The sequence below is a fragment of the Lipophrys pholis genome (assembly GCF_963383615.2).
Source record: "Lipophrys pholis genome assembly, chromosome: 7".
In the NCBI taxonomy this organism is placed as follows: domain Eukaryota; kingdom Metazoa; phylum Chordata; class Actinopteri; order Blenniiformes; family Blenniidae; genus Lipophrys; species Lipophrys pholis.
In genome coordinates, this window is record NC_137638.1 from 2,565,618 (window position 1) to 2,676,314 (window position 110,697).

Sequence of the window (110,697 nt, forward strand, 5' to 3'; positions counted from 1 at the left end):
TACAAAAAAAAATATATATAAAAAACAATAAAAAGAAAAAACGTTCATGTTAGTTAGGTCAACCTGATCCTCTTGTAGTGATCTGCAACCTGCAGCGGTGCAGCCGGAGTGAAGCAGCTGGTCTGGACTGACTGCTGATTGGATCATATTGTACTGAGGAAAGTTCCATGGGAACTTTTCAAATGTTGTGAAGATTCTGAATAAAAGAGTGGAGGCGTTTGTTTTTGTTTGAAAATACTTTTATTTGGACTCTGGTGCAGCTTGAGTGGCTGATCACTGTGGGGCGGGACAGGGAACAGCTTGAGAGGCTGTTCACTGAGGGGGGGAACAGGGATCAGCGTCGGGCACTGGCTGGCACCTCTCCACCACGGCGTTGATCTCCCCCACGCTGACGCCGTCGTACGTCCCCGTCAGGTACGTCCAGTGCGTGTCTCCGTTGTGATTGGTCCGGCTCAGCCTGCCGGTGAACGGGATGTCGGCCTTCATCTTCCTGCCCTCCATCCTCACCGAGCAGGAGTGATTGGGCGGGACCACCAGCTCCACGGAGACCATGTGACTGAGAGACTCCACCATCTTGGTCCCCTCCGAGAAGGTCACCGTCTGCTCCTCGGTGAAGTCCACCGTCCCTGCGTTGACGATGGGCACTTTGGCCTTCATGGTGGACACGGAGCTGTTGCGGGTCTCCCTGCCGATGTCCCAGAACTTCTCCGTGGTGCTGGTCTTCTCCAGCGTCACCGTCTTGGTCACGTCTCTGCACTCCAGGTTGGTGACCTTGGCGAGCTTCAGGGCTTCGGGAGGATACAGGAACAGCTCCATCTGGTCGATGGCGTACTCCACGTGGGAAATGTGCTGGGTGTAGCTGTCCCTGTTGATGGCCAGAACCTGGTAGTTCTTGTACCAGTACTCGTCACCCTCCCACGGGAGGAAAAAGGCCTCATGCTGGCTCACCACTTTACCTAAACCGTACTTGTTCTTGCCGACGTAGATGTCCGAGTCGGGACAGGTTTTGACGGAATACTGAGGGACGGATCCATAAGAGTCTTCGACCCACTGCAGGAACTCGAAGTGGTCCACGTTGACCAGCATGTCGAACTTGGAGGACGCGTACTCGTTGTCGGCGTAGGGGTACTGGCAGAAGCTGCCCTTGCTGGGGGTGTAGAAGCCGGCCTCACAGTTGACCTTGCACACGTAGTCCGTGCGTTCGGTGTAGCCGTTGAAGATGGCGACGGCGCCGTTCGGGAGGGCGCCGCTCCACTCCACCCACTTGAGGTTGACGTGTTCCGCGTACATGGGGAAGGAGTGGGAGGTCGTCTCAGGAACCACCCCAACCTCCGGAGCGTTGGTGTTCTCTCGGGAGGGGAAGACATTCTCCAGCATGGGGTTCAGCAGTCGCTCTACGAAACGAGGAGGAAGAAAAAAAATCAAATAAAACAATTAAGATTCGTCTTAGTTCATGAGCCACGTTGAGCCGAACGACGCCAGAAGCATCATAACATGAGAACTTTAAAGTTTTCCTTTCACTTATCACACAAAATATCAATCCAGCAACAGCTTGACACGGTCTCACACTGCAGACACACACGCTCCATGAAGAACCATGTCAGGGATTCAGGAGGTCAGCAGGGGGCGCTGCTGAGCCGCAGAGCGGGAGAAGGAAACCTGGTGTTCACCCTGGTTCACTTCTGGACTGACGCTCACAGACAAGGTCTGCTTGGGAACCTTCAAGGTTCTCCGGCGTTTTAAATGTTCCTGCACACTTTTCCACTTTCCTCCAGACATTTTCAAAGTGTAAACCTGAACTTCGTGGTCGTTATTGGTCGACGGGCGGAGGGTTTCCCTGTAACTTGAAGTATCAGTATGAGAATCCAGTGGAGACGAAGTGAAGAAGAACTCACTGCTGCTTTCCTCCGCTTCATGTTGCAGAAGATCGACCTGCAGCGATGTCCTGCTGAGCTGCAGCACCAAGAACACGACGGTGACACACCCCCTCATCTGCACACAGGTCACACGGGTCAGCACACACACACACACACACACACACACACACACACACACACACACACACACACACACACACACACACACACACACACACACACACACACACACACACACACACACACACACACAATTGTAAAATGAGTCACAAATAAAAAATGTGATAATTTATTTAATCTCTTCATTAACAAGTGGAAAAAGAACAGATTAGGTGAAGTTTGGTGATCTTGAGCTTGTGATCAGTTCAAGTTAGAAAAATCAGAAGTAAAGGAACCGGGTTCTGGACCGGGTACAGAAGAAGATCTGGACCCTGAAACCCTGTGAAGCCGCTGAACGTGGTTTTCACAATGTTTGGACTCCACTTCCTCTGTACTTTATATTTATGTTTTTGCAGAAATATAAAAGAACATTAACAGACGTTGTGTTGCTAAAGTTCTTCTCGATCCATTTAACGTTGCTGTTGATCCGTTCAGTACAGATGTGAGAGAAGATGTTTATTTGTCTAAAACTCTGCATGAATTCACCTGTTCCTCCACTTCCTTTGACCCTCAGAAGAAAGAAAATCCAGGCAGAATAAGTAGAATAAACAATCCACATGTATGATCATGAGCTGGACTCACTTGTGATCTTAATCTGAAGAACAGGTGAAGAAACTCACGCCCCGGAAATAAAGAATTACTGATTGTACATCATTTTGCTTGCAGTCATCAGAGATTATAATCCCGAATTAAGGAAGCGCAGCGTCCAGCTCTGCTGAATTCAGACGCAAAGAAGAGTGTTTGATTTACCTGGACAGCTTCCTCCTGCAGTGACGGAGTGTCTGCAGGACGGGAGCCGCTTTAAAACCTCCCCAGATTATTGCCCCCAATAAACAGAGACCGAGCGGCACAGAGGGGAATCAGCAACGTTCTCGCTAAAGCAAATTAAAAGACAAAATATTAGTGAACGTAAACACGAGAGGAGACTTTCTGAGTGATAAGAAGGATTAAACATTTATGTTTTAGTTTCCGACCCTCGTAGAACAGATCATTTAATCTCAAACAACTTTCCTGGTAAAATAAATGAAGAAATAAAAGTGTTGAATCGTCTATAAAGTGAAGTCTGTGGTCAGTACATGACAAGTACTTAGATCTTAGATAGTACTTAGATTCACCCTGAATCCTGATGTCCTGATTTCATATTGACTTCTTGTGCTTATCACCTCCTTTCAGATTGAATTTCAATCCCTCAGCAACAAAGTGTATTCTGGGTTTAGTGCGAGTTAACTTTAAATTATTTACATATCGTCATGGACGTCAGTTATGTTCAGTCAGTGCTGATTTAATACAATCCAATGTTAATTTTACACAACTAATAAAACATCACACAACATTGGCCTTTTCAGTCTGACAGTTTAAATTCAGTTTTTTAAATTATTTCTGCTCATTTTGTTTAGTTTTTTTCTCTCCTGTATTACTTCTCTTATGCTCAATTTGTCTATATATTTTTTTCTATGTTGTATTATTTCTGTTACGTTTTGTTTATTTCATGTTTTTTCTCTTGTGTCACTGGTGTCCTGGGTAACGTTATGGGTTTTTAAGTGAAAGGCAAGAATAAGCCTTGGCTTCAGCCCAGACTCATTTCGGTTACAGATATATATATATATATATATATATATATATATATATATATATATATATATATATATATATATATATATATATACATATATATATATATATATATATAAACACAAAACATGTATGTGTGAACTTTTAAGCACTAAAATTCAACTTTTGCACCAAAACTGTAACTGAAATAAACCAGTCATTTACTCAGTTCTTCCTTCTGAGAAATTAATATGAACAAAATTAATGAATTATTTTTTAACAAATAATGACATGAACAAGTATTGAACATCACCGCGCTGACGTTCAGTAAAGACATGAGGCGTTCTTCCTCCCGCTGTGTTCGGCCTTGGATTACATGATCGTCCTTGAACAGAAAACATGTTTGTTCTTCTCCTGAATGATATAAACCAGCGTTATTGATAACAGGGCGATAGCGGGATTTATTGATTGCTGTCTGAGTCCGCCTGAGTCTTAAAAAAAGTGCTTTGCATCTGGAGAGATGCGTGATGTCCAAAGTGCTGCGTTGCTCTGGTTCGACCCGGGACAAGATAGCGACTGTCCAGATAAGCATTGATTAGCTCCCCTGGAACAGTGGCTCACTGAATAGGACGACTTGTTGCGTAACATGAGGATCAAAGAACGCTGTTCTCCACACAGAGAGTGTGTCATCGAGGTGGCTGATGTCAGCGCCGCCCGGGTGTCGATTCAGGTCTGAATGAGACTCTGTGAAGCAACGAAACGGCCTGAACAGCTTCAGTGTTCGGCTGACTGAACATGATCCTGCGTTCCCTTCGTGTGTCAGGCCGTGTGCGGCTCCGATTCTCCCGCCGCGGACAGACGACGTTTTCAGGGTTAGCTATCTTCAGAATGTGTTTATTGTGTATAAGAAGACATTGGTACAAAACTGACAACTATAATGGTATAATATAGGGATGCACCGATACCGATGCCTATGCCAATACCGATACCGATGCCGATTCCGATACCAGTATTGGTGGCGGCACACAGTGAGCTTGGCCCCTCAGTCTACAGCGGGGTTCTGCAACCTTTTCGACCAAAATAGACATTTTTGTGATTTTTGCACCAAATCAAATTCAGCTGGAGTCACAAACCACGTTAAAATGTAAAATGAAGCTGACACGGCTTCTAAAGTTTCATATATTTAGCAGTTTTGAAACACAGACAAAAGCTGTATCCTTCGTGGTATTTCATAATTTTCAATTATGATGTTAAAAATGTCATTCCATTTTCAGCTGTTTTTGTACCTGATTTGCAGGAATATTCTTTCCAGGTATTTTTAAAACAATTCTAAGAGAACAGAACAGAACGGAATAATTTATTAACTCCAGAGGGAAATTCCTTTAAGTGCTGCTCATAGAATAAATAGATTGATGCTTTAATATCAAATAAGAAAGGATAGGTAAAGAAAGGATTTGCATGGAGGAGTTATAGTCTGGAAAGAAGGAAAAAACACGAGTTTATATTCACTTTTTTTGAGTGATTTATTACCATAGTTAACTTTGTGTTACAGGACCTATGATAGATAGATAGATAGATAGATAGATAGATAGATAGATAGATAGATAGATAGATAGATAGATAGATAGATAGATAGATAGATAGATAGATAGATAGATAGATAGATAGATAGATAGATAGATAGATAGATAGATAGATAGATAGATAGATAGATAGTGGAACTCATTCTTAACATTCTTCAACTCGCTCCAATCTTTACCTCCGGATTGATACAACCCCTGTGTTTTAATTTTTTTTATTTATTAATAATATCTTTTACATTTGTATTTGGTGTGCGTGGGTGTCCTATCATTATTATTATTATTATTATTATTATTATTATTATTATTATTATTATTATTATTATTATTATATATTTTCTTTTATTATTATTATTAATGTTCATTTTAATACTTTACTAATTATTTGTATTTTTTTCTTATTACTTCTGCTTTTAATTTATTCTCATTGTTTATTTTGCCCAATAGAATCTTTCCCTGACAATTTCTTTCTTTTCTCTTCAAAATGCTTTATTTTTAAATTTAAAAAAAAAAAAAATATTTTAAAAGTTGCAGTTTTAATTAACTTGTGGATGTGAAGTGATGATGCAGTATTGCTCTGATTTATCACCTTATAAAAATATTTTTTGAAAAAAAAAAATTAGTTCTCATCCTAAATGTTTTAGTAAATCCATTCATCCTGCCTCATTCAAGCCTTTTTTCTAGAACAGGTTGTTTGTCTTGTTGTGCTGAAGTAAATAAGTCAAAAAGAGAAACGAATGAGAAGGAAAAACTTTAAACTTTATTTTCACCCATTACATCGTTCAGACTCCAGTTGTCATGTTGAATTCAGGACAGAATAAACAGAAGCTGTAGTTTGATTTATTGTACGTGAGGACAGATGTTGACGTTCACAGATGTGTACAGGACGTTGTTTGTTGCTTTCTGTCAGTGTCTCATGGACACGGCTCTGCGTCCACCACCGGTTCGCATCGCTCCACCACGGCCCGGACTTCCCCGATCTGCACGCCGTCGTACTTCCCGGAGATGGACGTCCACTGGGTGTCTCCGTTGCGGTAGGTCCGGCTGAGGCGCGCCGTGTAGGGGATGTCGGCCTTGAGCTTCCGCCCCTCCATGCGGACTCTGCAGGAGTGGTTTGGCGGGACGGTGAGCTCCACAGACACGGAGTGGCTGATGGACTCCACCACCGTGGTTCCTCTGGAGAACTGCAGCGTCTTCTCGCCGCCCAGCTCGATGCCCGCCGAGCCGATGAAGGGGATGGACGCCGTGATGCTGCCGGTGATGCCGAACATGGTGGCGCGGCCGATGTTCCAGGTGGTTTCCACCTCGGACGTCTTGGAGATGGTGACGGTCTTCACCACCGCCTGGCACTCGTTGTTGGTGACCCCGGAGATGCGCATGGTCTCCGGAGGGTACTGGAAGATCTCCACCTCGTCCAGGCCGTACTTCACGTCACTAATGTGTTGGGTGTAGGCGTCTCTGTTGACGGTCAGGACCTGGTAGCTCTTGTACCAATACTCATCGCCCTCCCAGGGCAGGAAGAAGGCTTCGAACTGCGGCACGACCTTCCCCAGGCCGTACTTGTTCTTCCCTACGTAGATTCCCACGCCGGCACAGGTCCGGACCGAGTGCTGCGGCACCGAACCGTGGGAGCCTTCCTTCCACTCCAGGAATTCAAAGTTGTCCTTGTTGGCCAAGATCTCGAACTCGGGGGCGTAATACTCGCGGTCTCCGTACGGATAGCGGCAGTACGGGCCCAGGCTCGGGTTGTAGAAGCCAGCCTCACACTTGTACTTGCAGACGTAGTCGGTGCGCTCGGTGTAGCCGTTGTAAATGGCCACGGCTCCGTTGGGCAGGGCGCCGGGCCAGGTCAGCCATTCCAGGTTCACGTTATCTCCAAAGATAAACGGCGAAGGCAGATCGTCCTGCTGCTCCAGCTCCACGGGACTGAGGGGACCCGGCGCCACGGGGTTCCCTGTCACTTCAGGGACATGGTCCTGCAGCTCTGGATTCAGTAAGGAGACTGAACGGAAGAGACAGACAAGAGGTTTTAAACTTGAATGTGGACATTGGGATGGTCATGGGCAGAACATTAGAAAGAGAAGGAGCTGACCCTTCCTGTGCTCGGAGCTCTTCGTCACGATGTTCTTCAGGCTGGCTGAGCTCAGAGCCAGCAGGGCCGACAGCAGCAACACAGACAGCTTCATCTGGAGGACAGAGCAGCCAGGAGACGCCGTGACGCTCTCAGCCTTCAACACTCTCAGCCTTCAACACTCCGAACAGAGTCAAAACCTCCACGCTCAGAAGAGTCACACACTCAAGGTGTTTCGTTAGATACAGAGACATCCGTATTAATGTGTTGAATCATTCCAAACATCAACTTCAGATTTCAGTCTTTTAAAATGTTCTTTTTATTTAGATTTTGTAAAAACATTGTACATTTTAAAGAGTATAATAATAATCATTGTCATTAAATTCATCTCTTCTTGCACATATAGTTCACTTGGAGTCTTTCCAGCTGACATCTGATGAAATCACTTCAGCAGAGGATCATTTACACTGAACAGAATTTGAAGAAAACCAACTAGATTACATTAATTGAATCCCACTGATTTATTAGAGCAAAAGTCTGTGTGGTCGGACCGACAATAAATAAAGACACCGAGCAGCACTCACCCTCACGTTGTCCTGCGGTGAGTCCACCTAAAGTCTCCTGGTTTATATAGCTGCTTTTTATGGCTCAATCATAAAACACTTTCAGTCCTTCTGGAATCTGACTTTGACCAGTAAACTCCTGTAAAATCTGCTTCATTAGCAGCTGAGACAACTATTGTTTTGGCTTCATGTTAAGTAGAAGACATGATGATGCGTGATAAATAGAAATATTCTGTCATCTCTAAAGAACATTTACACATAAACAACATTTGAGTTCCTCTGAAAGTCTGATTCAGTTGGAATCATATTGAAAAATAATGAACGTCTGCTGATATCGTGATTTCTAGTGGCTAAAGAGATGATACTGGAATAACAACAATAATGGGATGTTTCATGTTCACTGAAAGAAGCAAATACGTATTCTATTTTATTTTATTTTATTTTATTTTATTTTATTTTATTTTATTTTATTTTATTTTATTTTATTTTATTTTATTTTATTTTATAATTTTTTTCATTTAATTTATAATTTTTTTTTTAAATTCTATTGTAATAATTTTATTTAATTTTATTTATTTATGGATTTGTTATTTGATTTTTTTTCTGTAGCATCAAATACAACAGTCATCTCAGGGCACTTTTACAGAGAAAAACCAACAATTCCAAGGGAGGAAGTAGAAGTGGAAAGGAAAAACCCCCTTTAAATGGAAGAAACCTGCAGAACCAGAATCCGAGACGAAGACTTTCCACAGAAAACGTCTCCACAAATCATTAGTCCTGTTCCGTCACAGTGTCTGGAACACTGCCGGAACAATAAAAGACTAAAAGTTTGTGGCCGAGAATCAGATCAGAACCGATAACAGAGATGTGAAGAGACTTTCTCCACTATCATGAAAAGTGAACTCAAGTGCAGCTGAAATACAGGATAAGATTCTGGATTATTAACGACAAAAGACTTTTAGATAAAGTCGTCAGTTATCAGTTAGCTCTGCACTCCGACCCGTCCCTCATTGACCTTCACGTCTATCATGTAATCTTTTCCTTGACATTTCAGCTGCTTTCATATCTGATTTTAGAGGGTTTTGTTTATTTTTTCCAGCATTTTGCAGACAATTTTGACATTTTAACTGTTTTAACCATTCTGGCTCTTTTTAAAGCAGGTTTGTTTCATTTTTTTTTGCAATTTTTTCCCCATTTTAGCCATCCCAGTTGTCATACAATGACACATGAAATGTAATCTAGTAAAACTGTAAATGCCATTGCTCTGAAACTGATTATTTTTTCTTCTCAAAATCAAAGTTTTTTTTTTTTTTTTTGTTTTCTTTTTTTACTGGTTTCCACTGAAATGCAGCTAATGGAGTAATTTTACTGTATTTTGTTAAAATTGTAACTTAAAATCCTATTTGTTAAATGTAGTAACGGGAGAAAGACAGCAGGGGGCAGCAGCACGCTGAAAAAAAACAACCTGTGACAAGTGTGTGTGTGTGTGTGTGTGTGTGTGTGTGTGTGTGTGTGTGTGTGTGTGTGTGTGTGTGTGTGTGTGTGTGTGTGTGTGTGTTGGAGGTCAGGAGGGACTGGATGTTTCAGGCCAGTCTGCACTTCGCTCCGTCCTTCACGGTGTCGCCAGGCTTCATTTCAGCTGACTGGGTGCTTCTGTTGGGGGCCGGCCGGCCGGCCGCCTGCTCTCCCTGCCGCCGCCATCAGCTCATTAAAGGCAGATGAACTACCAGGCCGTGCGTCTTTTAATGAGCCTGTGACATTGGGGGTGGGGTAGGGGGGGTGGGGGCTCGACGCCCGGGGCCGGTGGCCTCTGAGCCAAACACAAACACTGCACGCTGCATTTTATTCTCACATCGTCACACTGAAGACCACATGAAGGTCTGAGCAGCTTCTGGGTAATATCTTAGTTTTTAGAATCGTCAACAAGCTTCTTCCCAGAAGCTTTTATTGTTTAGTGTTGATTTCTTAAATCTTTGTTGTTCTTTAGTGTTTTTGTTTCTGATTCTTCTGTGACTCCGGCTCAGTCGACCGTTTGTCTAAACAGCCCCGCACCACTCTGGCTGTTTCGTCCTGATGTGATGATCACATGATGTGTGACAGTGTGATGTGTCACATCTCAGGTGACAGTGACGTTTCATCACACTGGTGGAGTGGCGGCCATTGACAGCTGATGATCGTGACACGATCACATGTTTTATCCACAGACTATCAGCTGATCGATCACCTACCACGGCCCTGAGCTGAAGGGTTGGGAGGCCACGAGAATCACTCCATCAATCCATCCATCCATCCATCCATCCACCCATCCATCCATCCATCCATCCATCCATCCATCCATCCATCCATCCATCCATCCATCCATCCATCCATCATCCATCCATCCATCATCCATCCATCCATCATCCATCCATCATCCATCCATCCATCCATCCACCCACCCACCCATCCATCCATCCATCCATCCATCCATCCATCCATCCATCATCCATCCATCCATCCATCCATCCATCCATCCATCCATCCATCCATCCATCATCCATCCATCCATCCATCCATCCATCATCCATTCATCCATCCATCATCCATCCATCCATCCATCCATCCATCCATCCATCATCCATCCATCCATCCATCCATCCATCCATCATCCATCCATCCATCCATCCATCCATCATCCATCCATCCATCCATCCATCCATCATCCATTCATCCATTCATCCATCCATCATCCATCCATCCATCCATCCATCCATCATCCATCCATCCATCCATCCATCCATCCATCCATCCATCCATCCATCCATCATCCACCATCCATCCATCCATCCATCATCCATCCATCCATCCATCCATCCATCCATCCATCCATCCATCCATCCATCCATCATCCACCATCCATCCATCCATCCATCCATCATCCATCATCCACCATCCATCCATCCATCCATCCATCCATCCATCCATCCATCCATCCATCCATCCATCCATCCATCCATCCATCCATCCATCCATCCATCCAATAAATAAAGAAATCCTCCTACTCCACAGATTATATAAAAAAACCAAATGGGACGAAGAGGAAAACCTTGAAATAACAAAAGAGGAATGACAAAACTCCAGTGAACCACAAAGGAAATGTACTAATTCACACACATTTGCCTGGAAATGTTTATTGAGGTTCTTTATCTCGCCTAAACGACTTTACAGTCGGAGACTCCAAACATTGGAGAGGTTGTGAGGGTGGGGATGCAAAGCATTAGCATATATTCTGATAATGTCCAAGGTTCATTTTGGTCAGAAATTCACTGAACAACAGAGGAAATATTCAATATTAAGATACTTTACCACTTTAGGATGTTTTTCCTTGGTGAGACGGACTCTATCAATGGAAAATGCTCATAAAAATCTCTACAAATTCACGATAACCGCTGCCAAGAAAACCATCAGTCGTCACTGGAACTGGTTTTGAACCAGATAAGGAGGCTGCGAGATTATAATCCCACAAAGCTGCTGGAATCTAATGTTTTATTTTTTTCTCTGTTTTCATGCATCCCTGTTGGAATGTTCAACAGTGTCGATGTTAAGTCTGTTTTAATGTCGTTCCTCTGAGGCGAATACTGACAATGACATGAATGTATGCAATGCTCTGAAAGAAGAAGAAGAAGAAGAAGAAGAAGAAGAAGAAGAAGAAGAAGAAGAAGAAGAAGAAGAAGAAGAAGAAGAAGAAGAAGAAGAGAAACCTTTTATTGACTCACAAAATCATCAGTGATTTTCCAGGTTGTGCTCCTCCTGTGTGTTTGGAGCTGGAAGCTGCATCGACGACGCTCCTGTGCCGTATACATGTGTAAACGTGTTTCCATGTGAGGATTTCAAGCCGCTCCGCTCTGATGATTCCCCGACGATGACACGCTAACGTAACATGTAAACAAACATCCTCATGGACTGAGCTGGGCGGAAAGAAAAAATGTCTGGTCTAAATCTTTAATTAAATCCACCGAGGAGCCACAGAAACACTCGTGTGACTTCACAACGTTGACAAGATCAAGGTGAATTAAACACACTAATTCAGCTTTTTTCTTTTATTTTGATGACACAATAATGAATGAGGCCTTGTTTGACCACAGACACTGAGACCTTGGAGCGACACATGAAGGACCCAGAACCTCCAGCTTGGATGAAGACCATCGATTCGAGCCCGAGAGCTTCTGACTTTGTCGTCTGTTCTTTGGTCTGCAGATTCCAGCTGTGACCTCTGCAGGAGCGGCGTTATTATCATTTCATCGGGCCGCCGCCGGTCTGTGAAGGCGCTGTGGGCGGTGTGAAAGCTCTCGGTGTTGTGGTGACCTAGGAGCCCCAGCTGGATCTCCTGGGAGCCCTGGAGGTGAAGGTAATGTGCTGTTAGCGCTGCATTAACCGTCCCGGGCCGTCCCACCCGGCCCCGGTGTTTATAAGACACGTGGAGCGATCCTGTTACGGCCCGTGAGGTCAGCCTGCGTCATCCCGCCAGCAGCCACAGTCTGGATCCATTCAGAGCCTCGCCGAACCCTGCGGACGCCGCGAGCTTCAGACAAAACAGAGGAAACGACCTGGACTTCTACAGACACGAGCGTCTGTTCTTTCTGCGCTGGATTCGATTCCAGTGGTTGACGGACTGTCTAAACCTTTCTGCTCTTAGTTCTTCGGGGGTTTCTTTATTTTGTTTTAAAACAGAAAAAGAAGAATTGTTTGAACGTTTCATTGCTTCAAGCATCCGAGACTCACTCTGGCACGGTGGAACAGTGGTTAGCGCTGTCGCCTCACAGGTCTGGGTTCAGACGCTGGCTGGGGCCTTTCTGTGTGGCGTTTGCATGTTCTCTCCGTGTGTGTGTGTGTGTGTGTGGTGGGGGGGGGTGTTTCTCCCACAGTCCTAAACTAGAGCTACACTCGGTAGAGCGCAGAACTTCGCCAACGCCACATTTGTTTGCAGAACCGAGGCGTCTCCTTGGCAACAGACGCCGATTATCCACTTCGTATGAGACATTTTTTTTCTCAGTTTTTAGCTTAGGGTAAGGGTTAGGGTTGCCCTAACTCTAACTCTAACTCTAACTCTAATCCTAACTCTAACTCTAACTCTAACTCTAACTCTAACTCTAACTCTAACCCTAACCCTAACCCTAACCCTAACCCTAACTCTAACTCTAACTCTAAACCTAATCCTAACCATAACCCTAACTCTAACCCTAACCCTAACTCTAACCCTAACCCTAACTCTAACTCTAACCCTAACCCTAACCCTAACCCTAACCCTAACCCTAACTCTAACTCTAACCCTAACCCTAACTCTAACCCTAACTCTAACTCTAACTCTAACCCTAACCCTAACCCTAACCCTAACCCTAACCCTAACCCTAACTCTAACTCTAACTCTAACCCTAACCCTAACTCTAACTCTAACTCTAACTCTAACCCTAACCCTATATATATATATATATATATATATATATATATATATATATATATATATATACAGATTTATAAAGCTCTTCACTACACTCAAGGTAACCAAGTGCTTTCTAGTAAAATCAGACAGTAAAATGAGATAGAAAGGAAATAAAAGAGTAAAAATATACATCATATCAACAATAAAGTAAAATCAAATCTAACCAATAAAATAATATCAAATGTCACCATATTACTGTGTATTAAAAGCCCGTCGTTGTCTGAATAAATAAGTTTTGATTCTGGATTTAAAGAGGCCAGTCGGTAATGGTGTGTATGTCCGGGGGCAGTTTGTTCTTGAGTCTGGGGGCAGCAACTGATCTGGCCGACCTCCCAAGTGTACCTGGCGCTATAGGGACCTCCAGTAGCAGCTGATTTGTGGACCTTAACAAGCTTTCAGCGGATCGGACAGTCACAAGTTCTGATAAGTATGGAAAGGCAAGGCCGTTGAGGGCTTTAAAAACAAAGAGTAAAATCTTAAAATCAATCCTAAAAGAAACTTGTGAAGGGTTCTTGTTGCGATTGGGTTTTAAAAATGGCGGCGGCAACTTTTGCGACGAGCTGCTCCCTTGCCGACGTCACGTTTTTCTGCTTGGAGAACACGTTAAAGTAGGTACCAGAAGAGTACCCGGTATCAGGGAGTAACACGACACGGAAAAGCCTGAAAACCGAGTTGAGCCGAGCAGCTGGCAGTGGAAACGCTCCAGAAGTGTGTCTCTGTTCGCCCGTGATGGACTGGAGACGTGTCCAGGTGGACTGGAGACCTGTCCAGGTGGACCAGTCCTCACCTGTACTTTTTTACTTATTTGTTTTTAATGACATAAGACTGGAATAATTGGTGGAGGGAAAAAAACTAAACTATAAAATAATGATAAAATAGCACCAACACAATTAAGATGACAGACATAAAGAAACATAAGTCAGAAAAATGAACCAGATTCAGTTTATTCCTCAGCAATATCAAACTGTCGTGTCTCACCGGAGGAGGACGTACAATGAAAAGAGTTCGGGAGTTTGTGCACAAACAAAATAGTGATGTCAGAGAACGGATAAGTGCTCCTGCATACATTTTTCAAAAAGGACACCGTTGGGTTTCACAGCCTCCCAGAAATAACTCCAGTGCAGGTCTTCATGGGCGCGCGACACACAAACTGCTTCATATTTACAAGGTTGACTTTTCATCTGAGGTTTTTTGGTCGGAGGGTCTGCAGGGTAACGTGGGACTGAAGCCCAGAGTCTCCGACGGGCTGCATGTGGTTTCAGAAAGAGTCCTCAGCTCGTCCGGCAGAGCACCGAAGAAAATCAATAATGGAGGAGTTGATGGTTTGGCTCCTCTCTCATGCTCTGCCCCCACCTTTAAAAGAAATAGGCTTTTTAAAAGAATCTTCCAGCTCGTCTTCAGTGAAGCACACTGAACGCTTCCCTGTTCAAATAGCCTCTTCTTCAATATGGCCGATGAGAGCGCCGCCTGACTGCCCTCATCTCGGCACCATCTCGGGCTCTTCTGCCCCACTGACACTGCAGATGCTTCAAATATGCACGTGTTAGAGCAGGCAGTGAAAAGGTGATCTGAAACATCTTAATACAAAGTCCACGTGCCCATTCTTGAAATACTGAGTGTGTCTATGAAAATCCTCCAATTATTCCAGAATGCTGCGGTGAGAATTCTGACGACGACGTTAAAATAACGTTCCTGTGTTGGCTCCAGAAGAATATTTCTAACATCTGTCTTATGTACAAATCAACATATACATGTATAAACACACAATGTAAAGAATTTAATATAGGTGTTCTCACACTTTACCCTCAGCGTGCTGTTTATTGTTTACAGTAGAGGGAGTGGGCTCCGCTCTCCTGAAACTGCATTTAAATAAAGAGTCGCCATTTCAGCTGGCTCAGTTCACATTAACCCATTAATAAGGTATAAGGTCTGTGGCTTGGAAGCAAAAAAATCACACTTTGGAGCGATGAAGCAAAATAAAGTAATCTGTCATGTCGGCAGAAGAAAGAAGAAACGACTTGTCCTGCAGTCAGTTTGCTGAAATGACTTCCTGAAAAGGCATTTTGACCAAAATGGAAAGTAAATAATAAACTTTATGAATCCCAAAGGGAATTTCCTTAAATATGTCGAGCCACACGATTCAATTTGTACACAAATCATGTTACGACATGGAGCTCGGAATGAAGCAGGTAACGTTCATACTGAGTCTCGGTATCCCAATGTGATTTCTACTCTTTCTGAAATGGTGCGACCCCTAGTGGAAGTATTAGGAACTGAAGTTTTGAGAATCTTTTTTGGTATTTTCACACTTTTGAAGGGGTCATATTATGCAAACTTCACTTCCTAAAGGTTCTCCAGCAGTACTAATCGTCCCCATACCTGGAACGACGTCCCAGAAGTGAAGACAGTCTGTCCTCTCTGTCCCTGGCTTGTTTCAGGTTTTAAAAAGTGTGTCGCTCCAACCAGCCAATCAGAAATCAAACCCTATATAGTGTCATCGGGGGTTTAGCCAATCCCAATCAAGGTAGGCCCTCCCTTTGACTCCTCCCACAATTAGGCAGCTCTGCTCTGGCACATGGCACCACGAGAGGAAGTACTTCCTCCTCTTCCCAAGATGGGCATGTGTGGGCGGAGCCAGTCCAGCTCACACAGACACAGCAGATTCTGAATGCAGCTCCTACGATCCAATATTCAAATGGAGGAAAATCAAGGACCTTTGAATACTAAAGGTTTCTGAACCAAGTGAAATTGTTGAAAAGTTGTATTATACCCATGTTAGAGGAACAGATGTTCTCAGATTGAGTTTCTCATTTTCAACTCGGTTCACCCAAAGAAAATAAATCCGAACTTGCTGTTCTGTAGAAACTGCTTTTTATCTGAAGTTATCCTACTGAGAAGTAAAATATTTAGCACAACTAAAAACCCAAAGACAATCGAGGCTGAGCGATAATCCCAGAGGAGTGAGTCAGTACAGACCCCGGTGGTAAACCTGCAGTAACACAGAATTTTACCACACTTCATCCCCAGCAATGTAGACAAGGAAGTATTTCCATGTAGTTCCGTCTCTGCAGAGATTTGTTGCGTGACCCCTAAAGTCGGTGAATGTCTGTGGATGGTCTCCTTCGCTGCCAGCTCGTTCTGTCAGGCCTCCCTGCGTCTCCAGTGACCCGTCCACTTCTTTAACATAATGAACGCTGACCTGCCGTCCCCTCCGGGCCTCGTCTGATCTGCACACCTGTTCTCTGCTCGCCCTTCAGGCTCTCGGCCTGACCTCCACGTTTGTGTCGGTGCTATGCTAATGTCTGGGACAGTATGCTAATAGGAGCCGATGGATATTCATGAACCGGTTGGATCGCCCACAGGATGACAGCGGCGAGGCGAGACGGCGTGTTTTTCAGCAGCGAGTGTGAGCAGCTTGTCCGAACCTCCACAGGATCACCGGCCGGTGACAGCGGCGCTGCTGCTGCGATCCGGAGAGGCGGAACATACAAACTGCTGGACGCTCTTCGCCTCACGGTGAAAAAGTTGTGGGTTTATTTGTTTGGAGTTTAGATGTTCCTCCCGTGCTGAAAGACCGTACACCGAGACCATTCTAATGGCCCACTTCCACCAGTTCCTGCTCAACTCGCTATAGACGCTTTTCCACTGCATGTTGGTACCTGGTACCAGGTACTTTCCTGGTTCCTCCTCAGTCGAGGTTCTCAGCAAGCAGAGGCCAGTAGATAATGGGACGTCGGCAGATGGCAGCCGCTGATTGGCCGGCGAGTGGCGACACAGATGAGTCAGGAGAGCGGCTCGTTCAGCCGCCATTTTTTAAAATCTGATCACAACCAGAGAGAGACGCACAAGTTAAACCCAATAAGGTCCAGATGTTTCGTTGTCTGGTGGCGACCAGAGGATTTAGGAGCGACCCGCTACTAGTATCAAGAGGTCTGCGAGCCACACATACCACCGGTGTTTTGGATTAACTGGTTTCCCTGTTAACTGGTGACCAGCTTCCTCCAGCATCCTTTTCACAGCAGATGTTCAAAACCCGACAAAAATCCGTAGCCGTCCTGGCGAACGCCGTTTAACCACATTTCCATTAAAATTTAAAGTATTGGAGCTTTTGTTTTATTTTAACATCAGCTGCTGCTAATGGCTGGGAGCACAAGTCACCAGTGAAACCGAAACACAGTGAAGCACGATCTGAACAATTCACATTTTACAATAATTATTATTAATAAATATAAAGAAATATATACTGTTTAATTTAATATTTGAGCTGATATCCACTGCATGTTCGCTCTGCATCAGAGCGGTGATTACTTGTGCGCGACAGGGAACGCCTCCAGTGATTCCGCGGTGGACTTTTATTGTAATGGAAATGGAACAGAAGTGAGTAGGTACTAGTGGAAAGCACCATAAGTAACTTACTGCATCCTGGTGCGACACGTTTCCACTGAACACGTGAATAAAGCCAGCCAGCCATGTGACGGCAGAGAGAATGTGATTTATGCGAAACAATTTCAAGTAAATTTTTGAATTTGTTGATAAAGCCAGGTTTTTGCCCTCAGTTCAGACTCACAGGGTGTCCTCTGTCAGGTGTCAGGCTGTTTGTTTTTCATTTCAATACATCTGGGAGTTCAGAAACAGAGCAAAAAACGTAAGGTGTTGGATACCTCTCTATTGATGCAGGAGAGCAAAAGGAAATGGTTAGGCAATAGAATCAAGAAAACAAAAATGTATATATTTTTTAAATTACATAAATTCCGCATTACAGTATCACAATGTGGGAGATGTTTTCTACACATTGAATAAACTAAAATATGGCTCATGGGAGCAGAAACAGAAGCAGCAACATCAAGGCAAACAACGGCAGTGAGGAGCTTTATTGAAAAGGACAGGAGGCATGAAACATGGAGCTTTTCGTTTCCTGCACAGTGAATCAGAGTCGCAAAGCAGACGCAGAAATCTGTGCAGTGATCCACGCTGACAGATCCTCATTAAAACGACTCTGAACACAACGTGACTCGTTTGATTCTGCCACTCAGCCTGAGTGAGCGCTGACAAACCGACCTGCAGGTTTGGACTGAAGCAACATGCTGACAGCAGAGAGAGAGAGAGAGAGAGAGAGAGAGAGAGAGAGAGAGAGAGAGAGAGAGAGAGAGAGAGAGAGAGAGAGAGAGAGTTTTATTTTATTTTAACTGTTTATTTTCATTACATATTAATATTTTGTATATCGTATCACCTCATTTAAAAAAATCATATCCACCTTTCACAGGGCAAACAAATTCCAAATAAATAAATTTCCATCTAATTTTGTGTAAATATTTGTTCTAGAAGAAGAGACACATCCAGCAGATCGTTTTAACGCCACTTCAAAACAAACATTTCCAGGTACTTCATAAACTTGTACCTGTGCCCGTGCTTGAACGACCCCCTTTTGAACCTTGTTTCAAACTGGTCTACCCATGTTTATCTATTTATCTTTTAGATTTCATGTGCCTCCTCAACAGTAGCAATATATATATATTTTATTTTATTTTTTTATTTATTTATTTATTTATTTATTTATTTATTTATATGGCTTTTCAACACATGGTCTCATTGGTCCAGAAACTTTGTATTCAAAGGATCATAGGCGCTGCATTCAGAATCTGCTGTGTCTGTGAGAGCTGGACTGGCTCCGCCCACACATGCCCATCTTGGGTAGAGGAGGAAGTACTTCCTCTCGTGGTGCCATGTGCCAGAGCAGAGCTGCCTAATTGGGGGAGGAGTCAAAGGGAGGGCCTACCTTGATTGGGATTGGCTAAACCCCCGATGACACTATATAGGGTTTGATTTCTGATTGGCTGGTTGGAGCAACACACTTTTTAAAACCTTGAACAAGCCAGAGAGAGAGGACAGACCGTCTTCACTTCTGGGACGTCACTCCAGGTATGGGGATGATTAGTACTGCTGGAAAACCTTTAGAAAAATAACTTTTTGTAATATTGCCTCTTTAGAATTAGAGCAGCAGCAGTGCGGTGATTGAAGCTCTGGTAGCAGTCTGGTTGTTTTGTTTTTTTTTAGAGTCATCTAAAAACATCGTCACAGTAACACAGCCTGCTGCAAATAAATGCATGAACAATTTTCCCATCCAGGAAAATGAATGCGTGTGATATCTTTTTTTAAACTTGACATGGGTCCCAGTAACCTCCAGTCTAATGGCGTCTTCACTCGTCCTCAGCCGACCACCGAAGCCCCTCGGTGTCCAGGAACAGAAGACGTAGGTACAGAACCAGATACAGACTTTTCCTGGAACTTTATCATCGTTGTCATACTCCCGTCACTCGCCCAGCTTTTTCTGACCGTCAAAACAACATCTGGTCTCTTCCTCTCAGCTAAAACAGTCTAAAAGCAGGGTTTTACTCTTTTCTTTCCCAGTTTTGACCCGAGAATCTTGAGGGTTTTTTGTTTTTTTTCACTGCTCAGTGCAGCAGCAGCAGGAGTGGAGTGGAGAAATGGCCTCTAATGTCCACTGGCTATCAATATTACATGCTCTTGTCTGTGTAATACAGTTGAATCTCAGCCTGCTTCTTCCTCTAAATTATTCACACAATAAGATCTTTCCCGTTTCTTGCATCCATTAAACTGGTCTTTTCTCCGGAGCAGCAATGGAAGAGAGGCCAGGAGACCGTGAACACAAGACAACAAACCAAATCCCCTCACTGCCGTGGAGTCGCCACGGAAAGTTCTTCTGAGGAGAATTTCTCCAATTGGAAGGACGGATGGAATACATGGATGGATGGATGGATGGATGGATGTATGTATGGATGGATGGATGGATGGATGGATGGATGGATGGATGGATGGATGGATTTGCTGCAGGTGTAGAATTTGCACAGACCTCAGTGGATGAGGTCACGGTGACATTGGGCAGATGTGCTGCAGCTGTTACAAGTCAGGAGACGACATTTCTTGACACAGAAAAATTCTCCATCTGCTGGAGATGAAATTTTATGACATAGTGAACAACCGAGGTTAAAGTCACACTGACTCAGCCGTGACGTGTCTGACCTCAGAGAGTCACCGATCGTTTGACGGGCCCAGTGAACAAACCCAAAAGACATAAAACCTCGGTGTTCTGATGGTGTGTGGTGGTTTTTAGAAAAGGTGGAGAAATACTAAAAAAACACCTTTACTGCTTCGATTGGGACAAAAATGAATCCCAGTGCACACAATTATAGACATTTCAGCTTGTTTCTGTCTTTTCTCAGGCAGATTTTATTGGTATTATTAAATGTAAAAACAGGAATACATTTTATTAAACCTGTCATTTTTTTTTCATGTGTTTTGATTTATCTGTCCAGTAACAGTTGAGTTATTGTATTTGAATTTTACACACAGGATGTCTAGTATATAAAAGCATTGCGAGTTATTTTGTTGCCATTGAATGTTGAAGAAACGTAGATTATAATGGCTGAAATACTAGACATTGTAATGTAGTGTAACCTGTGCAGATCGTTCAGGATTCAGGAATGTTATTTTGTGATAAAACTGAACTTTAAATCAATCCGGAGGCGACACACTGTCAGAATTGTGGTCTTTGTGTAAACTTTCTGTGAAATCACATTATTGGTTTAAGTGTGTTTCTGTGGGGAATGGTCAGGCTGGTGTACAGAGGAAGAATAGTGTTCGAGAAGAGAGTTATTGCAGCTGCGCTGTGACGCACGGTCACAGGTCAGAACAGGATAAGACCGGATCGCGCGGCGCATCCATCCTCCTAATTAAAGACTGAGCTCTGCTTCCAGCTACCTGTCCTCCAGCCGGCTGCTTTTCTAACCCTCTGCCCGGACCGAAGCTCGGATTTACCAGGAGTGCAGGAGGTTTGTGGATTTTATCGAGAGAAGGAGCGCTGCTGTGCGCGCAGGAGGTCAGCGGGACTTTGGACCTTTTTGTCTTTTTTGTTGTTGTTAATCACATTTTTTATTAAAACAAACTGTGAGAGTGCAGAAGAAATTTGAAGGCAGAGTTGTATTTTTTCACAGATTACGGCCCCTCTCAATGTCACAGGACCGAGTGGATGTTTAAAAAAAAAAAAAAAAAAGGTTTTGGTTCCTCCTCTTCAGCTGCGTCCTCCACCTGGCTGCTCCACCGCGCGTAACGCCACAAGCCGCAACGAACACTGACTTGATGGGTGAGATGATCTGCTTCTATCCACATGTCTGAGACAGAGGAGACAACCCAAAGACGTTCATCACGTTAAAAGTGCACCTTTATAAGTGTTTAAGTAAATAAATTAAAAAAAAACGACCACGAGCGCAAACAGAGAAAAGACACAAGTGATTAAAAACTTCCGTTGCGCACCACTTCAGCACATTTTAACCCACTTCGTGTGAAAGAAATATGGTTTATTATCAAAAACCTAATCAGTGAATAGGCACAGTGAAAGATTTTTTGTGTGTGCCATGTGCGTAAAATGTGCGTAAAAGTCGCACCGCAAACAGCAGTGAGCTGATGTGACAAAACATAATGTATATTATTTTTTATCATATTAATGTGGTATAAATTGTGTCAACATAAAGGTCGCAGTGCTTTACGTTAACAATTACATTTAATCGCGCCACATCCCCATCCTAATGAGGGATGGGAGAATCTGGCGCTCCCTACTGAATATATATGTATATACAATATACATATATATATATAGAGAGAGAGAGAGAGAGAGAGAGCGAGAGAGATTATATATATATATATATATATATATATATATATATATATATATATATATATATATATATATATATATATATATATATAAGATTACACTCCAGAGTAGTGTAATCTTTTTGAATTAAAATGTAATGAGGAGTGTAATACCCAGCCAGCGATACCAGTAAGAGACGACTGTCCTTCATACAACTACAACAACCTGCAGACAAAATGCATCTGGTCGTCAAAGTCACAGCCACCTTTAATGACTCAGCCTTGTACCAGCAGGACAGGACGTCACACAGCATTCACGCTCATCCTCAGCACAGACACACACTCTGCCACTGTCTACCTGCCCACATCCACCCCAGATCACTGATGGTCATGCTGTAACAACCTGGATATTTCTACCACGAAACCCACACACAGACTTTGGGAGTATGCAGCACGGAAGTAGAGAAGGTGGACTCCCTCACATCACTGGTTTCCACGTCTCTGAAATCCAGACTTCTTCTGACAGATGAAAAAAGCCCAACAGACTCTGAACTTTCACAGGAAGCAGAAGAATTATGCGTGAACTCTTCAGCACATTCACAAAGACACAGAGAAGACTGTAACTCCTGTAACCACCAGTGTTTCCTTGTTCTTCCCCGCCCTCCTCTCCCCTGCAGGTTGTTGATGGAGAGGATTTCGAATGTCAGCCGGTACAGTGGTCATCGCAGGAGGAATTCTGGCAACAGTCATTTTACTGACTATAGTCGCTGTGTTGTGTTTATGTAGGTTGCAGGTATGTGCCTCCATGTCTTTTCACCACAAACATGTTGAACTGAATGAGTTAATGTTGATATTTTGAAGTGAAAAAGAAAAAATCAAAAGTTTGTATGAAATTTTACCAAAAAAACCCACTTCGATACAGTTTGTCATGGCAGGAGGGCTGGTGTAGTCCAGAAATCACCAGAGTGGCTCTGTTTCATTGTAGGGTCACAATGAGGTGACAGATCATATATATAAAAAAATTTCAATTTGCATTTATTTATTTAATTATTCATTTATTCATTCCTTACTGTAACACCTTTATTTTTATTCATTTTCTTGATCTATGATCACTGACGTGAGATTTGATTTGCAATTGAAAGTTTTCTTTTTGCCGATAATCTTGTATTGTTGAGGGTTTTTGTGAATGTTGTTCAATGTAAAGATGAAAAAGACAATAAACAAAGTGGGGGGGGGGGGGAGAAACACCTTCATCCTCTTGCATTGTGCATGTGAGTGTTTCAGTGATTGACTTGTAGTTCTGCCACCTTCTGTGTGTCTCCTGCAGTATTACTGCTGTAAAAGGGAGGAGTCTGAGAAGGAGGAAGAGCAGGAACCTGAGCTCGCCACCATGTCTCCATCTCGGCCTCTGGCTCTGTCCGCTCCTCCTTCGCCGTCCACGCCGGAGCACTACAGTGACGAGCCCGAGACCTACCCTCCGACCTTCCTCACCGAGGCCAACGGGCCGGCCAGCTACTCCCCGACCCCGCCGCCACGCCGCTGCCGCTGCTCGCACGTCTTCTGCCCGGCGTGCGCCCGCTGCTCGCTGCCCTTCTACCTGCAGCACCCGGAGACGCTGTGCAACGGCGGCCGCAGGATCAGCTACAGGACGGTACAGCAGCAGGACCTGGAGCTGCCCATGGACTGGGCCAGTTTCTACCAGAAGCTCAACCTCATCCGCTCCATCACCATGAAGGAGGTGGTCACTCACAGCGTCAGCACCGACGTGTAAGAGCATCGGAGCAGGTCGAGACTCTCTGTGAACTCATCATCTGTCAGTCGAAGTGGTTGCAGCGTCAATGCTGTTCTTCTCCCATAAATCGCTTTTAGTCAACAGTCCAAGAGGCCACAATAAAGTTCTGCAAAAAAACAAACAAACAAAAAAACAACATATCTGAGTGTGAAATGAGCTTCTGAAAGCTTTGAACTCGTTTATAAGAGGTTTAATCGTTTGTCGACTGGTCGAGGTTTGTGTTTGCTAAATGTAAGTTGATTCAATCAATACGCACTGATCGACCACAGAAATATGACTGAATCGGTAAAGTACATCACCTGGATCGTCTCACTCCGACGGCTCCTGCCAGAGGCAGCAACGCAAGGTTCAGTTCTTGAAGTTGATAAGATGGAATCAGGTGGAGGCAGAAGAATTCAGGAGGCAAAGACCAAACAGCGAAGGATCGGTGGATCTGCTCCTGTGGTTGGACTCCAAGGAATGATGACCAGTGAACCAGCGACAGGAGGAATGACAACCCCAGAAAAACCTCTTGTTGCCGGTGGTGTACAGCAGGACGGTTTGGGAATGGTTCAATGGGTTTACGTGTGGGATGTACAAATGAGTCCAATGCATAGAGGCTCCATCTCACCACGTGGTGCCAAAGCTCTTCCTCAGACTGCGTCAGGGCTGCGCTGGTAGAAAACCATCAGGCAGTCGTGAAGTGAACCGGGTCCGAACCTCAAAGTATGAAAACACCTGTATGGCCAAACTCTGTCAGTCGTTTGGAAGTTAGAACACTTTAGGTGAGGCCAATGAAAGTTTGGACGACCGGTATTCAAAGCAAAAGAAGAAGAAGAAGAGTATATCTGGTGTTTCTGTGTAGTAAACAAGTGGATTGAACGAAGCTCTTCACGCCGGATGCTTCCTGGATGTTCGTCTCCTCTGGAGTCTCTGCATGTCTGGAAGTGGTGACATCTTGCTTTAACATTGTAGTTTATTCTCCTCATGCATATAGTGGATCTTCTGCAAATGCAACTGATGAAGAACAAACAAACAAATGTTTCTATCTTGTCCTGTTGATATTTACTAAATAAAATGACTTCAGCTCTCAGAGCTACGTAACAACGAACATTATTCACGAAGCCGTCGTGGAGGTGCCAATTTTCAGAGTCAACTTACGTAAAGACTGAAGCGTAAATGTATTTCAATCAAAGATGCACATGTGTGATGAAGACGGTGAAGTGCCAGAAATATCCTGTCACATATCCACACGTCCATTTTTTGATATCACTTCACGCAGGCTGGAGCCGATCCCAGCTCACTGACTTAAACTTAAGGGGGAATAAAGAAACGGAATAATCCAGAGTTGTGAGAGGAAACCTCCATCGGGAGAATGCTGAGATACCTTCATATAACTATACCTCAGCAGTCAAACAGCACAACAAAGGGAAAATACTGAGACTTGGCATGTACCTGTAGTATATATATTTACCTGGTAAAAGGTGTGAATACCCCTTAGGACTCATGCAAACATGACAGAGGCAAATGGTTAATTTGAAATGTTATTTATTTGTATTACAAATTGATATACAAGACAGTACCATCAGGTATTTCAGTTTCAACAGTACAGTCTCGTTTTGTACAAAGAGGTATCAGTACACAATAGTTAAACATGAGACACATGTGAATACATTTCAACCAAACTTCAAGTGTCAGGAATTCTTCTGTGCTGGGATCGACTCCCTCCTCCCCTCCGTCTCACACACACACACAGAGCAGAACCGGCCAATCAGACGGCCTGATGAAGAACCGCCAGCCGGCTTCAGGACTGTAACACCAACGACAATGTGCTATGACTAATAAATACAGTTTGGCACCAAGCGGAAGGCAGTGGAAGAGAATATGGAGTTTTTACTTCCCGGTGGTACATAAAGACACTGAAACGGAAAGACATTTAAATAATATTCCAATGAAGACAATTAAATAATATTCCATAAACAGTATCTGTATTAAATATTCTCGCCATGCAGTATATTCAAATGAGAAATAATTTAATAGATCTTTTCAGAGCAGCGATGGAGGCGATAACGAGTGAACTGCTGACTGGTGATGGAGGTCTGTAAACTCCACTCTGTTATAGAACCGACAGAGACAAATGGAAATGATCCTGAGAGAGAAGGTGCAGTTATCTGTTGTGATGAACTGCTGTCTTGTTTTGAGTCCGAGTGGTTAACAGATCGGGGAAGATGCAGGCCGGTGGTTCAGGTTCGACCACGACAGAAACACTTTGTTGACCCCGCAGGGAAATTATTATTGAAATAAATCCTAATATTTAGAGATGCACTGAGACGATAGTTTTCCAACATATTTCATCAATTAAAATCTTGATATAAAACAAAAATCTTACGTATGCTATTTTTATTTTATTCCATTGAAAGAGACGAAATTTAAAAAAGAATTGACCAAATAATTGAGATTATATTCTTAAATTCTCGCAAAACCTAAACCTGTAGAAAAATAGATCCTCTGCCCTTAACTGGTGTACGTGGAATGTTGCTTGTGCTTTGCTGGGATTTGGTTTATGGGAGAAAGGAAAGGCAGAGAGAATAAACAGAGTCAAGATATAAACTCTGTTTTGCCACCAATTCGTATTCATGGACCAGAAACAGACCTCCACACTGGCCGTCTAAGGCTGATGGAGTTCTGGTCAGTAACACAAAGGTGTGTCGTAGACAGAGCATTAGGAACGACTGGATCGTTAGTCACCTTGTGTGTCCATGAGAATGTGCAACGTCATGTTGACGACTGAAAGGACTTTTTGATGGTTTAGTCACCCAGCTGACAGATGAGCCAGTGAAAATGAAAGGGTGGAGTCTCCGGTGGACTTTGACAGCTGGAGAGGCGAGTGTGCCGGGTGTTTCCTGGAGTTCGGGGGCCGAGCAGGACTGGACTAGGAGGCCGGAGGTCGGCTGGTGCGGCAGGAGTGGCAGCAGGCCTTGCTGTAGTACCAGTGGCTGCACAGGTTGACCTTCAGGGCCAGCAGACAGTTGGTGGAGGGCCGATCCTGGCAGTTCTCATCTGGGAACAAAACAAACCCGGGGATTTTAAGGAGATTCCATCAAACTGTGAGAGTGGTGCTGATGCTTTTTAAATGTGATTTGCAAAACAACTGTATTGGACTGAAGAATGGACCGTTGTAATATCATGCCTCCTGCATCAAAGTCCTGGACTTTCATTATTTTACATCTTGTGTATTTTGGTTGCAGTTATATAGATTTCTTTGTGTGTGTATTGCTTTCCCTTCTACATTCTTTGTTTTTCTGTTTAATGGAGGAAAAAAAAAAAATCTAAGCGGTTTGCAATCCAGATTATTCAGATAAGTTTTTGTTGGAACCTCGGAGAAAATGTGTTTAATTTTGGGGAAAATTGTTAAAACAATGTTGTACAGAGGGCATCATATCATTGAGCTTAAATAAAGGTACAGCACTAAACTGGCTTCAGTCATATTCATCAGGCAGGTTCTACTTCCTTCATGTGAATGCTTCTTTAGGTCAGACTACAGTTAAACATGGCGTTCCACAGGGTTCTGTCTTAGGGCCTATATGCTTCACATTATACATGCTTCCTGCAGGGAATATTATCAGGAAACACTTCATTAACTTCCATTGTTATGCAAACGACACACAAATCTATTTATCTATGAAACCAGATGATACTAATTCAACTTATTAAAACTAGAAGGTTCTGAACTCAGTTACTTTATTTGGTCAAAAACATCTGAGAGGAAACATAATGTAAACACTGGATGGTATTACTTTGACATCCAGTACCACTGTGAGGAACCTGGGAGTTGTTTTTGACCAGAACTTCAATTCAACTTGATCTATCTAGCACTAAATACAAGACAGTCATTTCTCGGCGCTTTCTCAGTTTTTTAGCTCCGTGATGCTAAATGTTAAAACATATCACTGCATGGAGAAATAAAAACCTTCCAGTACCTGGTGTGGGCTCAGTTTTTGGAGAAGAGCAGCAGTTGTTACCTGGCGGTTCGGTGGGGCAGGGCTGCAAGGTGCAGGTCTGTTTGGCCACCGGCTTGGTGAGAGGGTCGCAGCCCCGGACCAGCTCCCTATCCTGGTAACACTTCACGTCCCGCATCCGCACTCCCACTCCACATGTTTTAGTGCACTGAGGACACAGAGGAGGACACTTTCACTCTGACGGCTTTGTTTAGAGGCCGGGAACCCCCGAGCGTGGACATCTGCAGTTTGGGCGTTCCTCGAAGACGTTAAGGGATCTTCTCACAGGCATTGTTATTGATGTCTGAGCTGAACAGACGGACCTCGTGGACTCACCTCAGACCAGGGCGTCGTGTACCATTTGAAGCAGGGCCTCTCGAAGCACGTGTTTTCCTCCTCGGGTTTCTTGCTGTCTCCACACGTTTCCTCCTCAAAGATCTGGAACTTTCCTCCATTGATGCCCACACACTGGACGATCCTCTGCTTCACACCGCGGCCACAAGTTGTGTTGCACTGAGGGATGAAAACATCATTCTTGTGCCTCCAAAAGTATTGACTGCAACACATAGCATTACATAGCCTTTGGGTATCGTTTTGCTTATGCAGTGTGAATTAGTATCGGCAAGTAGTTAAAGGTTAGTCCTCGTACTTGTACTCGTCCCTAATGAGACCTCACCCTCTTCCAATCTTGGCTCAGCCAGTGCGGAGCGCAGTCTCTCTCCCCACACGGGTGAATGGACAGCGGCTTGTTCTCCAGGGAGCACTGGTTCTCAGGAACCACGCGGCCCTCTGGAGCCTTACAGTACACGTGACGCACCATCTTCCCCTGGCCACACGCTCCCGAACACTGCGGGAGAGGAAGGGTCAAAGGTCACAAGGGAGTATCTACGATCAGAATATTTTGACGGTGAAAACCAGGTATGGTAAACAAGAGAAAAGAAACGCTACAAAAATATAAGAGTCCATGACGAGACGTTTAATCAGATAAATCATGTTTATTTGAGATGACACCCTAAGATTTGAAGTTTGTGATTATATGTGAACACGCTCTAAGTGCTGACATCTGTTCCCTGTTTGATCCGGACCAGAGTCTCTTCAGGGAACAAACATTTTATTTGGGCGAAGTGAAATCTCCCAGGAACTCTGTACTGGAGGTAACAAGGGATCTCTGGTCCCCTTGAAATGCTGGGTCTTGGTTTGTTTACAAAAGCTCTCCTTAGTGGGCGGGGTGAGAGGACGTAGTTCGCAATGCATTCTGGGTAGTAAACAAACAAGGCTAACCGCGCGAATCAGAAGAAGCGGACGCAAAAAGAAAAAGTTGGAAAATATCTCGCGGCCAGACGTAGAGTAGAGAGGAAGAAGTAGTGAGGAAGACTCTCATTGATATCTGGTCTGAAGACTTTATGTCGTGGTTGTTTGTGGCTACCTATTAGCCACGGGCTAACTAGCCGAGCCACTACGGGCTAAAGCAGCGGGACTTCCTCTTTCGGTCCGGACCAATCAATGAGAAGTGTTTCTTTCTTTACCTCCTCTCTGGTTCACTGTTTGTTTTGGTAATTGTGTAATTGGGTGATGTTTTCCAGGCGGTTTGATCCGGTCTCTAAAGTGAGTGTGAACGCCACGTGAACCAAATGCAGGTGTGAAAAAAATCTCCCGACTATCCAAATGTGAAAGGCCCCATGGAGAGAAAATTTACAGAAAAGCCGAGATGAAGGATTTGAACAAGAAACACCCAAAACAGCTTTGACCTCAATATGTGTGCAGCCTGCCCCGAATGCTGACATGCAGCAGTAAGCAGTAAGGACTCACTGGCCCCCATTCGGACACAGTCCAGTGGCGTTCGCAGGGCGGTCCGGTGCAGTTCTTCACATTGGGAGGTTTGGTCATCGGGTCACATGGTCGGGTCTCGTCGGAGCAGCGGACATCCCGGTTCACCTGAGCTTTTTGGCCACATTTAGCAGGACACTGAATCAAAGAGAAGCACATTAAGCAGCAGCGTCGTCAGCAAACAGAAGGCATGTTGTGGAGGATGTTTGCATAAATGTTTAATCTGGCTCAAACCAGCGAAAAGGGGAGGGATTGACCCAAAGGTATGAATGGAGAAAATTGTGCCTGAATGATTGCTCCCGGTATGAATCCTACCTCGGTCCACTCTGCCACCTCCCACTGTGGACCGCAGGCTGGACTCTTGCAGGGTCGTCTCTCCACGGGTCTCTCCAGGTCGGCCGTGTTGCAGAGGTCGCTGTACACGGAGCTGTCCAGGCCGGGGGACAGCATCTTCCAGCAGCGGACCTGACGGAACTGGAAGCCCTCCCCGCACGTCCGTGAACACTCGCTCCAGCTGCTCGCCTCCCATCTGAACACACACACATCTCATCCCGTTAGATTCATTCAGACTTCACGTAAACCTGGAGCAAGTCAAAACACGAGACGGTGACCAACTGGTTGGGTTTTATCACAAACCCTTTAAATATAAAATGGTAAAACTGTTGTATATCTGACAATAACCTGAACTGAGATATGTTATTTATAATAGTTTTAATAATTATAGCATACAGTTATTAAAAATTACAAATTTTGAATCTTTGAAATTACGATCAAATTAGGATAACTAGAAGTTCTGTCAGGACATGTTTTTTTTCTGATCAACCGAGAATGAATTATCTTCATATTTCTAAAACTCGCATGAAGTGTAAGTTTCATTAGAAAGGTCCTGATTTTGGCTGGATTGTACCTGGGCTGACATTCTCTTCCGATACAGAAGTTGTGGACCGGTTCCGGTCTGGTCAGAGCGTCGCAGTACATATCGTGCACCTCCACGCCATCGTAACGAACACACGTGACGAAAGACCTCGACACTCCTGGACAGGTATGAAGAGAATTAGGATAAGAAGGCAACATGTGTTTTTACACTTTTCTGCCTGCCTAATCATCGCAACAAAACTTTAACAGCTTCGGAAAGCAGCTCCAGGCTGTATACACTGTTCATGTACGCACATGTGTGACCCCCTTAATACTCATTAAGCAGTAAACTGCCTAAATAGGATGCAAACACCAAAAAAGGTTGTGACCATGTGTTATATATCGTCATTAACAAGGTTGTGTTGATTAAGACATAAACTGGAGATGGTGGAAAGAGAATGCACAATTTTACATGATTTCTATGTGGAGGTGTGTGTGTGTGTGTGTGTGTGTGTGTGGTCACCGATAGAGCAGGTCATGCTGCAGGGCTCCTGAGAAGACAGCTTCCAGCGGTACATGTCAGCAGGACTCAGCTTCAGGTTTTTCTGGTTGAGTCTTTGGTTCCCCCTGCGACACACGGCGGGACACATAGTGTGAGCCTGTGAAGTGGCTGTGGCGGTGTTCACAGCCTTATCGCTCCAGCTTTGAGCCACACTTCTCCAGACAGACAAAGCGTTGCAGTGAGAGTAAACTGACAGACAGTCATCATCATAGGTTTCCGCGAGGTTAGAGCAGATTTAGCGATATTAGTATTTCTTTCTTTTTTCCTATTTTTTCCATTTGTTTTTTTCCCTTTTTTCTTTAATCATTTCCCTTTTTTTCTTTATTCTTTTCCTGAAAAAAATACTTCTTTACCAGCAATTTTAATCATTTTCTTTTAATCTATTTTACTGTATTTTCTTTTATATATTATTTTAGTAGTTTCAGCTATTTTATGCCCTTTTTTGGTGCTATTTTGGCTGTTTTATTTTATTTAGCCATTTTATCCTTGAGATTAGACCATTTTATTTTTTTTAATTACTGTAGTATGTAAATTTAAAAAAAATATAAGCACACTGAGCAGCTGAAGAGCCACTCCAGAGCCTCAGGTGGAAGACCTCTGGTCAAGATGGAGCCACAATTGAGGACGACTCAGAGAACTCTATAGGATGGAGGCTGGATTACTGTAAATCTGAACATGATGTGGTTAAATATCAGTCCGTCTCCCAACTTCGCAAAGACGAGACTATAAACTACAGTTCTGGAAAAACGTCCCCTGTTCCTGTGTCTGGTGTACTGGAGGGAATTCATTCTGAGGTTGAATCTACATTATATTCTGCATCCTTCAAGAGACTTTCCCTCTGTGAGGAGTCAGGAGAGTCCAGTATTTTATTGATTGAAAGCTCGAAACATGTGAAGACTGTCTGAGGCTTCAGACACCTACAGCTGATTCAATGGCCTCAGCCAAGCAGACGCACTTTATTCTTTTTTTTTTTATCACATCACATAAAAGTCCTGGCCACATTCTTCTCATAACACCAGTTGCTCCGTCTGCCAAACGTTTATTTGAAAATCAGGCGCTCGGAGTTAAATCCCACCAGCGAGTCGGTCTGATTCCCACACAACATTTTATTCTCTTCGGTGGCTCCAATCTGTCAGCACTTTTTCTTATGTGCATTATCTTTCTCACTTTGCCTGCAAATACCTTGAATTATTCATTCCTAAGTGTGGTTGTGTTTCTGCGCTCCTCGGCTCTCTGTGTGTCACCGGGGGTGTGTCTCTGGATGCTTTATGGCTGCTGGCTGCTGGACGGCTGAAGGCGTGTTGAGATACGGAGCCAAAAGGTCAGCGTGAATTATAAATATAATAAATGCAAAAAAAAACAAAAAACCTGCCAGCTCTCCTGACTGTAGATCTGCCTGTCTGCCATTGCCTGCATGTACAATTCATTTCAAACTGCTGGACGACGCAAATGATATATAATTTGCACTTTTAATCAATTATGTTCTTTGCGTGAATTGAAAAAATTTGGTCCAAGCCCAGTCATGGAGCGGTGATCCAGGGTCTTAAGTATAAATATTTTGTGAAAATTACCCCCAAAAATGTTAATTTGACTTGAGATTCATGTTTAACAAGTTATCCATTGTTCTTGGTTGAGTCACACAAACACTCAATATATAAAACTATGGCGTGGGTTATTAATAATAAGAGGTGAAAATAAATGGCTGGAAAAGTGATTCTATGATGCCGTTGGTATTTTATTCCTACCATCTGGCCTCAGGTCACCTCTTCGACGTCTGTGGTGTACAAACCTTTTAGGGATAAACGTGCTTGTACGAGTACTTCAGGCAGAGGGTCCACCCTGCTTAACCTACTACAACACTGTTGAATTATTTTATCATTATATTTGCAGCAACTACAAAAAGGAGAAGGACTTCATGGCGTTTGGAGTTACCAAAGTTAAAACGAGATGCGTCATGTAGTTACTGTGCTGAACATGCAGGACGAAGCCCCTCCAGAATCAGGGTTAGGGGCGACTCCCTTAGTCTGTGGTAATACTTCCTGACTCTAAATGGTGAAAAGTGGTAAAAAGGTCTGTTTTTGTTACACAAGACGCAGACCTCTGCAACCCTTCTGGGTTACCTGGTTCTATTGGCGCGACTGGAAGGCCTCAGTCCGCTCTGCACCGTCTTGTTGGTGTTGACATGGTCTCCACTGTCGTTGTGTTTGGAGCCCAGTGTGAACTCCAGCATGTCGTTCAGGTCAAACGGCCGCCCTCCATCCATGCCCGCCTCTGCTGGTCCCAGCTCGGACGAGAACGAAGCGCCTCCCTCCGTGAGCAGCTGATTGGTGCTGATGTTGATGAGCAGCTTGTCTGGACCCATCCAGTCGTCCAGCAGGACCCTCCAGATGAGGTTCGGGGAGTCCGGCCTTGCATCCAGAGACCCAGCGTCGACATCAGGTTGGGCAGTGCTGCCTGTGTGGCTGCTGTTTCCTTCAGAGGAAAAACTCTGGATCAAGACTTCGAAGGGCAAAACAACTCTTGACTATGTTTTGAAAAATTATATCTATTATATATAAATAATATAGTATTATATTTTCTTTTCACTAAAATGGAACAACGGTGGAACAACAACCACAATAAATTCAGTTTTTCAAGTTGTTGTGAAATCGGTAAATGGATCCGACCTGTATCTTATCACGTATTAATGTGCAACAGGCTGGATTTGGAATATTATTCTTCATGACCTTTGAGCTGCTTCCATGGGAAAGAAACACTAATCTTAGGTAGACAGGTTGATCTGGTTCCAGTCTGACCGTACTCTTTTCTGTGAAGTCACATCTGGACCGAAGAAGGTTTCTTAGTCGGGATGCACGGATAGCGATACCACTATCGGGTCTGATACTGCTACATACTACTACGTACTGCAATATGCATTCTGTAGCCTGTAAGGCTGCTGCAGGTGCACGTAATGTCTTCAAAACATATATACAACATATTATGAAAAATTCCCTTCCAAAAGGTTTTCCAGCAGTAATAATCGTCCCCATACCTGGACTGACGTCCCAGAAGTGAAGACAGTCTGTCCTCTCTGTCCCTGGCTTGTTTCAGGTTTTAAAAAGTCTGTTGCTCCAACCAGCCAATCAGAAATCAAACCCTATATAGTGTCATCGGGGGTTTAGCCAATCCCAATCAAGGTAGGCCCTCCCTTTGACTCCTCCCACAATGAGGCAGCTCTGCTCTGGCACATGGCACCACCAGAGGAAGTACTTCCTCCTCTTCCCAAGATGGGCATGTGTGGGCGGAGCCAGTCCAGCTCACAGCAGATTCTGAATGCAGCTCCTATGATCCAATATTCAAATGGAGGAAAATCAAGGATAAGCTGGTTTTGGGGTAATAAACAAGACCCATGTGAAAGTGTTGAAAAGCTGGATAATATGACCTCTTTAAGAAGTGCTCATATCGGTACTCGGTATCGGCAAGCAGTTAAAAGTGAGTACTTGTACTTGTCCTTTTAAAAAGTGGAATCGGTGCATCCCTATTCTTAGTATGGTCTTCATTACCACGTGCATTACCATATCTAACTTTGACCAGCTCAGAGCGGAACCCAGAAAACATTGCTTCAGTCAGCCACTGTCTGTTGTGGTGTGACTTCAGCCCCAAACATCCTCCTCTTCCTCCTCGTCCTCCTCGTCCTCCTCCTCCTGGGCTCAGAGCGGCGCTGCGATGACCCAAGCAGTCAGCTGAGAGGCTGCAGGGAGGCCATTACTGCCTCCGTTTGTCATGCAGGTCGTTTTAAAAGGAGAAAAGACCGCAAAACTCTGAATTTTTCATCCGCTGCTGATCCTCTTTCTATATTAGCAACATAAATAATGGAGGACATCTCTCTCTCTCTCTCTCTCTCTCTCTCACTCTCACACACACACACACACACACACACACACACACACACACACACACACACACACACACACACACACACACACACACACACACACACACACACACACACACACACACACACACACACACACACACACACACACAAATCTGTTTTACTCTCATACAGGCTCTGATTTTCACGTTTTTCCAAAATCGTCTGACTCTGTTGATCAGGTTTTGCTGTATTCTCTTGTTTTTCATAGTCTTTCCTGTTCTTTTTTAAACCCACAGTTCCAAGCACTGGACATTTGTGGACCAAAGTGTCTACCTGTAAATTGTTGGCCTGCTGCTCCGTCTCCATCACATTTAATGTCTCCCGTCTCCACGTAAACCTCATTCGTCTCCTGGCCCTTCTGCCCGTCGGACCCTCCAGACTCCAACCGACCCCCAGAGTCCACCTGGTCGTACAAACTGCTGTTGGGGGCCAACAGGCCTCCCATTTCCATCGACACGTCACCGGTGGAGCTGTCCTTGCCCGTGTAGACGGGAGGAGGCGGGATCGGGGGCAGGGAGTCTCGGAGCACGGTGTATTCGTAGGTGATGTAGGGTGTACGGCCATTCTGGTTCCACACCTGGGAGAGAAATAAGAATAAAGTTTAGGGCTACTGAGGCTTTAGAAGAGCAATGATTTGGAAGGAAAGAAAGAGAAGAAAGGGGAACGGGGATCAATTTGAAGAACTGAATCTGAAACATGATTCTGAAACATTACGGGCAAAGTTAGCAATGATGAATAATTAGTTAGTTAGTTAGCAATGATGCAATAATTCCACTTTTTTTTTTAAGGACAAGTATGAGTACTAACCTTTAGCTACTTGGCGATACCGGGTACCGATACCGATGGCACACGCACCTCCCACAGGACAGTGCGCAGCATCTATCTACGCATTGAAACACGGCTTGGTGCAACTGGATTCTCATTCATTTCAGAGAATCTCGAGCTTTCATGCGTACCTGCGTCCGACGTTGTCGACGCATGACACATAATACTCACCTGGTTGCATCAGGGAGCCTTCGTGAGTACTCTGTGCAGTATTGCACCTGATACTTGATACTGGTATCCGTATCAGTCCATCTCTATTGGAATACTTTTATCAAATGGTGCTTATTATGAAAAAAACATGCATTTGTGGGATGAGCCGAGGATGTGCTGTTGCCTCTGACTCTTCTTTTGAGTTTCTTGATCCTTCAAGGTGAATTAAGTCATAAAGGTTAAGCAGAAGTAATTCATCTAACGACTAACAGTGAATGTCATATAGAGAAAGGACATTTTGTACTATTTAAAAAAATAAATTACTTAAATTATTTGTATGAAAGTTTTGGTGGTGGTTGCATTCTCTTTTAATATGAAAACACTGAAAACAGAAAGAAAAAAACAACTTTTCAGAGGTGAACGTACCAAGATATTTATGGCTTGGTCGATTGGGCCTTTGGTGACGATGTACTCGATCCCGGTCTCGTACACATCCATTGGCCGGCGATATTTGAAGACGGTGCCGGCTGCATGGAAGTTCTGTGGGCTGTCCACCTTGTAGGCTCCGTTGAAGAAGAAGTTTCCCGCCTGGTCTGTCACCGCTGCAGGACGAGGCAAATAGTGCCGACTCAGCTTTTCATCACCAAGATTTAAAGCTGTTTGATTCTTTGGTACTCACCCAGAACATCCGCTGACTTCTTCCTCTCAATGATCTGGATGTCCCAGGATCCCTCAGGGATTTGAGTGATAAAAGAGTAGCCTTGATGACAGACAAGAGGTTTAACATTATCTGAGGGACTTTATCATAAGGATGCACTGATGTCAGGTTGTATTGGGGAGTTTTCACAAGTACAAGTACCACGTGAAGTATCAGACCCGATTCCCAATGTGGGTCTCAGTGCATCCCTAACTTGTGGCGCTACGAAGAATGCAGGAGGGCTCACCCAGGGTGGAGGCTCCACGCCGGAAGTTTCCGTTGACTCTGCTGCAGCTGCTGCCATCTCCCTGACAGACGCCACACTTGTCCAGCGTGTTGGAGGAGAACAGCACGCCGTCACACCCGATGGGCTGAGCAGCAGCGTGGAAAGGGGGAAACAGAGGTTATTTTTCCAAAAGGGGCCATAAACAAAGGAAAACAACAAGTTGAGAATAAAGAAAAGAAGGAAAAAAAACATAAAGAATGTTAAACTCCTCTACAGTTCCATCTGCTTCACTGGTGACTTCAGATTGTCTCCAGGTTTGTGGAGAGCAAGAGAAACTAAAAGTTGCTTCAGCTTCTGTTTTTTCATCCTGAGTGAATTTGTTCCTGGTGATCAAAACATCTCAAACCAGAGATGTGTTGACACCAGAGAGCATTCACTGCTTAACAGGCAAGTTACAGGGTTTTGAAGTAGATTGACACAAAGGAAGCCGGCGTGGCGCCTTCAGGACTGCAGTTATAGGCTCCACCACCACTTCACCTCTCACCCCGCTATATGGCTGAGGTGGTCCACATTCTGAGTCCAGATGTAGACAAAGATTTCTGGCTTGTTCTGCAGGTTTTAGTGACATGAGTTTGAAGTGAGCACTGACTTTTGAGCTTTACCGTCTTTCAAGTTGGCAGGAACTGTTTTGAAAGTTTGATATTTTGATATAAGACCGTCTGCAGTGGTTTATTACCAGTCCTGCATTACGGCTCTTGTGGAAGGTGACTAGAAAGTGGGAATCACCTCACACTTGCCGTCGACACAAACGCCGCGGTAGCTGCTGTACTTGCAGGAGGTGCCGTCTCGAGCCGTCACCATCAGCTGCCGCTGGCCGTCGGTGGTGGTGCAGTGGAGGTCACACGGGTTACTGGAGATATGAACGTAGTCGTCTGAGGACAAGATGGAGAGCTCCGGTCAGAGTCACTACAGACAGCAAACACAGGATAAATACATCAAACGCCTACAAAAGACAATGGTTGTTTATGGCTTTCATAAAACTCCTTAAAGTTGAAGCGGATGATGCATCCATGCAGCGTCGGATCTGATTATTACAATCATCCCTTATTGGACTTCTGTGTTGTTCTGTGAAAACGGGCTCCTGGTTGCTTGGATTTTAAGACATTTGAAAGGAATCCAAAAGAGTGAAGCTCTGTACCTCTCACTCACCTGCATCCTGTTCTAATGAGAGGCTTTGTGGGCGTTAGTTACCAGGATAAAGAGGTTTCCACAGGTAGTTCCTCCCATTGTAGAGGTGGGAGTTGAAAGACCAGCACTGCTCCTCTCTGAAGCTCCTCCCGGCGGCAGGACATTCCTGCACAGCAGAGAGACCAACTTAAAAAAGAAAAAAAGTATTTATTTGTGTTTGAGGTGAATGAGGAGCGCGGCTGATCAGTTCAAATCAAGGTGAGCTATTCGCTGGACGTCTGGGACTCACTCCAGTGTTGCAGAGATGATATTTCTTAGCCGTTCCTGTACAGGTCATGTTGTCCTTCCCAGCAGCAACTTTCTTTCTTTGGACAGAAAACACACATTTGCATCAGCTTATATCACATAAAATACATTTACATTAAAAAAATACATTTGTGGTTGCAACGTGATAAAATGTGAAAAAGTTCAAGGGTTATCAATACATGTGAGAGCAACTGTAGATGAACTCCACGCAGCAGACCATTTAATGATATGGGCTGATTATAAATGTATAACTTCAATCCATATGGATGTATTTCACGACGTATACCTTGGGAAGTTGTTCAATCAGTAATTTGGAGTATTTTTGTATTTGATGCCTGATCCACACATGCCTGAAATAACTATCACCTGACAGGTGACGCCTTTATATCTGTTTATTTATCACTATTTTAACTGAGTGCTTTGTATCGTGCTGACCACTCATCTAAAGGTGTGTTCCACCCAGCCGACTGACCTCTGCCTCAGACAGTGTCTCTCCTGTGTCATCACTCCGCCTCCACACGTCCGGGTGCACGCCGTCCATTTGGCCCACTCCCCCCACCAGTATGTAGTCACCTCAAGGTCCTCCTCCAGGCTGTTGGAGGCCACGCCCTCCTCCTGCACACACACACACACACACACACACACACACACACACACACACACACACACACACACACACACACACACACACACACACAGCAGATATAGAGTGAGGTCCAGTCTTTCATATGAATATTAATAATCCATGTGAGGAATAAATGATGACAGCTCTGATTTCTAAATCCTTATATTCCAACTTTTTGTTGACTGATATTAATAATTATGAGCTTCAGCATGTGATTATTTATTATATGTAATATGTCTGTGTCACTGGAACAAGGAGGTATAGCAACCAGCAGGACACGGGAGAAGAATATGATGGAAGACGTGTTCTCAGAAATATAATAATATAATATAATGATATATTTAACGTGATACTTACCAAGTTAATTTGCTCCACACAGGAATGTATCCTTAAAAACAAATCTTATCAGAGTTCAGGTATTTCTTTAATATCCAACCAAATGACTGCAATTATGTCTCAACGACAATAAATCTTTTCCATTAAATTTCCTTGAACAATGTGACATTTGGCGAGAAAAACTCAGAAATACACGCAGAAATTCAGACACACCGCCTTACAGACAATAACGAGATAAAACAGGATTAAGTTGATAACAATGCCAGCATTGTTTGGTGTATAAGTCACGGTGGTATCCGTCATGAAACTGCAGCAATAGTTGTAAAATATGAAAAGGCCCAAATACACTCAACGTTAATCGTGACTGACACAGACGGAGCTTCTGTCTTTTCTGTCTTTACAGTAATTTGGTTCACTTCCAGGGAGCTTACGGGTGTGTATCAAACACACACACGCATACGTATATACACAGCATGGTCGTCTCACCTTTTTTTTTAATTATAGTACCTGTTTTGTATTGGTTTTTATGTTTGTAACTTTTGTGAAAGAATGTTGTGAAAGGTGCCTATAAATAAAATGTGTTATTATTATTATTATTATTATTATTATTATTATTATTATTATTATTATTATTATTATTATTATATTACTACTATTACTATTATTATTATAATTATAATTATTTTATTATTATTATATTACTATTATTAGTATTATTATCATTATCATTATTATCATTATTATTATCATTATTATTATTATTATTATTATTATCATTATCATTATCATTATTATTATTATTATTATTATTATTATCATTATCATTATCATTATTATTATCATTATTATTATTATTATTATTATTATTATTATTATTATTATTATTATTATTATTATTATCATTATCATTATCATTATCATTATTATTATTATTATTATTAAACAGATTAATATCCCTGATTACCTGTGGGGGCAGTGAGGAGCAGAATAGCTCATGTGTGACCAGATAACGTAACAAAAACAAAAAAAACCACAGATTACGACACTTGAAGGAAAAACTGTGTGAATGTGTGCGTGAACACAAACAAATGTCCGATATGTCCTTAGATGAACATCAGAATATCTGGACAATGCCTCCCATGTTGATGATCTACACAACCTTAAACTGCACTGCCCTCTAGTGGATGGAATGTTCAGTGGGGGCACGGGTGCATGAATCAGTGACGCGTGACAGCGTTTGAACGGTAACAGGTTACGTAAAAGAAGCCTGCTTGGGCCTTGAACCTGCTGGTCAGAGCCTGATGCTCAGTCAGGGTCACAGTGGTTTGTACGGGGCTCTGCTGTGTGCAGACACTCATTCCTGAAGTGCATCAGCAGCATTAACTCAGGCCGATGGCTGCGTGGCTTTACTCAGGCTGAGATTCATCAGAGTGACCGCTGGAATGTGTGCTGAGCTCGACGTGATGGCGTGAGGCAGAGCAGCTGTGAGAGGCCCAGACACATTGGGAATACCAGACGTACAGTGTAAGTGAGAAAGACACATTGTCATGGAAATGATTCGTTGAGTTAAAGAACTCAGTGTGGAGAGAAATGAATGACAGCACAAGTATCCTAAATCCTAATCAATATGCATGATTCCAAAAGTCTCATTCAGGATCTGTTGCGTTTGAGCTATTTTCTAACATGAAACATGCATTATGTTTGTTTGTTTTTTCATACGTTTAACACCACATCTAATAGCAGAATGGTTCTGTGGTTCAGTGAAGTGGCTCGGTCCAGTTTAAAATCATCCAACCTCCTGGGGCCCATCAACTATAAAATGTCTGACGTGCTTGATATACGACACCAAGATGAACTCCCCTAAGAGACAGAATAATTCATAATAATAAATATGCCATTATAAATATGCCATAATTTTAAATATTACCATTATATTATAAATAATATAATGGTAATAAAGTGTCTATTAAAACAACAACTTTTCTATCTTTCATCAGAATCATTGTTCTATCCATTCCATTACGGCAACTATGCTGAATCTAACAGCAAAATTAAGAATTCAAGTCTATAAATCGCCACAATTTCTTGTCAACACTTATCTAAGCAAGTGAAAGAAATTATGTTCAAATCAGTCCAACTCTGATTATCTGTAATTTCACATCTTTGACTTCAGATATGAAGAATGAGCTCCATGTTTCCATGTGACTTCCTTCTTCAACGAATGTGATCAGTGTGCTTCATTCAGCTTCTCTACCGCCGACTGCTTCACACCCAGAGCAAGCTTTAGCTGAAGGTCAGAGGAGGACACCAACTTCAAATCCACACTCACAATATAAATGACTCAGAATTTGGTTTATCAGTTTTCATCATTTCTCATGATCAACGACCTCTCACGGCCCACCCCGGGGGGCCACTAGGGGGCGCCCTTTGGGACCATGCAAGGTTCCAGCAGGTTCTGTCTTGGCAAACTAATTTAATTTGCCAATTTAGGCCGACCTTCTTGGTGTGAGGCGAGAGCGCTGACCACTGCTCCACCGTGCCATCAAAGCACTCAGATTTTGATAAAACATTATGTTGATAGTTGAATACATGAAATCCGTTCTCTTCATTTTTCTGTTAGAATTTAGCAGATGCTGCGACTCAAAGACAGCGTGTGTATGTGACCACGTGAAAGTGTCATGTGTACATTTTCTGAACATTTTCACAGCTGTTTTAGTGAACGCCGCCCCAAAAACCCCAAAACAAACTTCTTCCCCGAATGCCGAAACAAAGAACGTTATAAAAAGCATCTAATCGATGATCAAGGAATATCCATTTCGTTCGCATTCAGACTGTTGAGCGTCTTCCAGTTGATCTTAAGTCTTTACAAAATTCAAATTTAACCTGAGCTTGCATCCACAGGGGTTTTCTCTCTGCTGTTCTCTTACCAAGCTTTAAATAAAAACTATAAAAACCTTTTAAGAGCAACTTTCCTCACAGGATGCATGTATTCATGCACAATCACTCAGCTTGTGAGAAAAGCCACTTTATACACTTTTTTATTTACATGGAACCAGTGAAAAACAGCATCATTACAATTTGTTTTTGATATCTCAACTAATTAAAATATGAAAAAAATCCTTTTTTTGACACCATAAAGTTGCAGTCAGTTATTTTACAAGCAGGTTTGTTTTCTGTCGATCGGCCAGCCTTCAATCTTTATATAAAGGTCGAGAACTTTTTCAATACTATGAATCCATCCTCCTCCTAAGCTGGATTTCTGTTCTCCTTCCTCCTGTTATGATCGTTGCATTCTCCATTTTTATTTATTTATTATTTTGCATAGGATATTTATGAATTCTGCATATTGTGCCTTTTGCTGTCTGAAAGATGCGATGCGACCCGATGACAAGGATAGGGTCTGAATCCAGTACACAGTCATTCAAATGAACACATGAACCTCAGACAGGACTTCAGACGGCCTGTATGTTTGAATGCATAATTACATCCGCAGGCTTGTCTGCAGGGAACACACCAGATATGCTTTGGAGGCATTTTTCACAGTTTCACGTTACACGAGCAGTGTTGTGCATGAGCGTTTACCTGCAGCCCCCTGGTGGACAGGTTCCCCAGCGACAGCGCCAACGTCAGGAGGCTCAGCAGGACCAGGCTCGCCTCCGCACACTGCTCCCACACCCACAGCCTCATCCTGAGACAGAGACAGGGTGGGTGACCAAAGAAAACTCTGTCTCATTTCACACAGAAGCCATGAATTGGTGCTGCATAATAAAAACTGAATTGAATAACATTGAGCTGTTCAGTGAAAGCCTGTACGTAACGTAAATTACTATACTTGGGAAAAGAAATGTGCAATAAGAACGTGGCACATTTTGAAATTGATTAAATGGAAGTTCCCTCAAATTTAATAATGAGTCCAAGTTATTGTCGTCATGTTCATCACATGGGTGGAAGCGTCCAAATGTGGTGGTATTCATCTTGTGTGGAAATTTAACAGCTTGTCAATACGAAGTGCTACTTGGCCTTCGAACAGGATATTAGAGAGCAACTCGACCAGCACCTGACAGGACAGAGAGGACAGAGAGAGATACAGCATCTCTGCAACTCTGCAACTCTATGAGGAGTTCAGCCAGCAGGAGGGGCTCAAAGTGGAGCGGCCACTCCTCCACGTTTACACGTACCCGGGTTTTTTTTACAAACAGTCATATTTCTCTGTATTTTGGCCTTTAAAAGCAGCTTTGAGTCGCCACAACGATAATTTCTGAAAACCCTAGACAGAAGGGTAGACAATTTATGTCGCATTTCATGACGTCATGTTTTATCCAGGATTTTGATGTGGCTGGCATGGCTTCATGCTTCTCGTTACGCTGCCCCCTACAGGTTTGGCATGCTCATAGTAGCTCTGACCCAGGTCTATGTGTGGGTCCGTGTAAATTTAGATTTTTATTTGTAAACGTAGAGGGGGGGAATATAAGTTTTTCTAAAAACTCGGGAACGTGTAAACGTGGCCTGAGAGGAGCAGCTGAGGAGCTTCATCTGATCGGGAAGCTTCCTGGAGGTTTACCAGGCAGATCTGACTCTGAAAAGGTTCCAAAGTGGATCCAGGACCCACTGGAGGGATTACACCTCTGGTTTGGTCTGGGAGCAGCTCAGGGTTGAATCAGAAGAACAGAGATGTCTGATCTTCTTCACCCACAATACTGCCACCATGATCCAATGTGGACAGAGAGGGAAAGAAGGTGGATGACGAGATGGGTGTACCTTATTGATCCCTTTAGGGAAACTCCTCCGCGTTTAATAGATCCTATTCATTGTTTAACTACTTTTACTATCACTAACCGGTAGGATGAGCGGGCTGCCGCCTGCGGAGCTGCGGCGGGTAAAAGGTGTGGCTCAGGGCGCCGCAGCGCGAACCTGTCAGGACTCAAACCTCCGCTTCTCCAACCTCCGGGCCACCACTTCCACTGTCGATGAGCTGATTTACAGTGAGTGCAACCCAATACGCACTGTCAGACTCTGAAGAGCGCCAGAGAAACACAGGCAGAACAACAGCCTGGCAGGTACATGGCTTGTTTTCAGGCGGCGCCCGGGCCAGCGGCAGCAGCTGGCTGTGGGTATACGAGCGTACTGGCAGTCTGCGGTGGGCAGGCGCTGGCAGGTGGAGGGTGATACAGACAAGCTGTTGAGAGGCCACAGGCGTTGGAGATGGGAGTTGGACGGCAGAGCGGCCCGTGTGAAACTTAAACAAGGCCCACTGTGCTGGAAGGATGGAGGTAAGTTTCCGAGGACTGTACACAGGTAGGTCTTTGTTTGGCTGCTCAGACCGAGAGGCAACGTGGATGTCTTTAGCGTAAAGACTATGGCGGATAAGAAGAAGCTGCTTGTGAAGAGTTCTAGAAGTGTGATGATGAATGATTGGGTGAAAGTTTTAAGGATACTGTTTTATGAGTTTTTAAGAAGTTTGTTTCCTATCAAAAGGAAATCCCAAAACCAATCACATGATCAAATTCTGTCTCCGTGTCTGAGCAAAACTTTTGACATTAGGACCTGGAGACTGAATGATCATTTACATTTACGTCCCATTCAGTTCACAGCACTTCGAGTAAAAATTCTTCACCTTTTGAATTTTCGAGTCAAACTTGCTGAAGACAGGTGATTAACTTCTTAATGTTCCACCATTCAAGAGAAACAGTGTAAACGTCTGAGGAGCTGAATGATTCTTTGAGACTCTGTACGTCCAGTGTATAAGCACACATGTACCTTCATTTCACATAAGAGCTTCTAGGAAAGAACTAATAGTATATCCCATGTCCTCAGGTCCAGGTAGTTAGCCTTGGTAAAATAAGCAAACAGCTCGTCTAGCTCTGTTTGCAGTCTGGCTTTCTCTGGCACTAAATATTGGTGACAGGTGTCTAAAAGCAGGCGCAGCAGCACCTGGACCTCATTATCCACCTAGACACAGCTGGAGGCCGGCCAGCTGCCACACACACACACACACACACACACACACACACACACACACACACACACACACACACACACACACACACACACACACACACACACACACACACACACACACACGGTGCGGTGGCGTGACTCGATACACAAACAGAGCAGCGCGGTGGCTATAATCCACGACGCTCATTCTCGAGCCGGAGCCATGCGCTCCTACAGTTATGCAGAATCTTCATGAATATACAAACTCCACAACACTTGTGCTGCTTTCACAAGTCCACATTTTTGCACGAGAACTAACCTGAATGTGAGCCTAAAATCTATCCTAAATCCAAACCATTGCAGCCCCCCCCCCCAAAAGAAAAGAAAAAAAATGGCCCATTGATTGTCTCGACGAGCCAGAAAGTCTCATTCTGCTTTGTGTCCTGACCTTATTCAAACCCGCAAACTTGACCTAAAAAAAATTTCCTCAGTTTAGTCAAAATCTGATTTCAATACTTTGGCTGCAATATTATCATGTAGCTTTGATGTTCTCATTTTGCAAAAATCCCCCAGTTTTCCAGACAAAATGCCTTTATTGCCAGAACGTTCTCACTTCCTTGACTGCAGCGTCTTCACTTTGGTTGATAAGTCCTGTTTTTCTACATTTATGAATATGTCATTAGAGCTTCACATTTCTTTTCTGTTTCTTTTTTTTTGTTTTTGCAGAACAAATGTGAAGAAAAAATGCTTTGGGTGCAATTTTCTGATGAAATCAAAAATATTAAACAAAGTTAAGTTGATGAGACTCTTTGGTAAAATATATTTATTATACTGGATATATATCTTACCAAAGAGGAAACACAGGAAAGCCCAGAAAACATTACAACACAACAGATCACCTTAAAAAACAACAGAAAAAAACAACAACACAGAACTGAATATAAAAATCATTGAGACTCAACTCAAAAATGTGCAAAATATTTCAGTGAGAAGACGTGAACATAAGGTGTCTGCTGTTAAAGCTGAGGAGCGTGTACCTAACATACCTCAGGTCACGTCTACACACAGCCAGGTATTTACAAAAACGGACATTTCCCCCTCTACTTTTTCAAAAAAAAAACATTGTTCACATCAGATGGTTTTCAAAATAAATTTCAATTACACATACCCGCATGAAAACCTTGTTAAGTTACTATGAGCATGCCAAACCTATAGGTGGCGGTGTAACGAAACGCATCAAGCTTCTGCTCCTCGCACACTGTGACGTTAAACTCAATCTCCCTGAGTTTGAACAAATCCCACTTTGGCCAAAGTTTTCAAATATAATCGTTATTGGTGACTTGTAGCTTCGTTCACGTGTAAACAAAAAGGCCCAAACTCATTGAAATCTCATCCCTTTCGCTACGTGTAAACAGGCCCTGAGACGAGCCTCCACAATTCTGACTGAAGATCACTGAAGTCTACCTTCTTTTTTTTTAAATTTTAAACTCAATATCTGTAAAGATTCTATGCAGTGGGGCAACTCCCCACATCTTTTCATACGTCTATAGGAAACACTCAATGAGAGAAGTTTACAGTTGTGCACCCAGAGACGTGTTCAGGAGCTTAAACAGGCTTTTTGTTTTCAATGTGTTTGAACTATTCTTATCACTCTCCTCTTTAGTCTGAACATAAATGTTAAAACACAACTGGTCCTAAAGTGGGCAGTCTCACTGCACCATAATCCTGTACCAGCACCATCAACACCACCAGGACCAGGACCAGCGCCTTCACAAGGACCATTACCAAAACCAGGGCCGTCACCAGAACCTGAACCATCACTAGAATCATCACCAGTGAAGACTGTTTTTCACTTTTTGAAATGACTTCCAATTAGTTTTGAACAATGATTTTAGGCACAACAAATATGATTCTATGCCCTGCATTTTGTACTTTAGGTCACTCACTCTCTCTCTCTCTCTCTCTCTCTCTCTCTCTCTCTCTCTCTCTCTCGCTCTCTCTCTCTCAAACACACACACACACACACACACACACACACACACACACACACACACACACACACACACTCACACACACACGCACACACAGACACACAAACTTGGCCAGCAGACAGGGTCTTCCTCTCGCTCCTTCAATGTGCTGCTGTTTCCCAGCCAGAGCAGAAACAAAGGACAAAAGTAAACTCCCTCTCTCTCTCTCCCCCTCCCTCTCTCCCCCTCCCTCTCTCCTCTCTCCTCTCTCCCTCTCTCTCTGTGTCATCCCCCCTGGGGCCCCTCGCCTCGCCGTATTGTTTTTGTACTGCTGGCAGCCTCACCAGACAGACAACAGTAGTCTTTCCCCGGAGAGGCTGGACCGGAGCACAGCAGTCAGACCGATATATCAGGCCAATACTGAACACGTGTTATCTGCTGCTGGATATCACCCAGGCTCTGTTGGCCACCTGCAATATGAATACAGTTCAGTGAAAATGTTGCAGAGGAGTGCAGTGCAACACAGGGAAATGATGTCTCAATCATCTGAAGGTCGAATAAAACGCTGCAACAAAAATGCCAAAGGCCATATTCAGTCATTTTCACAGTGATCTGGGAAATTAACTTATTTCATAAAGTGTGAGGCGTTTCCCCCCGACGTGGGGAGGAAGGGCAACATAGGGGGATATCCAGGATAACTACAAGTACCTTGGGATCCCATGGGCTAATAAAACCGCAATGAAGCCACAAGGGAGTCAACCACAACTAAATCAACCAAATACCTCCAGAGAGTGACACAAGTCCTAAGAAGTCAGTGGAATGGTAAGAACAAGGTCCAAACAATCAACATGTTCACACTGTCAGCCATCAGATACCCTGAGATCATAAGATGACCAAATGAAGGCGATAGAAGTCACAGACATCCACACAAGAAAGCTCCAGGCATGGAGGGGTTAGTCCATGGGACGTAGGCCATGGATAGTGAGTGTTAGAGCCAATATCCAAAATGAAACATCCAAAATCCAAGAATACATCAGGGAGACAGCCCCAAAGGATGAGTCACTAAGTGACTGCTTCAGGCAGCTGAAACCTGATGAGAACCACAAGGAGCAGGTAACATGGAGAGTCAAGCCCCTAGATGGCCTCTACCACCACCAGATAGAGGAAGTGGCTGATATCAAGGAGGCCTACCGACGGATGCAGGACGCTGGACTCGCAAGCAACACGGAGGCACTAAACATGGCGGCACAAGAACATGCACTTGAACACCAGGACCAGAGAGGCCGGGGTCTGTCGATCAGACCGAAGCTTTAAATACCGAGCCTGAACCCTTCGGTCTTCCTCTGTTTTTCTTTCTTTTTTCTTTGTTGTTGCATTTTTTGTTGTTAAATTGTGGATTTGGTTGAATGAATTACTACTACTACTACTAATAACATCAGAGAGACAGCTCATGGTGGACAACTTGTTGTCAAAGTGAGAGAGTGGGGACGGGGAGTTCACGTACGTAGGATCGACGAGAGCTCTGTAGGGAAAAGGATGCTGAGGATGAAGAGGAGAAGAGGAAGGTCTATGAGGAGGTTCATGGATGCAGTGATGGAGGAGGACAAAGGAGACAGACGCCGTTTGGACATGGTGATCGCTGCCACTTCTACAGAAGCAATTTCCCCCAGACAACACGGATCGCCTTGAATCAAGCAACGACAAGAAGTTCAAACAGCCACGACGAAACACAGCAGGCAGGGAAGCTGCAGACTGCAGATTACCGCCGGGTTGAACCGGCTGTCTGAAGGCTCCTTCTGACGGGGAGGTTTCATCAGTCCTACAAGACTACGCTGGGTGTTCCGAAAAGGTTGGACGCGACCGTAAGTTTGACAAGAACACCAACGTCAATCGGTGCGTCATCCACCACGGGAAACATATGAACAAAGCCAAAAGATGACACAGACATTTTTTTTTTTTCTTGAAGCAAATTATGTGCGGGGAAAGAGTTGGCTGCTGCAGCTCGTAGCAGCAGCGTGACGTGAACATTTCTGACACTGTCAGTTAATTTCAGGTTGTGTATTGTTGTACGATCACAATGTCGGCAGTCAATAAAACTGTCTTGTCGTCATTGCTGCCGATTTTCTCACTGAAATCCTGAATGGAGCTAAATTGCGTGCACATACATGATTATTGTCTTTTCCGTATGCAGGTGTTTTTGAACTATAATGAATTATTCTTTTGTGGCTGGCAGGGAATAATCTTCAGTTTTCCAGAGTTAAACTCAAGCAATTAACTTTAAACTCAGCCAGTCTGCACTGACAGATTCTAATCAAAGCTTTTCCATTTGATAGCATACGACACACGGGTGATGAGACAAATCCCAGAGTTGTTCCTGCCTTTCCCTGAAAGCCTGAATAAGTCAGACTCGTGTACAGGCTGATCGTGGACGTACACGAAGCAGGAAGGAGGTGCAAGACAGACGGGTAGAATCGAGAGGATGAACATGTGAGGTAACTTAAAGGAGTTTCATTGCCTCGGGGGCAAACAGAGCTTAAATTGCTAACAGTTGAACTCTGACCCAGTTACTGACTGGCTGTTCAGAGCTGGGTTTCCCAGGATCCGGAGCCGGTTCCCCTTCGACTGGAGGAGATTCTCATAGAGTCAAATAAACAAAACCGACTCAAACGGGACACAAAAAAACCTAACAAGATTATTCTCCAGCAGGCTTCACGGAGACGAGTAACCTGATTAATGACATGATCGGCAGACCTGCGAACAGTTTCCAATGTAAATAAAACACACAGAGTAATTTGATTTCAGTGTTTACTGTTTATACAAGGAACGGACATAATCGGAATTGTAAACGGAGGATGAATCTTTATCTTCATCTGACTGTTATCGTTCTTGAAAGCCATACAGAAAGGAATATTAGGAGTTTATTGGTGAATTGTAAGCATCAGTTACTTTGGAGCAGTGGTTTCCCACCGAGGGGCTGCCTGGGCGTCCAGGCTGCTCCGTGTCGGAACAAGGCTTCAGTCTGAGGCTTTTGTTATCAGATTTTCATTTGCACATAGCAAAGAATACAAGAATAATCACTTTCTACACATGAGTGTAGGTCTGTGAAACTGACTGAAGCTGTGTGCACTGTTTCTTTCTTTCACTGTAAACTTTTAGCATATTGGAGAGGAAGTGTTCCCTTCGTCAGGTAATCTGTGGGAACTCCAAGGAAAAGACTTTGGGAACCGAAGGATGAATACTGATGCTCAGCGCCGCAACCATCAGCTACTTCTGGTAACAGTCTAATGTTTGAATTGAAAAAGATGAGTTCAAATTGACCTGTGCATTAGCAAATGAAGTGAGATCACACACACACACACACACACACACACACACACACACACACACACACACACACACACACACACACACACACACACACACACACACACACACACACACACACACACAAGCACATGCGTGGACACACACTCTGAGATAACACCAAACATGTAGCCGGCAGCCAGCTAATGCTAAACATGTAGCCACCAGCTAACACTAAACATGTAGCCACCAGCTAATGCTAAATATGTAGCCACCAGGTAATGCTAAATATGTAGCCACCAGGTAATGCTAAATATGTCGCCACCAGTTAATGCTAAACATGTAGCCACCAGCTAACACTAAATATGTCCCCACCAGTTAATGCTAAACATGTAGCCACCAGCTAACACTAAATATGTAGCCACCAGTTAATGCTAAACATGTAGCCACCAGCTAACACTAAATATGTAGCCACCAGCTAATACTAAACATGTAGCCACCAGCTAACACTAAATATGTAGCCACCAGCTAATGCTAAAGATGTAGATACCAGTTAACACTAAATGCACGCTCTCACAAACGGGTTCAGTGTCTGGAGATTTAAGATGGGACAGTCACATGGCGGAGAGCATCTCTGAACATTTCAAACAAAGGACAGTCCATTAATATAAGAGAAGGAATCAAATAAAGGACCTGAGTTCAACACACAAGAAACACACAGCCAACATCAATGCCAACGATCATCAGCATAGAGGAGTGATGACGGTCAGCACTGATGAGTGGTGTAAGGCTTTATCACGTTTTATCACGCTCACATCAACTTCAATCAATCAGCCGCTCAACATACAATATTTTCTCCACAACAAACTTTGGAGCAGCATATAAATCATGACAATGAACAACACTGGACAGTGCAGTGATCCCAAATATGCTGTTGAGTTCTTTGTTCATAGTTAGAAAGTGACACTGACAGAAGAGATTATATCAGGGGTCTACAACCGCTTTGACCAAAATATGCATTTTTGTCATTTTCCATCAAATTCTAACTTAAGTGGAGCCGCAAAAGACATTTAACCTTTAACATGAGGCTGACACAGCACTTAAAGTTTCATAGTTTTTTATATATGAACATAAACTGTGTCTTATGTTGCATCTATACAGTTTCAATTACAATTTTAGATGGTAAACTTTTAATAGCATTTTCATCTGTTTTTGTACCAGATTTTAGAGGTTTCAAAACTTCTTTTATGGGAAATATATGTTTTGGGGACAATTTTGAATTTTTTGCTGTTTTTCATTCTATTTTTAACCTTCTTTGCTTTTCAAAGTCCTAGTCATTTTAGGGCTGTTATATTTAAAGCTGTTTTAGCCTCTCTCCCCCCCCTCCCCATTTTATTTTGTAGTTTTAGATTTTCTTTTCCAATTTTACATGTGCCTTTTTAAAACGTCCCTTTCATCCAAGGGTTAAAAAGTCTTTTAAAAATTAGTTTGTGCATGTAAATAAAATGAGAACAAGATAAGAGGTTTATTCACCGACAGGTATAATTCTGTGAAAGGTTCAGGGAACCACACTGTAAATGTTAACATACAAATCAATGAAAAAAGATAATTTAACCAAACTCAGTTTTTACCAATCTGTTGAGAACACTACTTTTAAATAATTAAGTAGTAATTTGGGGTTGGAAAACATGCTTAACTTGATGTATCCCAGTTTCATTAACTTTTCATTTATTTTCCCAGTGTCCTTTGCGCATTCTTTCAGACATGCGTGGATACTTTTATCCCACACCGTGTCCCACATGTCTACGGTCATGCCTCAGTTGGTAGAGCGGTCGTCTCCCAATCTGAATGTTGCAGGTTCAATTCCCCTTCTCTGCCTGCCTACAAGCCGAAGTGTCCTTGGGCAAGACACTGAACCCGAGTGAGTGGTTGGTGGTGATCGGAGGGGCCGATGGCGCAGATCCCTTCCGTCAGCCTGCCCCAGGTTAGCCTTTGGCTCCATGCGTAGTTTAACACCATCCAGTATGGAGTGAAGGAATAAGGCAATGTAAAGCATCTTTGAGTGTCAAGAAAAGCTCAATATAAAACCAATGCATTAATATGGTGAATGACTGAAGATAAGCTTTGAGTTACTTTGAGTACTGCAAACTCAAAATGAACACGGTACCATAATCTAAATTCTTTCATTTGTTTGAATACTGCAAACTGAGCTAAGTTAACATTAATTCGTTTTTGTAAGGCAATGAGTTAGCTTTTTTTTTTTTTTTTTAATTAAAGTCAACACATTGTTTTTTACAGTGCACTACAGAAGGGCAAACGAGCCACATGTGGCTCCAGAGGTTGCAGAGCTCTGATTTAGAGCAACAATAACCAGAGAAGTTTGACAAGTAGCACCAATCTGAGCCTGAACCAGTTTACACCACTCCTTCTTCCTCTCTCTCACACACACACACACACACACACACACACACACACACACACACACACACACACACACACACACACACACACACACACACACACACACACACACACACACACACACACACACCCACACACACACACACACACACACACACACACACACACACACACACACACACACACACACACACAGCTGACAAGTTTCCAGACAGACGCAAGCTGGTCCAGGAACACACACACACACACACACACACACACACACACACACACACACACACACACACACACACACACACACACACACACACACACACACACACACACACACACACACACACACACACACACACACACACACACACACTTTCCTGAAAGAGAGTCAGCATTATTTGTGGATTTGTTTTGGTCTGGTGCAAAACAGAAGTCTCTTTGGCTCTGGTGCTCCTTGTAAACACACACACACACACACACACACACACACACACACACACACACACACACACACACACACACACACACACACACACACACAGAGGGAAAAAAATACACAAGTATATGCAGACCTGCAAAGAGTCAACAAAGACACACACAGGAGAATACCCTTAACCACACACACACACACACACACACACACACACACACACACACACACACACACACACACACACACACACATTCCTACTGAGACATAGTGTGCACAAATCACATAGCACACCTCCACCTCACATGCACTCGTGCACACGTGCAAACGTGCACACGTGCAAATGTGCACACACACACATACACACACAGACACACTAGGAAAGAGAAAGAGAAAGCACAAATATTTATGCACTCACCTCGCCTGCAGTAGTCCAGCGGCGTCTTGGTCTGCATGTAGGATGCCGCTTAGAGTTTGTGTGCACACACACGTGCTTGTGTGTCTGTAAATTGTTGTGTTGTGTTGTGTGTGTGTGTGTGTGTGTGTGTGTGTGTGTGTGTGTGTGTGTGTGTGTGTGTGTGTGTGTGTGTGTGTGTGTGTGTGTGTGTGTGTGTGTGTGTGTGTGTGTGTGTTTTAGCCTGTCTGGTGCTGTCTTGTGGTCTGCTGCTCTGTGCTGCTGTCACTGTGGAGTGAAAAGGGAGAAACACAGAGGAGGAGGAAGAAAGTGAGGAAAGGAGGAAAGTAAGGTGTGCACTCCCTGCATCCCTCGTCCTCCTCCTCCTCCTCCTCCTCCTCCTCCTCCTCCTCCTCCTCCTCCTCTGTCAGCAGGAGCAGCAGAGGGAGAAGGTGGGAGGATCAGGGGAAAAAAAGAAAAGAAAACAGGAACGACCCCGGCTGGCTGCTCTGCCTCATTCTTCCTGAGCACATCGATTCATAAGCAGATGTAACAAACAAAACAAAGTTTTGACAATCACGAAAAAGTACTTTTCATCCACGAGGACTCTGTGACTGTGGTCAGACTCTTCATGAATCTGCTGAGGAGTGAGGAGGACAAACGGCCCCAGCTCTTCCTCACAGGCTGCAGGTTCAGACAATCTCTCTTCACGCCAAGTGAGAAATTCTAATTTATTAAGTCCAGATCCACTAAAAACACAACTCTTTGGAAACGGCTCCCAAAGTAACACTCAGGCTCTGTCGCCGTGTAAACAGGGGGAAACGAGACTTTCTGGAAATGCTCAGGGCCCCTCTCCTGGTTGACGGCAGGAGCAATGCTACTGCGCATCACAACCGCGGGAAATAGTTTTATTTTGACAGTCGCCGTAATAACAATCCAACTTGTCGTCTGTCCATACGAATATCCGTGTGCTCCCATTGTTATTGTTTATAAACATCTTTGTTTTCTGCCGCATGTGTGTGTGTGTTTGGTGTCATTACAAAAACGACCAACAGCGCCAACTCATGGGCCGGCATGTTAACTACAACGTTTTCAGTGTTTCCGACCGTTGTCGTGTGAATGTGATGTCAAACCAAAACGCAAAGACGAGGCGTTTTCACTAAATTTAATCTGGAAAGTTTAGCAGACCCGCATTACTTCCTAAATGTGTTTTTCCAACAGGAGTAAGTTTTTGATCTGCTCACAACACAAATAAAGGAGTTCTTCCTCGTTCTCAGGCTGTTTTAACTCCTCTTATTCCCTCCCTTCATACGTCTTCTCCTCTTGCAGGTCTCAGGAGCTGCTGCTCTGCCGAGTCGTCGGTTTTTCAAGGCTGATAAACAGAACGCTTGGGGGGGATCAGTGGTATAGATCATATGCACCCATGACAATTGAAACACTGTTCGATGACGCCTAAATAAAAGCCATTAGGGCAACGTGTTGCTCGAAGGCTTACAAAACTCCCAGGGCTGCTCTTGTGTGAAACCCAAAATGAACGCCGTCTGGAGTCATTAGGGTTGGCACATGCAGAGCAATTAAAGCAATTGTAAGCACAACCGCAGAGAAGGGAGGGAAATCAAGAGGGGGAAAAAAAAAATGTGTTTACTCTCACCAATAAACATGTGAGGGAGAACACACTCCTTCCTGAAAAGACTTAAGAAACCAGTGTCTTTATCCTAAACCAGGAGTCTGCAACCTGCAGCTCAGCAGCCACATGTGGCTCTTTAGCGCCTCCATAGTGGCTCCATGAAGTCTTCAGAGAATTCTGTGTAAATAAAAAAAATTGTTTTTATTTTTATTTTATCTGCATAAAACACAGTTTATTTTCCAAAATGGTGTAATATCCTGGTGAAAAACAGCTACAAGAAGGCAAAAAAAATATGAATGGCTAAAAATGGATAAAATAGTTAAAACTGCTCACAAAAAATTATTCAGGAAAAAGAGCTGAAATGTTCATGCTAAAATCACAGTGGAAAGGGTTTAAATTGCTAATATATATAAAACTGTTTAATGATTGGAAAATGGCTCAAGTGGGAAAAATCTTTTTTTTTAAATGGTGGAAAAAAATTTAATTATTAAATCATTTCAATTGTTATAAACTGTTGCTTAAATGTATTTATGAAACATGATTTCAACACTTTAATAGACGTGTTGTTGTTTTTTCTTCATTCTAGATCATCAAAATGCTCCAGACTTTACAAAACTCTGCTGCACCATTCAGCCAGGGGCAGTGCAATTGTTTTATGTTCCTGTTTTTATTAAGAGTGGGCTCCAGAGGGGGTGAGTGGAGGCAGGAGCGCATCCGAGCAGAGTGAGGTGCGTGGGATGAGCGTGTGAGAGCAGAGAGGGTGTCATCCTGGAGCTCAGAGGGAGCTCCAGTGGGGTGGGGGAGAGTGGAGGAAGGAGCTTGTCCGAGCAGTGCGAGAGGAGCCGGGCTGGAGTGAGCCTGGGGGTCGGTCGGAAAATCTGACAGAGTGTGAAGAAGGGGTACCAGGGGCAATAAATGTCTCTAAGATTTGTCTTCATACCGTTTTTACACAAAAGTTTATCTACCTATTTATCTCCTATTTTAAAAGTTTTGTTGTTTTATTGCAATCCCAATAAAGTTTTCTGATTTCTGAGTTGTATGTTTTGTGGCTCCGGACAAATGTTATTTGGTGGAAAATCACAAAACCTGATCTTTCGGTCATCGAGGTTGCATAACCACGTTCTAAACCAACATGAACGACACACTTTAAAGTTACACAATAAACTGACAAACTCCATAAAGTGACTCTATCTGAATCCACACGGGGGAAAATGAAACATCTAGGAGCCAGTTTTAGTTGTTGATGTCCATCTCTAATATGTTGTCAAAGTATTTTCAGGAATTTAAATTTCGCAGATCAACCGTCGGGTTTGATTCTGGTAGAGTAGCTTTAAAAGCCAAAGACAATAACAACGTTTGAATTAATATTGTTGCTACTACGTTTGTCAAACTGCTGGTTTGCTTTACCAACCGCGATTCACTCAGTCGTCCTGACGGGAACATTCATAAAGCAATATAAGACTGGCCCGTATCAGTTACAATGCTGGAGTCAGTAATAAAGCTTATTAAGGTTAAATGTTAAAAGGTAAGTTTATCTCAGCTGACTTGTTGCTGCTTCTTCCTGTTGTCATTGGCTCGTAAATTTGTTTTGATGCTCATGGAGAATCTTCCTCGGCTAATATTTCACGCCGCAACGGTGGAAAGTGATGCGATCAAAGTGAAGCGGGAGTTACTTCCCATCATTAGCAAAAAGAAAATAACCTCTCAGTGCAATAAGAATTGAATTCCAGTTATGGTTAAAGTTACTAACACTACAGTGGACTGCTCAGAGATTGAAACACAAGCAATGTCCTCCAATTATTTATAAAAGAAGGCCGACGGGTCATAGTTGTTACTGAATCAAAAGGAAGCCATTTGTTATTCCAGATGGGTCCAGGAAGTCTGCTCTACATTCCCACACTGCCCCGCTGTGTTCAGACCGAGGGGTCCTGAAGTGAGAGTCACCAGGGAGGCGCCAGAAGAACTGGAGCTCCGAGCCTCACGCAACCAAATACATCCACAAAATCCACATTAACAAGGGATTATAGCTTCAATCGCACAGCTGATCTTTCTCTTATATTTATTTACCACATAATCTCATGTGGATGTTACTTGTGGGGAAGTTTTTACTGCCATTTGACAGTGACACCTTTTTGGTGGTTCAGAAGCTTTTCAAATTAAAACTGAAGTGTACAAAATCCAATGAGGAGCCTGAAGAAGACGAAGAAGAAGAAGAGGTCAAGAGGTCAATCCGGGACCCACAGTGAGACTTCTAAAGGATTTCTGCCTAATCTCCATGATGAAAAGCCTCAGATCATCACATTGGAACACAAACGCTGGCGACGTCTTGCAAATGCAAACCGGGGTTCCCAGCAGGGGGCGTGGTGAGGCCACCGGGCAGCAGCTCAGCTTACTGAGACCATAGAGGATCTAGAAGTTAGCCTTTGTGCCACTGCATCAAGCCCATGAGCAGGTGCAGCAGCTGAGGAGAGGCCCGGCTGAGGACAACTGCTGCTCGCCACTGCTGTGGGATTACTGGAGTAACAGAGAAACAACAGCACTGAACCAGGTCAAATATGGCCTCAGTGAGACGAGGCAGGCGGACACAGGAGATTATTATGTGGTCCAAGGGCAGAGTTTATATAAAAAAGAAGAAAGAAAACACCCACTGGATCAGATTCAACGGTTCAAATTGTTCAGATTACAGAGGAACTTTCTCGGTGCGAGGATCACCGGGACTGATCCTCTCAGCATATTGTGAGTTTTCATATTGTGTGACGACCTCCGTAGTAATAAATCACATGCTGTCGGGTTCATCACAAACCCAGTTAGATTTAGGTAGAGTGCTAATCTTATAACCTGAACTCAGGTTACAGGTCGTGTTTTTCATTTTGGCTTTTTTTTTTTTTATTGATTTTTTTTTTTTTTATGTCATCGTTTGAATCAAGGAATGACAAAAAGACACAAGTGAGCAATATCCTGGAAAATGATCGCCTGGAGCTCAGTCTCCATCTGAGTCTGGTTCTGCAAATTTAAAATGTACTTTTTGCATGTGTTCCATGTTGGGAGACGAGATATGACTAACCCTGGACAAGGACGCAGGCTTCTGAAGCCAAAAGAACAATTTTCATCCAGAAAAACTCAAAAACAGAAACTAAACCAAAAGAGAAAAGGAGCCAAAGCGATGGGCTGGATCAGACAGGATCAGCTTATCAGACACCAGGACACTGAGCCATGATAAAAGAAACTAATAGAATTCTACACTTTCAAACATTCATGTTCTATTTGTGCTACATTCAGTAAAATTATTTTTGAAAAGATGTGCGAATGCATTTTGAATGTGGGTTGACATCTCGTCCTCACTCCCTCCACCTCCTTGCTCCAGGCCTGCACGTTGACTCATGGACACACGGTGTTGCCTCCTCGCCCCACCCAGGCCCGTCCCCGCGGCTCCGGTATGCAAACAGCTGTCCCGTGATGACGGTGCACATCCAGGCCTCAGTGAACGTGCTTTCTTGGTCTATTTAAAATTTAAAGGGCCATGTTGACAGCTGGGGGGGTGTTGACGCCGTCCTCGTCCGCTCACTGCTAAGACTCACTCACCGGTTCGACTTTCTGAAACCAGGAGGAAATCTTCTCATCTCCACGCCGCGGGTCCGCCGTCCAGCCGCCATGGGTGCGTTCATAGCCAAGATGCTGCTTCCCACCGTGAGCAGCCTGGTGTTCCTGCCTGCCGCCAGTGTGGCGGCCAAGAGGGGCTTCCACCTGGAGGCCATGGTCTACTTCTTCACCATGTTCTTCACCGCGGTGAGTGTGAGGCTCGTCATCTCTGTATGTCATCGTGTGTTTGGATGCAGTACATCCTGAGAATGTTCATATTCAAGCTTTCTGCATCACGTACGAGCCGACGTCCTTATGAACAGCCTGAATGTGCAGAATACAGTTTATCATCGTCTGAGTGAGACGACTGAGAGTTTGTCTGAAACAGATTTTCTGTTTCTTCTGGGTGTGGTTGAGTTTTAGGCGCAGTTCCCTGTTGGACAATTTACTGGAACAAAATTCATTTCTGAAGAATCCTGCTCTCTAAAATACTCTTAACAATGGCTCTTGCCAATTATATGTTGATAGTTCTATTTATTCTCAGTCTTGACCCTTCGATGTCAACCCTGTATGAATTTGAAAAAAAAAATAATAATAATTCTTGGAACTTGTGGCGTCACGTCTCTTCTGTAATTCTCGGATTTGTGCACTCCAGTATCTCACCTTTATGGACGACATGTGTACAATAAGATATTTAAATTTAAACCTTCCACGGCTTCAATAACCAACAGCTTTTCTTCAGTTAAACTGGGTGAAATGGTCCCGACACACTGATTGATGATGTCTTTCTGCAGATCTATCATGCATGCGACGGGCCAGGTCTGTCCATCCTGTGCTTCATGAAATACGACATTCTGGAGTACTTCAGCGTTTACGGGACGGCGCTCTCAATGTGGGTCACCCTTACTGGTAGGTCCTGCCGCACCGTAGTGCATTGTGCTGTGGTTTGTCTGGTTCAAGTAGGTTATGGCAAATTACCATGAAAACGTCTATCCATCTGGACAGGTGAGGGCAGGTTCACCTGGGCAGATCTCCAGTCCATCACTGGACAAATACAGAGACAGACAATCACACACACACTCACATTCACACCTTGAGTCAATTTAGGGTCACAAATTAACCTGACATGCATGTTTCTGGACTGTGGGAAGTCCTACTCGCACAAATCCTTCTTGCTGCGAGGCAAGAGCGCCAACCACTGGTCCACCGTGCCGTCCTACAATTTAACATGTATCCTGAGAACTGTGCCAAGTCGCCACTAGATTTTCTACAACATCCACCACCTGAATTCAGATGGATGGAGAACATTAAAACCATGTAAATATGTCAATCCTCAGCAACACGGGAGATTTCTTGTAAGGATTAGCAAAGTAAAGATATCCGGCAAACTTTTCTAAGAGCAGAATTTGGTTTATTCAAATCTCCAGTTTGTGCTGATGTTGGTTTTATAACTTTGATAAGGTCAGACAAAAAAAATAGGACCACATCTCGACTTGAGCTCACGTCCACAAAAAGACAGCAAAGCGAGAAAGAGACACAAATCCAACGTGAAGACAAACTGCAGATCTGAATAAACCTGATGGTCTGAAACACTCACCTCCTCCATGATGTCCTGGAGGTCCATCTTGAGCAATGTCTCTCAGTCCCTCCATGATGTCCTGGAGGTCCATCCTGAGCAATGTCTCTCAGTCCCTCCATGATGTCCTGGAGGTCCATCTTGAGCAATGTCTCTCAGTCCCTCCATGATGTCCTGGTCCAGCAGGAGCACCTTCAGTAACAGACTCATCCTTCCAAAGTCCTCTACAGAGTCTCAGAAGATTGGTCCTTCCTGTGGACATCATGTATAACTCCTCTGTAAATAGTTTTTTACTGTCAATCCATTCTCCCTGTATATATTTATTCACTGATAACCCTCTTACATAATACAATGGACTTACTTAAAATCTCATTCTTACTTATACTTGTATATTCTATAAAAATTCTATTCTCTGTGGAGCAGCGCTATGAGGCCTTTCAGGATTAATAAAGTATTCTAATGCAACTGCTGCTGGAGATTAAGTTCTTGAAATGGAAGTTAAATTCACGCTAACGAGCACTTGGCAGACCGCGACACGCTGGCCGAGCTCGGCCCTCACAAACAACCAGCTGTGTCTGCAGCAGTTGTCTGGAGCATATGTTGTGCCTGTATTTAGTTCTGCTCACATGCGCTGGCATTCTCCTTATTCCATCACTTGATCACACCCGTGGACAAACACACACTCTGCTACCCTCAGTGTGTGTGAGTTCAAAGAATGCCGGTTTATTATTCAAGGAGTCTATTAGCCTATGAAAATCCACCGTTGGAGAAATAGACAGTTGGAGTGATGTTTTTGGAATACAATGCTTTTAAAACAAAAAAGTAAATGTATTGCAAAAACTATGTTGCTTCAAATGCTTTGTTTTCAAACGGTCCCAGTTTGCTAGCGATGGAGATAACCGAGGAAAAGAGCTTTTGAAAAAAAGCTAAATAAAAATCGTAAAAAAAAACATAAACAAATATGATACAAATGAGACATTTAAAACATTTCACATGTACAGAAATCATAAATCCACAAGTCAAGAATATCTGAGTGAACCTGAGATTAGTGCTCTTTGTGTAAATTGAAAAACTAATTCAACAACCGCAGACGGTTGTTTTAAAAGATCTGAAACAGATGAAACTACTAAAAACAGCTGGAGAAACTTAAAGGCAACATCAGCAAAAATCTATAGAAAAAAATTGGTACCTAAAACAGTTAGAACAGCTCATGAAAGAGAAAAAAGAAGGGGTGACGTTGCTGTTGCATGAATCTGTAGAATGTGTTTTAAACTCATAATATAAATCATGACTTCATTCATATTTACAACTTATCTCCACATCAAACATGAAATATGTCTTGTGGCTCCACGCAGACCTGCTAGAAATAGACATTAAATACCAAATAACAGCTTCTCTACAGCACACCTGAGCAAAAGCTTTGAATCATCTCCTATTTAGAAACACATGATGGTTTGAACCGAGTTAAAAACTAAAAGTTTGAGGTCAATGAAGATGTGAAAGTGTGAAAAGCTTCGATCCCATACTCAATGCGTGAAAGGCCTCAGTCTTAAATCTATCTTTTTTTAAACGTGCTGCTTAAAAAGAAAACCTGTTTGGGGGAACTGATTTAGGCAAACCAGGCCATTTTACTTTACTCTTAAAGTCCAGAAAGATTATTAGTTTAACTCCCTGAAAGAAGTCATCAAGGAAGCTGAAACAGAAAGTCTGAAGCGTCTCATCTGAAGTAAATATTTAGTTGTAACTGACTCTAATCTTTCCTGAAGGAAGAATGCAGGCCTTGTCTAACCCTTGCTGTTTCTACGGCAGCTCTGGGGGATTTCGACGAGCCGCAGCGCTCCAGCATAACTATGTTTGGAGTGTTAACCATCGCTGTGAGGATCTACCAGGACCGCTGGGGCTACGGAGTCTACTCTGGACCCATCGGATCCGCCGTCTTCATCATCACTGTCAAATGGGTGAGCAGTCCGTGCTTCCCCGTCTCCGGTCTCCGGTCTCCGGTCTCCGGTCTCCTGTCCAACGCAGTCCGGACCGGAGAGCAAACTCTTCCTGTTTCAGTTGCAGAAGATGAAGGAGCTGAGGGCGGTTTATCCGGAGAAGTCGGTGTACACGCAGCAGGTCGGTCCAGGCTGCTGCTTTGGCGCGCTCGCTCTGATGCTGAGGTTCTACTTCGAGGTGACTACGTTGCACCCATATTTAGGCTTTCGGTTCTGGACGTGGTGTGTGGTTAATTTTTGTCTTTCTGCAGGAGTGGGACTACGCCTACGTCCACAGCTTCTATCATTTGTCGCTGGCCGTGTCCTTCGTCCTGCTGCTGCCGAAGAAGAGCCGCTATGCAGGGACGGGACGGAACGCGGCCAAACTCAGCTGCTTCACTCTCTGCTGCTGCGTACGTCCCATTCTTTCATCAGATAGTGACTCCACCGTCTCGCCTGAACTTTATCACAGGAGGAGTTCAGGGATGCGTAGTTCCTAAAGAGGTTCCCATCCACACGGGAAACATCTGCATCCACGCGACACCATAAAAACTATTCAAAATAATGTAGTACATATGCCAGGCCTATAGGTGGCAGTGTGACGCTGCCACAGAAATACACCAAAAAATGGAGGAGAAGACACAGAGGCTGCAAAAAAGTTGATGAATCCAACATCTGGCCTTATTGAACCAAATAGCATCAGCAGCTTCTGCAGCTCGATCTGGAGCAGGCAGGCCGCCATTGTTGTTGTTGTTGTTAGGGGACGTCGACGGGATTATCGTGTCGAGAGATGGGGCGATGACACCATCATTATCGGCAAATGTGCGTCTTGCCCATCCACATGTCAAAGCTGAGCCAGCGATCACAATTTCTCCACTTTCGAATCTGTTTTCAGGCTCATAAAACGCAGCGTCGTGTGGATGATCGGCCAAAAACCGATGGCGGTTACATGAAACGGCGTTGTCGTGTTCACAGGGCCTCAATTACATTGGACTTCCTCCCTCTGCACAGCACCGGCTCGTGGCCTGGCATGCCAACAACCTCGTGTCCCGTGTTTATTTCGTTGCCGTGTAAACGCAAAACTATTCTTTTGAAACGAAAGCGCAAAAACGAATCATTTCCACTTGAAATGTCGTCGTGGTAACGAGGCCTTAAAGGAAAACAGCTTCAATGAGTTCGCTCTTTTTTTTCCTCCTCTGCAGGGAATTTCTCCCGCTTCCGCCAAGGAGAAGACAAACAAGGCCAAGAAGAAGTCATCTCGACCTGTGTGGACGATCCCCACTGACAAGCCATGGGCAAGAAGCTGCAGCACCCCCACCCTGCCGCTGTACACTCCCCCACCGTCCACCCCGGTCAAAGGCACCAGCATCAGCAAGCTCAAAGAGATGAACGGCTGGAAGTGAAGCCAGACACTGAACTTTCAGCTTCCTCCTGTAGGACGGACGTGAACACAAGTCAGCTCGGAGCAGGGAAATGGGAAGGTTACCAAATGACTGTCAGCTAAACACTGATACTCTTATGTGGCTGGTAACTTAATCTAGTTCAGCGGGAAAGAAACAACCATGTGGAAGTTTCTTTCTACTTCTAAAAATCCTTTTTGGCTGGTGGAATATTTAAGGTCAGCGTGAGGGTGGATGTGAGGACTGAAGTGCTGTGAGGTAGCAGGTAAGGAAACAAACACAGAGCGACGAACCTTTGAAACGTTTTGGGGCGAGAGGCAGATCATCGGGAGATAACGGCGAGGCCCGCGCTGCCCTCAAAGACCTGACGGGAGCACAGCCGGTCCAGAGCCGAGGACAAGCTGCTCGCTACCAAAGAACACACACAGCATGATGAGGGAGACGGTCGCTGGGACAGGCCAGTAAAACTGACTGGGAAATTTATGGGAAGAACAAACATTCAGATGGTTCATCTCTTCCAAATATATAAATTGTCTTTAGAAATGTTCCTCGGGGGAGAGCTTTCGTCTGCTCGCCCTGTCTGTCCACCTCCACCCCTCCTCTCTCCGTTTTCCGTCTCTCACAGAGAAAGAAGTCACACAGCCTATAAGACTTATAAGGCTGCAGAGCACCTTTATTGTTTAACGTGTCCCTCGCCGGCGTTCTGTGGAACGTCAGATGTTGGAGTGAAGGACAGCAGGGACCAGACATGATGTGATTCTGAGCAAAATGTAATATGATTGTTATTTATTGCAGAACAAACGTCTGTATATTCATGCTTGTGTGTGTTTGTGTGTGTGTTGTTGTTGTTTCACTATTCGGAGATTAAAATGAAATACCGTGCCTGTTTAATTGATCTTCGGAGACCGTCTCTGATTTATGCCCTGCAGAACTTCCCCATTGACAAAAACTCTTGATTGGCACCGACGTCCACGCACTTTCCAGTCGAACACCACTAATCCAATCCCAAACCCATAAACCCGTCCGGCACATGTCACCTGCCCCGAACTCTACCCAAAGGCTACAAACGTGCGCTGCGGAGCGTAGACAAAACAGTCTCTGGCCAAGATGAGAAGAGCCTCCCTCCACCACAGCGTTTTGAGCGCAGGCCAAGCCGCCGGCCGGCTCCCGTGCCCAGAGAAAGGTGTTTTTGTTTGGGCTGAGCGAGCAGGCTGGGTGCGCCAAGACAGGACGGTCACTTGAGCCTTTAATTGCACAAGTGTGAAACACTTTTCAGCTCCTTTATGACCACTGTGTCTGAGCCGCACCGCCCTGCCGAGGGGCTCCGGCCCACACACATTCAAGGCCGAACCGCTGAACACGTGAAAGCTTCAAACCGTCTGTAATACTACTAAAACTTTACACAAAACACGTTTACAGAGAAGCTGCAAGGCTAAAAAATAATTCAAAAAAAAAACTGGAACGGAGTCACTTAAAAATACAAATTAAGATGTGTGACCAGTATGTAAAAAAACTGACTATTGCAGACTGACTGCAGTTTGTTCCTGACTTACTGACAACACGTCATGAAGTGGAAAATATGGCAGGAAAGAACCTTTGAATATAATGATAATCTCTATAGCTAGGGATACCTCTATTTAAAAGACAAGTACAAGTACCTTTAGCTACTTGCCAATACAGAGTACCGATACGAGTACTCAATGCCATAAAGCCTAGTTTATATCTATACGCAAATGATATGCGAAAGGTATGCGTTGACACAAAGTACAGCTCAGGGTTACATGCTGAGAAGTTAAACTAGTGGTTCGATGTGGAAGAGAATCCCAGAAGATGCTTTTTGGGCTTGGCCGATGACTCAAAAGAGCGAACCTGGTCTGTGGTTATCCGACCCATCGAGCTGGTGACCACTGAAGTATAGTTAAGAAATTCAAATAGAGCAAATAAAACTGCCTTGGAAGAAGTGATTTTGTGTGATACGAAAGTCCTTTTCAGAGCCAGTGAAGAGTAATGGGTGAGTTTTGATTGGAGTGGATGAAGCAGAGGGGTTCTGGTATGTGTGGTATGTTTGTGCTGAGAGTACCTGCAGCTCGGAGTTGGGGACGCTCTTGGTTCAGACCTCCTCCTCCTCCTCGCTGTCAGCTGTTACCACAGCTGTTGTTAATGCTGGAGGGTCGGCTGCAGCCACAACACTCCTCAAGCTGCACATCCACCACCTGTTGACAGCAAACAGCAGCCACGGCCCCTAAAAGACATGCTGGGAGTTCATGAAGTTTATTATATTTTAAGCTATTGAATGAGTAGTCTATCAGTCAAAAACATATTTCACCTTTCTTTTCCTGTACGTGGACCGTCTTTCTCGGAGGTAGTAGACAAATACAGGGCCGCACACTCATCCTGGAGGAATCCCATCAGAGGAAACCACATACCGATGACGCACCTGTTTACACGACAACGTTTCCAGTGTAAACACATTGATTTTGACTTTTCATTTCAGATGAGTTGCACGTTTACACGGCAACAAACGATGTTTGTTTACATTCCAATGGCAGAAAACACTGACAACAGTGTAGTTAGCATGCTACATATTTAGCATTAGCTGGCGGCTACATGTTGAGCATTGAGCCGATGCGAAGACTTGGATTTCTTGGTGACGTGTAAATTCTGTGTCGATATTTTGCGCACAGCCACGTTCTTGTACAAAGTTTTTGAACTGAAACGTTCCCGTTTCATCTTAACATCCATTAGCCGCTAAAGTTAACTTAGCTTCGTTGCACATGGGGATTCGCTGTCTATGTTGGGAACTGAAAGGAATGTTTCTCAGGCGCTAAGGTCTGTGTTTGGAGTGTGAAAGTCAAGCACAATTAAATGTGTCAGCTGTTTTCCTGTAGTCAAAAGTCAAATTCCTTTATAAAAATTTTTTTTTTTAAAACCATTACTCTGGCTATATGTTCCATTTGAAAGCAGCAAACAAAAAACAGTCCTAAGAGACACTTGTCCAGATTTTTAGAAAAGTGGACTTGGGATTTGGAGTTCACAGGTTTAAATCCCAGAGCTGACGTGTCACCGCTGTGGGTCCCTGAGCATGACCCTTGACCCCCATCAGCTCCCTGGAGCTTCATAATGTGGCTGCACCTCCACATCCTAGAAATAGGATAGGTCAATGCAGAAGAACTAATTTCCCTAAGTTGATTAATAAAGTGGTATTAGTTTATGAGTTAGTTTACTTTATTACAATCTTAAACTTTACTCTCTAGTTTACCCACCCACAACTGCCACTTTGGGAAACAATGAGGTAAGAAGCTACTGGAAGATGCAGATCTGCTGTTGAAGCTACAAGGTCAGCTCTCTAATGAAGAACTCTTCCTCTAAAACAAACACCAGCAGTGACACTGAAATGGCACTACAGGTGTTCCTCTGCTGCCACCTTGGGGATTGCATGCATCAGTGCTGATGTTAGTTTGACGTGAACTTACTGGTTATCCACTGTCATGAAGGTAAAAAGAGCTGAATCTTCTCACTGAAGTTGATCACAAACATAGTTTAATATTTCTTGTTGCTGAATGAGTTCAGTCTTGTTTAAAAATCTGAAAAAAAAACTTAAACTCATCAGACAGACAGCACAGTAGCTACACCACAACAAAATAACTCTACATAACCACACACCTCACTTGATTGCTCTTTAATAATAGTTTTCGTCATTTCATTGTTTGTTTTTTTAATTTAAAGAAATGTGTGTTAGACATGTGACTGAACGAAAATGTTTGAATATTTATAGTAATGAGGAGAGAAAAATAATTCATGATTTCCTTTCAGGAGATAAACACATAAAACACACAAAGCAGATAAACCAAACATTAGAATTCCTATTTTCTCGACGGTCCTTGAAGGCAGCGCAGCGGTGTGGGAGCACGTGACCTTTACACAACAGGAAGTGGACGGTCACGACAAGAAGAAGGTAACACACGTTTCCTTTTACCCTTGATTACCTAAACTCTGCCAGAAGTGTGTGTGTGTGTGTATGTGTGGATTAAAATGATTTCAGAGATTTATTACAGATCTGCAGTCACTGCGTATCAAACAGAGAAACAAATTACAGTTACTGTAGTCAATATATATATATATCAACAATACCTATATGATATAGTCATCAAACTATGTTTGAACCTAAGAAAAACACAAAAATCCTATTTGTTGTCGTTGTTTGATCAAATAACCTGAAGAAAACAAAACCACCAACTTTTCTCTTCAAAAAGAAACACGTGCAATTATATAGATGGAGATACATGTGAAATAATGAAATAAATTACATGAAGTGCTAAACATTTACTGTGTTGATCAGCCTATAAAGTCAAGTGTAGCTCTCTGTACCGAGAACACGACAGCCTAGTGGATCATTGATCTGTTTCTGACACAATCTGAGAAGTGCAAGGTTCAGATCAGACTCATTGTTATTCTAATGTACCACCTGTAAGGGATGTGAGGGAAATGGGTTCTACTAAAACAGAACATTACTGTGATTCACTGTGCTGATTAACAGCCAAATACTATAGAGTCATTTCAAGGCAGATTAACATGGAATAAAACAATTCCGCATGAGCAAGCAGTGGAAAGAAAAGCACAATTTAAACAGGAAGAACCCTGCAGAACCTGCTGCTCCAAGTAGGGAATAGAAGAAGAGGAAAGACGAGGACAGAGAGACCGACTGTACGACACACCTGACCTGCATTAAACTAAAGTATTTCTGTACTTTAAACACTTTGACTCGGTTCACAGGATGACCGACCTCCAGCCGAGTGCAGAGGCGGAGATGGTGGAGAGGTTTCTGGATGCTGCGGCGAGAGGAGACCTGAGCCGGGTCTCCGCCATGCTGTCCCACGTCCCCTCGCTCATCAACCAGACAGGAACCGGCGGCTGGACGGCGTTGATGTTTGGAGCTCGCAATGGACACTACGACGTGGTGAAGGAGCTGCTGACCCGCGGGTGTGTGTTACTGCACCAGAAATACATGAAAACTTTCATCATATACACTCGTCTCCTTGCTACTTCAGTAAATAGGAAAATTCGTTGACGTTATTGTAATTATACTGAAAATATATATTTGGAAGACATTTAAAAGAGTGAATATTATAATATATTAGATGTTATGATTCACAGTTATATCCTCACTGCATGAGGTGTGTAGCGCCGCATTTTGTAATAACGTTGCAATTTGTAATAATGTAATACATTTTCAACTCATTATGTAATAACACCACATTTTGTAATAAACTTTGCTATATTTTGTAATAACTCGTTACTTATTGCAACAGTTATTACAAAATGTGGGTGTGTAGAGCCGCATTATAATAGTGCAATACGTTATACTGCAATAAACGTTTGTTATTGTGTTTTTATGCTTTGTATCTATAATAATTACATGATATAATGCAGGTTCAATGTGTTTGTCTTGCAAAATTTCAGTGCACCAATAATGTTTGTGTCAGTAATAATTAATGAGTGTAGCTTTTGTTTCCAGCTCGTGAACAAATTCTAACATTATAATGAATACACTTACTTTTGATTTAGACTTGAGCAATAAAACATCCAACGAGTTTGTTCTTTTTAATAAATCCTAATTAATGCGTAATGTTATTCAGATGGTATGATGGCTTTTCTAATTAAGGCATCAATTTAGATGATTTAGTACATAATATACCTAATTATCACATTTTCTTAAAGAAAAAGGAGAGCACCCGCGTTTTGTAATAACTTGCAATATGTTACAAGTTATTACAAAATGCAACGTTTATTTAAAAATGCAGCAAATAATTTCAAAGTGTGGTGTTATTACATAATGAGTTGACAATGTTTTACGTTATTACATAATGTGGCTCGCCACACCCGCATTTTTTAATAACTGTTACAATATGTAACAAGTTATTACAAAATGCGGCGGTATTACATATTGGGTTGAAAATGTATTACATTATTACATAATGCGGCGCTACACACTGCAGAAATTTTATTGTGAAAATCAGAGAATGCTTGAAATGCACCTAATTATGCAACTCAGAAACTAAGTCGCTCTTTACATCTTCAACCTTTCCGTCTCCAAGCTCTGACAGGTTCTCGGTCAACGCTTCTTCGCAGACCGCCTACGATATCTCCAAGTTCTGGGGCCACGGACACGTCTCCAAGCTGCTGGGCCAAACGGACGCGCCGAAGGAAAACTACTTCGGCAGGGAGACGCTGGACCGGCTCAGCATGAAGAGGACAGACAAGGAGTGGCTGGACGCCAAAGAGACGGCGACTGAAACCGTGTACCTGCTGTTTTCTAAGCTCAACCCCATGGTCAGCTCGTCCCGGGAACAGGAAGCAGGGCAGGTAGGCGTCCGAGGGGATTCTGCTTTATTGAATAAATTGTTTTTTTTAAATGAGGTGCAAAGACGGGCCTTTTTTGTGTTTGTTAGGGTTTTTTTTCCATTTTTTGTCTCTCCATGTGTTTCTCTGAATTTGCACCATCATGGTCGAGCTGGAAGAACCCTTTACCAATGAGTTATTTGTTTTTTTAATGCTTTGTTATATTTTGAATAGTTGTTTTAAGGCATCCTGCTTTTTAAGTGTGGTGTTTGAGGTATTTTGGTATTTTCTCCTGTATTGTTACTGATCTTATTTATTTTTTTATTTTTCTGCTTTTTGTGCTGTAAAGCGCCTTGCGATCTTTATGTGGGAAAGGTGCTCTATAAATACACTTCACTTAGTTACTTACTTACTTAAGAAAGTATCCATCCATCCATCCTTGGTTCTCTCTTAGTCCGTCTGTACAGAAGTACAGAGACTCCAGACGCCAATGCTGTTTGGTGGTTTCATCTAGTTTAATGTTAAAAAAGCTGGAAGCACCAGGAGATCCAGATGTTTTCACTCCGACATTCTGACGCTCTTTTCAAGTTAAAACGTAAAACTTCTGCGGCGTTTTGAGTATCCGTTTCTGCGATGGTGGTTCTTGGAGTCACTGTAAATGCAGCTTTTCTATAACGCTCGGACTCCATCTCCGTGGAAACGGGGGCTACTGAGTAGGAATGGGCGATTTGGCTTATCTGTGATTGTCCTCAGAGTTAAAATGCATATAAACAATCTTGTTACTTTTATTTTGATAGTCACTGTGAAAACAACCCAACTTGGTGGAATGTCCGTGTTCTCTCGCTGTTAATGTTTATCGTGTCTTGTTCTCTGCTGCATGAGTTTGTGTGGTTTCATTACAAAAACAAACAGCAGCGCCGCCTGGTGGCCTGGCATGCCGACTACATCGTTTTGAGCGCGTCGCGTAAATGCAAAACTTCTCTGAAACGAAAACGCAAAAAACGATGTGTTTTCACTCGGAACGTTGTCGTGTAAATGGGGCCTCGAGGTATAACGCTTAGTAGGAGTGTTTAAGAAACATGTCATATATGATCAAACATTATGAAGGTAAACACTACATGACATGACCCAACCTGTAGTCAAGAGATTAACCTCCCCGTTAATATTTTATCAGCTAACTCTGAAGAATGAAATGATGATTATGATGATGGATTATAACGGGATCGTTTGTGGTGAATGTTTCAGACTGACATCAAGCTGTGTCGGTTCGGATACGACGCGGTGAAGTTCCTCCTTCAGAAACCTTCGACTGTGCTCATCTTCCTCGGAGTGGAGAAGAAAGACCCCTCGTCTCAGACAGAGGGCGCTCTCTGGGAACCTCCCGCCTGGTTTGCCGTCGGCACAGACGAAGACGCCGACGACCTCCTTGAAGGCTGCGGAGGAGAGAAGCGCTTCTTTCCCCGGTCGGCCCACAGAGACCTGCTGAGGCTCAGCGAGGAAGAAGCCGGTGAGCTCCTGACCCAATTTTAAAATGCCGGTACAGCGTCTCTTTGTAGATTGCGATAACTCCGCCCCCAGCTGATGACCTGTCAGGCCCCGCTCCGGCCCCGCTACGATGTGCGGCCGGCTTAGCACCCGTTTAGTCTCCGATAGGCCGGGACTTTGGCGGTGGAAAGACAAAGAACTGGTGCTAAATCTGGCCCCGAACTAGAACCTGGTTCTTCCTGGTGGAAAGGCCCCTTTACATGTCTGAACAGGTTTCTCCTCTGCCGGCCTCCTTCAGGAGTGGTGGCTCAGGCCCGGTCGGTGTTGGCCTGGCACAGCCGCTACAGCTTCTGCTCCACGTGCGGCAGCCGCACTGGTCTGGAGGAGGGCGGATACAAGAGGAGCTGCGTCAGCGCCGAGTGCCCGAGTCGCCAGGGCGTCCACAACACCTGCTACCCACGAGTCGGTACGACCACGCGGCACTAACTTCTCTCAACACAACACTCATAACAAAGTACGGCAGGTCGCCCAGTTTCCAGGAGACGTCCTGCAGGAAGGGACAGAGGGGAGAGACACAAAGGAACCAAGAACTGTGTTTGTGTCTGTACGGCGTCTGATCAATAATCCCCCGAAGCAGCTTATCAGACGTATTGGTGTGGTTTTTATCAGTCTAACTCAGTGTGATCAATCAACCTGCATTAACCAAATTCAGTTATACCAAGAACTTATTAAATAAATGAGGATCATCAACAAGGTTTATACGATTTTTTACAAAGGGAAATGCATTATCTTTAAATTCATTGTAATTTATTTCCCCGTTTAAAACAATTTTGAGACTATTTACTAATTAGTATAAACTACTTTCGATCTCAACTTTCTACATTCGGAAACTCTCTTTTATTGTTTTTGACTTTTTAGAAAGAATTCAATCCAATTCAAACTAAATCAGTAAACGTAATAAAATAACATTTAGGGGTTTTTTTTTCCAATCAACAGAATAAACATACTAAACTATCACTCAGAAAGATACGACATGTTGGGAAATTCATACTCCATACACAAACGAATCATATCCTCTGTACCAGTGCATCCCTGCGGTTAACTCGTGAAGTTACAGGTGTCATATTTAGTAATTAAAAGTAAAACCACCTGGTTATGTCTGCAGACCCGGTCGTCATCATGCTGGTGATCCATCCCGACGGAGAGCAGTGTTTACTGGGGAGGAAGAAGATGTTTCCCTCTGGAATGTTCTCCTGCTTGGCCGGATTCGTGGAGCCTGGTAGGCGTGTGAAGTGAAAGGCCACAGCTGAAGAGCAGAACCGTTGCACTGGTTCCTCATCCTGTCCTCACCCCCCAACCCTGCAGGGGAGACCATGGAGGAGGCGGTGAGGAGGGAGACGCAGGAGGAGAGCGGCGTGAAGGTCGACCTGGTCCAGTACGTCTCCTGCCAGCCCTGGCCCATGCCCTCCAGCCTCATGATTGGCTGCATCGCCGTCGCCGTGACAACTGACATCAAAGTGGATAAGAACGAGATCGAGGAAGCTCGGTGGTTCTCGAGGCAACAGGTTTGTTACGGCCTCAGAAAGTGATATCAATACTGCATCCAGGCAACCTACAGCAGCTTCACTAGAAAATGGTCCATGATGGCCTGAAGCAACCATAACTGGAGCTTTATTAAATAGAAAAGTCTTGAGCTTAACCTTCCAGCCTCCCTAACTGAAACTGGGACTTGGTTCCACATGAGAGGAGCCTGAGAGCTGAAAGCTCCGCCTCCTATTCTACTTGTAGAAAACCTAGGAACCTCCAGTAAGCAGCACTCTGAGAACCAAGTGTTCTGCTGGTTAATGTGGGACTAACAGTTCCTTAAGATACGATGGATTCTGGTTGTTAAGAGCTTCAAAAGAAGGATTTTGAATTGTCTTCTGGATGTAACAGGAAGCCAGTGAAGAGAAGCTCATTAGAGTGACGTGATCTCTCCTGCTGGTTCCCGACTCTCGCTGCAGCTTTTTCAATCCGTCAGATCAGGATGATGGTCGTCGATGTTTCAAACTTTTGTTGTCTTGTGTCCAGGTGATGGACTCTCTCCTCAGAGGATCTCATCAGGTCCTCACTGTCCCTCCCAGACAGACCATCGCTCACCAGCTGATCAAACACTGGATTGGGATGAACGCTAATCTGTAACCTGCTGCTGATGGGCCGAGCCACCAGACTCATCAGACTGTTATTATTAAAACCAGCGGATCTCAGTGAACCTACGAATCCACTGGATTTGTAGGGAGATGTTGGATCCATGTCGTGAGGTTTGATAGGAAGCATCACGGAGCAACAAACAGCCACATGGGAAGAAGCTCTGTGAGTCCAATGGTTAGGGTTAGGGTTAGAGGGTTCGGGTTAGGGTTGGGGTTAGGGTAAGGGTAAGGGTAAGGGTAAGGGTAAGGGGGTTAGGGTTAGGGTTAGGGTAAGGGTAAGGGTAAGGGGGTTAGGGTTAGGGGGTTAGGGTAAGGGGGTTGGGGTTAGGGTTGGGGTTAGGGTAGAACAAACAACATTTTAATGGTCCAAAACCCAAAGCAAGCACTGTGCATCCTGCTGTACTTTCCTCTGTCAGGTTAAAGGTCACATATTATTTTAAATGTAGTCTGATATGATCTTCACAAGCTGTTTGAGGAGTAGAACATTAATCTGTACATTATGTCCTTGATTTCTGTACAACAAGCCTGAAATGTGATTTAATGATGAAACTGAACCAGAGAGATTAAATGATTTTGCAGGTTACATCCTGAAATGTTTTCTGTTATCATTATAAATCTACAGCTCTTTTTCCAGAATGACTGGGGCAGTCTTTTTAAAAGGTAAACAGGATTTAAAATTCTTCTGAACCACAAACGTCACACTTCTCCCGCTGAGAGGCCTGCTGAGTGTGTGAATGCCTCATGTCCTCATCTCCGTCGCAACTTAGTTAGTTTTTCATAATAAAAGCTGCTTGGATATATACTAGGCTTAACTCTTCTGTGCTACTTACTGGGTTTTTTGGTTTGTTTTTCAGGACAAGTCACACTTTTGTGGCATTCCATATCATTGTTTTATTATAAAGCAATTTATATATAAAGATACATACCATGTTGGACCACTAGGTGTCACTGTATGGTGACAGAAAGCTGCAGTACAGATAATCCTCAGATTACTGCTGGATAGAGCAAGACAAATATCACCAAAAAGAAAAATATCTACATGTGGAAAAATGTCCATAGCAGAATTTAAAGTAAAAACTGAAATAGAGCAGAAAGAGTTCAGGGTGTGAGAAACTTGGAGAAAAGTAGATTAACTCCTCTTGATCTCATGATGATAGTATTGAAGGTTTTAACAGCGAAAACAGGCTAATCTTCAAAGTGCTGTACATTTAATCATTTTATCTGCGTTACCTTCACCTCAGGACTCTTTTAATTCACAGTGAAACTTAAGAAGTCTTTTCTGCCTTGTGTGACAGCCACACCACAGCACTATTCACAGTGTGGAGCTTCCTAAACAAACACGACACGACCTTCATTTAATCTTCTTTCGTCCAGTTGTCTGGTCAGAGTGTTTGAATCATTTCATCTCGGCTCTGTTCTTCACTTATGTTCTTGTACTCCGTCTCACAGACCAGATCAGAGCAGTCCCTCTGTCCACTCCGGACATCGTTGATCAAACTGTCTGACCTGCAGGTCATCGGGTGAACATATTGGCCGTCGTGCAGAAATTCACTAGTGTGATTTGAGACGAGGGAAACCTGCTCCTCCTGGGGTCTGCTGTGGAGCCGATCGTCCTCGTCCTCGTCCTCGTCCTCTCTGCCGTCCCCGGCTGTTTGGACCCAGTCGGGATGACGGGAGTCCGGTTTGTGGACGAGGCGGCTGACGGCCAGCGCTGCGTCCTGATGGAGGTGCTCCTCTAACAGAAGCTGGGACCTCGGACACACCACGATGAGACTTTCAGTCACCTGGAACCTGCTGATGTCCAGGATGTTCCTCTCTGTGTGCTTCTGTTCAACACAAGAGACCATTCATGGTTTTAGGAAGTGTTTTAACAAGAGATGCACCGATACCTGTATTGATAGCAGTATTGGGTAGGATACAGTGTGATAAAATCCAGTGGTGGTGAGTCCAACAGTCCACACTAACCGATCCGAGCAATAGACAAATAATCAGGAAGGCCAACGCCGTCCTCTCTGACAGCTCCCATCCTCATACCTCCTGGCTATAAGCTCAGACTCCCTTGCATGAAGGGTAACAGGTATAACAACACCTTTCGCTCCTGAATGAGGAACACGGTAGGAGGAGTCATACGTTATTTGAATCTGATTTGTGGCATGAAATTATATTACGAGCGTATTTTAACCACCTTGATATTGTCAGGAGCAGAAACTGTTTTTTTGTTGTTTTTTTTTACATAGAATATGTATATTGTTCCTCTTCTGATGTGAAGGAGACAGTCTGAGTCTGAAGGCTTTTGAAAACTGGCACAAAACTAAACTTTCAAAGAAAGGTGCTTTAGAAACCCGCTCACCAGAGCGTTGGAGTCCTTCAGCCATCGGTACGCTGAGCTCTCCCGAGGGTCGGAGATAGGCGGGAAACAGTACGACTTGTACCTGCAGGATTGGAGATATTCTTCAAATTTTAGAAGAAGATGAAGAATTTGACCTCCTGTAACATCTTCTAAGTTAAATTTAATAATCAATCAACATTCTTGCGGTGCAGGTTTTAGTCCTGAGGGACGTTTTCTTAAGAACAAATTACTTTGCATTGCTGCTCAGATTGTTATTTTCAGTAACATCTATCAGCTCCCTGAACTATTCACCTGGTCAGGGTACAAATATTAAATCACAAAGTACATTTATGTTGGCAATGAATTCAAACATATTCAGGTACCATCGTGTCCCTTCGTTCACTCCAATAAAAACCTGGGAAAAACAACCAGTCACACTGAGCTGTATTGTCTTCTTTTTTTTTTTTTGCTCTAAAATAAATGAACAATCGGACAAGCATGAGCTTTGTGTAATGCAGACAACATTCACTTCCATACACACATTATCTGAGTTACAGTTACAGAGAATATATATATATATATATTTTTTAATCTAATAGTGGAAATAAAATGTAATCTATTAATGACACGAAGCAGTAAGATTAAAGCGAGGCTGGACGCATGAAGACTCACACAGTCCCGGACAGAATGGAGACGATCAGCAGAGACGTCAGCAGCAGCAGGAGAGACACTGGAGTCGCCAGCAGCTTCTCATCTGCAGAACAGAAACACCAACACATTCAAACTCCACGTCAATCTGCTCTCAGTCGCACTCAGTGTGTGTGTGTGTGTGTGTGTGTGTGTGTGTTTGCGTGAGACTCACCAAACGGTGTGTTCATCTGGACGATGTGTGTGGCCAGCTGATCGGCCAGCAGGCACAGGCTGTACTGTGTGTTGGGTGTCAGGTTAAAGAAGGTCAGCTGGTTCTGATCCGGCCAGATGGTTTGAGCTGCGGATGACAGAATCCACCAGAATCAAGGTTACACACACACACACACACACACACACACACACACACACACACACACACACACACACACACACACACCGTGTTGCGTGACAGTATCTGGTAGTGGTGTGAGGTACTGCAAGATTTGGTATCGACCCGATACCAAGTGAATACCGGGCCAGTATCGCCGATATTATTATATTCAAGGTTAATTCATCATGAAATTGCTAAATCTGGATGAATTTTTGTGACCGACCTTTAAGAGTTTTCATGGTGAACAGAAAAAAATGTATTATCATAATAAAATTAATTTGTTCAAACAACGGTAAACAATTTAATAAAAGTCCCCCATAGATTATAATGTCCTGATTTTTTCTTCAATAAGCAAAGTGTACTGAACTATGACTCCACAACAAATCAGAACAACATATTATAACAGGTACATCGTTCAGCATGGAGCAACATGCATACAGGAGAAAAACTGAAGATAAGTATCGATCTCATTGCGCCGGTATCTTTTATTATCGATACCAATGTAGGTACGGATGTTATCGATATTTCTATTGATCTGCCCACAACTATCATCTGGTAAAATGTGTGTTTCGGGATAAGAACCTACTCTGTGAGTCCTGGTCTTTCTTCAGCGTGACTCTGTAGCTCTTCACTCTGATTGGTCCAGACTTGTTTTGCCACGCCCACATCACAGTCACACTGGTTTTACGAACACTCACAACCTTCAAACTACCAGCTTCCATCAGAGCTGAGGGGACAGACAGAGAAACACCTCGTGAAACACCTTTTCACAGGTCCCTTCTTCTTTTGTCATCATCATCGTCATCGTCATCATCCTCATCCTCATCCTCATCCTCATACCTCCTTGCTGCAGGCTGGCAGGTAGAGACTGAGCAGATCCACACTGCTGATTGTGGACGGGCAACACTGACACAAGATAGGACCGATCGGGATCAACATCTGGAAGATACAACATGTACGATCAGCAGACACGATGGAAGCAAGTCCAAGTCAAGTTATCTTATCTTTAACTGCTTTAACATATATTTAGGTTATGTTTTTATCTGTGTGTCTAATGGTTTGTATGCAGGTATTTTACTAACTTTTCACAAAAGCTTATCACCCGAATTGCATGAAATTTTCAGGGATGATTTGTCCCTATCCAAGGATGGTTCCATTCAATTTTGAGAGTGACTGGGTCAAAGGTCAAGGTCTAGGTCACGGGAAGGTCAAAACATTTATTTTTGACATTAAGCCGTCAGTCTTAATCCGATTGACGTTAAACCAAGAGGTTCAGTTTTCCATTCAATCCTCTGATATGCCACATGATGTAGAAGACACCATTACCCTGGTAATCGGTTGGGGGGTCAAAGATACATGTACATAATGTATTTTCACCATAACACAGTCACGATCGGGAATTGAAAACGGAACATTTTGGCCTTGGCTTGAAATCAATCGGATTAAAACTGACAGCGTTTCCGTGACCTTGACCTTTGACCCGATCGCTCGCATAATTCAATGGAACCATCCTTGGATAGGGACAAATCATCTCTGAAAATTTTATGCAATTGCCTTGAATAGTTTTTGCGAAAAGGCAATAAATTATATGTTAAAAGTCACAGTACATGAAAACAAGGTAACTTGACTTGACTTAATAAAACGACTTGAGACTTGCATGTGTGACTTGGTCTCATGTCACATCGAGCCCAAAGTTCAGAGGAAGAAGGAGTCAAATTACAGTTTGCTCTGGATTTGGCTCACAGACAAGCTGAAGTGATAATTGAAGGTCAGACGGTGAAACATTCCCTGAGGAGGGATTACTGTAGGTGAATAACACCCAGCAAGGTAAAGGCTGAAGCCATAGAATGAGCCACAGCTTCAGCCAGGCAGAGTTTCACATGTTTCGACTCCACGTCGGCTTGCCAGAGTAAAGTCTTCGGCACCTCGTATGACGGCGGACGTGTTGGAGCTGCGGACGGCAGACCAGCGGCGGATTCCTCGACTCTCGGCGCGCCACAGGACAGCGTAGTGGCTAAGAGGTGGGGCGGACGTCGGGGCTTCCGGGCGGCGCCACTGGACACGAAGGGCCGCTTCCCCCGGATAGAGGCTGGAAACCCACACGTGTCTGACGGAAGGGAGAACTGAAGGAACCGACGAGAGGGTTGTTGATTACTCGTGTCTTTCTTTTAGAGAAACACACACTATCAGATCACAATGTCAAACCAGCATCAGGAACTTTCCTTTCTCCAAATGGAGGATGTAGAAAACTTGTTTGAGTGTCTTGTGAACTTTTACTGCTCTGTCACTTCCTCCTCTGATAACAAAACTTTTACAAGTGAAGGTGTAGAGCGGAAATCTGATGGCCAGTCATCATGACTAGACACCTACGTTCGGCTGGTCTGTACCTCCCGAAGATGACATTTACAAAGTCCATCCACAAGCGGCACATGGCTGGATGAGCCTCCGACAAATGCCTGAAGGGGATCAATCCGCCATGAAGATCAGTCGATCAGTCATTCGGTCTTTCCGAGTGATAGACGGTTCGTTCTTCCAGCCGGACAACTTCATCTGGAGTCCAGTTTTTTTATAATTTTATAATAATAAGACCATCATTCACTACATATTTTTGCTTTTCAGTCTCATTACAAGACCCTAACCCTCGGACTGTAAGTCAGTTAAAGGTGCACACAGCATCAACACAGACGCTGTGCAGAGTATACGTTAGGCTTCATGGAATTCAACAAGTACTTGGTGTTGGTGCTCATACTTGTACTCGACGGTACCGGTGCGTGATACTCACCGCCGTCTGTCCCCGGGTCGATGCGGACGTGAGTGGCAGGTCCAGAGCCGGCGGTGTTGAAGGCCGCCACAGTCGCAGTGCCGCCGTCTTTCATAGTTACGACCGCCGTCGATTCTGTGACGTTGTGAATCAGTCCGCCGGGACTGTAGCTCACCGTGTAACCAGCAACTCGCCCTCCAGCTTCATGTGAGTCCAGAGGCTGAGAGGAGATGAAACATTTCCCGACGGTGAGTTTGGATCAGACACGTTATGAAGAAACATAATGCGTGCAAGCGAAACACGAAAACACGGTCGTTGATACAGACTGTGTGAGTAAATACGACAAGTGAGCTCATTTGATAGAATACTAGTTTCAGCAGATTATTTGGGAACGATTGTATTTCAGCTTTACTCTAAAAGGTTTACTTTTACCTTTACTCTAAAGGTCCAAAATGATTCGAATGGCACTGAAAAAGAAGTATTTGTGGGGTCATTTAAAAATTTCTCATCATTTTGAGAGGACGTTGTATGGAATTGTATTGCATTCACATAAAAAAAATTTTAATCAACTGTTTTGCTAAATTAATGACAACTATCTCATAATTATAAGAGAAAAAAATGTATTATAAAAAAAATCGGAATCTGAAAAATAATAATAAAAAAAGACAAAACATTCAAGTTAAACAGCTTTATATTTAAAGCTGTGAAACATAAAGATAAGATCAATTCATCACAGTTTCCTGTTTGAACTCAACATCTGAACACAAAATGGTCAAAAGCAAACATTTCGTCAGTAAGTTTGTCAGTATATTTTGGAGTCGAACTGAAATTGCTTTAAACGGCTCATATTATGCAGAATTCACTTCCTAAAGGTTCTCCAGCAGTACTAATCGTCCCCATACCTGAACTGACGCCCCAGAAGTGAAGACAGTCTGTCCTCTCTGTCCCTGGCTTGTTTCAGGTTTTAAAAAGTGTGTTGCTCCAACCAGCCAATCAGAAATCAAACCCTATATAGTGTCATCTGGGGTTTAGCCAATCACAATCAACCCTCAAAAAATATGACCCCTCTAACTGGAGCAGCCAACATGCTGATGAACAGTTTCCATTTTCATGTTCTGACCGTCGTATCTGCAGATGAAACCGACTCACCTTCCACATGAGCCGAACGAGACGTGATCCATCAGGGAGTGTTTCCTCCACTCGGTAGCAGACGTCAGGAGGCCCGGAAGGTGCTGCAGGACAGACATCGGGTCAGCAAGGATTCTGCTCTGAAGCAATCTCTTGGCTGTGTTTGGAGGAGAACCTTCACCTCTGTCCCGTGTTCTCCCGCCGGCGTCGGAGCTCCAGCCAGTCCAGACGCCGAGTTCTCTCCTGCAGGACACTGCCGCTCTGTAGACCCTGAAGGGCAAGAGGTCTCTCACGATGTAGCTCGCCTTCTGGTTAGCGTGCACAGGGACCGAATCCGGTGCCTGAACCAGAAAACAAAACAAGAGAATGGAGACAGACTCGGGACGGGACCGTGATTGTGCGCAGTGTGGAAAACCAGGCCACTCTGTGTGTCTAACCCGAGTCCACACGTCGGTGCTGTTGAGTCTGTAGCGAAGCCGACAGCTGCCGTCGCTGCTGCTCGTCCACGACACGAGCAGAGAGTCGTCAGAGAGCGGAGTCACCTCGGGCTGAGGAGGCCTGACTGTGGAGGGGAGACAAAAGACCAAAGTGACCTCCACGCTTGACCTCTACGTTTGACCTGCAGAAACAGGCTCCTCTCACCTGCCTGACGAAGGATCACAGTGCGAGGCTCAGACCACACCTCGCCCCCCGTCTTGGCGTCTCTGATCCTGGCCGTCAGGTTGAGCGTGGCTGCAGAGTTGAAGACGGCGGGACAGGAAATGACTCTGTTCTGTCTGGTGACGATCAGCGACGCCTCGGACTCCGAGTCCGGACTCCAGCCGCACGTCAGGGACGAGTCTCCGTGTGCCGACTGACGGTAGTCGCACCACATGTCTAGCTTCTCTGCGGGAGGAAAGGTTGGCCTCACTCCACATCAACGCACACATCTCGATACTCTAAGAGATTTAATGGAGTACTTCCGTGAGCTCACTCTGCACGGATGAAGGCGATGGAGGAGAACAGTCTGTGAGCTCAGTCACACACATCCGCCGGTTCTCTTCACACAGCTTCAGCTCAGACTGGATCACTTTCACTTCTTCACTCAAAACACAGAGATCAGAGACTTTCTCCCTTCTCATCATTAACCTGAACTCTAAACTCTCTGGAACTCACTACTAGTGGGGCGGCATAACTCCACATGTCAGAACAATTGTTCAGTTTGTGACAAAAGTACCAAACTCGGCAGATATGTCCAAAGATCTATTATGTACAAAATTGGATATCGGGCCACTTCAAATTCACACCCTGGCGGCTGTAGTAGTAATACAACAGTAATAAAACATATTTTCCACTTTAAATGGCGGGTAAATAATATTTTGGGGATGAAAACATGGAAACAACAGTTTGGTGCTGACCAAAGTGTTCCATGACAGTAACCGCCTGCCATGGTCAACACAATTAGAATTTGAAGTGGCCCAATATCTAAATTTATTCCAGATATATCAAGCAACATATGTGCCAGATTTGGTGCTTTTATGACAAAATGAACAATAGTTTAGCGATGCGGCCCCACTGCTACCTCCTCACCTGAGAAACCTGGACTACTTCCCCCCAAACTTCAAATCTCAACTCAAAACACATCTGGTCAAAACTGCATATTCCCTCTGATTGCCCTGTATCTTGTATTGTTTATACAGTTTTTAATGTATTGCTTCAACTCTGATTGTGCAGTGTCCTCGAGTGCTAAAGAAAGGCGCCTTGAAATAAAGTTTATTATTATTATTATAATAAACGCTTCTGTGGCTTATCGACAATGTAGACCCGGTGCAAAATTCAAGACATAAACTTCATCAACAATATTCCACAATGCCGCCTGAAACTTCATACATGATCAAATATTGGAGGAATTACAAATCACACCAGGCTAAATTCAGTTTTCAGACAACTCACCATAAGACAAGACAAAGGCGTGGAGGCTGAACACTGTACAGATGCTGCTGTACAGCTTGAAGAACCAACGACCCATCACTAGGAGAGAAGACCGTCCGCTCACTCCAAACAACCGTCTGTCCCTGGAAACGGCAGAGAAAAGCTCAGCGTGTCCCTGAAGCCCGACGGGGAAAGGAGGAAGTTAAAAAGCAGCACAGGAAGCTGCTCATGTCACACCTACTGCGACACTTCAAGCCTTAGAAAAAACCTGACTGAGATCAGTCCGAGAGGAAATAAGCAGAAGATAAGATTTGAACAGCTCAAAGCCCGAGTTGGAAGCTGAAAACCTTCTGGCCTTGTTGGCCGAGCTGCTGAGGTCAGGACCTTCTTCAAAGGTCAGAACCATCCGCAACGCGAGGTCATCCATGAAGAAATCCAAAACTTTATTACCTGAAACAAACACAAAAAAACCCCAGCATAGAATGAAATGTATTTTTAGAAAATTGTAAACTGACTTCATACATACGTGTGTTTAACAGATAAATATGAAGCAGCGTTGTTCTTACTGCTCACCGACGATGGAACTACCAACCAGCAGTCAGAAGGAAAAATGACCCCAACCATCTGTTCAGTTTTTTATTTTTTCTTCCAAAGGAAAAGTTCAACTCACCAGTCATTTAATTTTTAATAGAAAACAAACAGAAAAGCTTTTAGTAAACATCTAAAAATGACTAACGGCAAAAAAAAAAAGAAAAAAAAAAGAGAAGAAAATAAGAAAAGAAAAAGGAAGGAAGGAAATTCTGTACAGGCGAACAAACCAGATTCGTTCGTTGAAAGAGAGCTCGGAACAAACAGAAAAAGACGGCACCTTTTTCACTGAGACGTTTTGCTTTCGCACTGAAAAGTCTTGAAAGGGACGTGAAACGAAGCAGGTTTCTTTCAAAGAATAGGCCTTTCGTGTGTTTCTCAAACAATCCAAAAAGTGTTTCACATTGAGAGGCGGCTTCAGCTCTTTCTGTTCTGGTCGAGTCAGAATGTCCTGCTTCCGGGTAAAATTCGCTCGACTGACACGAATGTGCTGTGGCGAGTGAAGTTTGTGTCCAATCTTGACCCCATGACAACATCTAGTGGTACAAAGTGGTATTACAAGACCGGGAATGCTGCGGCGAGCCAGTTAGAAAATCTAAACAGCACAATACAGACATCTGAGAGAGAACAGGACACTCGTCTCCTGATGTTCTGCTGATTGTGCCAATTCTTAAAACGTTTCACGGATGACGTGTTACAAACATGATCCCTGGTAATGGATGAACTCGTCCTTCGTCACGGCGGCTTGTTGGCGCCTTCATGCTCGAGTGTGATTGTCTTGTTTTTTTGTTTTTTTTTAAGAGTTCTTGAGAGTTGGGAGGTTTGAAGCTAAGCCGTTCTGGCGAGGTGAACCCGGACGCAGCTTATAAAGTAAATCTGAAAACGGAAATGGTATGGAAGGACTGAGCGTGGGGACCCCGGTTTGAATCCCAGCCGCAGGACTGACAACAAATCTAAACAAGCGGCAAAAATCACTGTTGGAAAGCAGATTGATTTCCATGTGTGTGGAATAGTTTTTAAGTGCATATGGAGTCCTGTTAAAGGCCTTCAACTTCAACCCCCCCAGGTTTGTACTGAGACCTACTGGTTGAACAGTCTTGTAGTAGAGTGCTGGTTGTAATGTTACTCCTGGTCCTGAATACAGGAAAATGTGTCACATCAGAGAAGCAGCAAAGTCGGCAAAAGCTCACCCGAGGTGGGGGGTGGTGGTGGTGGTAGGGGTGGGTGGGGTGAAGTGAAGGCATCTACAGGCTCGGTGCACCAACCAATCACATCACAGACACACGTTAACACACAAGGTAGAGGCAGCGCCCACAAGACTGTCCCAGTATCAGCAGGTTTCCTCGTCCAGGGTTGAACAGAAAGCAGACGACTCATCACGTCCTTTGTCCACTAGAACTTTACCACAAGTTGCACAGAGCAGAAACCCCGAAAAAAAAAAAGAAAAAAAAAAAAAAAAAAAGCCGTATCAGACTGTTAGACAGGTGATATTACGAAGGGCGTTTTACAAAAAGTCTTCAAAAATATACATGATGAAGTTTCACATTTAAAAAAAAGAAAGAAAAAGAAAAAAGAAACTTCTGTCAGTAAAGATATGAAAACCTTTCTGTGTACTTCAGCAACTTCAGACAATCATGGAGACGTTTCTGTCACATGATATCTTCAGAAACCTTTTCACAATGACTTTATATTACGCTTCTGAGAAACAAGCTCTGTAACACACAATGTTTTACGCGATTAAGGAGTAAAATGTGAAAAGATCCCCAGTGTGATGTGATATTGGTCTTTATGATGGCAACAATATGGTTCCAGTAGTGATCCATGTTGAACTCCCGATTGACAGAGATCCATTTGATATTTTCAGAAAATAAACACGATTTGAGAAATTATTACTAATATATTAAAACTAACAGTCTCTCTCTCTCTCTGGAGCTTACATTTTTTGATTCCAGTTTCCAAAGTGAAACTGGAATCAAAAAATACAAAAAAAACCTTTTGCTTGTGGACGATTTAATGCTGCATTCCAGGCTTGAGTCAGCAACCTTTTCAGTATTTCCACATTTTAAACACCAAACAAGTTGATGTAAAAAGGAACTAACATAGTTGATGGAAATATCTGTTGGTTGCTGGTTTAAATTCAGTCCGAGCCTGAAACCTCGCGCTCATAAAGATCCTCTACAGAATGCTCTGGATGTCGTCCACTCGTCTTCTGTCTGTTTAAAGACGCAGCACTTTGGTACAAGCATTTAAAGTCATCTTCATTCCGCTTGCCTTCTCCAGCATTCCAGCTCTGCTGAACGCTCCCGGAGTGGATGGATCGGCGAGGACGATGGTGGTGCATAGGTCAGGAAGAAGTCTATGTGGAGAGGGAAAAGAAAGCCCAAGACAGCTCGAATTCATATTTATCAAAGAGGAAAGAAAAGAAAAAAAAAAAAAAAGCCTCTCGCGACAGCGCTGAAAAGTCCCAGAGGAGAGCCGCGACACGAGTTCTCAGAAAACACTGGCGCGTTTCCGAAGTGTGGCCTGAGCCCAGCAGACTGCTCTCAGCCTGCCTGGTGCTGTGTTATTTGTTGCGGAGCAGCTCCAGCTGGTCTTGGTATTCAGTGAAAAGTCTCTGGAATCGCAGGTTTTCCCCGATCACCGGCAGAACCTCCCGCAGCAGCTCCCGCTTACGTAGACCCTGAAGACAGAGGACAGGCACGGCGAGTTGACGGGACGGCTGAGTGTTTGAACGGCTGCTGGATTTTCGACTTTTGATCAGATTCATAAAATCTTGGGATGTGCCGATACCGCTTTCACAAAAGACGAGTAGTACCCTTTAGCTACGTACAGATATGAGTACTGTTAAAATGCGCTGCGATATCCGTACTGTGGACTGTAGAGAGAGCTCGCTGTTATTACGTGTAGCCATCAGACTTTAATCATGTTTAGCATGTAGCATGTAGCACAGCTCGGAGTTACGTGCTGAACAGTTAAAACTAATGATTGACGTCGGGATAACTCTGCTGGTCCAAATGTCTCTGGTGATTAAGTTGCTGGTGATTTTTTGCCTCCTCTTGATATTCTGGCAGAACATAATTTAGTTTGTCTTATTATGAGGTCATATTATGCTAAATTCACTTCCTAAAGGTTTTCCTAGAGTACTAATCGTCCCCATACCTGGACTGACGTCCCAGAAGTGAAGACAGTCTGTCCTCTCTCTCCCTGGCTTGTTTCAGGTTTTAAAAAGTGTGTTGCTGCAACCAGCCAATCAGAAATCAAACCCTATATAGTGTCATCGGGGGTTTAGCCAATCCCAAACAAGGTAGGCTCCTCCCTTTGACTCCTCCCACAATTAGGCAGCTCTGCTCTGGCACATGGCACCACGAGAGGAAGTACTTCCTCCTCTTCCCAATATGGCCATGTGTGGGCGGAGCCAGTCCAGCTCACACAGACACAGCAGATTCTGAATGCAGCTCCTATGATCCAATATTCAAATGGAGGAAAATCAAGGAAAAGCTGGATTTTGCGGCGATAAACTTTGGCTACATTTTTGGACCAATTTCTCTTGTGTAGCTGCGAGTGATGTCACATAATACCCAACATGGGTTGTATCGGGGACCTTTTTTTTTTTTTGCAGTATCGGAACTGATACTATCGGTATCGGTAGATCTCTAATGTCTAACAAACCTGGCCAATTAACATGATTCTGATCAAACTACGGGTCAAACTGGGAAGACGAGATAACCAAAGTGTCGTTACCAAGGTGGTGGGTTCCCAGGATGTAACAGCTGATTTGTGGACTGGACCAAGCAACTCCTTACAGAGCTCCCGGAGACGATACTCCGAGCCTGGGAGGAAACAGTGAGACGTTGAAGTACATTTAGTCCGAGTCTGTGTCCAACCCCTGCCGAGCTGAACCGCAGAGCTCGGTACGATGCGTCGAAAACGTGTCTGAATCGGCTCAGCTGGACTTTCGTCTCATACCTTCCTTGACGAGGAAGCGGGCGTAGATGAGCAGCCAGTAGCGATACTCCTGAGTGGACTGCAGCGTCAGGGCGGAGGCCAGCTGGTTCTCCAGGAAGGCCAGCGTCATGCTCTGCTGGAGGTGGTGAGCGGTGGAGGACAGGCGCGACGCCAGCCGGCCGGCACTGACGGCGACACACAGGTTTACTGGTTAAATTCAGCTCCGGGGAGCCGCGACAGACTGGAGAAGACGACAGGAAATTAGTCTCACGTGAGGTTGCGTCCCTGCATGACGGCCAGCGGCCCTGAGCAAACGGGTGCATCGTGGGAAGGCAAGCAGCTCCTAAAGTCGGCACACTGCAGCAGAGAGTCTGATTTGTCTGCGATCAGCGTCCTGAGAAAGACATGTTTTGGTTTACACGTGAACGGATCAGACGGATCGGCGTCTCGCGTCGCCCAGTAAAGTCTCACCAAGTTCCCAGAGATGAGCTGAAGCAGTAAGACTTCCCATTGGACAGTCCGATGACCGGGACGCCCTGCTGAGTCAGCAGAGACTGAGACACCGTGGTGTCTGCACCTGTAGCGTCTGCACCGGCAACAGAGAGCGAGGGAGAGGGGGGGAGAGAGAGAGAGAGAGAGAGAGAGAGAGAGAGAGAGAGAGAGAGAGAGAGAGAGAGAGAGAGAGAGAGACACAGTTGATTCTATTAAGTGAAATCACAGAGGTCAGCGTTTCCTATCCAGCTACATTTTCATCCTTTTGTCTCTAGCGACGCCTCTCTGACATCAGGCTGTGTGAACGTTCTGAACTCTGCTCAGCAACAAATGAGTGGATGAATAAGGTGTTTATCATGATGACACATCTTCAGAAGGCTCACCTGATAAAATAGTCAGCAGGGACTCGTTCTTCACCAGAGCCTGCTGTTTGTGAACATCCCTACACACACACACACACACACACACACACACACACACACACACACACACACACACACACACACACACACACACACACACACACACACACACACACACACACACACACACACACACACACACACACACACACACACACACACACACACACACACACACACACACACACACACACACACACACACACACACACACACATTATTTCATTAGTGTCCATCCTGCGCGACCAGCTGACAGTGTTGTTGAACTCGGACGTGGGCACTGACCAGACGGACAGCGTGGCTCCGGCAGTGAGCACCATGACGAAGTGGGCGGAGCAGTGCAGGGCGGACATGGGCGTGGCCATCTGGATGGCTGGGAGGAGGCGCCGCCCGCAGGAGGAGAACACCGACAGCATCCGGTCCTCGCTGGCGACGGCGAGCACTTCGCTGGGGAGCACAAGCGCAAGCAAATTTACATTCTCGGTGACCAATCCCAGACATTCCCAACGCCCCATGATGCGTCAGCACACGCTTACTAATGAGCGTATGCTGCCATCCAGCTCGTGGTAGACTTCAGCACACGAAGCAGAAAACCAGAAGATGTGGGCAGCGCCCCCTACCTGCTCCCCGCAGCCAGGACCACCGAGCTGGGCAGCAGAGTGTTCCAGTCCCGACCGTCTCTGGAGCACCGCAGCTGGCTGAGCTTGGACCCCGCCACCAGCGACACCTCGTTCTCCACCTCCACGAACACAGAGGGCTCCATGCTCACCTGCACACGTGTTGCATTAGTTCGTATGACGCCGGCTGCTTGGCGGGAACTCGTGAATGAACACACATCACCGCTCTCATTTCCATCTGTCCTGGCGAACCCGCCGTACCTGCAGACTGAAGGCTTTCTGGGTGCTGGGTGTCTGTAGTCTGAGAGCAGCTGCTGGGAGAGCCGGAGCCGCCACCCTGGTGGTGTCCCGCTCCACCGGAGGAGTGATCTGTCGGGAACACCCAGGGAAACACGTTATCTCTCTACAGCCTCATGCTTCTGTTTACAGAGCAGGTTTCTACTTTTTCTGGGTTCAAGTGTGAACTGACTCAGTGCATCTAGTGACTCGATCTAATTGTAGATCTAATAAACCAAAATGTCCTTGTTGAAATACAACAATACTGAGGTGGATCCAGGACCTGCTGCAGGGGTTCTACCTCATTTCTCTCACCTCTGAGCCTGGATTGTGTCAGTTCAGCTCAGTGAGATTACGGTCAAAGTGTTTCACATCATTTTAACAGGTTCTAAATAACATTTTAAGTCCGACCGTTGGACCGTCTACCTGAGGGAAGGTTTGTGCCAGAGAAGCAGCCATCTTGTCTTTTCTGGGTCGTCCCTTTTTCCTCTTCTCCACCACCTCTCCTCCTTCCATCATCAGCTCGGGCTTCCTCTTGGCGAACACCAGGTTTTTGTTGATGGTGGCAATTTTGTCCTCACTGTCACTGCTGGTGTCGTCCTTGATTTTACTTTCTTTCAGGGCGGCGCTGCCGTCTTTGGGCCTGCTGGGGGAACAAACCATGAGATGTGATCACCGGTGAGCTTTGGCAGACCCTTCTGGCTGCTTCACTTGTGCTGAGTCAATCACCCTTCTAGAGGCACGAGTCCAGCTGTGGAGGAGATGGCGGCTGTGACGCCTGGAGTGGCCTTCGACCTCTCCGTGAACCTGGAGTCCAGAGCTTTCATTGGCTCGATCTTGGAAGCGGAGGTGAGCAGCAGACTGCACTTGACCCTGGAGGCAGAAAGACGAAGAGAAGTCAGAGATCTCAGAGTGAAAAAAGAGGCAGAGGTCAAAGGAAGGAAGGAGGGAGGGAGGGAGGGAGGAGGATCAGCACCCATTGTTGTGGTCTTCCAGGCCTTTAGCGGTGCAGTTGGCAGGAGGTGAGGTGAGCATGGGGTCTTGACTTGGCCTGAGCCCCAATGAAGAGGGCTGCCCCGGGCTGGAGTCGGAGCTGAGCTGGGGGGTGAGCTGGTTGGACATGGAGGAGCCCGAGGGCAGGATGGGAGCACTGTTGAACAGAGCCGGAGAGAAATCCCTGTAGAGGTGGAGGGATGGGAGTCAACGCAGTAAGTGACTTTGCAAACTCCACACTCAGTATTTTAAACACCATGTGGCGTCTACCTGGAAATCTAGCCCAATCTTATTGTCTTTTCCAGTTTTGTGCTCCTAAACAAGACTTTTTTGTTGTTGTTGTTGTTGTTTAGAATCTACTCCAATAGAAAGTGTCTACGCTGCCAGTTACTCGTCAAAGTGTTTGGTGCAGTTTTCACCCTGTGTCCAGCTGAGCGATGCAGAGAGGGGTGATTCTCCTCCTGCCGTCTGCAGTCCTCGTCTCCACCTGCTTCTTCAACAGGTTCTGCAAGAAACGTTTAACAATTAGCTGGAAAGATCGTAAAAGACACGGTTTCCACTACTGGAGAAGAGAAAACCTGCAGTGAGCTGAAACCCACTGCAATTAAATACCAACAAGACGTTGGACACAAGTATCCAAACAAGTCTCTACGTTGCAAGGGAATGTCCTTAAATGAATGATTTGCACCTTCCGGATGTCCTCCAGAGACTCTCCGTTCATCACACTGTTGAGTTTGGGGGTGGAGGACTCCGGCCCGATGCTGCCTGGACCCGAGTTGTTCTGGGCGGAGTTCTGACGGTCCTGTTGGTATTTCAGCATCTCGGGGTTCTCGATGATAGTTGTGGACAGCTGAACCTCTGTGTTGGTTATGGCCAGACTTTTACCATAGATGTTTTGGTGGATGCTGTTCTGTAGGTGTCAGAGGAGAGAGACCGATGCAGAAAGTAGATGGGTGACCCATCAGAATGTGCTGAGGGAATATATTGAATTCAGAAGCACGTTTTGTGTAAACTGGCGCTTTGCATCGAGACAGATTTGATATGTCCGAGGGGGATTTAGAGATGTGTAACCATCGCAGCAAGTTGATTGTTGTAAAATAGTCTGCGGGTTTTCCCGGTGATAAAGGGCACGGACACTTATCAGCAGAAGATTCAGCCACTGTGGCAACAAAAACTCAACTGCGACTGCGTTTTCAGGACAGATAAGCAAGCGAGGTGTCAACCGACAGACACACTGCGGTCACAGAGAGAATGACATTACACAGACTACACTACCGCCGACACTGCCTCTGTGTCTCAGTCTGCCGTGTTACATTAGATCAAACTGCTGGGTGTCGGGACGACACAGAGTGAGATTCCAGTGAGATTCAAAGGAAATCATTCAGAAAAATTGATTTTAAGTTGAGAGATGTGCCTCTTACTTTCTCCTCCTCGTTCAATGGGTCTCCTAGTTCATCCAGAGAAAAGTCCAGATAGGCCACAGTGCCGTCCATCGAGCACACCAACATCCCCAGACCTGTCAGAGTCCTGACACACACACACACACACACACACACACACACACACACACACACACACACACACACACACACACACACACACACACACACACACACACACACACACACACACACACACACACACACACACGCACGCACACACACACTGAAATGTCTGCTAACCCTGTTCATACCAGCGCTACCACAGAGTGAACTTGTTGAAAGGATCTTCACTCACCACGAAATGTCCATGATGGACTTATCGAACAGATCGTGGATCACCACCAGAGGGCGCTTCAGTGAGGTGAGCTAAAGAGGAGCGGAAGACACAATTTCAAGTATTTCTTTCATTGGAAAAGAAAAGAAACATTCTGGAGCATATAAATACATTCAGCATTAAAATCAAACTACAAAGAAGTTTCAAAGGTTAAATCAGCAAAATGTTTCATAACAATGTGATCGTAGCTGACATTTGTTTTCCATCAGGGGATCCTGAGGAAGCGCTGCCAGAGGATGTACCTACTGAACTCCTTTTCTGTCACCAACAACATCTGAGATTCTATTACACATTCATTTTGTATTTTAGCTTTCTCCATATGCTGCTGGTATCACTCCATCACCCGACAGGACATGAACCGCCTGCACAACACTGTGAAGGTGTGTTCTAAGCTCATTGGATTTCCCGCTGGTCACCTGAGCGCCATGTACCAGCAGCAGCAGGAATGTGGAATATTCAACTGGAATGTTCTTGTTCTTGACTAGCATGAGCGCTCCACTTCCTAACTAACCGGACAGCAGTGATAACTGAACTGAGGAGGAGATGTAAAGGGAGCTCTTTTTGTCTTTTATTAGTTCTCAATTGTGTGATTTGGCTTTTTGGAAACGTGTGTGGGGAACTGCTGTCTAATCGACTTTACAGAAAGCAGGTCAGAGTATATGAGATTATAATGTCTATATTTTCACAGGACCAAACAATTACTACAGAAAATGACTAACTAAGCTAAACAGACTAATAATAGATAAAATAAGAAGCAAAACTAAGCTTGTTAGTTGAAACATCAGATAATCTCACACAGAAAAGCCACGGAACATAAATGTAAAGCTGCACGCTTCACAGCAGACAAAGAAAACTGACCCAGACAGAGAGAGATCGATCTTTGCTTCCAACAGCACAGCAGCAGTATGGACAGCTGGGTTTGGGCGAGCTGCCGTTCTTCTGCTTTTTCTTGAAGATCTTTGGGTTGAATTTCTGCACGCAGCGAAGACGAGGCACAGATTAGATTGAGGCGTGTCGGAGCGGTCAGAGACCTGAAACATGGAAACGTCTGTGGCTATTGCTTCCTTACTACGACAGTGACGGCTTTCCGGTGGCCCACAAAGTCCATGTTGGTCTTCCACCCATCTCGTTCCACGATCTGAGCTGTGGGACCCGAGTTGTTCATGGCATGGGCCGACACCAGGTACTGGCCATCTGGAGACCACGAGAGACGCAGGACGTGGGTTGTTCCACCACACTGAGTACGAGAGGGAGAGCAGAGCGAGAGTCCAGTCAGGTACAGTGAAAGACAGAGTGAGGTACTGCTACTGCACACCACAGCTGTAGTGAACAGCTCTTCTGCACACGCTCAGTAGCTGGACAATAACAACGTTTCCTCCACAGCGTCATGACTCCCAGTCCAGATTCTCCTGGGACTTGGTAGTTTTATTTTGACAGTCACCGTGATAACGATCCACCTTGGTCGTCTGTCCACTAGAATGTCCGTGTACAAACACTGTTGATGTTTATCGTGTATTGTTCTTTTTATGCGGGTGTGGTTTCATTAAAAAAAAAAAAAAAAAAAAAAGCAACAGCGCCACCTCGTGGCCCAATATACTTTTCAGAACATTGCCGTGTAAACACAAAAACGATACGTTTTCAATTGAAAAATCATGCAAATGGGACCCTAAAGTAAGTTTTGTCAGTAGCATTTACACTCCCTCTATAATGACTTTCCATAATATTTTGACAACAAACAGCGCCAACTTGTGGCCTGACATGCTCATTACATTGTTTTCAGCCTAAACAGACAGAACGCTTTCCGAACGCTGTCGTGCAATTGCAAAACTTTTCTGAAAAGGGAAATGCAAAGTATTTGAATTTCACATAAAGGCCGTCGTGTGAACGAGGCTTTACTGATTGTGAATTAGCAACAGAGATAATAAACAAATAAGTGTGAGACGGGAAAGAAGCACATGCTGCCTGCAGCCGACGAGGGCCGTCGTACCTCACTGAAGGGTTTGGTGATATTGGCCTCCATCTGCCAGTCCACTGTCCTCCACACTTTGAGGCTGTGGTCATCAGCTTGGGAAGCCAGGTACTTGCCCACGGGGTCCCAGGTCAGGCCTTTAACCAGCCCCGTGTGTCCTCGCAGACAGGTCACCATCTCTGACGAGAAACACACACACACACACACACACCACCGGTCCATCACCCAGGCCAGGCTCTACTGACTGTGGTCAACCAAAGGCCCGTACCTGGGAATTTGCGAGCGTTCCAGATGACGATGGTGTTGTCCACGCTGCAGGAGGCCAGCCACACATCGTGAGGAGACCACGCCACGTCCATCACGTCTACAAAAGAAAAGCGTACATCGTGAAGGAGCCTGAGGCCTGCACGGACACTCTCCTCATCACAAAGCACCCTGAGCCATCATGTTAATAAAATCGGGTGGAAATCAGGGCGCGCGCGCGCGCGCGTGTGGGTGTGTGTGTGTGTGTCATACCTCCAGTGTGGTTCCTCAGGATGGTGACACACCTCCACTGCTCCACGTTGGCCAGTTTGCTGCTGGAGCCAAACACGGTGCTCGGTCCGATGAACCTGCAGTGACAAACACTCCTATAACCTTTTCACTTGACCCGATTATTTATTCATGAAACAATTAATGCTCCGTCATTTTACGGTCTGCCACTTTATTAAAGGAAACAAACTGTTCCTGTGGGCCGTAAGTCAACATTTCTCCTAATAATAGGAGTGAACTCTGAACAACATAACGGAGTCGCTACAGGAGGATTGGATGAACTGAAAGGAACTTTATCTGAGAAACCTCCACGTAGGGATGTGTACTTACGCTGCTCTCTTCCACACCATGACCAGCTTGTCGTCTCCTCCTGAGGCCAGGTACAGGCCGTTGTTAGACCAGCGCACACAGTTCACACAGGCTGCAAACACACACACACACACACAAAAAAAAGAAACTCTTTCACTCACTAAGAAGACATGAAAAACAAGTGTGTGTGTTTCAGAAGAGGAATTCAAATGAAGTGTTACCCAGGTGATTGTCCATCTGGCAGAGCATTTTGGGAATATTCTCATTCTTCTCATCCTCCTCTCTGAGGACCGGGGCCATGTTCCAGATCATCACTTTCCCAGAATCCTCCCCTTGAAACACAAAGCAGAGACATTGTGGTGTTTTCATGTCCGAGTTTTTCTGGAAAATGGTTGGTCGAGGTTTTATTCACATCCTTCCAGAGACACGATCGCACGCTTCAAACTCGGTTTTAGCTTGTTTCTCAATGACGATCAGAGAGGACGTTAACAGAATGGGAACATTTTAACATGGAAGATACAATCAATGGAAGATGGAAGGTTATAATGTCCACAGACTAATAGTATACCCATCACAAAATACCATAAACCAATTATGTATTATTACTTCATGACATATACAAAAGGTTTGAATGCTCTGTTGATAATGTGATAATAAGCTCACAATGTAAAACGTTATGACATTGCTGGTTGCTCCATTCCTCACTAGCCGTCAGATCGTAGTTCGGTCGTCTCCGTCAGGTCTGTGTGGGTCAGTCTGATTCTCTACGTTCAGCTCAACTTATGTCCATTCGTGGAAAGTATTGATGCACTGATAGCAACATCAGGTCTGATACTGCATCGAGTACTCGTACTGAAAAAGCTCCCCGATAGAACTTGGCGAGAAATATTCGACGTCAACGTCACCGGCATGCAAAAGAGCACGAGCGATGTCCGTGGTTTAGAGATTCTTTGATAGTAAAGAAAATGACAAAAGTAAGAAAGACTCTAAATTATGTATTTAAAATATCATGAGGAGAAAGATAGTTGGTACGACACCAGCAACTTCATCACCAGAGACGTTTGGACCAGCAGTTAGCCCGATGTCGCTCAGTAGTTTAACTGCTCAGTGAATCCAGGAGAATTTTACTCTGAGCTACATGCTACATGCTAAAGAGTTTCAGGTTTACACACAGTGATGCTACACGCTAAACATGAATCAAGTGTGACTGATACGTTCATTAACAGCGAGCTCGCTCATGGTGCATGGAAGAAGGTTCATGGCAACGCATTGCCTTCACCCATCGTTTCCATATGAAGTATGAACTCGGCTTTATGGCATCTAATAAGTACTCAAATCAGTATTTGATATCGGCAAGTAGCTAAAGGTTCATACTCACAGGCAATCAAGCCGGAATTTTGCCGCCAAAAAAACTGATCAAACCTTCTGGATTTTTATCAGATTTTTTTCTTCTTCCGAAAACATTGGAAGAATTGACAATAATTGCAAATAAGGGAACTGCAATTCTATGAAAGACATGTAAAAGCATACATTAAAATTAGTAATATCTTTAAAAGATGTTTTAGTGGTCTTTGTTATTTTGATTGAGTTTAACACACAGGCTCTGCTTGTAGACTTCATCCACACCAGCTGGTTTCAGCTGCTGCAGCATCGATGCCCCTGGTAGTTTTCTTTAGTTGTTTAGACTCCAGCCCACCAGTCTGGAGGAAGTAGCGTGCCACCTTTCGAAGAACAAAGCTTTGCTGATCAAGTCCTGGTACTTTTGTTAGTTGATGAGATGCAGCCCGGGACACTGAGTTCTGTGACGATGACAGTTTTCATTCTTCTCGATGGCAGAGCCATGTCTGGTCGGAGGAAGGTCACCGCCTTGTCTCGTGGGAAGACTCGGCGGTACGTTACGAGATGGACGGTGGGTTCTTGGCCGCCGTGCTGTTCCCCTCCCTCACGAGGTTTATGGCTGCGGGCTGTCGGGCCTGCTTGTTGTCCATTTCGACTCACTGCTGTTGGTCCCACTTGGTGATTTCCTCGTCGTGCCTCTGCCTGTACTGCCTTCGAACAGCCGGTCAGGATGTGCCTCTCCGTTCCAGAGCTTCAGATTGTTCGAGGTTGGCAACAGGTCAGTCACAGAGCGATGTATGCCTGCGATAGTTCCTTCTATTTTTTGGATTTATTATCCATACATTTAATTTTCTTTCGCAGTGTGTGTGTGTGTGTGTGTGTTGGAGTGAGAGACAGGCAGTCTATTCTGTCTCAATGAACAACATTTGCATGTTTACTTATAGAGTGTTCCCGTGGGCTCACCACCTGCAGGAAGGTTCTTAATCGGTGCGATGTGATCTGGGTGACAGTGCTCAGACTGCCACCCCCACGACCCGGAAACGGATAAGCGGAAGAAAATGGATGGATAGATGGATGGATGGACTTATAGAGTGTGTTTGGTGGTAGATAGTCCTCGGTCAGACACAGGCCGAACACTGGAGGAAAGACACAATCGTCTTACCTTGTCCACCAGTAGCAAACTTCGTCCCATCGGGATGGATGTCCACAGAAAATATTGGTTTGCCTGCCAGATACAACGCAGACGACACGTCAACACTGAACAGAAGCAGTCTGGCGCCATTTTAATGAGAAGGAAAACGAGACTGTCCTGCAGACACCTGGAATGTCGCTAAAATCAGAAACATGTTGACTCAAGAGTGACGCTGAGAAATCAATCTACTAACATTCACAAACAGTCTCTCTGTCTATCGTCCTGCAGGATCTCTAACAGTGGAACTGAAAGTCTGTGGTCTGGGCCTCCATCACGTCTGCAGCAAGTGGAATTATGACTTTGTTATGACAATCTCTCTGTTGCTGTCCTCTGCTTTCCTCTCTCTCTATCCTCTAACCTCCAACTAAAACAGCTTCCCCTCTGGTTTTTTCAGAAAGTCTCAACCTCTGAGTTTGTTCTGCAGAGGGTCTAACTGTTGACATTTATCTCCAAAGTATTCATAGAATGGTAATATTCTTATTGTGATATCATAAAGTGGAGCTTTGTGGTTTGGCAGAAGTTATTTCTCAGGTGTAGTAGACATTATTTCACAGGTATAGTAGAAGTTATTTTGCAGGTATAGTAGAAGTTATTTTGCAGGTTTGGCAGATTTAACTTTGTATGTTTGGCATCAGTTACTTCGCAGGGTTTGGCAGACGTTACTTCGCAGGGTTTAGTAGACATTACTTCGCAGGGTTTGGCAGACGTTACTTCGCAGGGTTTGGCAGACGTTACTTCTCACAGTTTGGTACAAGTTATTTCGTGGGTTTGATCGGTCATACCCTTCATTACTTTGCAGCGTGTGCTAAGTTTGCTTGATAGGCTTACTAAGAAGTTACTCAAACGTTACCTCACATAATTTGGTGCAAGTTACTTGGCAGGTTTGGTAAAAGTTACTTGTTGTTTTGTTTGTTTTTTGGAGGGGGGGTGGGGGGGGGGGGGGGGGATAAGGTTGAGCGGGGGGAACCCGCGGTGGCTAACTAGCCTGCTAGCTCAGTTTACGGACAATAAGTGTGAGATGATCCCGAAAAGCAGCAGAACATCAGACTGGATTCACGCGTGGCTCTGGAGCAACAAACGTCTCTAACAAGTGTCGATCACTAAACCACAACGCCATCTTTATCGAGGCTCCCCCTCCGACAACAAAAGCCCAACTTGCTCCACAGATTCCGGCACAGCTTACCGTTGTGGCTCACCCAGCTGGGCTTCAGCAGCTTCATCCTGGCACACTGACGTCCACACACTTAACGCACCCGCTCCGGAAAACTCGCTCCTTTGTCTCAAACTGTACCCGACACTTCGCTGCTTTTGTGATCCATCGCTGCGGCGGGCAGCATCCCCGAAGCTCTGCGAGTCGACCTGCAGTCAGCACGGCGGCAAGACCCGGACGACTAACGATGGGACACCGAGACGGCGGCAAGAGGCAAGAGCCGCCGGACAACAAACGAGGGGACACTGCACTGTTGCTTCCGTTGTCAGGGTCACGGACAGGAAGTGTCGCATTAGGGGCCCTCCAAATGTTGAATAAAATCTGTAAAATGTGTTTTTAACCTATTCTTCTGTATTTATTGAAAAACTACTCAGAGATCACAACAAAAACAAATGCTTTGGTGTATCAGTTTTCTTTGAAAAGCAGACGGTGCAAAATGGTTAGGTGTGTGTTTCATTGGTCCATGTCAGTTCATTATGGAGGTGAAACACATTAATAAGACTCCACCTTCTCAAGGTCAAACCCTGGCTGGAACATCAACCTTCTTTATAAGATATAACTCATCTCAGTGACCAATTTCAATATTTTCTTCACTTAAAGATCATTAAAAAAAAAGACCCATTAAATAGAAATCAATTACACTTAGTCGTGGTTTCATCATATTTATTCCCCCCCCCCCTCTTATTCACATGCCCACACAAGTTCAAGGAAAATCTGTAAATCTGAAAAGATCTTGACAGAGGAAGTCTGGATTTTATATTGACAACTGTCAGATCATTTCTCTATATTCAAATAGTGTTTTATCCAAACGGAGGAGGAAGCATATACAAAAACATTTTACACAAACATTGATGAGAAAGTGAGATACTCTCAATTTAGACATAATCTCGATTGTAGTTATTGGAATGATATATATAAAGAAAATAAAGTTTATAAAGGTTATATCTTTCAATTTCAATAAACCTTTTTCAAGTGGAACATCTATTAAGAATTGCCATCAAGACATTAATAAAACCAGGTTAACCTCTGCTGAGGAAGAAATAAAAGTTGTATTTAAAAAAAAATATGTTCAAATCATAAAACATGTAAATGTACTCATTAAAAAAAAGATGTGAAAGATAGAAATATTTCAGTATAGAATTCCAAAGGCATTGAAATGATATTAAAACCAATAGGAAGTCAAAGGGAAGCGAGTGAGAGTGACCAGAGTCTCCTCACAGCGTGAAATTCTCCCAACGATCCATTCCACAATTCACAAAGCTCAAAAATGTGATAATTTCTTTGGCAATAGCAGTTACGACCGAACAAAAAGTACCTCAAATTCACTGTACGTTATCCTGAGATGCTTTCAGGTCATTCCATCTTTTAAACCCCCCGACATCTATGATAGTGAGATAATTGATGAATTATCTCCTGGGCGGTTCAGACCGGTGAAACTGTTCATCCAGCAGCCACTGGTTCAATTTACCTGAGGGTTAAAAGTCTATTCATGCTGATGACCCATGTTGTTTCAACAACTATTGACGGGAATCTATTTGACCTTGAAAGAAAAATGGCCGAGAACATTGTATATAAATCACTTCTCTTCAATTTAAAAACATCTTGTAAACATGAAACATTGCAAAAACTGTCACTACAGCAACATATCACTTCTTTGGGGTAAATTTGTATAAATACAAACAGCTAACTATTATATGAGTGACAACGGTCAGTTAGTTTGTGTTAATGGTTCACATCTATCCACTTTGACCTACTTTTACTAATGGTCATGTATGATCTAGGACGTCCCTCAAACACCCACAATGTCTGCGGATGCGTCACATTCTCACATTTCATGACACAAAATGGAATTTATTCCAATAGCGTTTCAATGTGTAATCAAACGTGGTTTAAAAACAAACTTTAAACTCCTAAAATCAGGCCTTAAGTGACAGGCACAGTGTCTTTTGATACCGTTTACAGCAGCTTCCTTCATTTTATTCTTATAGGTTGTTTCACGACAATACCTAAAAGGTAAAAGACCCGACTGGTGTGGCGAAAGCTGTTAAATGACAGTAAAACACGAGAACCTTGAAAGTCAATACAACCATTTCCATAAAAAAGTAACAGCTTATAACCCTTGTATAGCTCTGGTTTGCTGTGAATGCGTCGTAATTTGAACTCACTACAGTTTAGTGACGTTCCCTAGAAGAAGTGTGTGTAATGTGAGAATCACGAGTCCGATGGAGGAAGAGTTGCATTTTCTCTGTAAACGTTCCTTGAGATGGCGGTGTTGTATTTGACACAAGAGAAATTAAATTAAATTGACAGGAGTAAAGAATTAAAGTAATAATGCATTACGATGAGCTGTGTCAACAGTAAAAAAAAAAAAAAAAAAAACTGATTAAAGTGTCTCCGTGTCACACGCGTGGCGTCTTCATGGACCTGCCGTCCCTCTGAACGTGGCTTCGATCTGCTCCAGGGTCTTGCCTTTGGTTTCTGGGACGAAGGCGATAGTGAAGATGACGTTGGCGATGCAAAAGCACGCAAAGAGCCAGAAGGTTCCTGCGCTGGTCAAAGTATTCTGGGAAAACATCAGACGGTGTTTACGCAACGCTTCAAATCGCACACTACCTTGTTTATTTGTACATACTTGTGTGCTTCAATTTTCATTATTATTAATAACAGTGTGTGCTTTAAATTTTTAATCTTCTACTCCTGGTATTGAAATTGTCGTTGTGGTGTGGAACAAGTACTAAAAACATTTCACGGCACATTATACTGTGCATAAATATTTGTGACAAATAAAGGACTTAAACACAAAAAACTATGCATTTTCAGGTGAAGTGGCAACATTCTGAAAATGATGTAGTTGGCATGTCAGGCCACAAGATGGCGGTGTTGGCTGTTCTAATGAAACCACACACTTTTGCAGAGAACAATACATCATACACATTAACAATTAGAGCACACACACATTCTTATGTATGGAATCACAGGAGTGCCAAAATTAAAAGGAAATAAATGTGGAATTGTGTGATCAGGTATCAACTAGTCCCCCTGAACAGAAAGACCCCCCCACAGCCCTCGCTGATTTACATTGTATTGCTTTTGTCTTTTCCAGACGGCTTGACTCGTCCAGTAATTGCAAAGCAAATGGAAAAGACAAAGACAAAACAGGAGAAGCATTGACAAAATGGAATAAGCAAAGACAAGGTAGAAAAAGAATATAACTACCTTTGTATAGTTTTTGCATTATTAATTCTCTTAATATTTCCACATTCATTTCCTTTTAATTTTGGCACTCCTGTGAGTCCATACTTATGGACAGACGACCAAGTTTGATTGTCATTACGGTGACTGTCAAAATAAAACTGCCAAGTCCCAGAAGACTCTGGACTGGGAGTCACGACAGTCTGGAGCAAAACATTATTATTATTGTCTATCTCCTGAGCGTGTGCTCAACAACGAGTGACTGTGGTGCACGTGCACAGCAGCAACCCATAACAGCCCTAATAACAATCCAACTTCGTCTTCTGATAAATTCGCCCAACTGTTTTCTCACCATCATGTCCTGGAAGGTTTTGGTGACAAGGAAGGCCATGCTCCAGTTAGTGAGGACACACACGGCGCTGGCAAAGCCCCTCGCTTTTAGCGGGAAAATCTCCGACATGACCAGCCATGGGATTGGACCCCAGCCGAGGGCGAAACCTGAACATGACGCGACAAAAGTTATTCACACGGTGAAGCCTGCAGAAGGACGACGACGCAGACCGATGAAGCTCGTCGCAGGTGAAACGTGGCTCTGGGTTGATTTCAGCTTTCTGGGTGGAAAAATGTTCAGAAATTATGGTGCCCAAAGCTCAAAACCATGAAACTATTTAATTGAATTAGGTATTTTGATATGTGATAACTCATGACTCTTTATGGTACAAAGGTTTTTTTCAGAAATGCAGTTAAAAAAGTGATTATTCTTTAACAAATTCAAACCTGTTGATCCTTTCGTGGAAGCTCATAAGGAAGTAAAGTGTAGTGAGCTTTTCTATGACGCAAAAGCAAACATCCACATCACTGATGTGCGTGATATCGAGCACGTGTGAACTCTGACTCTTCTTTTTATACCACGAGAGTCTAAATTAGGGCCGCTGGAGAAAACAAAAAAAATTGGAGGTAAAAACCAAAAAATCCTCCTGCACTTTTGAGAAAAAAGTCAAAATTCAAGATCGAGATTGTATTATTTCATCATGCACTTTGAAAGAAAGTCTAAATAGCAAACACATGTTCCTGCTGCTCCATAATGCATTGCAGGCAGTTTGCTTCAGAACAGGCTTGTAAACACAGAGCAATTATCAGCAGCATCAGACTTTGAGGAGACAGTGCCGCTCTACGTCACTCTTCACACTGACGGAGTCGGAGGGACGTGGGTGCCGAGCCCTGCCGGGTGCTCGTATGCCATTTAATAAACTGTATTATTATTAAACAAGGAAATCCGTTGTAAAATCTGATGTTCAGAAGCAGTACGCTTCCCTATATAGTCAGAATTATGTGATTTAATGTGATTATTTTGGCATCCACGGGCAAATGATGAGGGATGGACCAGAGTGATAAAATAAAAAATAAAATAAAATAAAATAAAATATAAAAAAATTTAAAAAATGAAATAATAATAATAATAATAATAAAAAAAATAAAAGAATAAAATAAATAAATAAATAAATAAACTTTGATTTGTTTTTTCTTAAACTGCATGAGGATTTATTTTCTTACCTCATGTTTTTCCTCCTTTAGTGGCACTAAAAAAATTGACATTGATTTTAAAAAAATTTTTCTCAAAGTCAAACGAGGTTTTTGTTTTTTTTGACCCCAATATTTTTTTTTCTTCTTCAGTGGCCCCAATACTCTCCTGTAATATACAGTTTTGTTCCGTCTCCGTCTCTCTCATCGTGATCGGCGCTGTGTGTGACCCCGGGCCTCACCGGTGATGAAGACGGCCATGCTCAGCAGGGCGAGCCAGGCCAGGTCAGCATGAGACCCTTCAGCTGCTTGACTTGACGCCTCCACCATGTAGAAATAAACCCCGAATGCCGTGGTGCTGACGCTCATGGCAGCACCTTGTGTAGCAGATTCAGACAAAAGAACAGGATGTTTGTATCTTCAAATGGTTTCTAAGGAGATGAATTAAGGATTTAGAAGTTGCTTGATACCCGATATGATGAGGAGGATCTTCCGTCCAGCCTTGTCCATGACCAGCGCCGCTACGGCGGTAAAAAACACCTGAATCAGACCCACGATAACCGAAGCCAGGTCACTCTCCTGGAAAAACAACCACATGTGTCTTTCAAATAGACCAAAATAAGATTTTCACCTTGGAAAGAACAGATGTAATGCGCCTGTCGTTAGTTTTAACAGAGATTTTCAGTTCTGAATGAAATCTATGTTCTTGTTTTAATATATATATATATATATATGTTCACAAATGAATAAGGAAACAGTGATAATAAATCCAGATTTTCACCTAAAATTGCTTTATATGGAAAAAAAAAGAAAAAGGGACGCAAAACACATTTTAGTTCAGGGGCAACATTCAGCCCAATTTCCTCTTGAGCGGGCCGGACAGATAAAATAGTGCAATAATAACCTTTAAGTTTAAACGTTTTTGTGGCAGTGTGGAGGATACATGATGAAAATGTCTATTTTCACAAAACCAAACAATTACTCCTGAAAATGACTACAAACTCAAAATAAAAACACTTTTAATGAAATATTCGGGGGCGAAATTCAATGAAATGTCCAAAACACTTCTCCTATAAGCTGTTGCATTATGGGTGTTTTTACAAATTCACCCTCACAACATGGCTTTCAGGCTCGTTTGCAAGCTTTCATGGCAGCATCGTGATCTCTCAGCTCAGGTCGCAGTGTTGTGGTTGTGTTCAATAATTTATTTTATATGTTTTAAATCTCGACAATGTGCTTGCTGGATGAGAGCCTCTTTGCAGGCAGATCTTAAAAGTGACCGACTTCTTTCGCGCCGTAAACCAACCCGGAAGCTGTTACCTTGAAATGTGCCTGTTCGAAAATGTTTTCGGCGTAGAACATGATGGCATTGATCCCCGTCATCTGCTGAAATATCATCATCACCATGCCGATCAGCAGAGGCTTGTAGACGCCAGGGTCCCGCAGGTCCTTCAGGTGGAAACTGGAGCTCTGAGATCAAACGGGAGAACGCTGATCCAGGAGTCGCACTGCAGCTCACAATACAATCCAGACACGTTGACCTGAAGCGCTGGGGTACTGAGGTATTACTGGGGTACTGAGGTATTACTGGGGCACTGAGGTATTACTGGGGCACTGAGGTATTACTGGGGCACTGAGGTATTACTGGGGCACTGAGGTATTACTGGGGCACTGAGGTACTGTCAGGTATCGGAGGCCTCAGGTTCACCTGCTCGTTACAGGCTTCCTCGATTCGGTTCCACTCCCATTCGATGGGGGCGTCTGGTCCTCGCAGGAAGCGCAGCGCCTCCTCGGCCTCACGCTTTTTGCCCTGCGCCAGCAGGAAGCGGGGCGTTTCTGGCATGAAGCACATGCAGACCAGGAGCAGCGTCGGCGGGATGGAGCTGCAGATGGCCAGCCAGCGCCAGTCCAGAAAGAGACCTGAAGAACGAGTCCAGGAAGAAGATCCACGAGAGCAGTTCAGCTTCAGAGCTCAGTCGGTAATGTCACAGCTCGTGTTAATCTGATGGTAAACTGAACTAGTATTTATATTGTGCTTATAGTCAATGATGGGACGAAAAAATATATACATATATGGATTTTCTACACAGAAGTGACATTTTATATATGATTATTTCGACTATCTTAAGTGGTTCAGTACAACTATTAACCTCCACAACCAGTTTTTGACACGTTATTCAACAAGTTAGGAAGTCACGATTGTGCAGCGACGACCTTAAGGGGCCTTTCACTTTCGATAGTCCGGGACTCGGTTCACTAAGGAGGGAGGGGAACCAAATAACTCTCACATCTTCATTTGGTTCAGTGGCGTTCACGTTCACTTTCGAAACTGAACCAAACCACCTGGAAAACGTCACGCAGTTACACCAGCTGCCGGTTTGGTGGCGCTGTCGCCCCCGAGCGAAGTTTAGTCCAACCTGCCGACTGGACGCGAGTGACACTGCAGTGACCCGCAGCAGCTCGGCTCCAGACACAAAAGGAACCAGAACATGTTGAGGCGACCGGGTTTTAATAAGAAAACAGGAATTCAGGCAACTAACCAGGTTAGCAACAGCATCGGATAGAAAAGCAGGGAGTCATCTGATGGAACTTAAGGACATGATGGTTACGACAGTTATCACTCACTTATCCAATTTAACCTGGAATGAGCAGCAGACTGTTCTCAGACGGATGTTGGTAAAAAAACAAATGTTGCTTTTAGTGCTGTTTTATGTCTGCTGGTTCTAAAACGATGTATTCCTCACTAAACAAGAAGCAGCAGTTACTTTTATGTAAAGACTTTGGACTTGGCCGGTGGTCAACGTGTTGATGTTGCTTCACTCAAACCGTTCGCATGCGATTGTAAACGAGCAAACCGAGGTCACATACCTGCAAGATAAACTCCCATGATGCCGAGCACCACCATGAGCTGTACACATGAGCCTAATGTTCCACGGACCTTCTCATGGGCCATCTCCGAGATATAAAGCTGAGGGAGAGAGAGAGAGAGAGAGAGCAAGAGAAGTTCATTATAGCCTTTTATTTTGAAAAATTTTGTTCAGATTTATTTCACTTTTGCAAAATTTAAATAATTCAGTCATAAGGTGTCAACTAAGCAAAGCAGAAAGGACAGAAATGAGTTTATTTGACAACAAGAGTGTCGACGACTTACCGGGACCACCAGCGACGTGACTCCGCTGGCGAGGCCCGTGAGCACTCTGCCGACGAGCAGCATCCAGAAGTTCTGAGCCGCGATGATGACGGTGAAGCCGAAGACGAAGGGCAGCGAGCAAAACATGAGGCTCAACTTCCTCCCGATTTTCTCCACCATCCAGCCGCCCAGCAGCCCGCCCACCGCGGCTCCCACCGTCACGATGGACTGGCAAAACAAAGAAGCACACGGCTCCACCTCATCAGGACCAGGGACGACTCCCCCGTTGGACTCACTCTTCTCAGGATTTTTAGGGCGGCAGAACAAACCCCAAACCAAGAAGCCTGCGCGTCGGTCAGCCGGAGGTCGCTGGTCCTGGTGAGGTCGGGGATGGCAGGAGAACTGTAGCCGAGCACGAAGCCGAAGCTCAGGGGACCCAGGACGGACGCAAACGTGGCCAAGTACAAGTTGCTGTTCTTGACTTTGCTGGGGAGACGAACAGGAACAGAGGAAAGAGGCCGGGGACACGGGGACAGGATTATGTGAGGCTCCAGGCCTGAGGCGGTACAGAGGGTCGTCTGATCCAGGTAGGTGGTTTTTAATCACTCCACATAATAGAACCAACTCGTCTTAAACGTCGAGCCTGCAGAGCAGGAGTGACAAACATCTTAGTTTAATCCCATTTGATCCCAACGAGGCACAACGATAACATAAGATCCTAGACAATACGGACAATAAGTATGACTCCACTTCTAAAGCCCTCAAGCAAATTTTAACGAGTTCATCCTGATGATTCATCCCGTGACCTGAAAGGTCAAAGTCAACCCAAGTGACTGCAGGGAAAACATGCAAACCCCACAGTGAAAGGCCTTCACCTATAGCTGGAAACCAGGTGAGATAGCTGTATGAACCCCCTGCACACTGGATTCTTGCTTTTCTTTTCTGATCATGAGTGCATTGATCGTAGCAGGAGATACTGTAACATGTAATGAGACAACAACATCTATCGTTTTCAGCAATGTGACCACAAACCTCATTCCCACTGACACGTGTCAGAGTGTTTGAGTAGTCTGAATATCGAGTTCAATGAGGAAGTCTTTCACTGCCTCACATGACAACCTGCTGCTTGTTATAGCTTCATTAAACTTTGAAGAATTTGACTATGAACAAGTCAGAACAGCTCGACGCATCATTTGTGGGATTTCTATCTGTTAAAAGCGCCAAAATGACTGTGTTATATGTGTCGCTATACAAAGTTGAACTGAATTGATTAGAACAGTTTATAGAAGTAACGTGAAAACTGTGAATGCAGAGTGAGTTTCCAGAGTGAGTGGACACACGGTCGGTGTTACCGACTGACCCCCGGGGGTCCCCGCTGGGACTCACCTCAGATAAGCCTCCCGCTCGGACCGCAGTCCCGGAGGTTCCGCTTCGTCCTCGTCCAGCAGCCTGCTCGTCTCGCTCTGGATGTCCATCGCGTGCGAGGTTCGCGAAAGCAGTCAAGCCAGCCGTCCCTTGTTTCTGTTTGGTGAAGTGAGCGGCGCCAAGATCTTTATGGTCGCTAGTATCGGGAACTTTACGGTAACGTCTCGGCGCAGAGTTGGGCTCTTGGTTTTCAAAATAAAGGTTTCCACTTTGTTTTTCGAATATGGGCTGATTAGAAACTCGTGTTGTGGGAGACGTGATTCAAGACGGATTTAGAATCTGTTACCGGGGAGTTATTAAGCTTAAAAAAAGTTGTTTTGTTTTAGAAATATATGAATATTATATTGAAAAAAAAGACCATTAAAAGATCATAGAAGGAACAAGTGGAAACATCATTTCAAAATGTCCTTTATTTTGAAAACCGGGAACTCGACTCTGCTCCGAGACGTTACCGTAAAGTTCCCAATACGAGCGACCATAAAAATCTCGGAGCGGCTCACTTCATCAAACAAAAACGATGGACGGCTGGCTTGACCGCAGTATCGCGGAAGAGGTGGTCTGCCGCCTCTGAGTGTTTGATCTTCTTCTTCTGGTTTACCTGAAACAAGATCCGCGGACCGTAACAGACAAATGGACAAGGTGCAAACAGGAAACCAGAATCAGCTGAGAGAGCGGATCCGGTTTTGGGAGACAACCTGCTGACCCGCGCGTTTCACTCGATCGCACGCTGGTCTCGTTTCCCCAACGTAATGGTGTTTTAAATCTATTGGCTTCCCTGCTAACTACTGACCGACTTCCGTTAGGGTCCGTACCTGCTACTTGCGGCATGAACCCTCAGGGATTTATTTTAATTGGTTTGCTTGTTATTTTACAAAACGTAACAAAAAATGTACATTGCTGTGTGCCAATGTAAAGAAATAAAAAATAAATACATGCAGCATAATTATGTATCTTGCTATGCACGTGTATTAAAATCTACGGTGGCCGTGGAGGTCAGAATGATAATAAAAAATCACACTGAAAATGAGCAGCAGGATGTTTTCAATGAATCTGAGCCGATAAAGACAAATGGGCTTGCAAAAGCGAAGGAAATTCACTTTAAAACACATAAAGATATATATCCTTCTGCTGAATTTGTGAGACGTAAGACGATTTTGACACTTAGATTTAATTTTGGCTATAACGGTTGTTCTTTCTGTGGCAAAGACATTGACATCATTATATTTTAGCCTGTATATTTTAGCGTGAGTAATTTTCAATTTTTTATTTTTAAACGTAAGAGGAAAAATCTATTTTGATTTTCTGTGTGTGAAAATGTGTAGCTGAATTGACAAATAAAGCGACTTTGACTTGAAACAACTGAGCGTCTGTCAAAAATTTGAATTATGATTTGGCCATTAACACAATTTTAAATACTGGAAACGTATAATAAACACAAAAATAGGAATTAAAAAACAAAACCAAATCGTCACACTTTTCAAAAGGAACTATGTGAAACTTTGCACTGTAATAAAGGACTTTAACCATAGAAAAACCCTGGCCTTTAAAAAACAAAACAAAAATATCTTTCTTTTCTATCGTTTTTTTATCTTTTAGTTGTTCTATAGATATATTATCTTTATCTTTAGATAACTTACCTTTTAAACGAGCATATTCCTCCTCATATATGTCAGTCTGCTGCGAATGACGGAATGTTTGTTTTTAGTGCTATCAATATGTCTGAAAAACAGCTTCAGAACTTTGCCCCCACTTACAGGACAACGTTCAAGTGAAACACATCGAGTGTGTGTTTTTGTTTCATGTTTACAACAGCAACGTTTTGAAAATGATGGAAAAAAGAGCAACACTGATCAATGTCACTGTCCAATGTCGTTCTCATGTTGGGCCACTGGTGGGCGCTGTTGGTTGTTTTTATAATGAAACCACACACACGGCTGCAGAGAACAAAATGCAATTTACCTTCATAATGGGAGAACAGGGACGTTCTAGTGGACAGACGACCACGGTGGATTGTTATTACAGTGACTGTCCATTATAAAACTACCAAGTCCCAGGAGACTCTGGACTGGGAGTCATGACGCCCCGAAGGCCGCCATGTTTGCTATTGTCCATCTACCTATCCATGTGCAGAAGAACCATTTACTATGTCCGTGGTGTGCGTGCACAGTAGCGGCGGTCCAGAAAAGTTGCGTTTTCACCCGGTTTACACGGAGACGGAGCTTTCTCAAAAATGGGAGCTGTTCTCAAGAAGTTGTTTTTTCAGTGGCTCCAAGTGTCATTGTTGTTTAAACCGACCCCCAAAATCAAACAAAGGTTTTCAGGTTTCACTAGAAAATGTTGTTGTATAATTGGGGCCTTTTGAAATGATGAGCTGAATCATGAAATGACCGTCAAAGGCCAATTGTGCAATAATACATAATAAAAAATACCACCAGCTGTCAGTTAGCTTTGCTCATCAGTCTTATGATCTGGAAAATCAATCCTGTTTTATTGGCAGAATATTTGAGACTACTTTTTTTAATGACATTCATAACTTGTTAAAGGGACTGCAACAAAAGTAAAAAAAAAAAAAAAAAAAAAAGTAAATAGTGAGTTCAAAGCATGACAAACTATTTCTTATAAAAGTTTTTCCTTTGTTGCTTTTATTTAGACAAATGTGGATGTGAGGAGTTTTAAAGTGTCATATTATGCAAAATTCACTTTCTAAAGGTTTTCCAACAGTACTATCGTCCCCATACCTGGAACGACGCCCCGATGTTTGAATGTAAA

General features: G+C 44.0%; 9 protein-coding genes across 11 annotated transcripts; 3 read left to right on the forward strand and 6 right to left on the reverse strand.

Annotated features, from left to right (window-relative positions):
- Positions 1–230: 230 nt before the first annotated feature.
- Positions 231–2,807, reverse strand: LOC308112537 (natterin-3-like). Its single transcript, XM_080468127.1, has 3 exons — positions 2,787–2,807; positions 1,896–1,992; positions 231–1,394 (listed from the first exon to the last, which is right to left on the reverse strand). Exons 2-3 carry the CDS (start codon positions 1,990–1,992, stop codon positions 313–315), a joined length of 1,179 nt encoding a protein of 392 aa, XP_080324253.1. The 5' UTR covers positions 2,787–2,807; the 3' UTR covers positions 231–312.
- Positions 2,808–5,905: 3,098 nt separating this feature from the next.
- On the reverse strand, positions 5,906–7,860 carry LOC308112599 (natterin-3-like). The gene is made up of 3 exons (XM_080468260.1): positions 7,823–7,860; positions 7,260–7,353; positions 5,906–7,169 (listed from the first exon to the last, which is right to left on the reverse strand). Exons 2-3 carry the CDS (start codon positions 7,351–7,353, stop codon positions 6,082–6,084), a joined length of 1,182 nt encoding a protein of 393 aa, XP_080324386.1. The 5' UTR covers positions 7,823–7,860; the 3' UTR covers positions 5,906–6,081.
- Positions 7,861–20,987: 13,127 nt separating this feature from the next.
- fam163b (family with sequence similarity 163 member B) lies at positions 20,988–25,592 on the forward strand. Its single transcript, XM_080468387.1, has 3 exons — positions 20,988–21,441; positions 22,628–22,743; positions 23,278–25,592. Exons 2-3 carry the CDS (start codon positions 22,651–22,653, stop codon positions 23,719–23,721), a joined length of 537 nt encoding a protein of 178 aa, XP_080324513.1. The 5' UTR covers positions 20,988–21,441; positions 22,628–22,650; the 3' UTR covers positions 23,722–25,592.
- Positions 25,593–25,939: 347 nt separating this feature from the next.
- On the reverse strand, positions 25,940–53,978 carry ttc16 (tetratricopeptide repeat domain 16). Its single transcript, XM_080468388.1, has 19 exons — positions 53,706–53,978; positions 42,815–42,920; positions 38,744–38,886; positions 38,255–38,330; positions 38,029–38,131; positions 37,564–37,709; positions 36,799–36,922; positions 36,534–36,614; positions 36,281–36,456; positions 35,153–35,456; positions 33,084–33,435; positions 30,925–31,028; positions 30,454–30,580; positions 29,862–30,075; positions 29,529–29,684; positions 28,396–28,566; positions 28,056–28,232; positions 27,744–27,888; positions 25,940–26,781 (listed from the first exon to the last, which is right to left on the reverse strand). Exons 2-19 carry the CDS (start codon positions 42,917–42,919, stop codon positions 26,654–26,656), a joined length of 2,832 nt encoding a protein of 943 aa, XP_080324514.1. The 5' UTR covers position 42,920; positions 53,706–53,978; the 3' UTR covers positions 25,940–26,653.
- A 4,778-nt stretch (positions 53,979–58,756) lies between these two features.
- Positions 58,757–64,735, forward strand: mymk (myomaker, myoblast fusion factor). Its single transcript, XM_080466771.1, has 6 exons — positions 58,757–59,094; positions 59,682–59,796; positions 62,273–62,421; positions 62,522–62,638; positions 62,712–62,852; positions 63,642–64,735. Exons 1-6 carry the CDS (start codon positions 58,960–58,962, stop codon positions 63,840–63,842), a joined length of 858 nt encoding a protein of 285 aa, XP_080322897.1. The 5' UTR covers positions 58,757–58,959; the 3' UTR covers positions 63,843–64,735.
- Positions 64,736–67,775: 3,040 nt separating this feature from the next.
- nudt12 (nudix (nucleoside diphosphate linked moiety X)-type motif 12) lies at positions 67,776–74,442 on the forward strand. Its single transcript, XM_080466754.1, has 8 exons — positions 67,776–67,794; positions 68,613–68,819; positions 69,935–70,202; positions 71,424–71,685; positions 71,962–72,129; positions 72,829–72,942; positions 73,029–73,228; positions 73,734–74,442. The coding sequence occupies exons 2-8, from the start codon at positions 68,614–68,616 to the stop codon at positions 73,842–73,844; spliced, it is 1,329 nt and encodes a 442-aa protein (XP_080322880.1). The 5' UTR covers positions 67,776–67,794; position 68,613; the 3' UTR covers positions 73,845–74,442.
- Positions 74,443–74,723: 281 nt separating this feature from the next.
- On the reverse strand, positions 74,724–83,164 carry LOC308111753 (interleukin-6 receptor subunit beta). Of its 2 annotated transcripts, XM_080466766.1 has the most exons (14): positions 83,024–83,164; positions 82,065–82,169; positions 81,734–81,976; positions 81,529–81,653; positions 81,273–81,432; positions 81,113–81,195; positions 79,985–80,183; positions 79,128–79,325; positions 78,043–78,141; positions 77,789–77,929; positions 77,044–77,169; positions 76,854–76,935; positions 76,203–76,284; positions 74,724–75,678 (listed from the first exon to the last, which is right to left on the reverse strand). In XM_080466766.1, exons 1-14 carry the CDS (start codon positions 83,097–83,099, stop codon positions 75,235–75,237), a joined length of 2,163 nt encoding a protein of 720 aa, XP_080322892.1. In that variant the 5' UTR covers positions 83,100–83,164; the 3' UTR covers positions 74,724–75,234. The 2 variants fall into 2 exon arrangements, with proteins under 2 accessions (XP_080322892.1, XP_080322893.1); XM_080466767.1 differs by lacking the exon at positions 82,065–82,169 and having other exon boundaries at positions 81,734–82,029; positions 83,024–83,147.
- Positions 83,165–84,388: 1,224 nt separating this feature from the next.
- hira (histone cell cycle regulator a) lies at positions 84,389–98,868 on the reverse strand. Of its 2 annotated transcripts, none has more exons than XM_080467033.1 (25): positions 98,634–98,868; positions 97,421–97,483; positions 95,142–95,252; positions 94,942–95,032; positions 94,597–94,691; positions 94,349–94,444; positions 94,099–94,259; positions 93,181–93,348; positions 92,970–93,083; positions 92,073–92,143; positions 91,757–91,862; positions 91,024–91,245; positions 90,755–90,840; positions 90,319–90,519; positions 90,072–90,215; positions 89,769–89,985; positions 89,328–89,435; positions 89,070–89,218; positions 88,735–88,896; positions 88,411–88,469; positions 88,007–88,121; positions 87,807–87,929; positions 87,557–87,720; positions 87,332–87,420; positions 84,389–86,270 (listed from the first exon to the last, which is right to left on the reverse strand). In XM_080467033.1, the coding sequence occupies exons 1-25, from the start codon at positions 98,668–98,670 to the stop codon at positions 86,154–86,156; spliced, it is 3,069 nt and encodes a 1,022-aa protein (XP_080323159.1). In that variant the 5' UTR covers positions 98,671–98,868; the 3' UTR covers positions 84,389–86,153. The 2 variants fall into 2 exon arrangements, with proteins under 2 accessions (XP_080323159.1, XP_080323158.1); XM_080467032.1 differs by having other exon boundaries at positions 89,769–89,988.
- Positions 98,869–99,307: 439 nt separating this feature from the next.
- On the reverse strand, positions 99,308–108,079 carry slc2a8 (solute carrier family 2 member 8). The gene is made up of 10 exons (XM_080468247.1): positions 107,890–108,079; positions 106,833–106,989; positions 106,525–106,731; positions 106,242–106,341; positions 105,082–105,293; positions 104,694–104,843; positions 103,844–103,952; positions 103,616–103,750; positions 102,205–102,350; positions 99,308–101,223 (listed from the first exon to the last, which is right to left on the reverse strand). Exons 1-10 carry the CDS (start codon positions 107,976–107,978, stop codon positions 101,077–101,079), a joined length of 1,452 nt encoding a protein of 483 aa, XP_080324373.1. The 5' UTR covers positions 107,979–108,079; the 3' UTR covers positions 99,308–101,076.
- Positions 108,080–110,697: the final 2,618 nt, after the last annotated feature.

What these genes read in the sequence shown, in the direction of transcription:
- LOC308112599 (XM_080468260.1), bottom strand. Translation starts at nt 7,353, where the DNA reads ATGAAGCTGTCTGTGTTGCTGCTGTCGGCCCTGCTGGCTCTGAGCTCA. An exon ending in GAGCTCCGAGCACAGGAAGG is followed by an intron (nt 7,170 to 7,259) that starts GTCAGCTCCTTC and finishes TCTTCCGTTCAG; the next exon opens with TCTCCTTACTGAATCCAGAG.
- LOC308111753 (XM_080466766.1), bottom strand. Translation starts at nt 83,099, where the DNA reads ATGGGTCGTTGGTTCTTCAAGCTGTACAGCAGCATCTGTACAGTGTTC. An exon ending in CGACCCGGGGACAGACGGCG is followed by an intron (nt 79,326 to 79,984) that starts GTGAGTATCACG and finishes CGGTTCCTTCAG; the next exon opens with TTCTCCCTTCCGTCAGACAC. An exon ending in TGCCAGCCTGCAGCAAGGAG is followed by an intron (nt 77,930 to 78,042) that starts GTATGAGGATGA and finishes CTGTCCCCTCAG; the next exon opens with CTCTGATGGAAGCTGGTAGT.
- hira (XM_080467032.1), bottom strand. Translation starts at nt 98,670, where the DNA reads ATGAAGCTGCTGAAGCCCAGCTGGGTGAGCCACAACG. An exon ending in GGACTCGTGCCTCTAGAAGG is followed by an intron (nt 89,989 to 90,071) that starts GTGATTGACTCA and finishes TTGTTCCCCCAG; the next exon opens with CAGGCCCAAAGACGGCAGCG. An exon ending in CCGCTTCCTCGTCAAGGAAG is followed by an intron (nt 87,421 to 87,556) that starts GTATGAGACGAA and finishes GTTTCCTCCCAG; the next exon opens with GCTCGGAGTATCGTCTCCGG.
- nudt12 (XM_080466754.1), top strand. Translation starts at nt 68,614, where the DNA reads ATGACCGACCTCCAGCCGAGTGCAGAGGCGGAGATGGTGGAGAGGTTT. An exon ending in AAGGAGCTGCTGACCCGCGG is followed by an intron (nt 68,820 to 69,934) that starts GTGTGTGTTACT and finishes TCCGTCTCCAAG; the next exon opens with CTCTGACAGGTTCTCGGTCA. An exon ending in GGCCGGATTCGTGGAGCCTG is followed by an intron (nt 72,943 to 73,028) that starts GTAGGCGTGTGA and finishes CCAACCCTGCAG; the next exon opens with GGGAGACCATGGAGGAGGCG.
- mymk (XM_080466771.1), top strand. Translation starts at nt 58,960, where the DNA reads ATGGGTGCGTTCATAGCCAAGATGCTGCTTCCCACCGTGAGCAGCCTG. An exon ending in AATGTGGGTCACCCTTACTG is followed by an intron (nt 59,797 to 62,272) that starts GTAGGTCCTGCC and finishes TTTCTACGGCAG; the next exon opens with CTCTGGGGGATTTCGACGAG. An exon ending in TGCTGAGGTTCTACTTCGAG is followed by an intron (nt 62,639 to 62,711) that starts GTGACTACGTTG and finishes GTCTTTCTGCAG; the next exon opens with GAGTGGGACTACGCCTACGT.
- slc2a8 (XM_080468247.1), bottom strand. Translation starts at nt 107,978, where the DNA reads ATGGACATCCAGAGCGAGACGAGCAGGCTGCTGGACGAGGACGAAGCG. An exon ending in GATCCTCCTCATCATATCGG is followed by an intron (nt 103,751 to 103,843) that starts GTATCAAGCAAC and finishes CTGCTACACAAG; the next exon opens with GTGCTGCCATGAGCGTCAGC. An exon ending in AAACCTTCCAGGACATGATG is followed by an intron (nt 101,224 to 102,204) that starts GTGAGAAAACAG and finishes ATGTTTTCCCAG; the next exon opens with AATACTTTGACCAGCGCAGG.
- LOC308112537 (XM_080468127.1), bottom strand. Translation starts at nt 1,992, where the DNA reads ATGAGGGGGTGTGTCACCGTCGTGTTCTTGGTGCTGCAGCTCAGCAGG. An exon ending in TGAAGCGGAGGAAAGCAGCA is followed by an intron (nt 1,395 to 1,895) that starts GTGAGTTCTTCT and finishes CTCGTTTCGTAG; the next exon opens with AGCGACTGCTGAACCCCATG.
- fam163b (XM_080468387.1), top strand. Translation starts at nt 22,651, where the DNA reads ATGTCAGCCGGTACAGTGGTCATCGCAGGAGGAATTCTGGCAACAGTC. An exon ending in TGTGTTTATGTAGGTTGCAG is followed by an intron (nt 22,744 to 23,277) that starts GTATGTGCCTCC and finishes TGTCTCCTGCAG; the next exon opens with TATTACTGCTGTAAAAGGGA.
- ttc16 (XM_080468388.1), bottom strand. Translation starts at nt 42,919, where the DNA reads ATGAGGCTGTGGGTGTGGGAGCAGTGTGCGGAGGCGAGCCTGGTCCTG. An exon ending in TGTCCACCAGGGGGCTGCAG is followed by an intron (nt 38,887 to 42,814) that starts GTAAACGCTCAT and finishes GTGTGTGTGCAG; the next exon opens with GAGGAGGGCGTGGCCTCCAA. An exon ending in CAGCATGACCTGCTCTATCG is followed by an intron (nt 30,581 to 30,924) that starts GTGACCACACAC and finishes ATACCTGTCCAG; the next exon opens with GAGTGTCGAGGTCTTTCGTC.